Here is a 144,179-nt window from a genome sequence, read left to right as displayed (position 1 = left end):
TCGCCGTATCCTACTACGTTCACCAAACGGTTTCCCTCATTTTATGCCCGGAACGTTTAAACAAAGTCAAGCATTCCTGCGCTGAATTTCACAAACGCGCAGGCGTACTCGCATACTCGACAAAGGAATTCTATGCATGTCAATACTCTTCTCGAACGAACGGTGAAAGTATCCAAAGTTTCGCGAACCTTTCATCATTGATGACGTTCACCGTGCTCGCGTACATCGATGTTTGCACAACCGTACTTTATCAACGAAAGGGAGATTGATGTAAAAATGTACGAACTTCTTCTTTTGCCATTCGCTAAGATTTATCTTACATTAATCTTTGCACATACTAAGTATGAGATTGTCGTCTTTTAAAAAAAGTCGTTCGCAATGTTCGATGTTATTTCAGTATGAATCAGATTATTTCGCGCGATGAACAGACGCGATGTTGCGATTCGATGACCATTTCTGAAAAAAAAGATAGATTGTACAAAAAATATAATAGCTTTGTAAGAGAAATGATAGGATTCTCTGCACGTCGATCAGAAATTTCCTTTCCTGTTATACACTTGAAAAGACTGCCGGCCCGTTAAGGTATTCACGATACCAGAATCAGATGTGAAATTGACGGTTACAGAAAACAGAGTAGCTGGTTGCAAGGTCCAAAATGCACTTACGTCCTCTTATTAATGCGTCGCCGAGACGTTAATGTTGAAAATAATGCTTTTTCTAGCGAGGCTGATCTGGCACAGGCAAGTATGGGTATAGCAACAGCTATAAATATCTCGTCGAGCGCCGAAAAACGAGCAAACACGCATCCCTTATTATATGCACGTCGATATCCCGCGCAGTTTTGTTTCTGTGTTCACCGATCGTTATCTGACTCATCATTACCATTATCATTATTACTCGTCTATCGATATCCGCGCTTAAAAACTATACCTTCGATCCTGACTCGATCCATTACCACCGAAGCCACTTGTCAGACATGGGCCACCCTGTCGCTATTTCATATGTCCAGTATCGAACTTATTCGATTTATCGCACCGCAGCGTGAAGGTTCGTTCGAAAGTAAGGCTGTACGCTGTAAGGTTGTTTAACTTTACGTAAAACTTTTCATTTATTCGACTGAATGGCGCGAAACGAGACTAAAGAGAATTTAATTAACAAAATTTGTATCCTGTTCTGTAATTGTCTCTCTTAATAAATCGCGTAATTTTAATCAATCACGGACCTTTTGTGTTTCACGTGCATTTAGATTTATCTAGATTTTTTCCATCAATATCGAATTACGTAAAGTATCGCGACACCTACGAGCAATTACACCGGCCACGGTGCTTCTGGTATCGCTCAAAATCGCATTTAAGTCTAATGGCGAACGGCTGACCGTGATTAGGGGGCATTACCGGGTAACGTCGACGTCAGGGCCACCCACGAACCTCAATCAACCTGGAACAGAAGTAGCGGCCACTGCCTCCTTCACATTCTCCGTCGCAATTCTATAGTGGCCTCGAAAAACCATAGACTCTGCGCTAAACCACGACAGTTGTCACGGTACCGTATATCCCGTACATGATATTTTATCTTTGTTAGTACGCAAAACAAGATCATTTTGTATTTATTTGTATAATTCCAATATTATTCTATTTCTTATTACGTAAAAATAACAACAGTGGAAAGTGGCTACTACAAGCCGAATTTTCAAATTTTCGAACATCTCATCGACCTAACCCTAATATTCAAACCTCTTGAATATACTAAACTCTTGAAATTCGAAATCGTTAAGATAGGTCAAGGTGTCAAAACCCGAGATACCTCGGATACGATCCACGAAATCTGGGCAAGTTCCAACAGTGTTCTTCGAGTTTAGGTAGGTTCCAACTGGATTTCTCACATTTCAGTGAACTGGTCGAGTCTTTCTTGCTTAAGCTTCTAGTGTCTTCGACCGAATCCTTTGAGATAGAGGTGTCAGGATTTGAATCTTCCGAATACTCGAGTCTCTTGACTACAATATCGTTCTAACCAGGCTTCTCAGATCTGTTTCAATTGCACCCAGGAATCAAGATCCAATAACCTTCATTTTTAATATCACAAAAATTCCATAGCTGGTATACGTTATCGATATTGCTCATCGTTCTTCGGCAGGTTACCTGACTTAAAAGTTGAAATACTTTTCTAAACCGTATCTAAATTCATCTATGACCCTTGTAACCGCATTCTGGGTACCATACCCAATATCGTAGAGATGGACGCACGTATTCGCAGATCGGTGGAGCCGCATGCAGTCACGCACGCCAGCCAGTTGCCAGGTAATCCGAGACAAGGCGAGTCGCAAGACGTTCGCTTACACAGCATCGCAGGTGGTGAAGCTGCGCGAAATTGAAATTGATTCCGCATCGGTAATAAGCGGCTCCCTGCAGCACAGGGTTCCGTGCGTTACAAGTACACGCCTCGGGGTCGTCCGGCACTTCACGCCGTGCTGGCTGGCTCACAAGAACATATCAGACACGTTCGTGTGCGGACGCGTATACCTGCGCCCGTCTAACGAGCCGATCGATGCTCCTCTTCGTGGCTCGTTTCCCGCTGCTCGATCCACCTTGCGCCATTCATAAGTATCGAACTCGCGTCGATCGCTTCGTGGCTCTGCTTTATCGTGCATGCGTTGTTTCAATGTCTATGGAGTATTCCAAGATGAAGATAATTTTAGAAATGTCCGAATTCGATGGTCCGCTCGTAAGTATCTTAAAAACGCTTGGAAACAGCGTACGAAAATGAGAACGATTAAATATTGAGAAAATATTGAGTGAAACGAGAATCGTAAACAGGAGGTTGAAACATCAAATGTGTTTTCTGGCGAATAGATCGTAGATATTCGTACAATTTTATATCTCGATAGATATGAGAAGAGCTAGCTGAATGGAAAATTATTTCATCTATTAGACACTACGACAAACTGAAGCTTTACTTCTTAGAATATCTTTGCTTGTTTCATCGGTCGTTGCATCTTTAAATTTCCCATAAGAAGTCTACCGATTAGTCTCTCGATATTAGCTCCATTTGTCCAATTTCGCGTTATATCTTTTGCATCTAAAGTACAGGCTTATTTATAATTTGTGCGTCATGCATCGCACTATACCGTGGAAATAAATCTACTTATACTCCGATATACTTGTCAACTAGCCAACAGAAAATCTACGTCCGTGTTGAAAACGTCAAAACAAAGGACTTTGTAACTCACGGCGAACAGAGTGGCGCATCCCGAATAGCGGCATGTGAAAAAGCTGGCCTCGTCGGTGGCGTCTGAGAAAGTCGTCCGCGACGGACAAGATGCGTTCCCACGGGGGAGAGGAGGCAGCCTCGGTAAACCATTAACTTCGAAATGTTCGATTTACGGTCGGTTTCTCTCGCGTTTCAACTTTACGCGTGCGAACAATGGCCGCCCACGCCAGGCATTATATTTATTCGCCAGTCCACCGGTGTACATATAAGTACTCCTCCCGCGTCGCACGCGTCCACGTTACACAGACACGCCGCATCCCTGCGTGTATACAGCGTGGCGTGCATATATCTCCTTTGCTTCCTCTCCGCGGCCATAAACTGTCGGAGCACCTTTCTTGCCAGGACACGCCAGAAGCGAAACAGAAAGGACATGCGCGTCGACCACCACGCCGAGCACGTCAGTGTCGCGCGATGTCGAGGTTTCGGAACAGGCCACTTTTACCTGCACCGCCCGGGTACTTTGTGCACGAAAAGGAATACTAGGTGGCAAGTATGAATAACGTATCGGGAACACGATGGATGAAAATGACGAGTGACGCATATCGATAAATTAAAAAGTTCTTTCAAGTAATATACTTTGCGTAGATAGGTATAGTTTTTAGAATATTCAAGTAAAAATGGAAATTTATTGTTCGAAATAAAAATGGAAATTTGATGTGAACGTTTATAGCGAGTAACTAAATTCTTAATATTAGAGATACGTATGTATATGTAACATCTATAGATCTGAGAACTTGAGATTAGAACGTTAAAGAAGGGATCGTGGATCATCCAATGTTTTAGATGAATTTTACGTACGAACGTGTCGTAGGAATATCTTTGTACTCTGCGTGGACTAAAAGAAAAGATTGTACCACAAGGAGAGAGAGAATGTGCAAGTGTAGGTATGCATATACGTACATATTTTAAAGAAGATATGTCACGGGGCGATGTTTCAGCACAATTAAAAGTGAAAATTAATGTACCTCGCTGAATAATTTTTAGTAGCGAAATGATCTTGTATTGTTTCGTACTATCGAGTAGAATAGGTATAATACATAAACCTTCGTCGATAAATTATATCAATATATTTATAATGGAAGAATTTCTTGTTTGTTAGAAGTTTGGTAAAAATGAATAGAATTTGGAACAACGTCGAGATACTCAAACCAATACATATTGGATGACGGATAGACATTAGAACGATTCTTAGAAACCAAAATACAAAGCTTGAAATCGTGGTTTCAACGACGAAATAAATTTTCGTTGGCGAAACGTCTCGCTGCGCGACCCGTGTGTTTCTGGCGATGCGGCGGCGCGAGAACGGCCAAAACGCCCCCGTTTCATTGTCTAACGCCACAACGGAATACAATACTCGTGGCTGCCTAACATGAATAAATGTATTTACGATTTGACGTAGGTGTGCCCGCATACCCGGCCCCGGCAAAAAATCGAAACGAGCCCGTGGTCGGAGTCCGCGGTCGGATCGGTTCGCCATCCTCCTCTTCGTTCTCCGCTTCGTTCGAGGAAACGCACGGCCACAGGTGGAGGATGAATTCCACGGGGGAAGAAAAAAAATGTTCGGTATCGACAGCTCGCGATCCTTTTGATCTCGCATAATTGCTCTTAATCGTCCTACGTCCACTTTCGATCCGAGATATCTCGGCAAAACGTGATTATATTACTAAAAATGAAAACTCGTCAGATTGCTTCGTGAAAGAGTTGCGAGATTGCAGTAAACGTTAGGAAATTGCTTTGATAAATATTCTCCGACTTTGTAACATAAATTCGAATAGATGCGAATTCTTATTATCATTCGATACACAATTCAATACAGAATTGGCTATATACGCCCACGCTATTATTCTACTTGACAGCACAAAACAACGTAAAATAATTTTACTATACGATTACTCGACGACACAATATAGCTTTCGCTCTTACTTTCAATTCAGTTGCTCGCTATCGTTCGTATCAAACGGCTGATTCCACAATTTAACTATCTTGAAGTATAGAAATCTCATATTTGTAAATTCAAGTAAATCAAATAAATTGAGTGTGACGCGCATTCAAATATCACGATTCAAGCCAATGACACTTCTCTAACTTTTATAATTAACAATAAATATTCGAATGAGGCATAGTTCTCATAATAAAGAGGATAGAAATCGAACTTCTCTCTGTGCTTCCTACGCAAAATCACAATGCAACGAATATATGTATGTGGAAATACGCAGAAGAAGGAAGTTACCTCGGGATATCCGTAGTTTCGCAACCGGGCTGCCGAGGCGATCGATGTGCGGGACGTTTAATTGGCAATTATTTGTTGAAGCAGCGAGACCGACACCATAAAGCATTGTAAATCGACGAAGAATAAATCCTCCCTTCGCTGGGACGAATGCCGACGATCCACGGGTGAAATACGTTCGAGCTACGCCGACCTAACTGCAGATCCTCTTCTTCAGCGAGTGTTTGAACGCGTGCGCTCGTAGACACGCACGAAGAGGTGTATTCTGTTTTCGTTTATATGTAATTCAGGCTATGAATCGCGAGAGAAATGGAAAAGGATTTCAGATGGAAAAGAAAGTTCGATATTCGGTTCTCGTCCTGGGATTTTACGTTCCCGGAAAAAGATTCGTGGTGTGATGAATAAAACAGGGACCATCGACGCTCGAGGGCAAAGAACCAGTGCGAGAAGTGAGCCTTGAGAATACGTCCACGAGCTTAGAATGTGGGGATGGATATTTCTGGGAAGGGAGAATATTTTGGAAATCTAGTCGAAGTAGGTTCGCTTGTTACGTAGTCTCGTGGAAGTTTCATGAGTAGCTACTTACAAATATACTAGAGAAGATATCGAGAATAAGTTTAGAACGAAATCGTAAGTATTTAAAGTAAAATAATTTTGGAATTCCGGTACCTTAGAAAATCTCTTCAACCATACCTTTGTCGAAGCTGGAAAATTCATATTCTTATTTGTACTATTGACGTGAAATTGACAACAAAAGCTAGCAAAAGATTCGTTCGAAATTCGACTTAAAGAATAACTCTACATTTTCAAGAATTAAATATTAGATATATTAAACTACTAAATAACGTTAAAACTTTCCACTCTGTTTTCTGTTGTCGTTATCTCAAAATAAGAAATCATCGACTTTTCATATCGCGAATCTAACAGTTCCAAATGACATAACAGTACCTAGGCTATTTCGTAGTCAAACATGGCGAACGGTTTCCCACTTCCGTCGATTCGCGCGTGCACGCATTGCAAAACCGCGCGACAAAACCGTGCAACAGGTCGGCTACTTTATTTGTAAATAAGAGTCCTATCGACGACCACGGTAATTATAATGACCAATCGGGAACAACAAACAGGCTGGACGTATCTGCGACGAGCACGGCGTGCGTCTCCCATCGAGTCGAACGTGGAGAGAAAAAAGAGCAGTCGAGAAGCGTGTAACAGGTCGATTGGAACGGACGAGGAGAGCGTTATTAGTTTTGCGCGATTTAGCAATAAATCCCGGCAATTCCACGTCTCGCTCGCTCGACACGTTGCTTTTTATTCGTGCTCGCGCTCTACGCTCTTCTCGATCCGCTTCTCACCGGCGTAGACAGTAATTAATGGGAAAATCCTAGCCGATAGACTGAGGCCTTCCTCTCTGTCTCTTCGATGGAGTTACGAGCGCAGAAATAACGCTTTTTCTCGCACCGGTATCGTCGGTTATATATCGTTTGTTTCATCGAGTATCATGAGCGAAAACTTGGAAACTTTGTATGGTAGTATTGTATAATCTGCGAATTTCGCAGAGTATTGTCTCGTTTTGTCATTGAATGATTATACAGGTATATATACATTTGTATTACGAGCACTGATTCAAACGATAATATCAGGACAAGGAAGAAAATGCGAAATGGAACAGCGATGGTCGAGAAACAAAGTAACGCTTTCCCCGGGGACAATAAACTCTCTCGAAGAGAGGATACGGTTTACTGGACCGAGACTCGGGTCGAGAAACAGGCACCTTCCTTTTGCCAGTCGACTGCGTTAACCAATCGAACTGCCAACTTGTATACGAATTCTTGATTCTATCGATCGCACCCACCATCTACGGTTTAGACTATCTACACCATCGCGCCGTATAATCTACGATCCTTTCGACTATATCTCGGAACAGTTGCTACAGTCTATACGACGATCCACGAAAGAAAACCAACCTAACCGAAATCATATAAAAGATGAAAACATAAAAACAAATATAACGATGAAACAGTCGTAAAAATAGAGTATCCATCCACGTCACGATACGATCGATTCCTCTGTCTCAATCTATCGATTTACCAGCCCAGAAAGCAAGAAGCATCCGGAAATGACGCGGAACGGTAACGAGATTCACGTAGCATGGTCATGGTGGTACCGATCGATCGGCCACCGTAAACGTTCTCCAACCGCGTCCTCGAAACGCAGCGAGGAAAAACGCGACCGTTTCTTTGCCGGTGGTGGCCGTTTCTTGTCTGTAGGCTCGCGGTTGTAAAGTCGAGTTAAACCGCGCGACGCACGAGAACCGCGGACTCACCGGCGAGAGCAATACGGGCTTTCCCTAAAGGGTTATTACGAATATTGCCAGCGGTATTCCCGATAGACACGAGGGCCTTTCTTCTCTAACTCCAGGGGATTTCTTGCCGCGCCGTTGTCATCATAGTGGCTCAGCGGCGGTTTACGGAGCAGTCGGCACGACGGCAAGAAGCGGGCGCGTACGAACGCAAAAGCGTTTAGGGCCGTTGATAGAGCGAGCGATGTTTTATAGATTGGCCAAGGCCTGGCCATTTTAGGCGACCACCTTACGACGCGAACGTTCAGCTCCACATCTGGAGAAAATCAGCAAGCGACCGCGCGCCAACCAACGTGCACCGAGTGGCTCGGGACATTCCGCCGCGGCTCAATAAATGTCGCAGGGTTTGACACACTCCTAATGGGATAGCCAACCAACCGAGCAATAGCCGTCGATACGTGTGCGTGCACCTATCTACTCCACGCACTTGACGGTCGATCGCAGGAGCGTATCTAGTCACCTGTTTCGCAGAGTTAGATTTTTGGAAATCCGCGATGTTCTACTTTTGGTCGCTTAAACTTCTATACGTTGATTTGCAATTGTGATGATTCGGTTGGAAGTTTTATTTCTGCCGAGTAGGATAGTAACATGATCGGTATATTTAATTATATATTTCACGGTCGATGTAAAACCTCGCAAAAGACTTCGCTGTTCGATTAAATAAACATCGTCGATAGCGACATACTAAAGTCAAATCTTACTTTCTTACTTTACTGGAGTAATTATATGTGCAAGCGTACCGTATATTCTTTTATCATCGATTTCATACGCGTAACAGTATCTTTGTAACCTCAGGAACTACCCCTCGGAGACGCCACTGAATTTCCCCAGCCAGAACCAGGAAAGAGTGCACACAACGTCGATCAGAGTCCCCATGGGGCGATTCAGAACAGCGGTCGGAGTAAACGGAAGCGCTGACAGGTATCCCGCGGACGTAGAACCTGGCGTGCCCTTAGCCGATCGGTCGTAAGTAAACCTAATCGAAGCGTACAGTCTCGCGAGAGGGGGCAATGCCAACTTGCCAAATAGAGAATCCAGTCTCGACGTAGGCGGTCCCCGCTCAAGCATCGTCGTTGACGCTGTTCGATCTACGCGGAAGGAATTATCGTCGTTCGGCTCTCTACAACCTCCATGATGATCGTTTGGCGCGATCGATCGTACGACGATCGATTTACATACATGCTTGCCACGAGATGATCGATCGACTCGTCGCGTCGCCGAAGAAACGTCGAAAATGCTGCTTTCTCGCGGTGGGTATCGGTTCGTTTCTCGATAAAAGTCCCCGACCACGATCGGGTACAACCTGTTAGCAGCGCCGTAGCCGCGCGAAAAATTGGCGAATCCTCAGATTAATATCGCCAGCTGGCAAATATTTAAAGCGGCTGAGCGCAGGATCGTGTTGCGCGTCAGTGAAACTGTCGGGGTGCTAAGACGTCGCGCCGATCGACAGCCGGTTGAATTATCTTCCTGAAACGATCGTGTCGCGAACCGTTCCCACAGTCGATGACTCGTTATTTACGAACCGATCTTCGCTACGCATTTTACACGCTCGTATATCGTATCGACCGATACTTGATCTTTTGTTTTTGACTAGAAAGGGGAATGATTTACCGACTAGTTCCGTTCATTTGGTTTAATGCTCGCCTGCGAAAGTGCGAATATTCATTACTTTCGTGAGATAAACACCTTTTTTCCCTTCTTTTCTCGTTTCCACTCATAGTACCATCCAATTTTCTAATATCTTGTCTGGTACCAAAAAGTCAACTATTTTAAGTGTATAAAATAAACTGGTACTCGTATTTCGATTAACCAGTGCCACCAATATGCTATTAATTATAAAGAGTGATATATATTTTTTAGAGAAGTGGAATTACGGAGGATAAAATAAACAACCAAACAGTCGTATACTATCATCGTTCGGCAAATAAAAAGTCACGATCGAAATCAATTTGAAACGAAGAAGAAAAGGAAGGGAAATAAATGACTCGATTTGCGAGCTAACTCCTTTCACCTGAAACACGAACTCGAAACAACAAATCTATTTATCGAGCGTTTTCTGAGGCCGGTCGATCGTAATCGGCGTTCCTACGACGACAAGCGATCCTGGACCACCGTCACCGGTTCGTTGACTGACGTGGTCGTCGCGCTACTCGGCAATCTGTCCCTGAATGAAAAGCATCCGGTCACTGAAGAAACGCGGGCGACCAGGTAGCTCTTTTAGAACTAACGACCGATGCCTCTACATTATTTATACCCAGGTCTGACTCGCCGATCCGATCGAGTTGTTCCTACGAATCGGGAAAACGAAAGGACGAAACGATCGTATTTTATTAGCCTGTGTACCCGGAGACGTGTTCAGAGTCGGGGCTAGTTCATCGAGCGACGAACATTGGTGTCTAGATCGATGCCCCGTGGTTTCATGTCGCTGATAAACTATCATTATCATTAATAGAGGAAGCGCACCGAAGATGTCACATATCCATTTTGATGAAGTTCTTTGAACGATTCGAAGAAGTAAATGCTTTTCGTTTGTCTATCCATCAAGTGTCATTTGCATATCAAGTACCTGCTGTACACTGTACATGTGATCCGAGATATCGAGACAAAGTTTAACTATCCCAAACCCTTCGAATTTTGAGCTTATACATTTGAACCTGACAAAATTCAAAGACAATATTTAACTAGGTATCGCGTGTTGCGAATTCTCAACTAAATAGCCATCAGTCAGGTTACAACTGATCGGTTGATATCGGAAACTTTGAACGAGATTAGCGCTCAAAGTGGAGGTAAATTAAATATAACGAGTAGTAGTATGGTTTGGTTATTTATTTGTACTCTTCAGCATACACGAAGAGTTTGACGTTCTGATGAAAACGGTTGTAAGATTTTGTTGACACTGCCACCAGAAGCTTCGTCTTGTCCTTATATACTGATTTTCCATACTGACTTTTCCTTGGTTTAATTATGTACGCTCGTAGGCGCATATCCTCTGGTATTGCCGATTAATACCAACTGTTTACCTTTGACCTAACCCATCGAGCACTTGAGGTGTTTTTTAGCCTCTTAACGAGGTCCGCATCGTAAGCTTTACAGCTTGGAAGGTAGGCAATTTGGACTTTCCCGAAAAAGGTAGATGTGTTATCCGAGTCATAAACTGACGGCCACTCCAAATCCTTTGGAATTTTCGATTTGTTAACTTTATCGCTGCAGCTTCTCTGCCTTTGATCTACGAAATAAAAAATTCAAGGTAGCTGTGGACGAACTCTGGAAATAATCTAATGATAACCAGCATAATGATAAAAATTCATAAGGAAAATTACCTCTTTCTAGGAGAATAAATATTTATACATTTTTTCTAGCATTTGTCTATTCGTGACTCGATTTAGCAGCGCTGTCAGGTTATTTGTGTGCATCTGACGCGCTGTCAAGATATAACCCTCATCCTCGACAACTGACGTTTCGCCGGTAATGCAATTAAGGGGGTTGATTTATTATTGAGGGCGTACGTCGTAGAACGGTTCAAATAGGTTCGAATAGTCGGCAACGCCCGCGCGAAATCGGGACCAGGATATTTCCGGGGTCGCCAGAATCGGATTAATTCCCGAGCGACGACCTGATTCCGAATCTCTTGATTGACGTCGGACTACGACGACCAATCGATCCCTCTCTTCCGTTACGTATACGGGACGACGCCGGATCGTGGTTCATTTTAGCAAATGTCCGGGGAGATTCGATTGCATTCGGAGGAATTTGGTTAGCCGCGAGATTAGAGAGATACGTACGGCATAATTTATGCGTCACTCCGGCTTGAAATTCGATTCGACGAGGAACTAATGCCAGTCCGTTTCCCGAAAATGGAGAAATGACATGACGGTGTATACGTTTGGAAAATATCTGGGTAAATTTGGCACAACGAATAGCTTAATCGTATAAAATTTGTGTCATCTGTAAGATATGTAGGGGAAGCTCGTCGAATTTGGACCACTCAAATATTTTTCGATCTAGTTAGACGATGAAATAGTTGACAAATTTATGGATTGTGCGTAAGGAATTTTAACTGGCCAAAAATACAATGCCGAAATGCAAAATACTTTATTTTTATTTGCAACGTCAATCCAATCGGGCTGGTTTAAATTCGATTAGTTAATCTGTATCATTTACCTTAAACTCTAAATAAAAGACGATGAAAATTATTCCCAGAACTTCTCCGACATTTCTGTTACGACGTTCAGATAGAATTATTGTGTCGTTGTTCAAAGTACAGAAATAGCAACTATCGACTCGTTGGCGATGACAAAGCCATGTACGTCGGTGCATACAAGAAAGATACGATATACACAGCAAGCGCTAAATAAGAAGGTACGTAAGTATAAACAAACAAGAAACGACGCGTTCGTTCTAAGAAGCTATTAAGTCTCACGCGCGGACAGTATGTACGAAAAAAACGTTTTCAGAAAAGAAAGCCTCACCTGCGCCATAATTCCTTCGATGTTAACTTTAAAAAAACTCATCAAGTCGTTCTCACCGAACGAAACCGAAAACTCGAGTCGATTTCGGAGGACACGCAGAAAGAAGAAGGCCCGCTCCGGACAAAGAGGAATGGGTGGAGTAGGGCATTAAGCCGTATTTACGCCTGACGCGATTTTGCGTGGGCGAGCGCCAGCAGCAATTACGGGCCCGGCGACGAGCCGATGAGCGAAGCCGCCTTAACGAGCGGTTCCTCCCTTCTTTCTCCTCTCGTCCCTTTTTCACCTTCTCCTCTCCATTACCGATCGAAGTGTCCCACGAATTTTAAGGAACACCTTTGTGAGGACGGCAGCCGCCTCTCCTCGCGTACGATTTTCCCGATGATTCTCTCGTTCGTGGAGCCGAGGGGGATAAAAAAGAGAGAAAAAGAAGAAAAAAGAACGAGAAAGATAGAGAAAGAAGGGAGCGAGAAAGGAAGAGAGAAAAAGGCAGGAAGAATCATTCTCGGGAGTAGCAACCTGTGGACCGGGCTTTTTATCGCGCCGGTCGGAGCCGGCTTTACGAGGAGTCCCATAACGGAAATTTACGATCCTCCCTTGCACCCTGCCCTTCCTTTAGCCCTGTCTTCCCGATTCTCTGTCTCGTACGAGCCGGACCGTGTCCCCACCGAGTCTCGATCGAACGTTCTCAAGCCGATCCGCCTTCGACTCGGCCACGATCGCCTGGGATCCACGCCGTACAGCCGGAAAGAATTAACGCCGATTAATTAAGGCCGCCAGATTCGGACACTCTGTGTGGTCCCACGGGAGGACCGATCGAGAAGGCCGAGAGCACGGTCTTTAAAGTACCGGTTATATGTACGACAGCCACGGAAACCGACCGCCTACGCTCCCTGTTTTCGATGATCCTTATTGATTCCGGACGCCGCCGGTTCCGTTAAAAGGGACCGTTCACGCTAATTGGGATGGAAAGCGAAACCGCGCGAATGTTTCGAGATTTCGAAGTCTCGGATCATTCGCATTGATTTTACAAAGGGAAAGTAAGAGTATATCACTCGAATGTTCATGTTGTTTTCGTACTGATATGTGATGTAAGTTGTTGTATACAGTACCGGCTATAAGTATTAGGATACCTATTTGTTGTATTTACTGAAGAATTTTATTATTAAACATTTATTTATTATTTATTATTTACCATTAATAAGATTAAACATTTTATTATAGATTTATAACAAAATAACGAGAAAATAGATGATTTTTTAGATAGTTTAATACGTATGGTAATTGAAAAGCAAGGATAAAGTTCGGCTAAAATTTTAAAATTTTCAGCGTGTTAATGTCAGTGAATATTACATTCAACTTTTGACGAGGCTAACTGCGTCGGTTGTAAAACATTGGAATACTTTTCCTATATAAAACATTTTACATCTGAAATGATCAAGTTTGATAAATGCTTGATAACTGACAGTTTTATGTTTTTGCTATAATTATATTTCACCGATCTTTAACATCAGGCGAAACACTTGTATCAACTTTCCACTTTCACCGCAGAATCTCTCTGTTTCACAAATATCGACTCCTACTCGTCGACCTCTTCGATTAAATCGCAGTTTTGACTCTTAACCTACAAGCTACTTCGTATTTAACATACAAATCGCCGCTGAATTTTATTCACAAATCTGCTGTACAGGAAGCTGTTGAGAAGGAAAGCACATTAATTCCCCTTTCACCCAATCTCCATTCTACACGCCTACTTCGCGGCTTTCAACTGCTTGATTCTTCAGTAGTCAAAGCTTCTTCCTTCTTTCGGATTAATATTCACCGTGTCGAACTTGCAGGAAGATGATAAATTATTATCGTCTTGGTGACAAACGATCGATCCCATAGTCACAAGTACAGTCCTCAAGTAATAAAATTAAAAAATAAAATTGAAATAAACTTTTCGTTGTTTATCATCAGAAAAATACAGATGAATCGAAGATTCATCGCGGTGTAAATATTCTTTGAACTAAGGCAACACTGTGTGCAGCTTTGATGAACGTTGGTCGGTAGTTTTCACGTGTCGACCGGTTGATATATTTGCGACTAATGATGATAAAGAATAATTACGACTTCCGCAGTCGGAGATTTCATTTGGATGCAATTGACATATGCCGGCGGATACGACGATATATATAACGAGTTGTACTCGTGACGCGCTATAATTCAACCGATCTCCTAGTCAAGAGTTTAATCGAACGGATCGGCATGTCGGATACACGATTGATCTGTTTGGCGACCGACTATTCCGGGAAATCCCCTTTAAAGTCAACGTCTCACGATTATATCTTCTCATCTATATCTTTTTACACGTCACGGAAATCATTATCATACCTGAGAATACAAAGACGTCAAGATGGTTACGGTTTCAATTAGCATCGGCATGAGATAGCAACAGAATCGGGAATCGTGTCGCGTAGCTCGATAAGTATCTTTGTTCGTCGATCGATGATACGAAATTAATAATCGGTATGGTGGACCAATTTCGCCGTGAAATTATATGGTTGCTTGTCGTTCGCGAATATACGTAACGAGTGATTATTCCACTTTGGTCGATAACAACCCTCAAAAATTGATACCTATCTACGCGAAACGCCAATCTATCCGTGCGATCGATATTTTGCGAATGCATGCAGAGTATAAACTCGTTGCTTGGACGCTTCGAGTGGCTGTAGTTATAGAGACGTAGACTTTGTTCCTCTCGTCACAGACTTGTCCGTCAGTATGCAAACGCTATACAAGTTGAATCGTAAATTTACTCAGAAATTAAATAAAATAATTTTATAAAAATATTAGGTAAAGTTAAGGTAGTGTTACAAATTTAACTAATGTAAAATTATGGCAAATGACTACTGTAAGCTTTGCTAGGTATATATATAGTGAACGCTCGACAATTGGTGACCAGTCATTTTAGCGATGAAAGGGCTAATTGAGTGAAGAGATTCGAGGCGGAGTCATAATTCTAAAAGACACGTGTTTGTTTGACTCGACGTAATCGTTTTGACATGATCGTTTTGTGGAGATATAGGGGAAAACGGTTACACACAGCCTGACTGGATAAATAATACGATGAAAAATATCCAAAACTGATAAAGTAATACACGTAATAATTCGTACATTTTGATAACAATTCCTCTTCCACGAGATATTAATTGCTGAAAGCAACAGGTTTCCTCGATGAAGATTAAAGAGGATTTTCACTGAAATCGTACACAATTATTTGCATTCAGGCAATTGCTTGCCGGTCAATCTGTGCAAATACAATTTGATAAATGATGGTCACCATCGTTATTCATGATCTCCATTTCTTCCCGAATATAAATCCACGTACTGGATTCAGGTGAAACTTCCGCTATAAATTAAGAATCTATTCATGAAAAGCTGTCAAAAGTTACGCCGACCATAAAATTCGACTGACATAAAATTTATTTTGACATTTACAATTACTTATGCCGTCTTCTTGTAATAAATAAATTTACGACAGCGACTATTTGTTTCTTGACGTGCACCTTGTTAATGAATCGAACGTCGATCAGTTTGACTACCGACAACGACAACCGTATCAACCACATTCATTACCACGTCCCATTACCAAACATATTTTTACATTACTTCGACAATATTTAAAAACTACTTAACACGCGATCAGTATCATTCGCATTTGAACATAAAAGACGTTTCGATCGTCGTTATTTCTGTCACAAGTAATAAGCGCAACAGTTAAGTCTTTCGATTTCACGCGACTGGCGAACGCACTTACGCACGCACGCGCCGTGCCACGCACCTGTCGCGACATATAAAATTAGCCACGGCGTTTACATTTTTCATAATTAACTCGCCGTTACCGCGATGGGGGAACGGGTTCTCCCGTTAATTTCAGACTCCTGGTCGCCCTACCCCTTCTCCTCGTCCCGACCAAACGACACACGCTTCGCGAACGCGTCACCGCCAGAAAATTAATCGTCTAATAAGAGACAAACCTACGACATATAGGCACGTGATCATTGTCGAGATCGTATCTACGACGCCCACGCGATAAAAAATCGTCAAGCCGAAGCAGCCGTGGCTCGATGCCTGTTTTGGAAAAGTTTGAACCGGGTGGCGGATCCGGTACACGCCTGGTGCACGCCACGCGACCGCCAGCCACTCGACCGATAAGATCATTGTTCTACAAGCGGCGAAATGCGAAAAAGCCTGTCCGCCGATAGCGGCCGATCGGCTATCCCGTCCGCTTCCTAGTCGGACAGATACAAGCGAGTTTTTCGCCGGTGTCGGCGTAGCACGGGACGCTGGTACTCGCTGTGACGTGAAACTTACTATAAGGCGACTGGCGATCGATTCGCGATACGATCTATGACTACGCCCACACGATCGTACGTCGCGTTAATACAGGGCAGTTTCCTTTTCGGGTGGCGCGTCAATCGAGGTTTATGCGGCACGAAACACGTGCTTTGTCTAGCGCGTGTACGAGATGTTTGTTTATCGGCTGTGTCAAGGAATGTTAGCGATTTTAACGAAGCATTGTTCCGGAATTGATCGCTGTAAGAGGTTTATTTGGAGATTGGCTTATTGGAGCTATTGCGTTAGATTTGGCTTCGGTTGATTCGCATGGATAAGTGGTAATGGCTTTATTACGGCTATGGGTAGATGTAACGCGTTCGTAAGGAGAATAGCAACAGAGATGAGATACTCGGAAGCTAAACTGATTAATTCTAGTTTTCGTGATTTATGGATTTTATTGTGACAATATATTTGCGATTATTCTTCGTGGAGATACGATGAAGCCACATTTTCTATTCATCAAACTCTATTCATTGAAACGAAATGTTAGTTGCTGATTAAATAAACTCCAGCCAGTTGAAGTTACTTATCTGAAGGTAAACTTCTATTATGCGAACAAAAGATAGTTAGTAGTAATTGGTGAAGCTCTACATTGCATAAACCACCCGTTTATCGGAAAATTCATATAAACGGAGTTCTGCCGTAATCAGTTTGTTTCCCGTGTGAAGCAAAGATAGAATATAATAGAAGAGAAGTCGAAAATAAAATACTGAAAACAAATATGAAGAATATCAAAACTATGGAAGCAAGCTCTCCAGTTGTAAGAACTTTGCATTATTCATAAATGTTTGTCTCTGTACTAAATGAGATACGTCCTGCCGCTAATAACACGTCATTTAATTTCAGTTGCAGTCTTACCGTTCGTTTAAAAACGCTTTCAACGTCTCCCAAAATAATTCGCAAATAGCATTCCATCAGTCGATTAATCGAATCAATTTTCCTTGACCGTTTAAATAGTTAAAATTCCCGTTAAAGTTTCACGAACTCTTTTTTCATCCGTCTATAAAAGGCGCGGATCGTCGAACGGAGTCCAGCAACCAGTCGTTGGTCCCCGATAAATTCGCCCACGCCACGCCATCGACCGCGTTCCGGCTGATGAATGTTAGTTTTTCCACGTAGATTTTCTTCGTGATTTCGCGTGCGCTCGATCGATACCAGCAATCGACATTCCACGGACAGCTGCCGTCTGCGCAGGATGACGCAGTAAATCTCGACGCGGAAAGAACGCGCTCGAGGAGCCAGGACGAACGTGTCCTGCGAGCGCACACGAGATTTCATATAACGAAGCTAGACGCAAGAAAGCGGTGTGTGTGCGCGTGCAATGCACACTGTGCAATCGTCCCACGTCAGGCGACTGGGTGAAAAACGAATTCTTGCCGCTGGTTTGTTGATAAGTGAAAGATCGCGGATTGATCGTCGTCGAGTCCCATTGGGTGTCTTTGTATTGAGACATTGTAGGTTCACGATTTTGTTGTGAACTTTCGATGTGCGGCTTTTGGGATTTCTACCATCAATATCGTTTAACAAAAATCCACAGATTTGCAAATACCCAAATCTACGAATTTTCAATTTTGTGCTATTGAAGTTCTCACCTATTTTTCACAAGATCTCGCTTTCTGTCTCGGAGGTAATATCCTACGTTGGCTTCCTGTCATTCTTTACACCAAATATTTTGTCTTCTTTTATCCAAAGATCCTGCATCTTTTCGTTTTTCAAGATATACCGAGATACTTTGAAATTGCCGATGTCTTTTATCTCTTAAGTAAATTAATATTATACGGGCTGCTACCGACTAAATTTTTTAAATTGAACAAAGACAGAAAGACGACAAACGCAAAGAAAATAATAAAACATTAATTTTCTTCAGTTCCGAAATGGTATAAAGAATGTTATGAATAGTATGCGAATGTTAGAAACCTGTTCTATCAATACGGTTCTCTTATAACACAATGCTACACAGCATACTATGCACACAGTACCGTACGCAGATCACCGAAACAATCGCTCGGAATCCAAGTCACAGCAATTAGCGTTTCGAGATGGGAAGAGGAAACGAGGTACTCGAACGACCGTGAATCGCCGCTCGGTCCGCTGTCGGAAGGCTGCTGGAGGAATTAGTATCCTCCGGACGTCGGGTCGTCGACAGTCGAACGGTCGTTCCTCGCCGATTACGCCGACCAGGTGATCTATTGCCTCGAGATGCCGCATAACGCCGTGTCCTCATGGCCACCGCGACATACCGAGCTTCTATGGTGAACCGTGCTGGTTGCCGCGTCCACGCCGCGCGCCTTTACTCTGTCCTCCGTTTGTCATGAATGACAATTCATTGGGCTCGCGTATTCAATGGGGTTCTGGCTTTCCAGAGACTCGCGTGGAATCGATGCTGCATGCATCGGGCGTCTGGAATTATTCTTAGTCACGCGTTTTGCCATGACTCTCGTGGAAGATTTTATGCCGAAACAGAGTCCGTTTTTGCGAGCAGTTGTATAAAAAAATTAAATCTCTGTAGAACGAACGTTGTACGAAAAAATTAAGCCTTCGTGGTATTAACATTCGAAATTCTATTTCTACTTTACTTGATACTCGATATCCGTGGAAGCTCGTCATAATTTGGATGTACTCGCACAAATTGTCTTTCAAAAAATTGTAATTGACCAATTCGCATATGTCTCGTTGATATATGGAATACAAATTTACGATAATACGATGATAATTCTACTTAGAAAGCAACAAATATTCGGTTCTTTCAAGTCCTAACTTCGCATAATCATATTAAACTTCGTAAACTCAGTTTGCAAACTAGCGCAGCTAGATTATAGAACCAGTCGAAAACTAGAGCGACGATACGCGTATGTTCGTGGTCAATGACGTATATACAACATGATGATATATTTCTATCAAATGAAGTTGTTGAATATATCAAAGGACATATTTATCTCATATAGCGTGAAATTGGACTTAACTATGTAACAGCTATGCAAACTCATACAAACTTTCTCGCGAAAGCCTAAGATTCTCCATTGCCTGTAACAATTTTCAATTCCAAAAGCGTGTGGACGGATAGCCAGCGAGTTCTGTCGCGGCGTGGCACGATCAACGGCGGCGTGGCGCGATTCCCGCGAGCCGTCCCCGTCGTTTTCTCGCTTTTTCTCGTATGCACGCCGACGCACGCGCGACGCTGTCCCCGCGGATATAAATTATTGCGGACCGTTCCGGGCCCGCTGCAAAAAATACACCGGTGCCCATTAGAAATTATAAGCGCTGCCGGTCGACGCGGCTTCGAGCAACTTCGCCGACTTCTCTTCGCTCTTTTTTTCCTCCCCCGCGCGTCTCTTCCCCTGCATCGACCCCCGCCTCCACCGACGTCGTCGCTGCCGCCGCCGTCACTGGCTCACGCTCTTTTTCTTCCTCTTCTTCCCTCGATCAGCTCGGTGAACCGGCTGATCGTACTTGTCACTGGTCCTCGTTCCACCCACGCCACGCTCGCCTTTCTACGCCGTGGACCGGTCCAACTTTTTATCGCGACCACCTTCCCCTCCCAAACCCCCACCTGGTCTGCCCCCTTTTGGTCTTTCCCCTTTTTCTTCTCCTTTCCATCGATTCATCCTGACCGACCATCCTCGTGCTTTCGTTCTTTGTCTTTCGTTCCTTCACCGTGTATTCCCGTCTTTCGAGTCACGAAGATTGAAAAGATCGCGGATTAAATGCCGATACGGAACGTGGGGCTGAAACGAGCTGGCCGCGATCCCGCGAATTGGCTATCTCGTTGTTACGCTTCGCGATAACAGCTTTCATAGTTCTGATTGTTTCGTCGTGTGATATAGAATTTTGATACATCGAAGAGCGATTGATATATTGGTGGGTGTTCGTTTTGTTCGGTTCTTGTATCGTTAATTATGATTCTTAGTTTAATTATGTTCGTGGGTTTAAGGGAAGACAACTGGTGAATCGGTGATTTTATTCGAAGTGTTCACAACAGTCTGTCAACGCTTTGCTATGTCGAAAGTTTTCATGTCTAACTGGCTTCTATATTCTCTTTGACTCTGTTCCGATGTTTAGTTTGCTCTGTGGCTTGCTAAGTTGCTTCTTTGGGAGTCAAATGACATGCTGATATGATAAATTGCGAGATGACTTCAGATTTCCGGTCTTTGATACAATTATATTCAAGTTTGCAAGATGACGAAGAATTCGGTATAGATTTGATCGAAAAGTTGGATACTCAAGGAAATTAAATTTTAGTTTCATCTTTTAGTCGTGGTATACGTTATAACAAAATTTAAAATGTTTATAATATACTATCAGAAAGATGACGAAGGGTAGAATGATAGAAAAAATGATATAAAAAACTTTCATTTATTTATTAGCTGTTTAAATAGTCTGCAAGAAATACGGTATTATGAGGAACATAGTTATTTAAGGATAAAAATCTTGATACAAGAAAAGTAAAATTTCATTTCATTTATTAGCCGTGTTAAAAATTACAGTAATCTTTAGAATATTGCAGAGTATGATAGAAAAAGTAGTTGGCGATAAAAAGATATTAATATGGTGCAAAGAAGAGATGTATATTACCTACCGTAAGATTCTGCTGAGGAAAGATTGGAGGTGGATGACCCGGATCGTCAGCACTTTTCCAAGGCGACGTCGTCTCGCACTCCCTCGAACATCGTAATATTGTCACGTTCTTTTCTAAGATAGCTAGATCCTCTTCTTCTTCGCCGCATCTAATAACGATATCAAAATACCGAAAGCAAGAAAGGCACGCGCAAATCCGTAACCGAATCTTCATAAACTTGCAGGCTGGAGCACCAGCATATATCAAACGAAATATTACAACGACGAATGACTGTTTAAAGACGATTTGTTTTATTTTTATATCAACCACACCAAGAATCATATGTGAAGCACGATGTCAGAGATTTTTCGAAGAATATTCCACCTTAAAATCGAAACGTCGATGATCAAAATCGAAGAATAACAAAATTAACAAAAAGAAGATACTGATATCGGCAAAGGATATTCACTGAAATAACGATGGAAATATTTCACAATTTTCAAGAATGAAAATTCTTTTTGCTTTAAAAGAAGCGTACGAGGCGTAGAATTAAGAGCATAGAATTTTCTTCTAAAGCTAACGGAGGAGTAACAAAACGTCGTATCGTAAAATCGTTAGTATCTACGACTTGATCGTTAGCTGTACGAAATGTCGATCAGCAATTTCCAGTCGTAAACAACGCGTAACGCATAAAAGGCGATTAAGATAAGACTGACAATGGTCCGTTAATCCAATTACAAGTTTCTCCCTCTTCCGGTAACCGGTTCGCGGGACGGTCGACCGGTCGCGCGGTGATTCCCGCCGATAGTGTGCGAATATTTGAAAAACTGTGTCACCGGATATTGCTATGGAGATATGGCGCATCGGGATGCCTGATTATCCGAATATCCTTTACACGGAACGTCGATTATTCCATTACCACTTATCCGGGCTATCGATCGGCCGGCGAACAGGATACGAGCGCGCCGATATGCGTGTACAATGTACACACCTATCTCACGTACACCTTGAGCCGAGCGTGCATATAATACGCGGTATAATGAGATATCCACCAGAAATCCCGGGCGTAACGTAAATCAAGCCGAACGTTATTATGCGTTCACGCGATAACAACCTTGTACATCCCTTAATGCCACCGTCACCTGTGTTGCTTTTCGTAAAATTTCGAGCATCCTCGAGGCTGCTGCGCTGTTCTTTTTTTTATTCCGGATACGTACACCCTGGTTACACCCTTTCTTCACTTCCTTTTGCTCACAGTTCTTTTTATCTTTATTACTGTTACTTGTATTATTATCGTTCGTTATTTTCTATTTATTTTATTACATTTTTTATTATTATTATTATTATATTATTTTGTTAATTTTTTCATCAAAGGTTTCGCATTCATTTCGCACTTATTATATTTTGCTTTGTGGAAGACTTCAAGACATGAGATTCAATGTATGTAAAAATCGTTAGAGTGCAATTTAGCGCTTTGTTGGACGTAAGTATGCTATTATAGTACGTACATATATCGTTACAGCAGTCAGCGCTCAAGTTACTCGAATCTTACGTAGTACGTATTTGTCTTTTGTGACATGTTCATTATGGCTTCGACATTGTCTTACATCGTTGTACAAAGATGCTACAATTTCTTAATTTCGTACTTGGCTGATTTGTATTTTTACGTAGGCATACGTAGAAATAGAACCGACGATATGTACTGTGAAGTTGTACAACGGAAGCTCCGTTTTTCTTTTGCTTCGTACGCTCGTTTGAACAATTTCATTACTTTTCTTGTATTTTCTTTTAACGATCCACCGTTGATAGCTGTCATTGTATTGTATAATAGCCCGATACCTGATATCTAAGTTCTTTATCGCGCACAATATGAGAGTAATCAACGTGTTCAATAGAGATTCGTCATTTATCTTTACTTGGTTTTCACAAGCTGAATATCGATCGCAAGTAGGAAAGGTTTTTCATGGAGATTAGAATAAACGTCAATGGATGGCGCGTTCGAGTTGATCGCGATAGGTGAGACTGCACTTTCAAGCAATAATCACTCCATTTGCTATCCATCGCTCTTGCTTGGTGTTTTTAAACGAGATTCGGACAACCGTTGAACGTTGCTATTGATCAAATAGAGCAATCGCGGTTTCTGTCGGAAGTCATGGTCTTGATTTAACGAGAACAGAAAGCCGCTTTGATGAACGAGAAGTCGAGGCTCGGGTTATCGATCGAGATATCTCGCGGCGGCGTAATCGATCCCATAATTAAACGTGTAATCTACCGGCGAGATTTAAACACTCAGGTCGAAAGGTGAACGAAATGCACTCTGCGATCGGGCGGAGATAAACTCGTAAGAATATTTTGGACACGTACGGTGAGATTTCTCTTGTTGAAAGTGGAATCAGTGTAGCGTTAAATTTACTTACACGCTTCCAAATTTTCAAATATTCGAATATTCAAATTTCTTACAATGTAAATTTACAAATCTTCCACTCTTTAAATTTATGTCACACAGCACCTTGTTCGATCCTATCACCACCAAATTTCATGGATTCTCTTACTAATTGAAATAAATGAAGTCCGATTTACTGATTCAGATACGTTTGACATTTATCTACTTTTTCTACAAACTACGTATATTTTATTCGTACCCTCGTACAAATGAGCAAGGCTATACCGTCTCATTAAATAGAAAAGACACAAATTGAATCCACCACCGTAACAGATTCGTTGAAGGACCGGATACTATTAGCGTGTATTTCGTCAGATGATTATATGAGATGGACCACTCGAGTATCAACCGCTTGAGTAACGTATTCCCGGTTCCCATAAGAAAAAAAAAACGTGTTCCTCTAACGAATTTCAACGTGGTTACTCGCGCCCCTGCCTTTCTCTCTCGGCTTCGATTTCGGGTCATTGGAGAGTTGGGCGCGGAGAAAATAAACGGCTGCGCGGCACTCGGTGATCTCGTGATGCTGTTCGGTCCCGTGGCGCGTACACGCGAATCACGGCCACGGATGTTCGCGGCGTACAGAGAACATACTACCTGCCGATCGCGTGTATTGCGAGAATTAATCATCGAAAACGCAGCGGAATAATATTTTCGAGCCAAGAACATCCGCGCGTCGTTTTATTTTCATCGTGCGTCCACCTCGGTAAATGTATCGAGTCAGCACGTTGTCGAACGAAATTTTATCCGGCTAACAATTCGCCTCTTGTATTCTTCCTTCACCGATTGTGGTTGGATTTATTTCGCTTCCTTTCATTCTCCTTTTGTTATTTCTTTTGCAATTGTAATTCGAAGCATGTCTTTTTTTTACTACATCTACTGGCGTTATTTTAAGAAAATCGTGCGATTGATTTATTAACGATAGGTATGTAATTATTTGGAATTTGTATCTTTTTTTTATAAATAGAAAGATTTTTATTTTTCGAAATATGATTGGTTTGTTGAACAATTTTAATCCAATAATCATACCGATACAATATTACGATTTTCCAATGACGTTTAGTTTTACAATTGCACTGATATAGTTATGATGTGAAATGAATTAACAAGTTTTACTTACGCGCGTATTCGCAGCAACTCGTGAAAGCTAATGAAGTTTGGTGAAGTTCGTTGATAAATCACAGTCAATGTAGAAACAATTAACGTGTATATATATTTTCATCGTAAGAGTGCAGCAACATACAGATTCAGTTTGTTGTTCGATGTACAGATACAAGGATTATCGACTCGTGATCGTAGAAACGGGTACAAAGGGAATATCGCAAAATCCGTTCGAGCCCTTTCCTTTAAAAAAAGGCCGTGAAGACATTCAATCGTCGATTCGTTTTTGCGTTTTGCGTTACTGATCGTACGCAAGTGATAGACAGATACAGTTGCTAAGTTTTTCCTGTATTATTTCACCGACCATGAAAAAATATTTCATCTTCTACGTAAGTTTTTACCGTGTATCTTCAGCCTTAAAAGATGATATGTATTCTATGATTCGACGAAGCTCGGCGACACCTCAATCTCCTTCGGAACGCTACAACGATGAAGGCACGGCACCGTTTTCGTGATAATTTTCGGATTAAATAAATCCACGAATAAAAGGAAAATAAATAAAAAAAAAAGAATCGAATGGAAAGACCTAAGATAAAAAAAAGAGAGATGAAAATAAAGAAGGAAAAATTGGGGAATACATTGGAATGATTCGTGATAGACTGAATGAAAACGCGCGTGGCAGTTCGTTGAAAAATTATATTTTTTTTCCATTCTGGCACGATTCGTAAACACAACATAATTTATAAATTAACATACACAATCGTCGTCGGCAATAATTTACAGAAACCCTTGTGAGCGCTTTATTTTTATCCTTTTTTTTGTTTTTGTTCCTTTTTCTTTTGTCGAATCTCTTGTTCGTCGTTATACAAAACGTAAACAGAATGTCACGGAACCGTAAAAATCATCGCGGGAAAGACCGTTCTCGTCGTTCCTTGCCATTTACTTCTTTTGCGCAGAATGTGCAGAAAAGGAAATGACGCGGAAGGGCGGAGAAGAAGCTGGAATACGAGCTTATAAATGCGACGGATGTTTGTAACTGAAACCGAGCGCTCTTCTTCACCCTGAAAACAACGAGAATCGGACAGGATTTTTCGATGAAACGAGAAACAAGGGAAAAAGGATAGGAAGAATGTAAGAATAGGACGAAAAATAGGAAGCTTGATTTGCGAATAGGATAACAAAATAAATAATAGAAGCATTAAACATGATTAATCACTTAACAACGTAACTAGGCATAATAATTAATAATAATTAATAATAATAATATAATAATTATTAATAATAATAATAATAATAATAATAGAAATAATTATAATCATACGAATGGCTAAATGAGTGTTAATAATTACAAGAACAGGTTGTCTGGCACGGCGATCGCTTAATTGCCTGCAGACACGACGAACGTGTCGCATCTTTTTTATTCTTTTGTCTTTCTTTTACTATACAATTATGTCCCTTCTATATCGTTTCGTTTCAATCTACATACGTCTCATCAAGCGAAAAAGGGCTCGTTGCGCGAGAGATTCTCTCAGGTTTAAGGCTGAATCGCGCGAAGGTCAGATATCGAATCGGAAGTTTCGACACAACGAAAATTTAACAGATCGGACAACCATTTCGTTCCAATTTATGTCATCCAAATTTATCCTTGTGATTTCATATCGAAAAAAAGAAAAGTAAAGAAAGTAATTATGGAAAAAAAACGACAAAATAGCATTAAAAAAAAAAAAGAAAAATAGGAAATAAAAAATAACAAAAACAAACTGCACAATTTCTCGCGATATCAAAACATAAGTTTCTGAATTTACAAAACGTCGTAATTTCAATGTTTCGAAATACGAACAATCTCTGCGAAGAAAACGTCGAGGCCCATCAAACGAAACCTTCCGCCTCGAGGTCTCTCCCTCGTGTATCCTTCTCTTGTCACTCCGACAAGCCACCTTCCGAGTAATCGTTCGATCGACAGAGGCAAGTTAAAATGGCAAGCAGAGAGCGACAGTTTCCCCTTAACGGCTAATTACACGTTCCGTTCCTTCTCGAAACGCTTAAAACGGTAGACTAATTAGAAAAAACATCGGTATACAAAAATACAGCTATACGTACCTGCGCGTGCGCGCGTCTTTCAACTACGCGCACCTTACCACCGTGTATTTCCTGAACAACGCGTCTATGGATGTACAATATTGTATTCTGTCTCTGTGTCTATGAGCGTGTATATATATTTTATATATACATATATATATATATATATACACATATCTATGCAATATCATGCGTGGTCGCGTGTGTTAATACGGATGAGCATCGTGCGTGTTTACACAGGGCGTGACTCGCGATATTCGTCACTGCCCGTTTTACTGTGGTCACGAACGGGAGACACACTGGACAGCGGCCGAGTTATGGCAAGGAAAAAGGCGAAACGGTCGAGGTTGAGCAAGGTTGAAGTATATAGCTGACACCGCGTGTAGTCTCCGATGATACGTTATACGCGAACACACTGTGTCGTCGACGCTTTTTCGACACATCTCTATCACATTTGATATTCGCGACAAGATTATTTACGACTCGTTTTGTGATTTTAATTCTTTAATTATTTCCGATTGCCGCGTATTTCTTTTCAATTTTAATAGAAATTTTCTTTTTTCGGAAATTCTAACAAACTTTCAATTAAAGCGTCTGTCGACAAAGGGTTCGATAGTCGAGTACACGTTTGTCATCTTTGTCGCGATCGCGAGAACGCAATCCGCCAGTCGTACCAGTGAGTATTTTTTTCGAGGGATCGTCCGCGCCGCAAAATCCCGAACGGTCGAATTCAGACCGCGTTTCGACGAAATACACTAGTTAATGAATTGGTCACCGTGGACCGGAAACGCGAAATAGTTAAAGGCGTTTCGCCCACCTGCTTCGCGAGAGAGCGCCACTTTGGAAGAGAACTCCGACAGGGGACTAGTCCTTCCCTTAAACAGGAGAATATACTTTTTAAGTTCCTTCTTGAATTTTTGCAAATTTCGATACTAAATAAATTTACAGTTAGATAACTCGTAGCCCGCGCTCGGTGTTCCTTTTCCTTTACCTCTCTCGCGACCCTTTCGCAAAGTTTCCTCGTATAAAAAAATAACTTCCTCTCTTTCTTACGCACGTTTTTCGCAACATTCTCACTCCGAACAGTTTATAATATGAGAATGATGTTAATAATAATAATAACATTAATAATAATAATAATAATAATAATAATAATAATATCCATAGCAATAATAATAATAATAATAATAATAATAATAATAATAATAATAATAATAATAATAATAATAAAACGCAAGAATAATATTAACGTTACCCACTAATTAACGTTACATCTAAACGCTTTTATTATGCTTTAAGTTTCTTTCTTTCTGCAGGTACGGTTACGTTCGTTTTCTTTCTCTTAGTTTTTATTTCGTTTCTTTCATTTTCCTTTGCACACGAAGGAAAATCGTCGCGTCTAGCGGATCCATCTGCGTCCCTTCTCTCTTCTCGAGACTAAAATCTTCTCGAAAGGCAGCCTCCAAAAGCGCTCGACTGCCTTTCCTTTTCACGCTGTTTTCGCGAGTAACAAACGAATTTTCGATAAATATATAACACGACGCTGTCGACAGGAAGTTCAGAACACCCAATAAAGCAACACGCACACACACACACATACTCTCTCCCTCTCTCTCTCTTTCCTGTTTTAATAGTCGTTATAATAGCTAACAGTTCTTTTCTCAACAACCAAATGTCTCAATTGAGGATTTCGTTTTTGAGTAACAACGTTTGAGTTTTGGAAAGATCGTTGTTGACGAATAAATATTACTTTCACCAGCTTTCCTTGAAACATCGAATCTATTTTCATGCGCGTTGGACTTCTGAAAGAATCGTTACGACCCACTTAGTTTTATTTTAAAACCATTTTATAAAAAAATAGTTTAAAATAATCGACAGTTTAAATAATTAATTTATAGTCCAACTAAAAGGGAAACGAGCATGAAATGATTATGGTACCAGATTCAGAAAGAGATAAGTGTTCCTTTCCTATAAAGATAACGAACATCACCAACGATCTTTTCTTCAACGTACTCAACTCGACCGATATGTAACCATGTGAACGAGGCTTAACAACGGGTCGACCGTGAAAATTTGGCACATGTTTCTCCTCTTTTCGTCTCCTTCCTCGCGAGACGAGGTCGACGAACGAGTATCTCGCGAAACAACGATACACTTCGATAGAAGATTGACATCGCAAGAAGATCGCGAGTATCTTGAACAAGCTATGAAGCTTTCGCGCGTCATGTTTCGAATTTCGAATCTTCGAAGCGCGGATATGCGTCAGCAAACACGCAATTCCCGCGGGAATGCTTTCAAATCGTTTCCGTTTCGTACGCAAGAATATCGACTGAGAGAGACTAACCATCGTTTAACAGTGATCGGTTGTTCGGAGAAATTCCAACGATGAACGATACTCTCGCGGATCAACAGAAAATAGGAAATAAATAAAAAGAGTTTGCAATATGGAAAAGAATCGATCTATTTTACGCGAATAGAAGAATCATTTGACAGTCTGTTAAATTTCCAGATACAAAACGAATATTTCACGCGAGACGACAGTCATTTCCGAAATGATCTCCGAACAGCCAAGTCTTCGATGAACAACAAAGGACTCCGGAAGATGAACGTCGCACGAGTTTCTAGGAGAAACAACGGGAAAGACGAATATCATATAATACTGTTAAAAAACGCGTAAAATTTCAAGACCGATAACGCTATGTATTTCGTTATACAATAACGACGATTTTATGCGAAATGTTAGGAAAATAGCAAAATTCCTAAACAACGAAAAATTTTCTTAATTCTAACCGAATCGTAGAATCTCGTTGATCGTTGGGCCAATTCCACCCAGACGAATCGATCTTGCCTTCCGTCGTTGTCCTCTGCGATCCTCGTGTCTTGTCATCGTCTCTGTCGAGACCTTGCAACTTCGGCGCCGAAACCGTTCGTCGAAGCAGGTCGCTCACCTTCTCGAAATCCGTTTGGAATCACGGGCGGGAAACGCGGCGGTCATCCACCTGGTCGTCGTCATTCGGCCTTGATCGTTGCCGAAGGGGAGGCTAGTTCTTGCGCAAACGTGGGGCTATCCTCGCCAGCAAGAAGGCCAGGTTCGCTCTTAGGCGTCTGAACGTCGGGAAATCTGGCGTGAGTCCTCAAGTGCCTGGTGATCATGTCTCTGCGACAGGCGGCGTACGCGCATTGCGGACACTTGTATGGTTTCTCGCCTGTGTGCGTCCTCTGATGAGTACTCAGGTGATCCGACCTGCTGAATACCTGGCCGCAAACCTTGCACGTGTACGGTTTGACGCCCGTGTGCAGTCTCATGTGTCTGGTGAGCATGTCCGACCTGGCGAAACTCCTCTTGCATACGTCGCAGAGGTACGCCTTCGCGGACGCGTCCTGAGGACCTTGTCTGCGATGCCTCGAGGCCATGTGTTTGGCGAGACGATCGTGCAAACTGAACATTTGCCCGCAGACCGGACAAACGTACGCCACGTCCGCCCCGGGCGGCATCTCCTCCACCACGGGAGATACCTCGAGGTTGTACCTCACGGCGACGCTCTCCTTCGTCGTCGGCGACGCCACGTCGCCTTTTACTACTGGAACGCTCACCGAGCCCCTCGATACGATCCCCGGTGGGAGTAACTGAAGAGCCGGCGGTCTACCGGAAACTGCCGCCGCGGCTGACGCCATTAGACTCTTCATCGAAAGATCCAACGGCGACTCTTGAGGACTGGTCGTATCGCTCTCCAAGAAACCACTCCTTAACGGATGGTTGAAGAAGACGGACGAGGTCGAGAGCGGCGGCTTCTGGTCCCATCCTGGCACCAGGTCCGAGTCCGAGTGACTGCGTCCTCTGAAGATATCCGGCAGGTACTTGGTGTGCATGTAGTGCTCGAAACTGTACGACGATAGGGATCCTGGCGTCAACGGCGGTAGAGTGAGCGGAGTTAACGGAGTGAGCGGTGTGAGAGGAGTCAACGGGGATGTCGGCGAGGGTAGCACCATCGGAGGGGTGGTCGATTGGGAACACTGAACGCAGGTGCATCCCGCATACTTGGGCACCGAGGATCTCTGATGAGGCGGGTGAAGCTGATCGTACAGGTGATTGGCGTTGCTGTTTCTGTGGTGATGCCTGTGCCGGTGACGATGATGATGCGAGTGATAGTGCGGATGATGAGGATGATGATTCTGCTGTTGTTGGTCGGTGGTGTTGGTCTCGTTCGCGTTCGACTCTTCCTCGGTAGACGTCACGGGCTCCTCGCTCTTCAGCCTCAGGGGTAGCAAACTGATACCGGACGGTGGATCCGTGGCTGATCTCGAGGTCGACCTGGGCGAACCAAACACGTCCTCTTCCTCTTCGGATGCTGGTACGCTTCCCTCGAACTTCAATACTTCACCCTCCGACGGCGAACTCCGGTGTTGCAGAATGTCCAAGACCTGGTCGAGTCGTTTCCTTCTGCGGAGGTTCCGATGGTTCCGGTTCGCAGTCGCCGCTAGGGTGTTATTGTTGGTACAGGAGGGCGGTGGCGGCTTGGCCGGACCCGGGGGCGCGGCTGCAGCGTCCTCCACGGCGCTCTCGGCCATCGTCATCGAGGATGCGCGGCACCCGCCGCCTGGGCCCTTTATGCCGCCTACTACACCCTCGGCTACCACCGTACTGCCTCCCACCTCGTCCTGAAACAACGAAAACCACGCCACTCTTACTTCTCTTTTCCTTCCCTGTAATCTCGGATATTGTTAAATTACAGCCTCCGCGGCGCGCTCATTTCCGATTGCTTATGAGATCGCTCTCGACACCGCGTAATTTCGTGAATCATCCTTTTAGTGCCGGACGCGAACGCGGATCTCCGGCATGCACGCGCTACGCTTACGCGACCTTATCTCGCGGTTATCCGCCCGACGATTCGCCATTACGCGCGTTCAAAGGATCCGCGTCATTAGTCCAGAGTCTCGGACAAGACGGAGAAGAACTACGCCTTTTGCGCTTGTAGTTTCTTGCTTACCGAATGGATGCGACGAACCAGGGACGCGACAAGAGAACAGCAGGACAGTGGAGCTTTCGATAGGCCAACAGGTCGATATCGACCTATGTAACGAAAAACAGAACGCGACGTCCACCGTTCGCGAAGACTCGTGTCGCGGTCGCAATAAATCACGATTAATGCGTCCGCGCTTTTTTTTCGCCGACACGGTACAGGTTGACCGCCCGTCATTGAGCTTCGTGTAGCCATTAAATAAAAGGTGAGACGATCGCGCGATCGATCGATTTCGCTTACCGAGATGGCATCGATGGCGCGAATCGAGCGTGGCTGCGCGATCGAATAGACGGGACGCCGCACGTGTCGCTGTGAACGATGACGTTCGATCTCTCGCCTCGAACGATTTTTCGCATATTCATTAAAATTGGAAGACACCGTTGAAAGGGGAGCTCGTCGATCGCCAGGTCGTTCAAGCGTAGTTGACTAAGTCGATCGAAACTTGTCGAAGGATAAGAATTCGTGTAATTAGACCCTCTTACCCGATAACTTAGCAACAAATAATATTAGTCGATTTGCAAGTTGCAGATTATAGGTTATAGGCTTGGATTTTACAATTTTACAATCTTATGTCGAATCAGGTAACCAGATTTATTTGTTTTCTCATTAAATTTGTTACTGTCATACGAGAAAAATTCATTAATATCGATAATTTCTAACTTTGTTGATAATAATTTAATAATTCAACGGTGCAAAACCTAGACTTCGTATAGGTTGTATAACTATCGGTTCAAATAATAGAAATTATGTCTCATTGTTATACGTGGATTCGATATACAAAAATTTACGTCTTCAAAAACGTTAAAATTTCGTTCCGACGAATGGAAGATAATTAAAGATGAATGTGATTACGACGAGTAAGCGAAAGTTCCCACGCCGCTTACAGTTCCTTCTGCGGTGTGTTTATTTTAATGGAACCATGCACGGACCAGAGGACTCGTCTTGTTCGATGCGACAACGGCACTTTGTCATAAAACCACGTGCAAGTCGAGAGGTGTATCCAGCGGACTATTTGAAATTTAAATGGCGCGCGAGAGAGACAGACGCTGCGAGCGCATGAATCAACGTGTACAAACGACGAATCGAGCTGAACCCCCCCGTTTTTCGGTGTAGGCGACTTTCCGTCTCTGACTGGAGAGAAGTTACAGGGGACCCGTCCAGGGACGCCATAAAACTTGTAATATCGCCTGCCGCGCGTCCACTGCAACCCGTCTATGGCGAAATAATTGATCACCACGAAATCATTGTGATCGTGATATCCAGGATGTTTATCGACTATTCTACGAAATTAGGTTCTCGGAAAGTCTAGCTATGAAATTAACGAACAATGAGAAAGATAAGTTTACGTACAATACACTGTCATTTGTCATTTCTATTATTGTCGTACGCCTGTGTCGTTTTTTTCTATCACAGAAAAGAGAAACTACGTTATTCGTTAAAATAGTTACTTTCATATGCGCTAATCTTCTCTTAACGACTGTAAAGGACCATTCACAAAGTCTTTTTAAGCCTATACCGTTATCTGCAAAGTAAATAACTTTGAAACACAAAGAGATTTTTCGCCTCACTGGATCGTCATTCTCGTAAAGCCAATATTTAGACATTGGCTTTCGATCGACAAGAAATACCGCGCAAGCGATCAAGTATTGTAATAAAAGAAGTGGCTCCTCCGCATATTTTATATCTTCCATTCGACTACAAACACCTTCTTCTTTGTATGTCGCATCGATACTCGAACGATACAGCAACCTACGTACAACAAGATTCCGATGAAAAACTAGAGAAAACTCGTAACTCTATAGGTCGTAAGTAACCTGCCTCTTTACCATTCTTTCCATAAACTGAAACAGCTTGAGCCGCGTCGATTACCTAAATTACCTCCAATAAATTAAACAGGGAACGTGGATCGTTGAAATTTCCAATCTCGATTTATTGCGGCGATTATTCGTAAAATATATACCCGGTGACTAATGCGGATGAAACGTGCCGCCCTTTTACGACTCGCGTAACCTGAAGCATGCATCGGCGCGTAAAACCGTGCGAAGAAGACGATGGGAATGACGATTTTCCAGCGCAATTAGTCGCATCGATAGAATAGAAATTCGCGTTCCCGGAAGGCGAGGCCGCGACACAGATGTCCCGGCGAAGACTTTCCAGCGATTCCAGCCTATCACATTCCAGCGCGTACACGCGCGCAGTTACCCCGCAGCTCTTTCAATTCGATTTGAACCACGCGTGTTCCTCTCGCCGCGGCACGAATCCTTTCATGGCGAAGGCGTGCGAATGCCTCGCAGAGTATTAAGCGCGCGGAAAATCAACTCCGCGGAAACTTGCGGCAATGCCCGCTTCAATTACGCAGAAATACTCGACGGCCAACGCTTGCGACACGCGGCGAGGCCGAATGGCCTTCAACTTTACGCCTCCGCGAAGCTTCTTGAATTTCTTTCCGGTAGAAGGATTGAGTGACGAATGGGTGACGTTCATGAGATCGTGAGATTAATTCAAGTGTGAAAATCGAGGTTGGAAGTTTGGTACAGAATTTTAACGAAAGTATGTGGGTGCAGGCGCGGTTAGTTAAGACCGGAATTATCAAATCTGTCGAAATTACCGGTTTCGGATTTTTAGTTCTTGCGATTGATTAAAATGTAATTTGTATATATTTATTGGGTTCCGTATGATCGCTTTAGTTATATAGTTATTTGGGTATGATGTATTCGTGGTAATATATCATTCGCGGCAAATTAGCTAGTAGATTATTTATGAGAAGTAGTTACAAGTGGCAAGAAGTTCTAAAAATAATATTGACCGACTGCTTTTATATAGAATAGGAACGTTAGAGATCGGTAGCTGTAACGTTTAAAAGTATTTCCTAAATTAATTGTTTTTTAAAGTATCCTTTAAACACTCTTCGAAAAGAGGAGGTCTTTCTTCCTCTGATTACTATTCTCGTTAAAATTTGTCGAAAGGAAAGCACGAATTTAGCGGAACTATCGAACGAACGAATTAAACAAACACGATCAACCCCTAATTCCTAAAAGGAATCGTCTCGACTAAATCATCTTACATCGGTATATCACAAACAGTCTGCTTGTAGTACGATCGTAAACTGCAGTTTAAGAAGATGAATCACACCCGTCTTATTAATAACATACAAACAACCTTGTTCCATAAGACTACATTGTAGCGTAATATACTTTTATCTTTCGCATCCGACCACTCAAGTTCATCGGTCAGATATACGCCCTGGCCGATGCACGCCGTACTCCCTATCGACGCGATCTCCCTTTATACAGAGGATCGAGCATCGATGCACTTCCATTTTCCATTTCACAGGAAGATATCCGCGATATTCGGTATCGGGCATCGAAAGATCGACGGCGGATAACGAGTCTCACGGCGGTCTTCGGCGTGCCTGTTCTTCCTACCGTGATGATCGTCTTGTTGTTTCCCTGGATCCTCCTTTTTCCCTTCGCTTCGGCCGAGTACGGTCGGTAGAATCTCGCTGAGAGAAAGGGCCCCGATGATCGGTCGTAAAACGTAAAGGGGACTCGTAAACGGAGTGAAAAGATGTCAGAACGTAAAAGCCGAGAACAGGTCCCCGACGAGGAGGTGTGGGCGTGCGTGGCTGCCATCCACTCTTCCCCTTTCCGTTTCTTCGTCTTCTATTTCTTCCTATTTCCTCCTGCTTGCTGCTTCTTCGTTTTCTTCTTATTCCTTCCCTCGTCTGCGTTTCTTTCGACTCTGCCCATCACGGGACACCGAAGGGTCCTGTTCCGCGTCCAACGATTATATTCCACGCTCGCGAAGCCTGCTCGGCAGACATCGAAGCACGAAACGACACAGAGTTTCGTGAAACTCGAGAGGTCTGCTCGCGCCACACGTCCACGCGCTTCCTTTCTCTCTTGGAATATCCTGCCTCTCCGGTACCATATCGTCGAAGGGCATTTAGAATAGTTTAATGGTCGGCCAATTTCATTTTGAGGCTGATTCGACTGGACACGCGTCGGCGTTCGAAGAAATCACCACGGGCGTCGCTTTGCGTCACCGATTACGCAACGCGATCACCGTGTTACGTTAGAGAGAGGAGAAACTTAATCGGCTAGTTAGATTCCTTCGAGTGGCGCATTCGACGCACCTTCGGTGTCTTTGACAATGTATCTCTAAAGAGAATACAGCGTGTAATGGATCTCTAAATAGAAACGAATACAGAGAATATTAAGGCAAGGGAGAAGATAAATATTGGGTAGGAAGAAGAAGAAGAAGGAGGAGGAGGAATGTTTGGGGACGATTTGAAGCGAAGTCGGTAAGCCGCGACGCAACTGCGTCACGAGAATTTGCAGGAGGCCCGGGAGAAGATCATGGGTGAAGAATTCCAGCAGGAATGCCCTCGGGGAGGCACCTGTAACCGCGGCTCGACGGGAGAAACAGAACAGGTTGAGACATGGGCGTGGGTGTAGCGCTTGATCTTTCTCTCCCGCTCGATCTGTCCATATACCGGGTGCTCCACCACTTCGACGATGGATACGAACCGCTTGCGAATCAATTCAAGCACACGACTATATAAAATGCATATATGAATTTTTCTTTCTTATTTCTGCAATTAAATATTTATATATTCGTGGTTTATATAATCGTGATTTCCTGGTCTTATGATGGTCTTTAATAATTAATTTAATTCCTTATAATAGCAAAATGTCAGCATGTCACGAGACAGATAATGTCAAACTATCAAAAATAATTTCTATATACATCGGTCCGAGAGGAAAGTTTCAAATCAACTCGCATATTATACAAACTGAACTTTGAATATATATTTGTTAAATTATAGAATCGAACGAGGTATTTGTATATCGTTAGGTTATGGTTAAAACCCCAAGGACAATTATATTCATCGAAGAGGGAATTTTATAGGCAACCTTACTCAGCTGGTCGAGCGGTTCGAACAAAACGACGAGACACCTCGTCAAGCAAAACGAAAATCAAAGAAACTTGTTCCGGCGCCCGCATCGAGACACGTTTCTCCCACACCGCAAAGGGAACCCTTCCTATACAACCTGTTGTCGTACATCGTCGAATTAGCTGGAAACAGCTGTAACTTTCCCTTCCATTCTTAATTACCTTCACCGAAACTCACTGCACGATGTACACGCCATACCTAATAAGTCGATAAATTCGTTCCCTCGCAAATGCTATTTTATTCGTATAGGAATTATTTTATTCAACAAGCATAAGAATAACCAAAGGCAACTGCTTCGTTATTACTCTGCAGTCGCTAGGTTAGAATCTCTAGGGCTCTACGTTTGGTCGAAGAACGTAAACGAGAACAGTTCGAATCCATCCCTACGATCGTCCATCCACCGTTCCTCCTTCGGAAGGAAAGAGTGGCCTTAGGGCAGGCAAGCTGGGTTCGGTGGCGGTGGGACTCCGGCAAACTGCTACCAAAAAACCAGACGGGCTACCGAAGAGAAGCCAATCGTTCGTATCTACATAGGCCACGGGTAGAGAAACCCATCGCCGGATTTTGTGTTTCTTCTCAATCAACGTTCATGACCATTGCTCGCGACCATTGCTCACGATCAATGGGAATTCAGCGAATCAAAGTAAAACAGAGAAAAAGAGCAACGTTAAAAGTCATGGAACTGGCAGCCAGTTAAGTCGCGCTGCACCACGTTCAATCTCGCTCTCGTTTCCAGGCTATCGATCGTCCGACTTCAGCTGTTCGTCCTCCGAGACGTCAAAGGGGAGTTCCGCTGCTCTATTTTCCGCCGCGAATACGCCCACGGACGCCGCGAAGAGAAAGTGCAGCACACGCGGAAGGGAGAAAAATCTATATGGAAGCAACAGGATCGCTCTTTGATCGTATTCCGCGCGCGTTTTCTCCTTTTTTATACCACCTCCTCTGCCTCCTGCTCGCTCTTCCTTTTTCCCTTCCTTTTCCCTTTCCACAACGGATCATCCTCTTTCCCCGTGGACAGGGAAAGGGCAAGGAGAAAGAGCAAGATATACCTCGTCACGAATACGCCGCTGCTGTTTGTCGCGGCATACGCGAGACTCGGTGTCGTGCGACAGATTTTATCGTTGCTGGAAAATTACGGGTTATCGGCGTGGTGATTAATAGCCCCCCTTCGTATATCGGACGGTAATTAAACGCGTGGTAATTTGTGCGCCGCGAAAGGGAACGCGCGCCGCTCGGTTGACAGGCCAACTAGGGTTGATTTAAGGAGCTATACGACGAACCTATCTCCTCTCCCTCCGTACGTACATCGTACACGCACGGCACTAACACATTCACGGATTCAGTCTCGATCTACCTCCCAGTTTTCCTACCTTCCTGTACACCTTCTATAAGACGCCAGGACATTTGATCGGCACAAAAGGGTTGCATCCAAGAAGCGTCCTCTCCTTCTTTTCTCGTACTATAACGCGTTTCGATCGTTAAGGACTCGAAAACTCTGTCGCGAGCTCGCGACAAGTACTTTGCTTGCTTTTTAATCGCGACTACCATCGGCCAATAAATAACGTCCGGCTCGTCGCCGTTCCCGGGAGATGCAAAAACCGACTATCATACTTAACGTCACCCGGGAATGGTTGTAAGCATTTTATAAGGCTCGTAGATCGCCAAGTACGCGCTCTTCTCCAGTGCCTCTTTTCGCGAACGATATATCCCCAAGCGAGGCCGCGAGAAGACGACGCTTCTTTTCCACGAAAACCTGTCTCTGGTCCTTTTTCTCCGACACCGGAACGACGACTTCCACGACGATCAACGGCTTGATCCAGAAAATCCACGCACTGCACCGGTTGCGGCCTGCGTGAGCGCAAGAGGATGGTGTCTCTAAGTCGCTCGATGAGTTCTGGTTCGATTTTATGCGCGCGACACGTCGTCACGCCGCGGTAAGGTTATTAATTATCCTCATGCCCGCGCTTTGATCTCGCGGATAGCGAAATTAATTTATTCGCCCTGTAGCGACGATCGACTCGATGGGGTAACAGCGATTATCGAAGCGCTCGATCTCGAGTCCTGCCTCGTTTAACTCTTTCGTTGCGTACAACTTGAAGATAATGGATAGATGGCTTTGTTCGAAGTTGATACTTTACAAATCTTACTTTTATACCTTAGATTTATCAAAGTAGAAACAGATCACTACGTTGATGTTTGCGATGAATTACGATGAAATATTCGTTACGAATTACGATTCGGATTTACCAAATTTCACCTTCGATTCTCCAAATTAAAGATCTTTGAACGCAGATTACACATATGTACGTATCGTTACAACGTTTCCATATATCGTATCAGGCACTGCATCAACGATTGATTAAATCGAGATATTGGAAGAATTTAAGAGGTTGGTCAAGAAAAATTTGTACGTTCAATTAAATGTTGTCCAAGTAAAAGCTGCGTGACGAGTGCGCGTAAAAATATAATACGTTGAGATGTTTCAATAATTTACATTTCAATATTTTTTCTTATAAAAACGAGCTGCAATAATATGATTTCCAACGATTCATCTATGAATTCGATCGTCTATTGTCGCGGTAGCTACGATTACAAGTCGATATAGCACCGACCTCCTCTTGCGATCTAGTTAGCGCGATCCATCGATCCGATTGGCGTGTAATCGGTTGACCGGTGCCGTTCTAAAGGGACGCTGGGAATTCGCTGAATCACTCGGGCATCAGAACGACTCGATGATAACGGGCGATGCCCTTCGCCTGCCTGTTGACGCTCCAAATGACTAGCCGACGTTATCCGTCGCTTAATAAGACGTCAATTCTCCTCTGCTCGCTTTAGTGACGCGACAACTTCTCGTCGCTCTTCTCTTCGTCTTCTTGTTACCCTTCAGATTCGCGACGATTCACGTACGAAGTTGAATTTCTATGAAAACCGGTTGTATATGGAGCATTTTGAAGTTGCAAGTTAGCGATAACCACAAATATTCGCCGCAGATGGAGCGGAATTATCGGCGAAGAAAGAGGATGAAAGGAATCGAAGATTTTTAACTTGCAACTCTTTGGATTAAGCGGCGATTACGATATTTTAAGTTGGATTTCTGTAAAATCAGTTGATTTTAATTGCTACGAGCTGAAGTAATCTAAGATTATACGATTCAAGCCCAATCGTTGTACGTTAGCTATTAAAATCGAAGGGTATTTTTATCGACCATCGATCGAATCACATCGATCGCGGTATCACGTTGAAATCGATGCGTTTAGAAGAGGAAGCGGCACATAGAAGCGTGTGTTCCAAACAACACGAGAACTTTCTCTTCTAAAACCAACAACGAGAAACGACCAATATCGAAGAACAATGTTTACGATACTTGCTTCTGTTCGAACAGTTCACTTTCCTCGCGCGCTTCGCTTTCTTTTGCGCTGGTTTAAAAATGTTATAAAAGAACCTGGACTTTTTGCAATCTTTTACGACTCTCTTTTATAGCTTGTTTAACTCGCGCTCTGCTTAAGAGCAGACGATAAAACATCGGCAAAATGAAAACTCGTCCATCTAATTTGAAAAGGAAAAAATACCGATCTTTATAATAAACGACTATGCAGCGCAATTTCTAATTCTATTAAAACAAACTCGGGCCCATTCGAACGCATTACACGAAATAATTTTCCTGTAATCAATCGAAAGCGGTTCGCGTTTCCCGGTATAGTGTTCGGGCCCCTTCTAAATCGATCCATTTACCCGATCCCGACTGTTATTAACTTATCTCCATTTCCGCTGCTCGTTTTCTTCCCCTTAACCTCTTCGAGTAACCGTTGGCTTGTGCGCGTGCACCGATCCTTCGCGCGTTAATATTTAACGCGTCATTTCGTTCGCCGCCATCGGCAAGATAGACGAGCCTGCGTAAACGCGTTCTTATTTAAATACCGACACGCTGAACCGCCACGTAATTATTTAACCGGCGCTCCCTGCCATTAGAGCGAACCATCGTACGAAGATGGAAGACGCGCGAACGTCAGCCATGCGGCGCCGCCATTTGAAAACCCGCGCGTTACTCTCCAAAGCGATCGTTATCGAACTCGGTGGAATCCCTTCGACGGTCGTTACGAACTGGGATTGACATCCGCAGCGCGCCACGCTGCTACCTACGCCCTCCTTTCCCTCCATCTCTCTCTCTCTCTCTCTCTCTTTCTCTGGTAATTAAACTCTCCCGCGATTTTCCCGTCAACTTTTTACGCTTCGCACCTTTCCGACCCTCCTCGCGTCTCCGCGTCGCCGACTTCGACGTCCGACTTCTCGCACGGGCAGCCGTGAAACCAGCGAACGATCATTAGCGATCCGCCACTCGACCGGAGAATCTAAAAAGGAGCCGGCGAGAAGCAGCAGCTGAGAGACCTCGCGTCCTTCGAACAGCCAACGATTCACCTGTACCGGCTGCGAGAACGTTTCATGCGGGTGGATTTCAGGTCTTCAGGCTTCAGCGAAGCCTTGGAATGTTCAAGCCCTCGGATTCTCCGGATCATGTTCTCTGTTCTTCATGGGAATTGTATCGGTGAGAGATGGAAGTTCTCCTACGATGCGATGACCTCGTACAAATTTCCCTCTTGTTACTTTTGATTTATCGTTCTTTCTCACGTAGATACTTCTCGTTCTAATAACAACGTATTGTGTTTTTGATTCGTTGCTCTTTATCGTTATTTCATCGAGAATCTCGCGGATAGGCTTGCTAATTACTCGAGATTCAGTTTATTCAATGAATTCTATCGTTGTTTGATGAACGTGATGTGTTTTCAGTGATCGTTCACTTTCAGTGAAGACGTGTATTTTTGAAGGCTATTGCTCACAAGCTTTTAGTTTCCGAGGAATCCAAAAACGGCTGCGAGTGATGTATCCAGGCCACGAACGTGTCTTAGCATTTTAAACACTTCGTCGATGTTAACGCGTGACATAAGAAACAATCCCGTAAAGAGATAATCGACCATTGTCTGTCATCCTTATTATTATTTAACATACGTCCCCCTTTTACTTTCAACCACATAAATCTAACAAAGTAACGAATCTACGATTGCAACGTTTAACAGTAATGAATTAAAATAATTAACTCGAGGCTTCTAAGAACAATGTATCGCTCTATACATTTGTAACGATCGAAAATTAACAGAAGCATCAAGGAATGGAAATTAACGAAAGGAAAATAGATGTTAGAAGGAGCATCTCCTTTGTGAACAGAGCGTGAGGCCAGCGTGTTTCGCTAGCCGCAAACAAATAGCTGGTTCGTTTAACATTTGCTCCTGGTTGCCTATTTGCTCTCGATTCTTTGCGTCACGCCAGGCTAGAGGCATTCCACGAACTAATAACATTGACCGCGTAACAAGCAGCGTCGTTTGCAAGCGTTTACTTCGAGCAACGACGTTTGATAATGCGACCACGCTCGTAAAATCTTCTCCGCGTGCAGATAACGCCGGCTGTAATAACTGGAACGCGAAACCCTTGCTCTTCTGTCTCCGTTCCACCGGTTCGCGATGGAAATTCCAGAATCCCGTCACTCCACGCGAAAACCTCGTATTTTATCGAGATCGCTGGAAAATCCTGCGTCGCGATTCGCAGACGAGGGAAAAGCTCTCATACGATGAGTAAGATATTTTTGCACAGGGTTATATTCGATGAAACATATTTCTCGCGTATAATATTCTGTAACGCGGCTACCACTGATAAAATATGAGATTCGACAAGTATCCTGGCGGTATTTTTAGTTGCAGCGAAACATTTTTTCGAAGATATTTCTTTACGTCTGTTAAGAGCCACGCATCTTTGTGACCAACTTTTCGTTTCAACAAATGAGAAGATTTTTTATATTTTGAGTGGAGTTCTGGTACGAGATTGAAACGATGCGAATCAATAACTATTCTTGAAAGAAAATTTGGTTCCTCGACTTAGGTTTGCGATAAAAGTAAGAAACAGTAACAAGGGATGTCGTAGAAATGGTCACAATTCTCTACATTATACCAAAATTTTGCATACTCTTCTCATTTATTTTATTTTAATTTACACGTCTATACCTACAAATTACGTAAGTATAATTTTGTTACATATCGTAATATTGTTTCTGCGTATGGGTAATGCATTAATGTGCTAATATTTGTATTTGATCGAGTGTTCCTTTTAAAAAATTGAAATTCTTGATTAACATTAGCACGTATATATAATGCACTAAAGTGTCCATAGCAAACTAATAAGTAGGTAATGTATAAAGTATAAATTATATGATAAACTCACAAAATAAAACTTGGCGAGTTCCCCTACACTGTAAAATTTTCCACAAATATCATCGTAGTGCAACGAACCAACTTCAGCCAGTAAAAAATCTCTTCGTAAACTAATCATTTTTCATGGGACGTTTGAAAGTGGTTGCCAGAATGCGGAGGATTTGTTGCGCAAAGGTGTCTTCGAGCCGCATTGGAAGAATCATAGCACCGCAGTGCAGCAGAACTGCAGATTCACGGAATACGGATGCACACCGTAACGCTTGTAACGGCGACCTTAGCTTCTGCTGTATGCCAGTACCAGAAAACCAGAGGAAAATCGAGAAAAATCAAGAGAAAGCTAGTTAAAATCTTGATGGACAGGAGGGAATGGACCGAGGAAAGCGGCCGTACAGCCTGCAGCTACGTCGACGATGATAACTAAAAAGTGAAATAAGCTCGGCGTAACATGTCTACATGGCCGTGAAGTAAAAAACCTGTATCGACGTTCGATGTTCGACTTCGTTGAGAAGGAAGTGTCCATAAAGTATTCATAAAGCGTTCAACGATGCAGAGAAATGAAGTTTAACTCCGAAGTTTTTCTGTTGAATGATCTTCGCGAAGAACTGGAATGTCAGAGATTGATGCAAGTTTTCATCATAAACGTGATGGTTCAAATTAATATATAACACGAAAAATGTAATTACTACCGGTTTGTAATTACCGCTTGAATTGAAAGTTAGTGTGCCATAAATTTCTATATTAAATACTGAATTTGTATATTTATCAATGTGTGCACCGTTTCTAAAATCGCACGAGAAATAATAGATTAGCATTAAAAAAATGTTTGTTTGCAAGATGTAAATTGATTTCCGCTGTTTGATGCCAGAGAAAAAAAGTCATACATTCGATATTGGAATAAGAATTTAATCGATTGTATTTCTTTAATCGATCCTGCTAGCTGGATTATTAGATTTTCTATTGTATTTCGCTGTACATGTACGACTGATCCTTCCTTTAATAATCCAAATTAGTTATCATATGCGACTATCTATCTGAATACTTTTAAACGAAGAATTACGTGTCACGCCATGCATCGAAAGAATCTGGCGAGAAACGTTATCGCGTAATTGCGGGTTAATTCGAGGCTGGCCGAAGCGTGGGCAATTCCACGAGACACGTCTGCGAAGTTTGTCGCCGGACCGCGCTTTTGCACGCAACATCTTCTCTGAACAAGATACATACTTCGTAGTTTCTTTCGTGTACCTCCGTTTACCTCCGAGAATCACCGTATACTGTACAACTGGCGTGGATTCTTTCGACGATCGTTTCTTTCTTTGGCACGAACTGTCGAAGCACGGAAAACTGTGGATCAGCGCAAGAAACGCGAGAAAGTACTCAGGAACGCGGTACAAAAATCGTTAATAACGATGAAGAAAAAGGTAAGGAAAAGTAACGCGGTGTGGTTAACTATTTAGTTACTATACCGTTAGACAACGTTCATTTATTATCCAGCCATTCTATCTCCCTTTCTCGCGTTTCGTTACTCGCTGTCTTCCTGCAATTTCCCCGAACCGTTACCGATAAATGACTGATTTAAGTTAATTCCAGCGTAACATTAGGCTAATAACTTATCCGCGACGTATCCGTGATCAGTCGCGCAAGACAGAAACCATTCCTCGTAAATTAGAATAATAACAGCCGCGAGGGAGAGAAACGGCGGAAAAGGTGAAATGTAATCTATGGGACGGAAGCGCACCGGTTTAAATATGTTTCGATGTATTTGATCAGGTTAATGTAGAGTTCAGGTGTTGCTACGTGGCCGTAGAACGCGCGTTGCTCCATAGCTATACATCTACATGTCCCTCTGAAACTTTGTTCGATGGTAGATTGGAATAATGGATGGAGAAAATCGTGCTACGCGTGTTTTATGTGACTTTGATTTTGAGTTACGACCGCTTTTAGTGCTACGATAATTTTCACTTTCGACTAATTAGTCGTTTAAACGTCATGCATGATTTTACCACGCTCGAGATAGCGACTTTGCGGCGCTATTGACAAACGTCGCTTGCGTTCTGCACACTTTTCTTGAAGAATTCTTTCGGGCTTTCGGTTCCAGTAACTTCGCTTCGATCTCGTGTTCGTACCAATCTGATTGATTAAGTGGAAGCTGTTTGACTTTAATTACCTAGGAATAAATACCGAAAATGTTGCAACAAACCGGGAACTAGAATTAAAATTACGGTACTTGTCAATTGTTCTTCCTCTGTTTCCAAATCGAGGGATAGTTGAAAAAACCTTAGTTTCGCTTGAAATCGGAAACGATATTTCAAGTGGGTAAAACGTACAATTTCAAGTTACATATATACGTATATAATCAGTACATAAACGAGACTCGAGAAACTCAAAACAAGTAGGCGATACTCGACGTTTATAAACGATCGAAGTAGATTCGAGAAAAACAACCACACGTCTTTCCTGTGTCAATTAATCAAAAAGAGAAGACAGGAAAGAACAGCTAGGAAGGAATAAAACCAAATAAAAATGGTCGTAAAAAGCAAGAAAAAAAAAAAGAGAGAAGAAAAAGCGACCGACAAAAGCAAGGTAGGTAACAGCCATGCAAAGCTGAAAGCAGAGGGAGGAAGAGAGTAACAGGGAGATCCATGGCTCGGATAGGGCAACGCTTATCCATGCAGGGCCTGGCTGTGCGCCTTAATAGAAACACCCACGCCCTCATTATGCGGATATCGTAAACATTCCCCTCATATGCGAACCGCGCGGCGATCTCCCGTATGCAAATCCTCGCCCTCACCCTCACCCTCGCCCTCGCCCTCTCTGTTTCCTTGTTTCCCTCGGCAGCGGACTGCAGGCAGTTTGCACGCCATCGCGTAAAGCAGTCCACACCGGTGTGTATCGGTAGCTCCGGAGAAGTTGGCCGAGTATAGAACGCGGCCAACACAGCTCGGCCAACCGACCACAGCTTTTAGCACTTTAGCCGGCCGTGGCCCTTCTTTGATGTCAGCCCCCGCACTTAACGAGCCGAGCCATCTAGCCAAGCTGAGCAATGGCATTTTCACTCGCGAAAATAATCGCCCCGCTATGATTCGCGAAACGAGCCGCGTCGCTGGCCTGTCCCCCTTGGTCAGACGAATCGCGCGCTTCTCTCCACGCGAATGAATTACGAGCCGCGCGGATACCGGCCACCGATTAAGGCACAGATTTATAGGTTTCTCGCGCTCTTATACATACAGTGGCTACGAAAAGTATTTGAGTTGCTTATTCGACGAATCGATCAACAACGTGAAATATGTAACGACGAGATTGTATAAGATAGGGATAGATCAAACGTGTTTTGGTATTAAAATTTCTAAAAGTTCAGTTGTATCCACTTTCACTTTAGGGAATGGCTCATCTTTCAACGAAGCGTTTCTTCATCAGATTCTATACATCTCGTTTTCATAACAAGAAATTTTTTTATTGATTATACGGAGCTACCGGTACTAAATAATACGAAATTTAATATATTTAGCAGCATCTGGTTAATTAATAGGCGAAAAGCAAGCTGATACACTACGAATTTCATTATAGCGTACAGTAAGGCAAAACACCTTGAATTATCTGACATACCGAATCTTAAATTTTTCACAGAATTATCAAACTTGTACATTATGAGACGTCACTATTAATGTGGCAACGAAAGAAGGAGGAAATGTCGTGTATTTAAGGTGTGGCAAGTACAAAATATCAAAAATGAGAAAATCACTCGAACGACCCTATGGCAAGATTATATGAAATATCGAGGAGGTGCGATATAAAAACTAATGAAACGAACAGCAAAGTAACGTCCAGAACTGAAATACGCTACTGAATTATAATACTTAAATATATTCTACAGATTCTACTATATTAAAATAGTAACTATATACACGGTATACCATATATATCCATACATACAGCCGTAAATGCACGTGGGATCGAAATAAGTCAAATTCGTTGCAACCAATCGCTTTCTTTCGAACATGTGTGGCAACACGGTTGAAGAGGATAGGATGGAAAAATGGCGAGATCGAACCAAGTTCCCTCGGCCAATACGATAGAAGATCCGATTCGAAATACACGCGACTTCGCTTCTTTCTTCTTCATACTTCACGAGTACAGTCACGCATGAAATTTTCGTTTAATGTCAGAGTAACAGGTAGTCGTTTGTGATTAGCATGGAGGTTACAAATGGAAGACTGTCGTATAATCTGTGTCGCGATGCGGGTTACGTAAATACGTGGCTATTTGTTATCGGCGGAGAGGCGAGAACAAACAGCCGCGACACACCGTGCGCGCACCGGCTCGTTTAACCGAGCCGGTTAATCAAAATTATACCCGTCACGTTCGACCAAAAGGGGGGAACTGCTATACGTGTACACCACGATACGAATCCAGTTCCCTCGAAGCTTAATTGCTCGCGTTGCAGCGGCCTCTCGGTCTCGTCTAATCCCGCTCATTTAATATCCATCGCGGCGCGGGGCCGCCGCGTTTACAAGCCCATTACGCGTTATTTAGTATCACCCCGCACCGGTGAAATTTTCCGTCCACTATTCGTCGCGATTAGTCTACAGGACGTAGTTAATAGTTACAGCTAGTAAGCTCCAGCAGCATCGTAGCGACGACTTATTGGCATGTGCCGCGTAATCGCAAATGGATGACGACGTTCTCACGGATACGAAGAAAGAAAGAAGTGGAACTTTGTTTATAATTAGTCGGATACCTGATGATATCAAGCATAATGTCATACTTGTTAATAAAGTTTCAAAATGTCTTATATAACAGGCAAAAATTTGTATAAACCGTCTGCGAGAATTAACGAACCGAATGATTAATCGTGAGAAACTATTTACTAGAAATGGCGAGTTAAAACTCGTTGAAAACATTCGGATATGTTAAATGGAATATTTATAGAAATTTAACCTACTAGCTGAATTTGAACGGTTTACAGCGTGCATTGGACCAAAAATACGATGCAACAGACTAGAAGCAATGAAACTTCATTTATTTGAACTCATGGAGCAAACAATTCGTATAAAAGTACAAGTTCACATGCAGATAAATGAGTCAAGATTCATAAATGAGTTCAAGAAAGTGTCAAGATTGAATAATCGCGATTTAATTCGATTTTTTTACACGAAGGACAAATTTAACTCTATTACACGTAATTATCGAGATTTTTATTATTGTGCCACGCACACGCTCATTCCTTGCGATTTAAACTACTCGACGAAACAATGGTCCTCGCAGATTTGAATAACTTCCTATTAACTTCTCGCATTTACCTCGTTCTTCGTAAATATCCTGCTGATTATAGTCATCGGTGACCGTCTTTAAGAAGAAAATATTCGTTACGAAAATGGAGAAAACATCTATATGCGGCCGAATAAAGGAAAGAAGAAGAAAAAGGAGAAGAAACGGGACGGATAAGATGAGAACATGGTAAGTAAAGTTAGAGAAAGATAAGTACGGAGATAGAACGAGAATGGGAGAAGGAGCCGAGTAATAAGCCGGCAGAGGATGATGAGTGGCCGGTGCAAATTAGCCAGCACGTAAAGTAACCACCCCCGACGAGACGGCAGTGAACAGCGGTCGGGAACGAGAGGGGACGTAATATCGCACGGGGCACCGTGCCTTCCAGTAAAAAAGACCCACCTCGTCAGCCGGCCTTGGAAGGCTTAATGAACGTCGCGTGCCGCGCGCCAGATCTATCTTTCGCGGCTGCGGGGCAACGTTAAAAGCTGGGAGTTCGTTTGTGGCTGAATTAACTATTAATTTTCGACCGTGTTGGTTGCCACGTTCTGCGGTCTCCATGACTGCAATTGCTGTCGAGAATATGGACTCGGTAGTTTCGAGAGTTTCTCGAGAGACCGAAGAATTCACAACGGTCGTAGTAGGGACGTGTCATTAAGATTGATTAGATTAGACCTGCTTATATCTCTTTTGTCTTTTTCTTTCTCTTCGGCTGTTTCTTTTTCGACCTTGGTCGTTTCCGTGTTTTAAGTTTCGCACGCACGCGAATTGTCGGAATGCATACACGCGGAATCGTTGCGATCAAAGTCGTTTGTAAACCGATTCAAGGTCAGCCGACGCACAAAAGTTAGCAAGAAAACGCCTTTCCGCGTAATTCAGCGACTCGATTCGATCGGCAACCGCATCGATGTTGGACGCGAGGCGAGGAGCGCAGAGTCAAGTGCACAGCCGAGACGGAAAATGGAAATTTCCAATTAGAGGCGGTTGTGAACGGGGCCGATTAATTAACGCGACGGAACCACCGATCTGACCCTTTTAATCGGCTTCGGACTTCGTCCGTTCCTTTTTCCCCTCTGCCTATCTAAAAAAAGAACACTGTATCGAGAACGAAACCATGCCCGGAATAGAAACTAAATAACCACGACTACGAAATTGCTCGTTTTCCCAGTCCGTGGAATTCAACTGTAACGCTCCCGATACGGATCGAACGGTTATTTTTCAAACCCTTCTCCCTCATCTCTTCATCTCGCTTCTATTTTCCCTTCGAGGAGGACACACCCATCGTCGCTGATCGTTTCGCTCGATAATCAGGACTTCGTTCTCTAATAAATATGGATTTAATCAACCTTCGTGTCGCTAATCAGCATGTTCGATAAGAACGGTAATCGCGGTCTCGATTCTCTTTTTCTTCGAGGCACACTCAAGGAATCCTACGATTATTATACACGTGTCGTGAATACCAACGTGCTTGTAACGGAAGGAATTTCTGGTAACGCAATCGTGTACGCACGCGTGCGTATGATAACCGAAACAACAAAGACACGCATTCAACACGCACGCATTTCCGCAACATTGTTATTGTCGCATTCCTCCGTTCGAGCACGAGCCCAACCGCGATGGAACGTCGAATCATCGTTTTTTCGTCACCTTCGACGGTTACGCTTCCTGATAGAATTTCTTCTTTCGTGGCGCTTGAAGCGTTTGCATATCAAGCGTTGCAAAAAAAAAAACTACGCGAAAATGGGAAAGAACGTCAGAGATCGACGTCGGTCGAGAAGAATAATAAATGTTCGAGCTATCGCGGTTTCTATCGACGATTATAATAGACGCCGTTATAATTACCTACAAGAGTGTAACGTAACTTAACTTCGTTAATGTAATTTCATTGAATTAAAAAGTTATTTCCGTTTAAAATATAATATCTCTCCTGTAAAAGGGAAATATTTTTATGTTTCATATATGAGGATTAATTAAAATCTAAAAAAAAAATTCCCATGTCCTTATATTGCTATTTTAAAAGTCGTTGCATATATACGCGTATGAACATTTTCACATTGTCCGGCTTTCGTCGTCTTGTTGCAAATGAATGTTGACCGACTACCGACTGATATAACGCACGTTTTCTACGTCGCGGTGCTATTTAATTCTTTTTTTCTTTTTTTACTATGCTTTTTTGATGCCACACGATTATGCGCGTAATCGGCACGGCAGCGTAGAAAACGAGCGTTACACCAGCCGGCAATCGGCCAACGTTCATTTTCAACCGGACGACGAAAACCGGATGGCGAAAACCGGACACAGTAAAAATGCCCCGTGACTGTTATCCAACTTATCTGTGACTAGATAACCGCTGGAATCTTCTACTAACGAAGTGTTCAGCCTGACTTGTTCATCTCTACTCACTTACATACATCGCTGCGTTCTTTATGCTTGAACTATCACTTCTGTATTTAGATATTATTTAAATATTATGTAAATCAAATTCCTAATTTAATAACATAACTCGTGTGCGTTTGTGTGTATTTTATACTATCAAACACATAAATAAAAGGTGTGTAACTCGTGCATCGTGAAATATATACCATAAAATGAAACATTTTGAGCGTAGCGATAATTCGTTTAACGAACCACGCTTTCCACCGATTTAACATCGGACAACCTGTTCTCTAATTGATTATCGCCATCCGTGAAACGTTGCAACTTTTACTTAACCGGCTTCTGGTAACTATCCGGAAAATCGAGAAAATTCACGTACAAAATAATCGGAAATAACAAAGAATCGATGAATATACGGACTGACGATGATACCAATAATAACGAAACTGGATAATAGTTGATGAATATAGAAATTTCAATTTTCTCACAATTATTAAACGTTCTTTAATCGAACGACGATTTCCTTATTCCGAGAGAAACATTCCACTGTTCTTTTATGCGATGCAGTCTTTGGCCCAATCGTTCTACGTCATTGTGGGAGAAAACTTCATTTAAAGTATTTCGAAAGAAACGACTGATATAGACGATATGAAGAGTCATTTTTTTATTTGTGATTCGAGATCTGGCTCGATCTCGGACGATCGTTTCTGACAGATTGCAGTATCCAGACATAATCATTTAATAAATTATCAATCATTAATCGTTATTAACTATTTAATTGTTCCCACTGCATTTTATGTTTCAACGTTGCTATGAAAGGAGGCAAGCAATATGCATCGAATGGCATACAGACAATTGTATCCAACAACGACGTCTCTATTCGCTGACAATTCTCACGAAACGAAAACGCGACGCAATAAAATAGAATATGCTTTTGGGATTCTTTCCGGCTTTATACTAATCGACGTTACTATGATTTATTCGCAGCACGGAAAGAAACACGAATAGAAAGCGGAAAAAGGATGGAAAAAGGATTGAATGGCACGATAAATATTTGTCGATGCGCTAAAACGCAACGAAGTGTCGAGAGCGGCAGCGGGGACCGTAAACGTGAAATATACCAGAGTTTATAGGATTATCCGCAGCAGAATCGAACCGTGAGTATTGGCTATGCTCGTCGACTGAAACACAGTTTCTGTGCACAACCTTAACACGCGACGCGTTTCTACATAAATCACCGGCAGACATCGAAAGAGCCTTTTAAAATTATATAGCTCGACCGACGAGAGCATACCCGCGGATTTTCAAAGTTTCTCCGAACGGTATCACCGTATCTAGATATCAGATCGCACCGAGTCATTGACTGTATCCCCTTGCCATCGACGTATCGATCTTCTTTATCCGGCTCTTCGTGGTTTTTCACCCGCGACTCTGACCGAGCGCTAGCAATTCCAGGTGTTAGCCACCGTCACTGGACCGGAAACGCGTTACCGCCGATTACTACGCGTCCTCGACTAGAAAACCTTCCGTCATTATGGACGACGTTCTTTGGATGCCCGAAGAAGGAAAGAAATATCTTTTTTTCGAAATTCATTTTATTGGATCGATAGAGAGGGTTAGAAAATTGTTTCTCACTTTATGGCAAATGTACCGTAGCAAGAAGAGAGTGAAAATGAAAATATGAGAGTAGATTTTATTTATGACTTAAGATTATACAAACATCTAAATATTAAAATTACGGACATCGGGTAATTGGAAGAAATAGAATAACAAAATTGTCAAATACATACGTAAGAAACATATGAAACAGACTATGGAATATTAAACAGATCCATTCGAAAAGCGAAGGAAATAGAATATCGAAAGTTTTCCAAATTGAAATTGAAAAGTTTTCCAAATCCCATTTTCAAAGTATTAATATCATCTAAATCCCAACGTTGCTACAATTAATTTCTGAAAAACTACGATTCGATGGAAGCCAAGTACAAGTTTGCCTTATCGCGTACGTGCACATCGGATTATCGAATCGAGATACGAGCGTGAACACGTCCGAGAACACGTAAATCAATACGGGATAATCCTGGTTCGACATTCGATACAAGCGGCGTGGGTGTCCACGGCATCATTTCGAGCGTGTCCTGTCTCCGTTGAAAGCCACACCGTCCACGATACACTCATCACCACCGATCTGCTGTCTTCCTCGAGTAAATAAATACACCAACGTTGTAGCGCATGAAGTCAAAGTTACGAAACGAAATCTCATGGTGTAGCAAGAAATTAACAGGGGAACCAGAGACGTGACAAAAAGCGATCTGGTCGAACGAAGTGTTGATTAACCGCACGCTGACAGAGTTCCTCAAACGTACCGCCGAAACGACGTTACGGAGACGTTCCGGAGGCTCATCCTATTACGCACCCGCGCGAAATTACTCCGAAAAAACATCGCCGTGTCCATATTGCAACGGTGGAACGATTTCCTGGCGCCAGACGATACGATAAAAAATTTCAAAGAAATCGGTTCTCGGTCTCCTCCGCGACCACTCGTTGATTTCACGTGCCACTTCGATCGTCCACTTAAAGAAGCTCTCTCGAAAACCGGTGATTTCAACGCCGCTGGTATCTCGTCGCACAATCTCTCAAACGTTTTGTCTCCAACGTAAATTTCCGCCCTCGAATTCTACAAATTGGAATATTGTTAGAATTTTTCCTTATAGTTGCTTAAAAAGATCAGGGATACGTAATATTGCAATAAACACGGTATATACAACTGACTACAAAAGCTATTTACACGTACCCTTATTTTCCAATTCTACATTTCACTCTCATAGTACCAAATTCTTATAGCCATATGAAAGTAGTACAAAATAATATGAAATTCAATACACTTGCTCCTAATTAATTGCTACATAGAAGCCGTAATAAACTAAGCGATGTACAAATACTTTACACTGAATGTAAAGACATCTAATACTACTTAACTTTACAAACAGATAACTAGGAATCTGCGACTGAACGTCACTTCTATTGGATTCGTGAATCGAGAAAAATCTATTCTTATGTTCGAAAGATCGCATTCCGCCGACGTATCAGCGTGTTCCAACAGTGGCGCGTGATCTCAGCCGAATTTACAGGAATATCGGGCACGACCGCGCCCGTAGCCGCGCTCCAGCCTGGTTACCGTTAGACAAGAAGGATCGTTGCCCACGAACAAATCAATTTTATTACCGGTGGAATTATTGGAACATGATAAATGAAGGGACCAGCCGCAACGGAGAGGCCTCCGTTAAAAAGACAAACGGTGGCGAACCGAAGCAGATCGAGAAGGACGAAAAGAGAAGGAGCGAGAGAACGTCCGGCGGGGATGGAGAGGAAGACACGTAAGGATGGATGGACGGATGGAGAAGGTATTATATGGCGAGTACGGGGCCGCGGTAAGGCGAGTTTTTATCGTGGCCGCCATCTGCCGACCGATCGTCATTACCGCGCTAAGTAATCCTTCGTACGATTGTATGTGCCACACCAGGAGCACGCTACGGCCGAGCCGCCACTGCACCTCGTTACGAACGCGTATCCTCTATTTTTTCGCGCTCGCTAAACGCGTCGATCCGTTCTTCCCTCCAACGATCCGCGTATGGACAACGAAACGTATATAGGACGAACCGAGGGGGTGTGTCCACCGTTTTTCGTGAACCGACCGCGCGCGAATTACAGGGAGATACTGACCACGACCGACCGAAATAGGTAGCTGACACGGCCGTGATTAATCGGGCCGGCGGATGCACTGTGAATCTCGTGGAATCAACTGCGGAGAGAGGAGGTGGAGCACTCTGATACGAATGCGCACGTTGTATTTTTCGAGAAGCGTACGGTGACTTGATAGCACGCGGCTGGTATATTAAAGTCAACTTTAGGTCGAGGCGACTTTGCGAGTTTACGAGCTACTCGAAACGGAGCACGTCTAATTTGATGGATGTTACGCTGTATAAGTCGAGTTTGCGTGCGAGTTTACAAAGTTGCGATGGATATCGCGAGGTGGTACTTAGGTTAAAGTCTTCTATCTAGTCAATGATTTTATGAAGGAAAGAGAACGATACCTCTGTGATTATTCCGCTATTTGGTTGTTAGTCGAATAGCTCATATAGTTTTCCAAAGAGCAAGGTTTTGTAGCTTAGCTTTTAGCTTCGCAAATGACTATCGCTATCCTCTTTAACGCTACACGTAGGAATAGTAACAAAGTAAAATTAGAATGTATACTGCTCTCGTTGGTAAAAATGTCTCTATCTTGTATTTTCTCACCTTTCGAGATACGTTGAAATATTCAAAGTTTCCCATGTTTTTTACGTTCCAGGTAAACTTATAATCGTGCAGATTCTTATGAAATAATGACAAACGATAACGAACGACGTAACATGAAGAAAACGACGAAACTTTGGTTTCCTTTGGTTTCGAAATGGCAGAATATCAGAACGTTCTGATAGAAGATAGTGCACATACGTAACGTCAAATTTGCACAAATTATGAAGTTTTCGAACGATACGCTACTAGAGAACTAAGATTAAACCGCGCAAGAGTAAACGAAGTTGATCGTTCGATGTTACCAAGCAGCTGGGAAAAAGAGGAACAGGAGGCACGGCATCCGCGCTCGATCGGGATTAGCTACGAAGAAAATTTGCGATTAAAGTTTCTTCTCCGCCCACGAGCGTCTTTTCCGGTCGTTGCTTAGCCGTCGACTCACCACGCGGAACGATTAAACGCTTCGCTAGGATCGTATCTGGTATAGGTGAATGGGAAAGGAATGTCAGAAAATCGTGGTGCACGTAGCAACGAGGGAACTTCTTCGCGAGCGCATCGCGTCCATCCACCAGGGCGACGTTCTTGACACGGCACACGACGTCTCGCGAGAGATCCTCGCGTGGAATCGAGAGACGCATAACGGATACCGATTTATGCCAGTCACAGGCATATCCTTCGGACTATTTGCTCGTGGCCTCGAAACGTCAGCTTGGACCTGCGACGACCTTTTCGTTTTGCAATTTTATTGCGTTGTGAATTAACGCGTTTATTGTTCCAGCATTTTAGATTATATGTGCGTATATATACGTCGTGTTTATTTCTACTGTCGTACGTACCACTAAAAACCTAGGTTAAATGGAATGATAAAACAATTATTTTTCATCAGAAAGATCATTATTCTAAACAATATTATGTATTTCAATATAATTTTCACTATTTTGTCTCTCTTCTCAAATCATTTTATCTAAACATACTATCAAAAAACGCAACAGCTACGTCAGCAACAGCATCGCTTACGCTTTGAATCCATATTTTTATGTACAGAACTAAAGGAATAAAATTTAAATAGAGATGTGGGAAAGGTTATAAGCAGTATATATAGCTTACTTTGAATATTCTATATACTTTTGCATATCATATTCGTTTCACGAATTTTTACATCTTTAAATTTCTCATAAGTTGAAAGAAGTCATAGAATATTCATCGATAGTAACGAATATGTTAAAACACGGTGCGTGTACATGGTATAAAAATTTCTACGAATTGCATGTGCTGAAGAAAATGCGGATGAAGCAAAGGCTATGGCATCGTATACGATGCGCCGAACGTGTTAATACGGAGTAGTCGATCGGTTTTCGTATGGCCGTATGCTCGTAAGTTTCCGCGCGAAGAAACGCGGTTTGATTGCCGCAATAAAAGCGTTTCGCGTGGTTTCCTTTCGTGGCCGGGTACGGTGTACACCGGCCTCGCTCCAACGACGAACCAAGAGGAAGGAAAAAAGGTCGTGCAAGAACGGGAGGGATCGAATACTCGTGATTCCCCGTCAAGGATCGGTTGGCCAACTCGGGAGAGGCGGCACGGAATTCTGGGCTGCGCCAGCGAGGACGAAGACGCTCGAAACGCGCGGCACGGACGCGCGTTACAATGTTAACGGGAAAAACGCGATCAACCGCGGTACGCCGCGGTGCGCGAAATTTTTGCCACGATAAAAATCAATGGAACAAGGCTCTTCCTCCGACAACACCAACGGAAAAACCGCAAATCGAGATACAGAAAAGGATCTTGCTTTGAACGCGCGTTTCCCTGCTACTGAACCAAACAGGACGATTGTTATTTCGTTGCCGAAGGGGGAAAAAAAAAAGAATTACCGTAATCGTACTTCCTTTACATCGGACGATACCCTTTTACTATAGCAATGGTAGATCGGTAAATGTTTCGGAATTATAGACACGGTGCTTTGTAACGAACAATAAAATAAATTATGGAGAACAATTTTTCTGTTAGAGTAGTCAGATGCACTTGTTGTTAGAGGACTGTAAAATGAGATTCTTATCGAGTTTCGTGCTTATTAATCTTTTAAAGTACGTGATTCTGGTAAAGTATGATTGTATACCTATGTATGTAATGCGTATAGGTGTATGTAGTTAATAGGTAGGTATATGAACATTATAAATCGCTGAGCAGTGACTACGAAATATATTTGCACTTATCACTATACCACTGTATCTATTATAACAGTCAGATGATAATTAATTAGGCCCAAGTATACTAAATTCGATATCATTCCTAGTAGTGGTATTCTTATACGATTAGTTTGCCAATAATGGGAGTTAAAATATCTTTTGTAACAACTATATCTCATACAAGATACATCGCGTCAATTAATTATCACTGTCAGCTATTTTCTATCATAAAAAGAATTGAATCTTTTTCAACCGCTGAATAATGAAAAGACGTATGCATTAAGGCGTTAAATTGTATACATAAAATACGTTTGTGTTTATCGAACGATGAACACGATAAGAGAAGTATCCACGCAAAAGACAAGAACAAAATGCCTTCACAGACAGGTCACTTTCGAGTCAATTCTGAAAACAAATTTTCAAGAACGGTCTTTAATACCCGCCACCAACGATTTAACCGCGATAACCGGTATCAGACAGTGGTTAATTATCGCGAGCGACTTTTCGATCGCGTCGCGTCGGCTAAAAGAGGGCTGGACGAAGAAGAAATACGGTCGTGGGCGTAAGTAATTAAGAATATTGGCAGCGTATTCTGGCGGCTGTGATTTCGTAAGCGTCCAGCTTAATTGACTCGAATTAACGTGTTTTAATTACACGTCGTACGGACTCGTCCTCGCCGCTTCCTTCTCAAAGCCGCCGATTTTTTCGTTCTCCCTTCCACCCAGTCTCGTCCACGGTGGAATACGCCATCGATCGTTCCTCAGGACGGCATTATTTTTAGCCGCGTTCGCTGTCACAAACTTCGTTATTACTTTACGGCACGATATTCATCGAGTGTGCGTGTATTTTTAAAAATTTCTCCTGCCCTGAACGCACGCCCGACGAACCATCGAATCGACCGGCTAAATGCCGCGACTAATTATCGGCTAACTCATCGCTAATTTACGCTTCCCTTCGGTTCTTAGGACAATGAGACATCGATTTCTCTGCATAAAAGCATCTAACAGGATCAATAAAGAACGATGTTGTATTGCTTCAAGCGTGCATTTTCTTTTTTTTTTTTTTTTTCTTTTTTTGCGTGTTGGATGTCAGAGAGCTTGAGCACACGAATAAACAAATAATAAATAAAATATTGAATAATTCGAAGATTCTTTCTTTTGACTTGATAGACATGTTATTTGTCCTGGTCACGAAGTGGTTATTCGAAAACATAGAGTTTATAGCAGCTAGTGAGGATAATCTACGGTGGTTTGCGCATCTATGAAAATATGAAATATGCAAAGTAAATCTTCGTCTAGGCATTACGTTCTCAATTGCGCTCATAAATATCCTCAACCTGATAATCAAAACGCCACGACCTGATCTTTCCTATCTCTATACAGGTACATGAATAATATCATTAGCGATATAAACCATGTCGATTATTTCCACAAGAACAACATTTAACATTTTTATGATTCGCGTAATCGACAACGAATATCACCTCTTAGTCCCAAGACTCGTTCTTTCTTTTCCGATATCCCGTTTTCGTTCGAAAAGTCGCGAGATGCCGGCAGAGTTAACGATCTCCATTCATCGACTTTCATCTCGCGTGCATCCCGAAGGCTTCGTTAATACCGAGGATTTATTGCTCGTGACGAAACGCGGCACTTTCATTCGCGCCGTGAAATGAGGAACGAGAGAAAGAAGAGAATTCCGGGGCGAGTCACCGCGACTTCTCGTTACACGGCAGCTCGGACTTCTCGCACGCAACAAATTAACGCGTTGACTGTCACGGTGGTCATCGGTCAGCTATGTTACTAAGTTCTTTAAAACGATTAAAATTGAACGATAAGATAAATTTCATCGACTGAAAGATCGTCAACGATTTGGCCAACTTTGATAACAATGTCAGTGAAATGTGCGCGAATAAAATATAACATTTCGTAAGAATCAAATGTTGTGATTAGACTATAGATTTTTGTGTATTTACAACATATAAAGGATTTGAAAGTGGAAAATTGCATGCACGCACGTAATATGAAGAGATCTATAAAACACCTAAAGTATAGTGCTATTTATAATACTCGATAAGTAAAACAATTTTCTACAGAAATTCTGTCTTTTTAATCGTATTCGTGCAAATATAAATGTGCACAGAAATCCGTAGTCTAATTATAATATTGTTGTGATATTTCAATCTGTTGCAGCTTCCAGGGTAAAATATATAAAATTCGCGCGGCAATCAACGTGTTAAACAGCGGACCGCCTCATTAAGAGACGCGGCCTGTTGCTACGCGCCTATTCGCCGCCCATCTGCGGATGAATATCGCGCGGAATTAAAGTGGCACCGCTCGTGTCCGAGTACAATAAGTTTGTTGCGCCGTTACACGGCGGGAAGCCCTCGGTCAATTACCGTGGCGGCTGCCTGTTACCGAGGCCCTGGTAATTATCGCTTTGTTATGCTCGATCGTTCGACTCGATCCGCCTTATCCACGGAATTGTTACACGACAGAGAAAATTGGTACAATGGAGATCGAAAATCGCGAGATCGCTATTTCGTTTGATAGTGACTGCTATTTTCAGCTGAAAAGATTTTCTTATCGAGTTTGAGAACGCAGATTAAAACCGTTAAAGCGAGTAAGGAAAATACTGAATCTTCGAGAAAAAAGTTCCGACGTATCGTGAAAAAATGACGTAGGGTAGTTTAAGAAGATTAACGAAATTAGAGTATTTCCCTTTTATAGTTATGGAAAGTATGTTTATTAATAGTACCGATAATTGGTAAAATGTTATATATATATTAATTTCAAATAATACACGTTAATTTTTATTTTTTTCTAACGATCATTGCGACTATTATTAAAAGTTATTTTCTTTCTAGCAATATATATCCTAATCATTTAAAAACTTTCTTGGATAGTATTGATTTGTTCAATTTTTAAGCATTTTCTAATGTGAGAAAACCGTGTTATAAACGGCTTGCCTGTATTATGATCGCAAGGAAAAATATCCAAGGGATAAAACTATTTTTCTTCGCGCTTTACGATATCCTTCGCTGCATCCCTGAACAGCTGAGCTAAATCATCGCTGCCTCCAGACCGTAAACCCTTTTACCCTAAATCACAAACCAGAAGATGTTAAACTTCTTTTTTAGGGTCGGTAAGGGCTTTTGAAATTAACTAGACAACGTACGTAAGCTATCGAGAAATTATAATATTCGTTAACCGAATAGACGAATGGAAACGTTCAATAAACAAGCGGTTTTTAAGTTACACTGTTCCACAAGTCTCAAACGTCCAGCGTGTTTCAATTTCTTGCGTTCACAATTATATCGCGTTCTGACTAAATATCAACGACTTGTGCGTACGATCGTCGAGGACTCTAGAACTTTTGACCAAAATATGTTATAGATCGTTATTCCAGGTTTCCACACAAATATTCACATTAAACTACTGTCGCGTTAAACTACACCAGACAAATTTTCCAAAGATAAAAATTCTCCAGCCTGTAATCGTGCCTCTGTATCCTTTTCCTAAATACACAGATCGTACATCCCTTTTTTGGACTCAGAAGGAACACAAAGAAACAGCCACAAAGGATAGATCGCATCGTGTATCTAAAACAATACAGAGAACAGAGGAGAAGGATTGTCGACGGGAGATACGCAATTCCGGACAGGTGCCACACGCTGGGGCGCCCACTGTAGCCGGTTAATGGGATCTCACTGGTTTCGTCGTCTTTCTACACCCATGAACCGTTGCGATAATTGTCGCATAAAGTCGGCACATTATTGCGTTATAGGTATCCACGGTGGTATCGCGCGATATTACGACTGTTCCATGGGGCCACGTAATGGTGGCCCCACGCGACGTCTCGTCTCTTCGTGGAATTCCATGCCTCCGCTCGTTGTCTCTCTAAATTGGCAAAAATAAGCGCACACGAGTGAGAGAAAAAGAACCATCATGGGAGAAGCTTAGGACGGCTGAACGCTTAGAATGTCCGCCCCCATCGTTTACTGTCTCTAACCCGATAGACCGGCGTTGTTTACGACTAATCATTGCGAGGAATTGTCCGTGGCGTTCGTGACAAGTTCGTAAATTTTGGTCGGCTCGTCGAACCAGACTACGGCTTACAGACGTCAGTATTCATTCGAGATTCCAGTCGTGGTCCGTACGATCGAACAGAAGATTATTAGGGGATAACGATTTCTTGGAGTAGAAGAATGGAGTTTGAAATGCTTTAATTGTTACTGGCGGATCCTGAAGCAGATTTTAGATATCGTAAATAATCATTGTCGTAGTTTTGAATTTCGAATCGAGCGTTGTATCAGTTGCGAATTCAAATATAGTCAATAGCAATAAATCATGTCACTGCTCAAACAATTCTAGCCGATGTAATTCGATATAAATTCATTGTTGATATATCCCAGAACGTTATCTCCATCACACAAAGTTTAAGGGTTAACTCCAATCAACGCGTCTATTGCAAGCATTTTGGTAATCGAGCTGAAGAGGATCGGAATCAGGCGACGCGCTATGATAAGATACGAAAGCTTCGAAGATTTTTAATCGGTTATATATGACGAAAGTATCACGACGTCAACAAACTCTAAGGCTTTAAAAATCCACGCTAGATCAGATACGAAGCAATTTGATCGTGATTACAATTAAAATCCGATAAGGAGAAGATACGTGACGATCTATTTAGAGAGTTAGCATTTATAAGTGAGATAATAAAGTATATCACGATTACGCACACGGATGCGTAAAGGGAAGGAAAGCTGGTTAGTTTCGGCAGGACATCGACACCGCGACGCGTAGGACGAGAACTTTTTATCTTGGGGGATCGAGCGCGTATTCGCGCGGTTTCGCGCGTTGGCGGACGGCGTAGCTTTCTAAATCACTCACTGCCACTCCATACGCTCGCCACGGGCTTTCTCTCTTTTTCCTCGGCTCGTCCTCGTCTCTCATCACCACTCTCTCGCCCTCGTCGCACATCGAGAGTAGTAACAATGTCCCGAATGACCGTCTATTTTCGAGTGGAGACATCGACCTCCCAGCGAATCGTAAAACCGTCAAAATGAATCCATTAAACCGGGAACAGGTACACCGACCAACTGACTAACAGCGTGGCCAGCGGGCTCGTTCCGTCGCCCCGAAGAATGCGGCAGGAATAAATCTTCCCCCGCATTTCTATATGCGAATCCGGAAGTGTTCGCTAGTGAAGGACGAAATTGAGATACGCTATCTGCGATGGCATCTAAGCAAATTAGAAAGCAATATCGGAGTTGCTGTAAACAGAAATCAGAAGTGCATATAAGGAATGAACATAGGCAAACGAAGAACGAAGTATCATCTTCGCTGTTCTCTGTGCAACGAAGAAACAGCTCTACGAATCAAAAAGCTACTTAACTGAAATACGACGTTCATGTTTCGTTATCGGAATATTTTAATAAATTAGGAAAAAATATCGAAACAACTGCAAAGACAAATCAAAAGTTCATGTAAGAATCAGAGAAATAAAACACTCGTCACTCTTGATCTGTGAACACTAACTATGAACGGATCGGTAATAAACGCATCTTAGATTTTATATAATTGTACACTTTATTTCCGAGCCTTATCGTCCCATTTTATCTTACACTTATATACAAAGTAAATATAACGAGAAAAGGGAATGCTGGCTGGAGAAGTGGCTTAACACGTTTGCGACGTGATCCCCGGTGTCGCGCTATACATTGTGTATATATACGGCTGCTCGTGACCACCGATGGTAAACTCATCCGTCAACTTTCTATACTATCTGAGATCTTAAAGTTACTAGCGAGACCCTCTATGTTGGTTATATAGTTGTTGAATAGATATGAGTTGATCAATGTGACATTAATAAATATCCTAGCGTAGACGTCTTCCTCATGAATGTGTTAAGTGATATATGACATTCATAATAACGTTGTATTGTCGGTACATTTAAATAAATTAGAGAAAGAAAATGAAAATGACTGAACGAAAACCAAAAGTTTTATTGTATAGAAACGAGAAAGGTAACGATATAGGAGCAGAGCTACCTGTAAAGTAATCGAACGAGGATCGAAATCTTATCTGAGAATGAACGAGCGAATGAAAAACGTAACGATAGAGAAAGTCGACAAGCAGAATGACTGAACAGGAATCAAAATTTCGTATGGAAATAAAAAGCTTAGCGATAGAGGAAATCTAGTCGCGGTGCGCCCTTCGTGCAACAAGAGAAGAGCACCGTGGACCAAGAAGCAGCTTATCTACCGGTAACGAATGGGACAAGCCGCCTTCGACCTCCTAGATGGACTTTCGTCGTAAACCGAGAGTCCAGGAATTTAGGAATTCGAAAGGTAAAAGAATCAGCCGACGAAGAGGATTAGGGGTTGGGATCGAAAGATAAAGTCTGTGAAGATGATAGCACGATGCCACTGCGTAGCTCTCGCGTAATTAGCGACTTCTATGGGGCAGCTGAATGAGAAACTCGATGGTTCTCAAGACATCGTCGAGTCTCGTACTTTTTAGATGATCGGACAACGTTAGTGGAGCAAGTAGATCGACCACTTGATCCATATCACTCGATCATTGGTATAAATGGAACGTTTAACAGACGTTACTGTGATAAATAAATCGAGGCGTTTGATTTAAACTAACCGATAAACCTTTCGCGTTATCTTATGAAGCCACTTACAATTTTCAGGGACATTTCCATAGATTAGGTCGTTCCCAAGTGAGAAATACATACACCCGCAGGACTGATCCGATATTGTTACGAGTCAACATATTTCCGTGTCTGGTTAGCCGCTTCCTTGGAGATTACGCTTAATTCCGAGTGTAAGGCATTGTTATCGGAGAAGGACGTGGTCGAGAGGCATCCGGAGGTCCAACAAAATAGAGGCTTCCGAGTTGATCCACGACAAAATCTGAGATCAACATTGGTAGAGTGTGAAGTGAGAATTTTCATTCTTGCAAAGTCATTGATAAAAAACCGGAGAGAAACACGCCGATACGATGACCGTGGAATCGTAGAGGTGGAAACTTTCCAAGGAGGAAAATCGAGATTTTGGTGTCGATGAACCAGATTGAGAACCCCTTTGACAGAAGGGTCTCCCAGGATTCCGATGACAACGAGACTTTAGGAGGACGACCTACTTCGTTCGTTTGCATCGGACCCGAAGCGGCACATTCTTCTTTTTTCTTTCTTTCCTGTTCCCTTCAAGACTGCCGGTAGCCGAGATGACGTAATGCAACGGGCCAATCGTTGCAAAGGGCAAAGTCCCGGACAAGAAAGCCGAGAATGTAACTTTTCTTATTTCGCGACAGTGGACTAGGCGTGCAAGGATGGAAGAAAAAAAGAAGAAATGTTCGCGTGAACGTATATCCTTTCGAAGAAGTCGGAAATTGTATAATAGTGTATTAGGTACTTGAAATTTCGATTTCGATGGAAATTCGATATGGAGAACGTGAAATAGCGTGACGAGCATCGATCGCTGACGAAAAGCAGGTACGCGCTTAACCATCATCCTACCAGATAATCTTTACGGCTTGATGTGCATGACTTTATGTATGTAGATCCGATTAAAGAAGATCGATAGATGAAAATCATGAACAATACAGACATACCTATTCACGTATAGGTACGCGGAAAGAGGAAAGAGGAAAAAGGAATATGAAGGAATATCGTATGATCGAATCGATTCAAATCGATCATATCCAATGGCAAGTGATCGAATTCACAGGTTATCCATTCAGTTAGAATAACTCTTACATGTCCTCTTTTGAAAAAAGTACATCCTATCATTTCCTACTCGATAGATTCAATGTATTTATTAATGTTGGCTCTGAACGCAATAAAAGAAAACAAGGCTCGATCACCCTTGTATGAAGCGTATGTAATTAGCGAAACTCTGGGACCGCGTTAAGTATAACGCTCCAGTTGCAGCTTTTTGCTCGCTGGTTGCATCGAAATTCCGACCAACGAGAAAAATACAAAAAACGGGGATTACACGCGGCTTTACGCGCGAACCTGCTATAAAGGAAGTAGTAAGTAACCGTAATGAACGCTCGTTCTCTGTATCGAACGGTGTTCTCCTTCGATGTAACGACGTGCGTATCGAGAAACAATTTCGAAAGATCGTCGAGTAATCGGTACGTTCGATGGGTGTCAGTCACGCGAACGATTCAAAAATCAGGAAAAAGAATCACGCCCGTTGGTCCTATGTTATTAACGTAACACCTGTTTAGAGAAGTAGCAGGGAATTTTTCAGGATGATTCGTTCGGTTTGTGGATCTGTCCATGCGAGTATCGCGTGTCTCTCAATAAGACTGGCGAGTGAGATTCAATCAACGCTCGAATATTCGCCTAGTTGCTGACGATTGCCACCGTATGAAACAAATCCGTGAAATCTCGCGACACGGGAAGGTGTATAGATTCTACACGTTATAGGTATATGAATTCCAATAAAACGTGTCTCGACGATTAGCGTCAATTGCGCGAGTTACGATGGCGCGTGGTCGGCTCGACTTTGTAATTACCAGACGCATGTAAGTATATAGTGTACGCTAGACGAAAGTCGAATTCAGACCTGGGCTATTCATAAGGCTCTATGTTCTTTCATATGGTCCCTGAGATCATTTTTGTAGCACTGAAAACACTGATATAAATTTACGGGAACTGCACCGTTGCCGCGCCATAAAATATTTTTAAGCCACTCTATACATAGATCTGTATCTAAACAAGTAATGAAAAATTAAAAGTTTTCCCACATAAACCGTACAGCCAGAATCAGTGAAACGTGACGTAAGTGTCGTGCGATTTATATATGTATTATGTAGAACATATACCCAAGGGAAATTTTAATAGCTTGCGGTTTTGTATATTTACATATGTATTTTTAAGTATAAAGTCAACTACTTTTTCTATATGTTCACTTATTTAAGAAAAAAATAGCAAAAAATTTAATATTCCCTCAGACGATCGTTAAAGTGATTACTGTCGTGAGATTCGTATGCAGAGTTTACAAAAAATATTTGTGTAACAATTAATTAGTAAATTAATTGTGTAACAATTAACAATCGAATATATCTAATTTTCTACCATTTAACAGCATCCTCATGTGACTATAAAAATTTAAAAGTGAGACATACAATCTCACAAAAAAGCATTTGAAAAATAGGAATACGTGCAAAATTCTTTTTATAACCACCTGATGAATATGTACTAACACCTAACTGAAAAAAAAGATAAAAATTTGCAACTCGGACTTAATTCGTCGCGCAAACCGAAAGTTCATTCGAGCAGCTTTTATATAATAACCGGTTGGGATCGGTGTAATTAACGCGGCTATGAGTGGATTCAATCAACGTTCGACAGCATCGTCGCGCTAGCGTTCGAAACTGGTTGTCAGCATTAAAGCTCGATCGTTCTCGTTCATTCATGACGCCGATCGGAAAATCCATCGATCGAAACGATGTAAAAGTGCGAACGGTAGATCGATCGACGCGATAATTTCTGCTGCACGGGCTATTCTCCGCAAAATGACGAAGGAAATCGGCGAAAAGGAAATCGCCAAGGAGAAAAAAGAATAAACTACTTTAATAAACCCTTATCGTGGTGCATGGTGGAACAGGTTGATTAGAGTCAAGTACCGATTATTTTCTCGCGGTCTCCCGATATTTAACGCCTCTCTATCGCGCGCTATCGATCGCAGGAATCTTGTATCGACACCGTCAATTCGAACCGATAATTATCGTTTGATTTGTTGTAGATACCCGCGAGGTTGATTTAGACGCCACGCTGGGCAAACCTCGAATTTCATCGTTGAATAAATCCCGCCAGTTGACAGCTGACGTCAAAGCTGAATGTCCTTCGTCGAGTAACTACGAAAAACAAAGGCGGGGGTTGTAGAAAAAGAGGAATATTACAAACAGATAAGAGAAAAAAGGAAGGAAAGGAAAAATATAGTGACATTGCCTTACGCCTTGCCTGACGCGGTTGTTCGAACCGGTGGCAAGCAGCGGCATCAACGCTTTCGTAGAGAAACTATCGAAGATCGATACCCTTTCGCTGGAGCCTCCGGAGGCGCATGAAAGTACCTTTTAAAGGCGGTGTGTAGCACAATGGAGAGTCGCGGAGACGGAACATAAGGCGAAGAAAAACTGTCGGTAGAATATGGAGGGCCAGCGCGGCGGCGGACGAGGAGAAGAAGAAGGTGGAACAAGGCGAAGAAGTAGCAGCGGAGAGAATTTATTGCCGCGCGAGAGACCGCGGGTCCCCGAAGAGAGAAGGCCGAGCATAAGCAGTTAGGGTACCTGCACGAACAAATAACGGAGAAGTGGGAGGGCCGCGATACCTACAAATGAGGGGCGAGAGAGAGGACCTGGAAGAAAGAGAAACCTCGAGGTCCACGCCGCTCGTAACAGGTGTACCAGAGTGAATCTCGGTGGATTGCCCTCTACGCCACCTGAGCCACGTGAAACTCGGATTTACTCTTGACAGTTAATGGCATAATTTTTTCCGTCCGCCAGGTGAGGATAAGGATTAATTAAAAAAGGAGAGGGATGGAAAGAAAACGCGCATGCATGAGTGGAATAACGTTCCACGTTGTTTTCGCATCGTACTCCAAGGGAACGAATAATCTCGATACGAGATAAATCTGACGTAAGATACTCCGACGGCTTAAACACCGTGCAATTTATTAAGAAAAAAAAGAGAAAAAATCCCAGCTGAGAGACCATCCACGCAAAATTACTGTTTTTCGCGATTATCGGATTTTCACGAGACAGGTGTCGCCACCGATCAACGACGCAATAAAAAACGACATCGGCCAGCTCGAAATAACTTGTCAGAAGTATATACTGCACACGACCATCTTTTTGGGAACCACTGGCTGCAACAGGCCAGAGAGAACGTCGAGCGTAGTAAGCCCACTTCGAGAATCAGCAGAGTACCAAGATTCGATCGTCGATAACGACCTTCTCTCTGTCTCGCTATACACGAGCATATGTGCAACAGCACGAGGGGGTAGACTGGTCGTTCTTCATTTTCGGCCAAAGGCGCGTGTTGTTGGCGGCTATCGATATCTCGATTCGTTTTCATCCCGGCTGGATCTATCTATCTGCCCACGCATATCGGTGGTAGTTCTTCGACGTGAGAGGAAGCGAGACTAAAAACTTGTTGGCGCGCGGATCTTATAAACGCGAAAAAAAAGAACGGCAAGGAAATAACGTCGATGAAGAGACTCGGAAAACGAAACAGCGATAGTCTAAGGGAGAAGGACGAAGACGAGACGATCGGCAACGACAGTACAGGCATTGCGGGGACTCGTTAACTCCGGTAGCCAGCCTCTTTGGCGACTTCGCGATTGCGGCAGGTATGTACACCTACTTAACGACCCGGCCCAACCCAGCTACCTGTTCGACCATAGAAAATGATCGTTTTCCTAGCGCCGGCGATCGTTCAGCGGTCGTTACGGAAGCGAGTAACCGCAACTGAGGAACAAGCACCTCTGCAATAACCGGACGAACACGCAGTCTTCAGCATCCAGACGAAGGGAGGCCAGAAATTAACTTGGAATTACGATTATCGATCGTGAATAGAATAACGATGCTAATCGATCGAAAACGCATTTTTCACCTAACACCCATTATTTTCCTCCCTTCGTGTTCTCCTTCATTTTATACCTTACACGTTTATTCTATACGTATTTTTTGTCGTTACACGAGGAAGATGTTAGTCGATCCAAATAAACGAAGAAAGAAAGGCAGGTTCTGAGAGAACGTTCGACGATGACTCGCGAACAGAGAGCCGGCAACGTAAAGCGAAGGGTTGCACGGGATTGCACGTGTGCGAGCCGCGCGAGGCGCAGCCTCTGAAACGAGATGCGCGTCCTTGAACTCGAACTCCAGGGTCGATCGATAGGCGCCACGCGCCTCTCCTGACCTATATAAACAAGAGGAATTCCGGGAGAGAACGCGCCGCCGGGAAAACGTGCTCGTGACTCGTTCTCACGAGCCGCACGAGACTCTTTCGTATCGTCACCCTGATCGCGAGTACATAAGAAGACGATCCTGTAACCGAATTTAACGCTTTCATAATTTGTCCGTAATAACAGACTTTGATATCTGACTCGGTTTTGATTCGTTTCGCGTCTTTTATGATTCTATCGCTCTATAATATCTTCTGGCATTGAATATAACGCGAGAATTTGACATATACCATATATCCAGTGCAATGGTAGAGAATCGAAGTCAACGATAGTAAAAGTTTGAACGTTGAAAACGATTGTGTTGTTCGACGCGAAAAAAAGTACGAAAGGCAAATCATTCTGTTTTGAAAGCAAAGTCAATCGTGCTTGGCAGCTAACTGGCTCGCGTGGGTGTTAATTACTCTGTTAAAACCAACTCGCGTTAGTGGGTGTATTACACGAGATCGTGAACATGAAACATCGACGGATATGAGCGAGTATCGGTTGGCTAACTTGTACGTACTACGCGTAAGGTACGCTGATAGATACAGTTTTCGTGATTTTTTCCCAAGTTAATACGAAACCTCCCGCGTCTCTCGATTCAACCTGTCGGCTATATACCGAGTAATATGTACATAGTTTCAAGCGGCCGTCACCCGTGGTACATGTTGCAAAACGGAAATCTACGTCGATTCGATCGTAAATCTTTCGCGAATATGAAATCTCCGTACGTTCGTTTATGGTTTGACGTGGAGATCTACACAACTGCTATATGTAACGTGACCTGCACACGCTACTGTACGGTTAATCATGTATTTGCAGAGTGCAATAAAGATTTGTTACATTGGCTTCGACGAAATCGTACCACGATCAGCAAATAACATCTTAATTCAAACGATCAGCACAGCGACATAAAGATAAACGAAATTTCCGATAATAACAGACAACCGAAAAGAAAAACAGTCCGTCGATAGAACAATTAATTAAATCCACACGCTACCCAGACTCTTGTTAAAGCGGACACTTATTAACTGCAAACTACGCTCGTCGTAAAATCTGCATAATAACACGGTAGTTTAAATACCCCTTCGTTGAAGCGCGGTTTGCCTTCAAACTTGCAACATTAACAGTGGTTTTAAACGACGACAGCTTGCCGATGAAATTGTTAGTATCGAAAAATCAGACAGATTACGTGAGTTACACAGATTCGTGGTGGAGATCTATCCGTTTAGAGGCTGGCACAATTTCCTACCGGCAACAAACGAGAACACTATTGATTTCTAGAGGAGCAGAGCACGAGACGAGATAGCCTCCGGTGTGCATCCTACCGTACGACCCAACCAACCTGCAGGCTGGCTACTGCACGGGGATGATTCACGGTCAAGGACGTCGTAGCAACCCCTCCAGTTTTTCTCTGGCGCAACCCTCGCTTTCATCCACCAACGCCAGGTAATCCCTGTGTAACGCTTCACGGTACGGTTAACAACTCTATCCTCTTGCCTCTGTGCTATCGCCGCTTCCATCTTCTCGAAACTCCACCTCTTTCGCGTACGGTAACGCGTATATACGCACCGTACGAATCGAAAGATCTGAATTTATAAATTGAGATAATAAAATGATGAAAAATATATATATGGAAATACAGGTTTTTATATCGCGGTGAATTTACAAAGGAATATCTAAAGTTTTATCTGTTCGTAGTTTTATCGAAGTTTCGTTTTGATAGAAAGAAAGGAAACAAAATGTACGTGTCGCAGCTGAAAAAGGTGGATTAGCATAACGGTGAACGTTGACGTTGCCTCGAACGAGAAGAAACGAGAATTTATGCCACGTTTCCAGCACAGATTCACGAGGACAATAATTCGACGGCACAGCGAGTCCAAAGACGGGTCCATTCGCTCGAGGACACAGAAATCGAGAGAGAAATAGGCAGCACTTTACGCAAGCCAGTACTTTCCACATAATTCTCGTCGGAGATCGACCAGGGACAACCGGAGGATAATATATCGTCAAAAGGGATTGGTCGTATGTTAACCAGCGTTACACCTGCGAGCCGATGAAGAAACTCCATGGCCAGCCACCTACGCGCGCTGCCTCGTTCGGGTCTTTTACCATCTGACCGACGAATTAGGTAGATAAAGATTCACACGGGCTTCGCTGTATGCCTCTACCTGTTTCCTCGACTCGTTCTTCTGCTTGTTTCGTTTATAACTTTAGATAAACTGTTGTCATCATCGCTGTATCAGATTGCGTTTTGCATTTTGCCAAGTTGATATTTAGAATTTTTTATTACTGTAAATGTAAATGTTCGTGTAAATATCCGTGTATATGGTTATTTAATTATAACTGTGTACCATGTTTATACAAATGAAGACCACAGAGGAGGAACATAATAAACTATATTTTCCATTCTTTAAAAGCTAACAGGTTTAAAAGTCAGCACGTTGCCATAATTGTTCTTAGTATTTAATTTTCAGACTAAATATATATTTCAGCATCCTTTTCGTAATTTAAGAAATATTGCTTATCATAACGTGAAAACATTGAAAGATATTCAAACATTGAAAACATTAAAATACCAAAAAGTATTGTTTATCTCAACAATTGTATCTTCGATCGAACCTAGATTCTTTCTTAATTTTATCTATTTTATATGAAAATACTCTTGTTTAGTCGTAAATTGATATCAAAATGTTTGCGAATGTTTGCGATCGAATACGCGTATTTATATTTATAGATGCTGTGTAAGAAATCGTTCGTGCAAGCACCATGCACCACCTCTAACCTAAATTTCGTGGTGGGTTTTCCACCGGCTCCGCCTCATTTCACGCGGGTCAAACGTATCATTCGATCCTTTCTTCCGTCAAGACGTTGTTCAGTTCATTAGACCATTAGTCTAACAATGCAGAGTGTGTCCTTTATGTGGCGTTTACATTTGAAACGTAATAGCCACGTAGCTCTAGCGTGAACTACGAACGCGAACCAGGCTACAATTTGCATGGCATATCTTTCTCTCTCTTCCCGCGATGCGTACTGTCTTTGTACACGCAGGTGACAATTCACCGCGTGTGTATCATCGTGCGAGATTTATCCTCGCGCGCGATTAGCATAATGGTTGATCATTACGACGCCGTTGTCCAATTTCCGTGGGCGTACGTTCGAAATTGCACCAGCTACGGGCCAAAGGACAAAAGATCGAGCTGATATTTGCTGCAGATCGAAACTACGATCGAGTAACGCTCCTTATAAATCTTGTATAAAGCGTATCCTGTTAACTCTACTGCGTTCTTTCGAACCAATTGTATATCTTTAACGTTGGAAAAATATCTCTAGTTCGAGCAAAGTACGATAGAATTATTATTGATGCATGATTTCTCACTTTAATCTTATGTTAAACATTTTTCGAACATTTTTCTAAAAAGTCTTTTCAATTTAAGAGATCAAAGCAAGATTGAAATATACACGTTTAACGATCACAGCGGGATTAATATCAAAAGAACCAACGAGTCTTCTTCGCGCTAAAATAGACAGAAGACGAGAGGATTTGGGAAAGAAAACGTCTAATTCAAAGGAAACAACCTCAAGCTCAACTTGTATTTTCACAATCTCGAATTTAATTTTTAAAATCACATCCCTATCTCGAAGGAAGTACATACCAGAATTGTAAGTTCCTATAATTTCAATAAAGAGCGACAAATCGTTCTGATCCTTTTTATTTTGTTCTTGAAGCCGGTTCTCGCGTTAAACCCGCTATCAAATTTCCACAAACTACCTTGATACAATCACATCTTTATATAGTCAGACACGATCCAGTTTCAACATCCTGTCCATAGCCGCGAACATACCTACAATTTACCGTAGTCTACCGAACGGGGGTCGTTAAGTCGTTAATCGGCGGCCATTACGATCGTCGTCTTTGTTATCGTCTTCGTCCTTCACAACGCGTCAACGATTGGCTACCGAGATCAGCACCGATACAGGGCTCGGTCTCATCGAATCCACACTCGAATGGAAACAACGATCGTCCTGTATTGCCTGAAAACCCAACGATCGGTATACCCGTGGGGGAACTGCAAAGACCAACAGATATGGTCGAAGCAGGTCTCGATATCGGTCTATGGGTATAGGTAAATGATCAAGTGGATGACTACAGGCGTTTGATTAACCGCGGTAGCCGAGAAATGACCAACCAGCTACCAGGCCATCGCGTCGTTCGCGCAATTACATCAAATGGATTTCCTAATTGCGAAGCCGCGCTGCGCCGCGAAAGATTGATCATGTTCGACCATGCCGCACAAACGGAACGCGTACGATTCTGATTCACCAGGTCCGAATATTTTCTTCGTCTTTTGTTTCGCTACGTAAGTCTGCGGCCGTCAAAGAAGACATTGTATCATTGTGGTCTGGTTCAATCCGAGTTCGGCATACATTTATCGATACAATGTGAATACGTTTCTAGCTTCTATTGTCTATAAATGGAAATACAGAGCTCGATGATCGAAGATGATATCGGAACGGATAACGAATACTACTCGATACTAGATATACGTTACTCGTTACGTCAATTCGTACGATCTAGACGAGATTCTAGAGGATAGATCGTCGAATTTCTATCGGAATGCGCGATTTGGTCACGTGCGTGAGATAATAAATTCGGCAGAATTTTGCGAAGCAACGCGAGTAGAAAACACGGAAACTGAAAAAAGAACAGTAACACATATCCATTATTCTCAATGTATGTTCCTCGATTCGCATGATCTAGGAGAAGAATCATTGAATATCCTCGGACGAACTAAATTCGCGTGTCTTAAACGAACGAATCGCAAGAATAGACTTTCGCTAACGCAGACACAGGAGCGTCCGAGGAGTGCGTTGGAACGTACGGGAAACAAGAAAACTCGCCACGAACGACAAGACGTGTAATCGTCTTCAGATCGGAGCCGGAGTATAATCTTATCGTGGCGATAGCGCGTACTTTAATCCTCGCTTATTCTATTTCTGTACAGTGACTGCTCCCGCGTGTCGGTGGAAGCGAGATGGCCTGGCAAGCACGATGGAAAAGGGTGAAAAGGGTGGAAGGGGAGGGAAGATTGCAGGGGCTGCGTCAGGGAGCGCACCGAAAGGCCTTGGATCTGCATAGCAAATTGGCGATCGATATACGGTCACCGTACGGCGAATCGCGCGAGCCTCGAATTAAAGCTTATAACTTTCATGTCCGGCGCAATGTATCATTATGCGCAGGGCGGCCCTGGTCTTGATGCAGCTGCCCGCATGCGGCGCGCAAACGCTGCACCGCCAGCAACCGGCGGGCGCGAATATGTGCATAAAGCACGATAAATCGTCCGCATAGATACGGATCGACGAATGACAAGTCGCCCGATGGGCGGCGCTCCGCGATCCTTTTTACACCGTGGCGACCTCTCGAGAAGATCGGTCCTCGAAGAAATTGCGCAATCGTCAGGAAACAGCGACCGACACGTTTCTCTATCCTAGCTAAGATCCAAGAGGGAGACGAAGAGGCGAGGAGGCCCACTTCGAGCGGACAATTAGACCATTAGATCGATGGAATCTACCTATGCTACAATCGCGTCGTGCACGCCTGTCGCACGGATCAACTATGCACATTGCAGTAACGTGGCGCACAAAAAACACTGTCGCGCATATGTTCCTCGGCGTAAACTGTAATAATAGCTCTTCGTCGGTATTAATGATCAACGAGTTCGCGCAAGTTAGCTTGTATTGAATTGTGAATTGAAAAAAAAGAAGAAAAAAATAAACAGGGTTCGAGAGCGGTTTACGAAGTCGACGAGCAAAAACAATATTTTCTCGCAGCGGCACTACCGCCGTTCGAGGAACCACCTGGAAAGAAGCACTCGAGAAGGATCGACAAGAAACGTTCTTGTTGTTCGGCGTGTTTGCAAACGAAACCGGACAGCCGTGACACCTGACACCTGGTATACCGTCTCGCTTTTTCACCCGCCGAAAGAGAAACGCTGGACTTCGTCGCTTATCGGTGTACACAGGTCCGATTAAGACAATAGAGCCTACGGTTCGTACGATTTGCGTTCCATTGGCCGCAGCACGCGTGAATAAACTTTGATTACACTCCAAGCCGATGAATACGTCACCATCGGCGATTTTCTTTCACGTGACGGGCTTTAATACGATTACTAACGTCAATCGTAGAAATGAGTAGATATATTTCTTATCCTAGACTCTATGTTATACGCGTGAATCAGCTACTGAGTGAATTCAATCTACCCAATGTAATATCGAACGTAGAAAAGATAAAATAGTATCGTTGGTGCGATAAAATCAGAATAGAGATGTTATACATATATGTATTATATATAGAAGAGCATCGAATAATTCTTTTACGCACGTGAAATTCTTAAACAAGGCAATATTTAGCGAAATGCTCGCACGTTGGCAACATCGACACAAAGGATTAGCACGCGCGCGTCACGCTTAGCACGCGCATCAGAGTCACGAGCCGTGAAGGGACACGCGTAAAAGAGATTGGTCGTAGCAGATCGTTCTACGTGGCTGGGCTAACGCGCGTGTTCGCTCCACTTCCGATATTAAGCCACCCTCGCACGTGACGCTGCTACCTACGCCCGAAGATGGTTAACCCGCGACAAAAAAACTTTTTCATCGACACGTACACGCATGCACGAGTGCACAAGTGTAAACAGGTTAGCGGTGGAAAAAAGACAAGCAAACGAACGAACGAACGAAAGATCCACGGTTCCATGACCACGTGAAACTTCCACGAGAGAGAAAAAAAAAAAATACATAGTCGCCTCGGAACGTGAGTCGCGAGAAGTTTTGATCTGTCGATGATAAAATTAAACGAGCTTATAAATTCGTTGCGACGTTATAGGACGGAAAAGGTCGTGCGTGAAAAGAGATGTTCACGCGCGTCTGCCGTAATACGCGCATCCGCTCTACTTCCGACGCTTAGCGCCGCGACGCTTCAACGAGCTCGACGCGTGGCATTAAACCGCCCTCGCACGTGACGATGAGAGGAGAGTTGTGTGACACGGATTATAAATGTGCACGACATTGTCGTCGAGGGTGAGAAAAAGCGGCTTTGATATCAATTATTGGTTATCGTATCGCTTCCACAACGTTTTTTACGTGAAATTTATTCTCCTTGGATCGTTACTTCACTGGTGTTCGATATACCCATAAAGGATAGCGAAAAACAACGCTGGAAATGATTTCACGAACAAGTGAGGTTACACACAAAAAGTAAAATAATCATTCAACTTTACATAAGTACTTAGTGTATATGAAAAACTTACATAACCCTATTGCTTGTAAAAGTGACATTCGTTAGAAGTAACTGATCGAATTGTTTACTTTCGAGAATCGGAAGGTATAAATCGACGGAGATGTGCGACGCAAACCTCTCATCGGAAATTTGATAAATACGAACGATTCGTATCGGTAATTACGTTGTACAGATTTAACGATGATCATATAACTCTGTCACATAGTCACTCGACTGATAGATAACGCGTGTATCTCGTGGCCGGCGTGGCGCACAATGTCAACGTAACGATGTAAAAGAAATTCGCCTTTTATGGCTTACCCGGTGATCGTTAAAGGCTCCCGCGCATCCGATGCTTTCAAAATTCAACTCCTTCTGTTCTGACACTTAAACGTGGTGATCTAGTCGACGGTTTCGAGGTATACTTCCGACGGTAGTAATGTCACGAATCACAGAGGCAGGCACTGAACATAATTTCGAAACGAATATCGTTCGTTATCACAGTAGCGATCGTCTCCGAGCCGTCGCAACGAGTTTCTTTACACGGTCGTTAACACAACTCGGGCGATAGATATAGACGACTATCAAACAACAATCAACACCAATAATACTACGATGATCGATCGTAGATGGAATATCACACACAATCCACGCTGCGCCCCTGTTATCTTTCCTTTTTCGTTTTCCTATCTAAACGGTAATACAGCGGCACGACACTCGTTTTTCTGTCTCTCACTACTTTAATTTCATCAAACAAAATGGCACTACGATTTTAAAGAGGAAAAGTTCCTCGTCGATCGACGATCGAACAAAAGCGTATCCTTTGCTCAGTAAACACACACGTTCCTGCGAACGCACTTATTCCCAGTTCTGTTCGTGAGCTGCGCATAAACACGCTACGAACCGATACGTTTCGTAAACAATATACAACCAGGCACATCGAGATCACAGACTTCTTCGGTCCGTCGGTATCCAACCGATCGTGTAACTTCTCTTCTCTAAGATCACACCCCTGGCTCACCGTGTTGATATCGTATTGTATAAATTGTCGTACAGCGACGCTGTAAATGGATGTGAAAATTTCGATCGCGTGTACTTAACTTTTGAACGCGGTTTGCGAACGCGGTCGTCTCTCCTCTACGTACGAGATGAGAAAAAAAACTGTTTCTCTGCTTCGGTCACTCGGCGAGCGGGAAGGGGTGGTTCGCGACACGCAGCCAACTTCGTCTCTTCTTTCCTCGCGCGTTTTCTCCTATACTCTGTCGTCTAATGGTTTTGTTTGTCGTTGTCGGTATTCTCGTGCGAGTGAGGTGAATATAAGGTGAGTGCGGTGGAAAGAGAGAATCTGAGAGAGGCGTTTGCGTACATTCACATATATGACAACACACCGACCCTTCCAGTAGCGCGGTCTCGCGCCGACTGCGAGACTACGACGGCTCGCGGGTTTCACCTTCGGCCGTGTTCGACTCCCTTCGCCCCTCTCTCTTTCTACACGTGCACAGGCCGCGTCCCCACTGATTTTCGTGTGTGCGAACCTTAACTCCCCTTCTCTCCCCACTGCTCGGCCCGTGACAGCTATCCCCACCACCTTTGTTGTTCGGCCAGACTCGCCCCCCTTCGTGTTCACGTCGGCCTAACCGAGCTCAGTAGGCGCGAGGTGGGCACACGAACACTATCGTTTCCGAGTGCACCTACGAGAATTGAACCACGCCTATCCCCCTACTCTCGTTCGCGCGACCGGCCACCTCGTGCTGTTTTTACCGGCAAGGTAACCGATGAAGAGACAGAGAAAGAGAATCGTGGTGGATTCGCTCGGCGGAAGAGAAGAACGAGACAGAGAGGGAAGTCTCTTTTACTGGTTTCTCTACTCGGGCCTGCCCACGCGCCGAGGATGCGTGCTTGCGCGCGCAAAAGCTCGTTGATAAGGAACACGTTGCGTTGGATGCTGAGAATCCCAAGACTCGACGGGGATCGATGCCTTCCAGACGATTTGCTCGTTCTTCTTTCCTTCTTCTTGCTGCGACGACGTGAGTAAAACAAGTAGCGTCTATTATTTATTGGCGCGTTCTTTACACGGTGCGCAACAAGTGTGCGCGCGCCGATGGGGATCACGTGACTGCTTTTTTTCCGATGACCGTTCGTAAACGTAAACTACGACGATACTGGAAAACAATTTCTCGCGGAACTGATACCGTGAAACGACTTGGAAAAAGCGGGCAAAAAATGAGCAAGCTAGAGTTCCGGTTTTTGCGAGTCTCTAGTGTTATTCATCTCGTGAAACGGGTACGGTATGTCGTTCGGTGGAACGAACCATGAAACGTATTATGTATACGCGATCGTTGTAGCTCGTGCATGGTAGGCATAGCAAAGTGTTCGGCAATTTCTTTTTCTTTATTTTTCAACGTCTTGGATAAAAATGTTTAACGTGTCTCGCCTCGTCTATGACTTTCGTAAACAAAACGTCCCTTGAGATATTGACACGTGGTTAAGGTTCTAGCCACGCTTTAGACACGTGTCCACTACGTCGAGAGTACTCGCTAAGTGGTCGCTCCGACCATTTCAATTTTTTCTAGACGCTCGTGTTTACCATCTTTTTCCTTTTCTTTCCTTTTTTTTTCTTTTTCTTTAACGGAAGAACCGAACGACGCGACGACGACAGTCCGATACCACACGGAGAACCGTAAAGTGCAGAATACTCAAGTCGATTTATTTTAGGAACTCGTGTGCCATGAATATATTCAACGCTCGTCTACTTCCTTTTAAGCGTTACACGCAGACACCATTTGCGACGTATTAACTACGCGTTTCTATATTAATGGACGCGCGACGCGAACGTCCTTTTTACCGGATAGTAGGATCCCGTTTTATTAATTCAATAAGAAGAAGAAAGAGGAATATCGGTTAGATTAATAAAATTTCCGGTGACCCGAGTCTCGTTCGATAAATCATGATCTCCTTGTTGCACGCCCGACTGCCGTGAGACGTGTAATTTGGTAAAAAAAGTCCACAGAAAGTGGAACGTATGCTTCGTATAATTACAATGAATTGATAGGTTCGGGATGGATGAATTACCTCTCTCGTATTAGAATAATTATGCCATCTACGTCATTAGCCTTAATGAGACGCGATCGAACCGATGCCTTCTAGAAAACTCGCACTTTCGAACCTATCTCTGCTATATTTCGCTTCCAAGCTACCCACGCTTCTTCGGCGACTGATCCGTAAAATTTAAACATACGATAATTACAGGCTTGGCGCGTGCATAGCTATTCATATAGCTATTCATATAGGCGCGTCATTCGCTTCGTTGTTTCCTGATTTCTTTGCCAACATCGAAGTCGCGTTGACGTAACTCCTCTGTGACGTAGTTGTCTCATTCTCTACCTATACGTTTATATTTTATATCCATTGTAACTTCCTCACCACGCATCTGTCTCTTCGTGGGAAAATTGCAGTTAGTTACATCTCTTCCCATTGAAATGTTATTGATAAGTAGATATTAATGAAATTACACGAAAAGCTATCGTATTTCATACATAGTAGGTAGATTCTTTCTGTTTTTTATGTTATGGTCGAAGGGAAGCCGTGCCTTCTTTTTCTTTTTTCTCTCTCTTTTCTTGTTTCGAACGACTTTCACGTCACGACGAATCCCACACGCGCATACGAGCATTGTCACGCACGCCTTCCAAGGTTTCCGAGGTTGCACCTGGGTCGAACGTGTACCCACCTTTTCCGCAAGAAAAAGATCCTTACCTAAAGGCACGCACGCACGAGATGATCCAGCTGTTTGATCTTTGCCACGTGCTCCCTTTTTATCCCGTATCTCGTCGATGGGGTGGTGGCTCCTTAACGGCATCTGCGTTTACACAATTTTCACACGATTATTCAATTTCGAATCGCAAGAATCTATCGATCTTCCATCGTGTTCTGTTTACATACGTTACTTCACGAGAAATCATAGATTTTGAGCTTTAAGGCAGAGATTGTAGGACTGACACGATATGAAATTGAACTTTTTGAAGCTTCCAGCTTTACTTCTTCAAGCTCTTCATCTTTGAATAATTAACAACTCAGTGATATATTTTGTTTATTCTTTTTTAACGAAAAGCAACGGAAGCTTGATTCGTTGTTTGGTTTAACCATTTTCTGCTTTTCGTACACAGGACTTTTAAACATATTTATTTACAACATCTTTCAGCAATGCGTTCACTTGCCTTTTCGATTAGTACACGATTTTCCACGTATATTTCTAATGAATAACATTTGACATTAAGATGATACTCTAACTTCCTTGTCATGCTCATTTTTCGAATCACGTCTCATTCACGACTATTACATATGTATCTGCCTATATGCTTATATAGATTTAGAAATTAAAAACCTTAAAGATCACAATCCGTACACCTTAAAATTCGCATTTAGGAAATTCTAACATTTACTGCTTCAGCCATGATCTTAAGCTTGAGATTCCAAGCTTATTCTATCAACTCTATGACAATTGATAAGAAAGTAATATTTGAAGAACGAAGAAGTACGAAGAAGTACGAAGACTCGCGGAAATACAACGGTAACCTAAATATCTCTAGAGTCACCGATTTTCCTCTCTTTGACCACGCAGTCTCCTAATTATTTCTTGATGTCCACATTACAGTGACGGCGAAATTCAAGTTTTGAGAGCATTCCGTGATCATTATAGGAACTGACGCGCAAGCAGTCCGACGAAAGATGCGTTCACGTAGAATCCACACCGTAGAGGGAAGGGCCACAGGGACTCGTACAAATCCCAAAATAAATGTCATCGTGTATCATCGTGGTAACGTAATCCCGGATCGCGAAGACAAATGGCGGCAGAATACGATACGATGCACCGCGGTCGGTCGTTCGAGATGAGGAGTCTTCTCGTTCCACGTATTTACATACCGCGACGAACGAAGGTCCCTAGGACGGGGCTCTGTCCTCCTCCGAAGCCGGGGAGTCATCGCACAAAGAGGATCGAGAAGAAGGAAACGAGACGTGTGTGTCACCAATAGCGTAACGTCCATGAAGGACGGACGATGACTCGTCTCCTGGAAAACTAACAGGATCGGATTTTGAATTCATCGATAACTTCGATATTTGCATATCTAAAACAGTCAGAGAATCTGGAATAAAAAATTCTTCGTTATAATTTATTATCATAGAGAAACACTCCGTGAAGGTTAAAATTTTATATCTTCTCCTCTGTCATTTCCGAAACAATCAGACAATCTAGAATAGAAAATTCTTCGTTATAATTTATAATCATAGAGAAATAGCCCAAGAAGGTTAAAATGTTATTCTTTTTCCTTTTAAGAATTTTGTAATTTATCCTTTCGTTGCTAACAGTATTTGACAGATGATTCAAATTTTCACAGAACGAAGTAACAATAACGTATAAGTAATGAATGGAAACTAAAGGTACATATTAGATTCTATAATAGAACGTGTTCGATTAACACCGTGAGTAGCCGCGGCCCTGCGAATGGAAAAACAAATCGGCCGGTCATGCGTCAAGATTTTAAGCAAACACGTGGTGCGTCCGCACGTTCGTGCGTGTCCACGCAGCCGAGGTACCGGCCAGTGTATTAAAAAGCGCGCGCGTTTGCTCTGTCTCGAAGACCACTTCACGGCCACGTATATACCCTAGAAGAGGAGTCTAGCTCCGAGAACTCTCCTCCCGATATAGCCGAACATGTCACCGCGTCTCCTCACCTTGAGAAGGTCTTTCAAGGTTGAAAAGTCTAACGACCGACGATGGTCGAACGTGCAAATCACCCTGAACAGATCGGTCCTTCAAATATCCTACCATCACATTGTCGCTACCGAAATCGCTGTATTATGTTAATTACCGAGATACACAGGATTCATTGGCAACATCGAAAAACCAGTCGCAGATTAACCGACACTGTAACAAGTTCTCAACATAAAAATCTTGCTAGTACGACGTTGCAACTCGCTAACGAAGACACGGTGTCCCGACCCTTTGAAAAATTAATCCTGAATTATGATACCGGCCCGGCCTAATGCGCCCTAATGCAATCGGTTCGATCGATCGAGGGACGCGATAAAAATAAAAAAGGAAAAAAGGAAGAGAAAAAAGAAAGACATATACGAACATAATCTGTCCGCGGGTTTGTAGACTTCGGTAGTATATCAAGAACCACTTTTCCGCGACACGCTCGGTCTGGCTGCGTGGCATGGAGAGAAAAAAAGAGAGGAAAAGAAAAAGACACCCGAGAAACTCGTGGTGGAGGACAAGAGCAAGTGGAAAGCGTAGGCGGGGCGCATACCAGAGGCACCTGCTCATTTACTTTGCGGCGGCCGGTCGGCAGTCTATGGTAGGGGATCCTCATTAGGGTTTGCCCCTACCAACCTATCGCCACAACCACTACCAGATCCTGTTTGTACACGCGACGACTATAACGAGAGGGACGCGGCCGTGCCCGGCTGCCACCACTAGAACGTTTTCCTCGGTTTCTCGAGGAACGGGGCCAATTAATGGCTATCCACGGCTGGCCGCGGGGATGAATACCTTCACGACGAGAACAAGCTTGGTGGGAGTTGACGCTGTCGGAATCGCTTGAAAAAAGACACGAGTTTTCTGAGCGAGAGCTCTTGTAGCTACAAGATCCTTAATGACCGACGATCGTGTCAATAATTGTCAACCGTGAAGATTGGGAGCGAGAGCCAACGATCGTACGTGTATGTCGGGATCGTGGGGAGAAATATGTGGCATGATTGATCTCGTTTTCACGACACCAACAAGAACCAAAGTGGGTCTGTTTTTTCAGATTTCTGGCTGATAGTATTACATATATGATACTTTCCTCGTATCCTCGTTTTGAGAGATTTCTCTTGGTTAATGTTTCTTTTTGATACCAGCGAAAATTGAACAGAGACCAGGTTGTGTAAATTGGAAGAATGTCGGTCGTAACAGTGTGACAGGAGATGAATGGAGATCAAATAAAGGAGATTTGTTTCCGTGATTGATTCTCACGCGGCGGCAGATCGCGTCTGCTTTTCTTTGCCACCTGTTGCTGCTTTCGCTTACGGGACCCTCTCGCCACGATTTCCCTGTACATCCAATGAGTCATCCGTTTCATCGAGATACCACGACATATGCAAAAACTGTTCAGAATTTTATGTCAGGGATAACCGATTGGAAGAAATCGGTTACGAGGTACCCATAGCCTTCGATAAATTGACGTTAAGTCGGTGTATGTTAAATATTAATTTACGAATACGTTCTTGACAATATCGTAATTTTAAATCTGTAACACACTTTCAAAAATATACAGAAGCGAACGTGGATGTATCGATTAAATAAAAGTTTATCGAGCCAAAGAAGCCGAACGTTTCTTTTTCGACGTGTTCTCCACCCCGTGGCATAAAACCCGTTCTACGTCGAATGTTTCAACACCTGAAGAGATTTACGAGGCGGCAAAAGGGAGGAAGAGGAAAGGACGAGAAGAAAGATTACAGTGCTCCCGAAGGAGGAAGCAAGAAGGGAAGAAAAATAGTGAAACCACAGCCACCCTCGACGGTATGGGCGTGCGCCGCAGGACCCCATGGGTCTCTCCCGTGTAAGATCTTACATAAAGATCGTCGTCCGTACACAATAATGGCCCTGGCTGCTGGCTGTCCTGTCGCCCGTATTCCCCATAACCTCTTGGACGACCGTTATGACGAGGTTCGCTGTTGCAGCTTGCCTTGTACGTTTGCTTCTCGTGTAAACCGAGCGTGTGTGTTACGTGCCTATACGTGCCTTTTAGACCCACGTCCACGTTGCACGTTACCGCGAAACAATGGCGCAGGAATAACGAAACCCGTAGGGGTGCGATGTAACCCTCCGTTGTCACTATTTGTTCTCTTTCGCCCCCGGAAGAATAATGACACCGGGAGTTATATTAAGTTACCCACTGGTCGAGGGTGTCTTTCTGCGATCACAGGTCCTTAAACGAAACCGCATTGAATCGTAGAAGTCGCTTTTAAACATATACTTTAATTATGTATGGAGGAAATTCATACAGCGGTGTAATATTACCATGAAATTCGTCAAAAATCGATCGATAATCTTTGATGGAAATTTGAGGAAAAGGAACGTATAGTTGAAGTTCAAGTCTTCAACTTGTGCAATTAAATCGGTCCCGACGCCAATGGCAGCGACTAGGAAAGTACAGAGAGGAGAGGTGAAGTTGAAAAAGAAAGCAACAAACACGCGACGCCTCTCCAGGTATACGTACACACAGAGAAGGAACGGGCGTTCCTTTTTGGTCACCGAAGGCATCCTGCAGCGTGACGAAATACGTTGACGGAATTGACACGTAATTGCACGCTACACTTTGATTCCGCGGCTCATAATACACTCTTATTATTAACGATTGCCCGCGGCATCGTTTCGATGGTTTCGCAACCGGAGAGCCTCCCTTTCAGTGCAACAGCAGCACAAAACGCTTCCTCGCCCCTTCCCTTCCTGTCGAACAGTTTCGCGATCCTTTCGAGACGGCATTGAAAGGAAGCCTCGACCCATCAAAGGGAACGTAAATTGTTCTGCCGTTGCGTTACGCGCCCGGTAACATCCAATAAATATTATTATCGGTGGCTTACAGAGGCGGCGCGACGATAATATAACGCTCCGCTTTATGTCAAGAGCTGACACGGAAATTTTACGCAAATACCATACGGTAATTTAGAATAAAATTCATCTTCAACGGGTTGTAATTAATACGTTCGCTGCGTGCGGCGTGAATCTGACTGTCGCTATGCATATGGTAAAAAACAAGAAGTTGTGAAAACATATATAATAATTCATATATAATAATAATAATTAATATATAACTCGTAATAATTCAAATGTAGATCATAGCGAAAAGACACGACAAGTGACATTTTTTCTCTCTTCGTTAAATCTCCCATAGCTCTCTTTTGAAAAATATTTTGGGCTTTTTAATCACCTAATAATCAAAATCAAAAGGTCATTCATATAACCATATCTTTCCCCTATAATCTTCGTAATAAAAATTGTACAATATAAAGCAGGTATCGAACATCAAACTCGCAGCAAACTGGTTAACCGAAAAAAATGTGCAAATTTAATAATTCAAAAAGTAATGGCAAATTGCTATCGTTCGAAAGAATGTAGGTTTTTGGGAGTAATTACTAGTGAGGAATATATCTTTATTATATGCACGAGTAATTGAATAATCAGACTCGATCAATTTTCATAGAATATTGTATATGATTATTTATTCACAGAAAATTGCATGAAATAGCTTTCTTTGTGAATCTAGTTATAGCCGAAAACAGAGGATAAACGTGATGAAAGAAGCTCGTAACAGATTAGATGGTCATTCTTGGTACACGTCCCTAAACGGTCGCCAAAGTGAGCCTAACCTGGTTCGAAAGAGGTCATAAAATCCTTTATTCTCTTCGAAAAGCGTTCGATCCGTTTCTTCTTTCTGTTGATGGCGACGAGATACGAGCTCGTATATACCATTTTCGACTGGTCAGTGGTCAGTGACATTGGTGTTCGTTACAAGCTGAAGGCGTGTTGGCATTGTTGTCGTTCTTAAATGGGGCAAACAGCAGCGGCGGGTGGCCGATTCTTACAAAGCCTCTTGGCACTTTTCGTCTCCCTCTGAAGAAAACTCGAAGGAACTGCGAGTCGCAAAAGCGGTACTCGCTTCACAAGACGCTCGTAAATGGAGTCCCGTGGACTCTGAAGGGCGTGTAAACGGCCTAACTATCCGAAACTTCCTGTGATTTATGTACACGAAGGAGCGTGAAACCGTTTGCCACTGACAAATTGCCCGCTTAGTGCGTGGCTCCCGATACGTAAGCAGAGATTTGAAGAAGCGCCCGCACGACAGACAAGAAGACGAAAGTGTAGTCGATTCTCCTTGACGTTTATTAAAGATCGTTGTCCTTTGAAATATTGAAAACAATTACAGGCGATAAACGACGAGATTGAAACATCGATATCTCTAATACGATATTTGGAAACTTGTCGCAATTGAGAGGCGGTTCAGCAATTTTTGAACTTTCGTCACCGTTGTCTAAAGTTTAATTATATAACTTGTATCAAAGAAATAAAAATGAAAGCTACTTATAGAAAAAGATACATAATGCAAAGGAAGAAATAAAGCTTTATCAAGATCGTTCGTAAGAAAACTTGGAAAAAAAGCTGCAGTACATTTATAACATTTCTATGAAAAATTACAAATTACTCATTTTCAGTGCTTTGATTATTCTAGTACTAAATCATCGACTGCGAAAGTGAATTATCTTCGCTCGAAAACACGAACAGCTAGTGTCGCGTCTTCTTTGCTCTTCTTTATTTCTTCGTCGTTTCATCCTAATTGGCTGTCTGAATTCGAGAATCAAAAGCCAGAGGTTCGAAGGGCAGACGTTATAACTTCCTGATGCGTGGCGCGATAAAAAAGTGAGAAAGCCGAGGTCCGGGAAGGAAAAAGGAGAAAAAGGAACGGAGATGGAGAGACGTTTGAATCGCTGGCTCTTGGATTGAACCTGGGTCACAAAGAAGCCTGCCTCGTCACGGTCTGAATAGCCACGGCAAGGAGGTTGGATTAGGTTAGGTTAAGTTACGAGGGTGGTTCCCCTTCAACTTGTCTTGAATGGGGCACGTGCTACCGGCGCGGCGTCGTAATCTTTTGGACAACCAGGACCTTCTGCCTGTCAATCTTTCTCTTTCTGTTTGTCTGTCTGCTTGGCCATCTTCCGTCTCCCTATACGATCTAGAATTTAACGTCTAGGATGATTGTTTCTTTGGAGTCGATAGCAGCTGCTCTTAGGACGATCGAATTTGCAAGTCTGCTTACGTAACATATGCTTCGAACGCATCCTTGCTGATCACCATCATATTGTCATTCACGTGGGTATTAGATACCTAATCGGGAAATTAGAATATCAGAATCTTGAATCGAAAAGAGTTTGCCAGTTCAATTTTTCTAGGTTCAGTTTATCAGTGTTATCAACCGAAATGTTACGACTATCCGACAATGTACCTATAAATATAATGGAGCTTTGTTTATACAAGGATCACCTAGTTGAAAATTAAATTTTGATTAGTGGCTGATTAAATAAAATCATACCGATTGAATCCACTTGTCTGAAAGTGAACTTCTATTACACGAAATCCAATTATACGTAAACTACTTGCTTCCAAACAAGTTTATATAAACAAAGTTCTAAGTACGTTTGGAACTTTAATGTTTGAAACTTTTCTATGAATTTCGATATAGAAGAATAAGAACCAAGAGCAATAGCTTAACGTTTTTTAGAAAATAAAACACTGTCAGAGGCTCCAATGATTATCCGTACTATGGTCTAACACTTTAAGAGAGAAACCTAGCGTTCTGTAACAATTAGTTTGTCTGAAACGTATTCTTCTTGACTTTACATCCCATAATCAAATCAAATTCATCGATCTCTGTGTACTCGCCTGTACTTATACACCTTTATCATGAATTTCGTAAATAAATTCATTCTAAGCGACAAAATTCTTCTGAGGTCCGTTAACTAAGCCAAGAAGCTCGATATCCCGCGCAAACTGATTTTCCAATGCGAAACAATAGGTCAAGGAGGTTGATCGTAGAATAGAGCCAAACGAGTACTTACTTGCGAAGAGAGTACAAGAGAGCACGTCAATTAGAAAGAGAAAGAGAGAGAGAGAGAGAGAGAGAGAGAGAGAGAGAGAGATAGAGAACGAGAAAAGAATCGAAGGGGTCTCGCGTGTCGAGATGTAAATGCGTGCGCGCTATGCATCTGTCTCCTCTAGGGGTACGCGTGTACACGCACACGCGTTCTTTGCACGTAGCACGCGTGTACGTAACTCGGTACGCGCGAGCCGGTGTGAGCGTTCGTGTCGGTGCAGCTCGCACACGCGTGTCACCGCGACGACGAACGAGTTCGTGCACGCAACAGAGCTGCATAGTGATATACGACGGATATATGTATAAGGTCGACTACATACAACCACTAGTCACAGCGCTACCGGTGCAGGAAGAAACCGGGGTTACGGCGGCGTTGGAATTTCTTTATGACGCGTTGCCAGTGAAATTCTGACCGCCTCTGTATATACCTATACGTCGATAATTCAGGAATGCTTAATGATTGGTGGCAAAAACCGAAACCCGTTCGACGCCTAATCGCGCACCAGCGTGTATTGTGTATGCGCGTGTTTGCGCGCTGACGCGGCGCACGCGAGTCCGGAGATCCACCAGCGAGCTAAGTCTATCGTTACAGCGAATGCGCGAAGAACTCGCTGTTCTGATAAATATGACAGAACAATTTAATATGAGTCTCTCGGAAGACAAATTGGTCGACTTCAGTTTTTCTTAATTCTTTAACTTGACTACATAAACGCGCGATTAATATTCAATGTTCAACGAAGAGAATGATAAATTCTGCGGTACATTAGAAAACAGCGTAACATCGCTTTTCTGCACTTCTCAATTTACGATGTTGGTCAATGGTGGCTTCTGTACGGTTCATGTAACACATGTAGATATATAAATAACGTAATCGTGGGCTTGTATCAATTTTTATTTGAATACAACCGTTCGTGTGTATTTCCTCGCATAATCCGATAGATTGCAGGAACGCAGTCTATCCGCAGGAACTGTCGCGCGACAAAGTTCGCTCATTTGCATCGGACCCAAGGAACGAACCAAGAAACAAGCCGGCGAATGAGCATCGTGTAATTATCGCGCGATTCAGCCGCGATCGAGAGCGGCCGAGATTTTCAGGAAGTGTACGATACGCATCTATGTACCTAAAGTAGTTAGGGCTGTTTGCGCCTGCATGCGCGAAGAAATTTTCCAAGCTTGCTTCCTCCGGCTGACGACGCACGGACTCGTCTCATCGCAACACAGGAAACAGGCTCGATGAGTATCTCTAGCCGAGCGTTCCGCAGGAACAGTTGTTATTAACCAATTTTTTAAAGCGGTAATTTCCGAAGTAATTATTACTCGCTTAGAGAGAGGCCGGGCGCCGTGGCATAATTCAACCACATTGCATGTAAAATCAAAGACGCGGACCCTCGCTGTACTTGTACACGCGGGTCGAAGCGAACGACTTCGGGCACGCGAGACGATTCCTCGCGCGGCGCAGCGCGCGTTACGTAGCGCGCGTAATAAATGCCGCTGTCTGTACGCTGCCGGTCACTAGTTGCTATGCTACTGGAATACCAACCGGGGTTACAATGTTACCGTAGCGATGTCAGACCGTGGAATTTCTTTTGCAACGACTAACATGCTGACCGCTCCTCCATGTATTTTAATGCCCGGTTTTCTAACTGTCCTGTCGCGTCGGGATATCCTGCCGCGTACCAAGGATCAAACTGATTACGTGCTCGTATTCCGATCAGGTGCTTGCCTCTGTTAACGCTACGTACATTGACAACCCGCTGCCTCGAAAATAAGTTAATTAACGATATTAAGGTATGGGTACAACTTCCTACGCGGGTGATTACGAGACGTCTTACTACAGCGTGTACCTGGCCAACCCACTTGCCAATTAATCAAATTCATTAATAGCTGGCTAACGTTACGGGCTTCGGCTTGTTAATCGACGGTAACAATTACGTTGCTCCAAATGGAATAGGAACAGAGATATATAGTTGGGTGAAAAGCTCGATTCATTTGGATGGAAAGAAATGAATTTCTTTGGTCTGTTTGGTCGGAATGAAATATAGATATATACATACTTGGATTGACGTATCGTGAAGCGGCATATAGTAGAATAGCGGTAGTCAGTGGATCATAGGCGTGTGAAAGAAAATCGTAGAATCGTGCGACAACTGGTTTCAATTCTGAGACGTTCCACGGATATTTGCCAGTTACGTAACGTCTGAATCGCGCGCGCACGAGAATTATGAAAGTATCGTTATTATGCGTTACCCGTGGCACGCATATCTGCATTGTACCGCCACTATCTCGCCTTTTACCTTTTTTTCTACTCCATATACCCGGCATGCGATTTACACAGTAGTCGGTCTGCGTACTGGCTTCGGGAACTTATCGGTTTGGAACTTAATAAAGTACCTTGAGATTTTTCTAAGCTAGCCATTTTTCGAAACGTTTCGTGCCTCTCGTACCTTTCGGTATTATACGTATCTCTTCTATTCTTTTCTCTTTGAGAACTTTTACTTGCTGATAATTATAGCTGTGCGATAACTAGACCGCGAATGCTTATGTATTTTTGCGACATTTAAATACACGAAAATGTACAACGCGCACATAATATATGCGTAAGAATATTGCGTATAAAATATGCAAAATGAAATGTTCGTTGCGATGCTTAAAGTCAGATATTTCTATGTGGGTTTTATTTCTTTGACTCGTGTTCCATAAAAATATGAATTTCCATAAAGATGCGCAGTCTAGTAATAACGAATGAGTAGGAAACAAACGTTTGCTATATAATTTTACGAGGAGCGTAACGGTCGGTGCCTTAAATATAATTCCTGGCCCGATGACCGCGATTAACGCCATCGTTGGAATTAATTATTTCGCCGGTTGCTTATTAAATACTTTTATTACCGCTCGTTAAACGCGCTGCCCTCGATAGAACGCTCCACGGTAAATGATATCACTCTGAAGGTATTTTCTCTCCGCCGAATAGCGTTTTGTGGAAAGGTGTCGTAAAGTTATCGCTCTTATCTCGTTGACAGTTTTACGCCGCTCTTTCTCCCCGTTGTTGTAACGGGGGTTTGCGCGGAGGCAAACGTTGTAGAGAACAAAAGAGTGATTTAATTACCGACACGGGAAGGAGCACGTGGTATCGATGATCGAAAGCGAGATACCGCGATGACCGTGGCGGTAATTAGCGATTCTCGATAAGTGAAACAACCGTTCGTCTTAATGACGACTTTACTCGTTAAGCCAGACATTCCACCCCCGTCTCGGAGCAATTAGTACGCCATGTCTCTCGATAGTTGGCTCTGATAAGACTACTGACGTATTCAACAGCATTTACACGTCAACGAAGACGATCGCGTGGATCTAGCCTGCGGATTTCTATGTGACCGCGAAACGACTTTCTAAAGGGGGAGAACGTTTTACGATGGTTTCTTCGTAACGGATCAATTAGAAGATGGTATTCCGTGGGTTATAATGGAACAACGAGATAGTAGTCGAGGCGGTTTAAACCTTAGGTCTAAGGATTAAACTTGAAAATCTGCGAGAAAATGGAGGGAAGTTTATGCTATATAGGTTAAAGGATTTGAGTGCAAATGGTGGAATTATCTCACCTCTTGTGCAGACGGCAGCGTGGATCTGTTAGTCGACGGTCGTTCAATCGTGGCGACGAGAGACGCGCTCGACCAGGCACACGTCACTTCTATCACTCCACTTCACTCGTATCATCAAACTCGTTTATGTCTCTTGTTCTCCCAAACACCATTTAAATAATTCTATGTCGGCGATCGTGGTTATGTAAAAATGTACGCGTGCAGACGCATTAATTCGCGGAATTCTTCGATCTAAATTATTGTAATTCTTGATTTCCTGAATCAATAAATTACTAAACGCAAAGCAGGTTGAATGTCATGACGGTGTTTTTGTCTTTTATGTACAGGCGATTCTTCTCGATCGAGCACCACCTTCGTAACTAACTGCCTATTTGTAATTCCGAGTATCCACACTTTTGTTCATTTACCTTCGTTAATGTCCTCATAATATTGTCGGTCACCGTGTCACGAGTTATATGAGCTAGCGAGTAGACAAGTTCCTGGAATTCGATTGATTACAATACGCTACGTAACACCAACGCTTTCGAGCAACGATTCGAACTTCTGTCGTTACTGTTGTCAATACACCACGACCTTCCGATCCCTCTACGTTAATCTACATCGTTCCTTTCAACTAGTCTCTTACTCAAGCACCTATCTTTCCGATACAGTCTCACGATATAAATATTCCATCACTTTATCACCCTTCTCACGGATTCAGTCCTCCGTACAAGAAGATTCTTCTTCTCGATCCACCGTCTCCCGTATCACTCACCGGGTGTAGCTCGTTCGAGGCAACCTGGTGTTCGAGAGAAAGTCAACCCCCGATATCCTGCCGATGAAAAGAACATCGGAGAGTAGCGAGATGATCGACGAGATTTCTTGGTTCGGTGCGGGGCGGCGAAAATCACGGATTAAAAGAAACGCGCCGCAACAGGTGAGAGAGACACGCGGAGAGAGAACGGAAAAGGACGACAGGAGGAGGCAGCGAGGATAGACAGAGAAGGACAACGATGAGGATGGCGTAACACCGCGCGTAGTAGCGGACAGTCGGCAACTAAAGGCCCCGAGGAGAGTCACCTCTCTCTCCTTCGTCTCTTCTTCTCGTCCTCTCTTCTGCCGCGTGTGTGTCTCTCTCTGTGCGCCACACGTGTGTGGCCGCCAACACACGAGTGCGTGCATGCACCTCGGAACACGTACGATGTTCCTTCTTCTCCCCCTCCCCTTTGCCACCGGTGTGTACCCTCTGCCGCTGTGCTCTCACTCTCCTCTCCACACCACCTTCTCCTCCTTCACCCCTCCACCCTTAACCCACCTACAGTACCCTCCCCCTTTTTTTTCTCCTTCTCTCTTACCCCGGCCACACGTCCTTGTCCCTCTCCAAGCACGCCAACACCACGCACCAACTGCAACCGCTCTCGCAGATGCACACCGACTCTCTCCGTTCCTTTGCACGCGCGCCTGTGTGTGTTTCGCTGATTCGCGTCGGTGTACGGTACGTGTGGTAGGAGGAGTGGGAGGTAGGACACGCGACACGAGCCAGTGGTGGGGGAGAGAGAGGGTCATCGGAAGAGGGGATCACCTCCCCTCGTTCCTCTTTCCCCTACTCCGAATGGTTCACGCGGGGTACCGTCTTCCCCGCGCGCGCTTTTCTGCCCCGACCACTGGAACGACCGTGTCGCCGTTCTCGTTTTTCTCCAGGCGCTCGCTCGGTTTTTCGTCCCGTTTCCAGTCTTGTGACTGGAGCGGTCATTTCCAATGACGAATCGATGAGACGCGAGTATAGGTGGACTTTTTGGTAGGGAGATTCGAAATGTTTAAGTTTAAGGGTCGATGATACGTTTAGATTACGTAGTTTAAGTTTCACGATAGAAGGCAGTGAATTTCATGGTTAGGCTATGATTCGATAGTAAATAGGGCGAAGATGTTTACTCACCACTTTGAGCCTTTTTTCTTGACTCGCCGCGAAGTACGTCAACTCCACCATTCTAACACCATTGCCAAAATTCTATCACTGATCGTTCACTAATATCCATTGTAAATTGAACAAACTTTCAAACCTTATGAACGAGCACACCGATGTGTCATATGAAAAACACCCCGAGTTAAAACATCCCCTATTCACCGTTTCTTTCACAAAATCTCAGATCACCAGGAGATTGTCCGAAAGAATAATCCCGTACTTTCGAACCAAAGAAATCACGTTTCGCGAATCGTGAAAGTTACAGTTTCCAATTGTAGATGGCATCTACGAATTCGCGAGCATCATAAAGCTAAGCACATCACTGGTAGCCCACGCAGCGAACGACTACGCAGTAGCAACGGCGATTACTATGGTAAGCAACTGCGTCTCGAAGGTTGCAAAACTCGCCCCCTGAAGGGATCCAAAAAGAGGGGTGGCGAGGCGGTCTCTCCCTTCTGATTCCCACGCCACGACGTGATTCCTCTCCTCCCCTTTTCTTCTTCTCCTCCTCCTCCGCTTCCTCATCGACGTCACCGACGAGGACTCCTCCCTTGAAAGAGGTATTCGAACAGAGGAGACCAAAGACGAGCCCCTGTTTTCGTTCTCTCGCCCTCTCTCTCCACTGCTACACCTTTTTCTCCCCCTTTCGTGTGTCCCGCCAACAGTTCCGCCACCCCTATTCGAAAACGCGAGGGACGCATCGCGCCACGTTGCACGAAGAAGCGTCGCGCAGCTCGTACGATTGACTCGCTACTCCAACTGGATGCAACTGGTTGCATCGCCGAGCCGGGACTACGTACGCGCACGGTTGTTGCATCGTGGCGGCACACGCTCGCGGCTAGAAATCTCTAGTCACTTTTGATCACGTACTCGAGCCTCGGAGGATGTGGAAGACCGTTCCGTCCGTATCGAAGAATTTATGACACGGTGCAGCGGTACGTGTCCCGACACGTACACCGGATATCTTAATTAGTTCTGCGTTAGCGTTCCTTTACTTTTGGTTCGACTGCGAGCTCTTCGGTTTATCTGCGTACACACGTCGAACAGACTTGGTGCAACCCTTGTAACAGAATTTCTTTGATTAAACGATCGTTGGTTCAGCAGCTTTTAATCCGAACTTAACGACGTAATTCAGAGTTTGTACGTTTTGAGACGTATCTCTGGGTAGAGACAGAGATAGACAGTGCAGAGTCATCGCGAAGATGCGACAGAGTTGCGTGATTAATTCACGCGGAAGACGCGCGTGATCATCGTACACGACACCGGGTAGAAAGCGAGAAGTCGTGGTGGAATGCGAGCGAACGGTAGAAGGAAGAATTCGTTCGGGGGAAAAACAAAAATTGGTTGCGACGAGGAAAAATAAGATCGGTGGAGCACGAGGGATGAAAATAAGAACTCTTATGTTCTGGTGATCGAGGCTGGGCGTGAGCGCGCTGTCAGCCGCACCCGTGCACCGATGTTTTAATTAATGTATTGATAGCAGCCGAGCACGGATTTATCGAGCTTCACCGAAGACGATACATCGTCTGGAAGTGAAACCCACGCAACGGTCCTTCGATAATAATTAGGATCTTCGTAGCCTTCGTAGCGGGCCGATTTCCTTGAACGAATCCAGCTTACGTCTCGTGCGAATGTTTCATTCTTGTTCGCTTGTCCCTCTCTTGCCTTCGTTCTGACGTGAAATCGCCGCCATCGTCGGACTCGATCCGATTAATTATACCAGAGTAAATATAATATGTTAATCAAACGTATATTGCAGGTGGTAATTGAGTGGTCGGATCGAGTAGCCGTTTCACGAAACACAGCACGCGATCGGCACGCGATGATCGCTTGACGAGTTGTCGAATTCCGTGTAAGGGTTCTTCCAGGTCCGGTTGTTCGTGAGAGAATTCGCGATATCGATTCGATCCGTGCGCTTTGCTTATTTTAGAAACATGTTAGCGAATGAAACTCACGCTTCGAAGCGGGATAAACGATCGACGAGTTTCGTAAGAGGAAAGAGGTTAGCGCGTCGAACACGGAGATTCTGTTTCCACGTGAACTGGAACGCGTTTCTTTGTTCGGCGTGAAAAACCCGGTGCAAGTCGATCAAAGGAATTGTTTAACCCAGCCAGCCGACCGATCTATAAATAAATACCGATATGGAGGGATTATCGTTGTTTGCGTAACTTTCGGTGTGGGCGTCTCAGACGTTGTTCATTGATCGCGCCATTCCCTCGTCGGTAGTAGCACACGTCGATATCGGAACAGAAGAAACGATTTTTTCGTCGTTTCTCTCAAAATTTTTATCGCTTTTTTATACGAAAAATATGTATGTATTCTCATTTCAATCGTATCACTTCTTGTTCGTTCTTAAAATGATGCAACGTGTCATCCATTAGAATCACTGTTAGACTCGATGAATCTGTTGTAGTTAAATGAATTTCCTTCTGGAAAGTCACATTATGAAACGGTGCTCTAAACATAACTGAAATACATCATAAACAACTCGTAACCCAAGCATTCTGTTATTTCTCCGATAATAATTCATCGAATCAGCACGGTGCATCGCTTTCGTCACGATACTTGTTTGTCTCTGTCAGCCACCCACTGCGAAAACATTTCTCCCGACAGAAACAGCGGTAATTGGCTGAAATCTAATCAATCCTCCTTGCATCGACCGTGGAAAGTTTCGCTAAAATGTCTCGAAAGATCAAGATCGCCGATCTTCGTAACGATACATCATTTTCTTGCGAATTGTTATTATCATCGTAGTTCTATTTCCATCGATGTGACATTGTCACGGACATCAATGATGATCGATATACGTAATCGACAGTGTTGGTTCTTACAGATAGGATTGTGCTTAAAAAATTTCATTGATAGGAAAGAAAAAGAACACATCGGATCGGTTGAGATTTAGCGTAGACTCGCGTTGCTTTCGCAAATATTTTGCATCGAGCCGATGACCCGGAACGACCCAGACACGCGATTCGAACGATTTCCTCCCGTTTTGTCTCAGTATCTGTCAGTCAACGACAAAAGCTTCGATTTTCGGCCAGTGGAATATTTTTGTTCCGCGATACGCTCGACGCTTGCGTTATCGTGCGTGGGCGTAACGCTCGCCCATGATAAAACTACGCGAATCTCGTAAATACGGTTGTCGGTTCGGGCAAAAAAGAGTTTTGATTTGCTTCGATTTGCTTCTTTGCGACAATATGCCGGTCTGGTATGAAACTACCAAGAAAACAAGACAATAAAATTGTTTCCAATCGAACTTTCTTTCACTGTTTTCATAGATGATAATCTTCTTGACGCCCTTAAAACTATGACTACGAATTTTAGATTTTCTATTTTTGCAATTATTTATGATACTTATTTAGATACTTTCTATACGATTAATGTCAACTTTTATCGAGATAAAATATAATTGCATTTATCTGCTTGTTTTCATTATATCGCTTTAATTAGCGTGTGGTATATTTATCGTAGTAGGTATCTATCTTAATCTAAGTACGCTCGATCGACCACGCGTTTGAATTCGTTATATTTTCTTACTACCTATCTTAATCTTTCGTTGAGTCCAGAGAGTACGCGAATGGATTAAATAGACAGAGCCCTTAAGCTAAGATCAAATAAAAATACAAAACTTGAACGTAGAATAATGATTGCAATTTGTTACAATTAATACAAAGTTTAGGTTGGGAAGACAGTCCGATTCGTTGTTGGGTTAGACCAACAAGACGTTCGAAACACGTCTAACTAAGGGTCTACTAACTTTAAATCCGATAATGAATGTAATTAGCGAAAATAACATGGAATCTACGTAGGTCTCAGCCAGTCCGCGGCCAGGTATATATTCTCTGGCCACAACATGACTAATAATTATACTTGCTGAGAGACCCTCATCTCCTACACCATCGTCGTTTTCCAGCGAGAACCAGAGTTAAGGTTACGTGGATGAAACGTCGAAAGGACGCCGTGTTCCTTCGACGCCATGTCCTCGAAGCACGCGTCCGGTTTTTCAAGCTCTCATGGCGCCACCTTTCTACCTCGGTTATCATTTCGTGTTGCGTAGAAAAGGTAGAAAACAGATCGACAACCGGTCGAAAACCGATGTGCTGTTATAATGACTCTCGTTTCTACTCGCATATCGTTCAACTGACCCAAATCTAAGAGGTGCGGTCGTCGAGGGTTTCGAGAGTTTCGTCTCACCAGCTGGTCAACGACCGTGACAGAAGAGAACGTATAAATTGTTGTGATCGTCGGAATTAACGCGAGCATCTGAAAGACGCACTTTCAAGCAGATTCAAACTTGGACGAAATAGATTTGAATTCTTTCAATCTGTTAGTTTCTTTTTTAACCGCGAGCTTTTATATTGCGAGATAAATGTTCCTAACGATATAAAACTTCCATCGAATTGGTTGACTCTAATTCAGCTTCTGAGCATTGCAAATTGTTCATCTCCTGACAGGTTCGTACAAACGGAATTGTACTATACAGAAAGTCAAGTATCCCAAGTAGTCAATACCTAAATCTCAATAAGATGAAACTTTTTTACGAGAATTGACTTGGATTCGTAATCCAGTAGGTGTCGAACTTGTTGCCATCACTAGCTAGAATCCATTACACCGACGCAATAGTAAGGAAACCAGGCTGAACGCAATATGGAATGGTACCAACGACTCTCTCTCTCTCTCTTTCATCGAGGCGAGACTAGCGTAGCGGTAGTCTTAACTGAATTATTGTTTCGGTTAACATCGAGCATTCATCACGGATGCACGGGTCTCGCAGAGCCGCGTAGAAACACGCGTCCCGCCCAAGGAGCACGTTCGCGAAAGCGTGGAGCATTCATCTTGCGTCGCTGTCGCGTTGCCGGGCCGCGACCAACGACACTGTGTAATCTTCCTGTTGCAATGGTAATGGCCAGGCCAGCGTGAAACAGAAGAGAAGGAAACGGAACGGTAGGCCGTGTGCGCATTGCGCGCGTTGCAATGGCAGGCACGCGTGAAATCCATAGAATCGTCCCAGCAGCTAGATGTGTTCTACGGACCTAGAATATTAATATAATTTGGCCGATATAAACAAACGAACCTCTATACGGCCGGTGTCACTCAGCCGGAGACGTTTCACCCGTCTGCAAATTGTGAATAGAGGAGAGAAGTTCGCCTCGACTGAGCGTTTCCCTTTTGCTTTTCTCTGGCTTAACAGTTTCTATATGTTCTATGGCGCCGCCGTGTACCGTATTCCGCGAATGCGTCGGAGGTAAAAGTCTCCTTTTCTCCCCTTTAAAACATCTCTCTCTCTCTCTCTTTTTTTGTGTGCTCGTGTCTGCTTAAATTGTTATGGATGAATGGGATTCAATGGACGATTTGAAAAGTAGGATAAGCCTTTTCTCACTTGGTTTGTGTTTATGTTGGACGAGTCTTTGAACAGAAAACTCTGTTTTGAGACAAATATTCATAGCTTCGCGGAGAGTCGTGAAGCAGCGTGGCGTAATTCGAGAGTTGATATGGTAAACGATCCGTGAATGCCGGAAAAGATGAAGAACGATCCTTTTAGTGAGAAAGCATAAATGTGGGATATAGTAGAAAAAGATATAACTGGTAGAATAATTTATTTCAGTTTCTACGTACGTCGTTGCAACATAGAGCTATAACCGTAAATGCCAATTAGAATAAATTTAATTAATTCGATACATTTTTTACTGTAAGGGTGGTAATATTGAAAATCTGTAACGTTCAGGCGTTAAATGACCCAAATGCTAAATGATATAAAATTAACAGAAATGTATATTTTTATTTCTATTGGAAATCTTCGCTTACATAGTTTACCATCCACTCCCCTCTATTTTTACACGAATTAAATAATAATTATTTCGACCGTGTTCCGTGATACTGTATAGCGTTAAATCAACTGACGAGTATCGAATCGTTCACAAGCAATCCTTCGTCATGGTAGAAAGTTTATTTCTCATTCATTTGCTGGCTCTTCAGTTAATTAACCACCGCGTCAAGGGAGACGCGGAGCTCTCTACTCTGGGTCAGAAGAAGGAACAGGAGAGAAGAAGAAGCAGCGTCCCTCCTCGAGTATGCTCGATGATGGCAATTAAATTAAAGTGAGATCTCACCCGAACGATAGACCGACGATTAATCAGCATCGCGACAATTGGACGTTTCATTAGCGGCTGAGATCGACGTGACAGTTCGAGTGTCCATGGGATCGGAACCAACCTTACTCCCACACTTTTGAACAAATTAATCAATCTTCCCGTTAATAACGTCTATCTAGAAACTATCTTTTCTCACGATCCCGTGAAAGTCGAACGAAATTCATTTTATTCGACGATCGGTTATTAATCAAAACTCGTGTCTTAATTCCATAAGAAATGAATGCTTAATGCGTTCTTTGATGTCTAAAGATAGAAAATTTTGGAAAAATTAGGAAAATATGTTTATTCAATTTTGTAAGTTATACTTGGTTTCAAAGCTTCAAAGTCTTTAAAAGTATCAGTTTCTTACTAAACGATGCTCGCTGTTAATAATCTATAGCGTGTTAGTAAGTTAATAGGTTCGTTAAAGTTTTACGAGCTATTTATATCTAATTGTAGCTTACGTAAAACAGTAAAATTCCTCCTTTCCTAATCACATAGTCGTCGCGTTAAGTTAGTTCATTTAATGAATTTACAGAAAGATAAACAGTTAAAATTTTCAATTAAGGAACGTTATAAGATAAAATGAGATAAACGGAGAAACTTACACGATTATCAACCATGACAGACAAAGATAGGGATCGACGACGTTAGATTTCTCGCGTCAAATATTTTGGTGGTTCATGAACGAATTGGTAGCGAGTTCGATACGCATCTACTCGATCTTCCAGTCAAAGTAGGTCCTTGACCGTCTGACTATTATTCGTCTGGGTCACAGGCAAATCGTCGCTGCAAAAATTCCACGACACAGTGTCACTTTCAATTTTGTTGTACTTTCGAAGTTAGAACCTCGAGCGACAAAGTCTCATGCTTTAGAATTCACCAAAAATTAACAGGGTGATTAATAGCGAACATGCTTGCACATAACTCCAACAACCAGGTGTAATCAAACAGAAGCCTTAATTTTTTGGTCGGATGTGTTTATTTAAAGAACGAAATCTCCGGTGAGATTATTTGAGTTTTTAGCCATTGGATAACATCGTGGCAAATGCAATTTATCGTTGGGGAACGAGCACTTGGTACCGTTGCTCGATAAATAATTATCACGACGAGTAACATAGCTACCAATACTTGCCACATTTATTGCGTTTCGCGTGTCGCCACACCACCAGTAATTAACCGTTTTTCGCGTTGCAATAATCCGCTACGGTCACGTAGCGATTAAGTATGCACAGATATTGCAGTCGCGCGCCTTCTCTCGTCACGTTATGTGTATACACGAGAGGGGCTGTGATCAAGATCGATCGATCACCGTGGATACTCGTACGTGTCGCTTATTATGTTCTGCGAGCCTCGTGACAGAGAGATTTCGATGCAACACGTTTATGGGAAACTTATGTGAGCCACAGACTGCAAGGGCGAAGGGGTTTTGAGGTAAAAAACAGAAGAATTAAAAAATGAAATAGGCTACCGATGTATTAAACGGTATACGTTTGTATTAATTTATTGCCAACGATATCCGCAAAACATTACGCGTATCGTATAAGCTTGAAGGAATTTTTGCTACAGGTGTAAATCGAATATCATGGTTTTTCATTTTTGTAATTTGTTGCAAACCGGTATCGGTTGAATCGATTTACCTCGTGATAGCACTTCTTAAATGCTGTTAAAATGAGGTGGTATGTTGACAACTGGACACTATTCGCGAGAAAAGTCGTTAGAAAATGAACGGTTTCTTGAATTATTTTGTGTTCGTTTTTATCGACAGCGAGGTATAACTGCGTAAAATTGTAGGAAATAAAGTTCAACCTGTATTCGAACGGATACACATTGTGCGACAACGAAATGCTCCGACTGCGATAATACACAAACATATATGTAAATACATCAAATAACAAGTTATATTATTTTATGCTTAACAGATATTTCATATAAAGCATGAAAACTTCTTTCGAACCATACGTTCGGTACACCGTTTAAAACGTGCGTTGCATTTTTCTGAACGTACGTAACGTCTTACAGAATTTCTCCTTTCATAATAGTCTTTTGTTATGGATAAAGTATAGACTCCGAGAAGGATACATTTTACCGAATAAGAAATGTAACCAATCTGTATAATTCCTTTTTGGCTAAAAACTGTTACGCTGTAATGCCCTTGCGAGCAGGAGCTTTGAAATTTTAGTGCCTACACGTTTCTTTTCGTCTTGCGAAATTAACCTATTTGGCACACAAGCGTCTGTTTTAAGACAAGTAGAGCGAACTTTAGCATCAATCCGGGAACTCTATCGTCATATCGTGTACGCAAATATTCCTAGAAACGACGTTGAACGTAGAAAGGTGGAGTGGGAGGCAATTGCAAACGGACGAATTGCTATGCTTCGGCATTAGCATCGTTTGCGGAAATCGGACTGCGCCGATCGGCGCGGCCGAATAAATGAATTTCGATACGCGAGTCTGTTCAGTGCAGTTTCTACTCTTGGATGGGACCTAGATTCGCATAGCAACATGCTCGTGTTGCCGGCCACGTGAAAAAAAAAGAGAAGAAAAAGGTTAGAGAAAGAGACAGTTATCTGCGACTTGTCGCCCGACCACAACAAAGTTAATTGCTCTTGATCGAATCGTGTGTGTGTCGCCGGTCATTTTCCGCCAGATTCGGTCCACCGATTTTTACCACGTGAAACATGACTCGCTAATGCGATAATCAATCACGCTTTTATATCGTTGCTGCAGAAACTCTTATTGGTCTGAATACACCGTAACCATATCTCTCATTCTGTTTGGCTTTCAACGATTCTGAATCTAGTTATCGAATGGAGAATTTCTGGTACTGCTGGCGACAGAAATCATATTCAAGATACACTACATGGTATTAGAGATTTTGCCGAGGGCGGTTTTAAATAACCCACAATATAAATAACGCAAATAGTATATACATTTTCATCCATAAGTCATCGAACACTTGCTAATTTTAAACAGAAACTTTAATAAAACAAGTCTATAATAAAATCTTCGAACTATAACTAAACTATAATTTAAATTTAGTTTTCCTTATTAATATAAGAAGAAGCAATTAATAAGCATCGAGTTCATTTCGTAATTACGTCCATTTATACCTACCCACTATAATAAACGTACTGTGATGTACGAACTATAGTATATGTATTGTTATATGATATTTATTCGATTATCTTTTTCAAACGACGATTTATACAATACGATTATATGTATCAAAGTATATAATAAGAACCAAACATGCAGATACGATACAGTTACAATTAGCCATATGATAAAAAGACGGTTAATTATACGATAAAATAACAAAGTCCAGGGTAACCGAGGGTGAACAAGTGTAAATCTGATGTTGAAAAATATTCGAAAACTATATTTGGTCTACGGAACGACTCGAGCTTCCTAGAATCCGACTCCTAGATTTTAGGTTCTAGGTCAGCAGGAGCGTGCGACACGCAGCGTGTGTTGGTAGAAGAGAAATAAAAAAGAAGAGAAGAAAGAGAGATCGATGCATAAAGAGAGACTGCGGATCGAGTCTGTTTGGATTCTGCATAATTCATTCGGTTGGCCGGCGAATGCATATTACCTCAGGACTATCTAGCCAGGCCAAACAGCGGGATCAGGATGCAAGGACCTCTGCTCTGAATATGAGACCGAATCGCCGAATCGTCTGGAGATAGTTCGGTATCGATAAACGCTGGCCAAAACCGTCGGCCCACCTTGATCAGGATCCAGAGATCCTGGATCGAAGAGGAACGCTTTCTATACGCGTAGCCTACAAAAAAGAATCGTGACGGAATATTCGACGATGTTTCCGCCAGGAATCGGGTTGACCTCGCGAATAACATACAGATCGCCGCGATACATTTATGGAATAGTTCAAACTGCACGGGCTTTGAATTTTTTGCTGAATTTCGTGAAACCCATTGCGTATCTGAGCTTCGATCCGAGTTACGCAATTTTATAGTTTAGATAGATGAAAGTGTTTTTGGGAACGATAACGGTACCAAGAACACTATCAACTTGTTATAGATGTAGTAAAAATAAATTATAAAAATTAATCATCTTTAAAAATAAATTATATTTACATTTGCAGGGATTAAAACAAATCTGTTTAACGTACGTTTAAGCAGCGCGCCTTCTATCACTGCAACGTGTCAATTTATAAACACCACAATTTGGATGGATATGATGGAAAGACGATGAATCGAGAAATTTCGACCACCCCTCGTGTACTTACGCGTTTCTCAGGGAAAATCACAGGACGAACAGATGACCGGCCGTCGAGAAGATCGTTCGGATGGTAATTCGCGACAATAAAGTCTTCCATCTAGAAGAAGCATTAGCAGCGTTCTCCCCGCGAGGGGTGACATTTCGATTACATCTGCTCCACCTGTCTATCGATTTTTCCGGAAGCAAGAGGGACCGGTTCCACGATGTAGAAGGAAGGTGCCCATATGGGTGGACCTTCGCTCTCTCCCTCTCCTCCTTCTCGTCTCACGTATACGCTTTGAAGGAGCCACCACCCCGGGCGAACCGGAATCAAGTTCAATTGTCTCGCGATGGCTTTTGGGCGCGTGAGAAATCGCGAGCAGCTGTTCCACGCTGTGGGGTGGTTTGCTTCCAGTGGCGGTGACGTGACGTCACGATTACTCGTCGTTTACTCGTCGGCCCAACAGAGAGAAGGAGGAGGAGGACGAGGACGAGGACGAGGACGAGGACGACGCGGAGAAGAAAACACGTGCGAGAAAAGAGCGGCCGATTGTACCCTGCAAATGCAAATTAGAGAACGTCCACGTCTCGAAGGGGTCGCCGCGGACGTCGAGAAAGGGTTCCTACGACCCTGAGGCATTCACCGCACACTGTTGCTACGTGTCCTGTGTTACGACAACGCACAGAGTGGAGAGGAAAAAAAAAGAGTTTCTCGATATCCTTTTTCGAAAATCCCTTCTACGCATTGACCCTGTCGCGTTCCCACGACCGCCCTCGGTGGCTCCGCTGTTGCACCCTGTCTCAGTGGCGTATTTTAATTAAGTTCCAATATTGTCGCTGTTCTTCGCGAACAATGCGAATTGTAAGCTGTCAACCTTCGAAAGTTGTAATTGTTCCTACTTATAAAAGACGCCGGAGAGGCTGTTGCGGCACTAGGTTACTCAAGAATGGATTCTATTTAAGAACGGAGCCTGTTTTGATCTCGTGTTCGTTACTCGGTAGTCGTTGTTTAACATCGTGAAAAATAATCTTGGCAAAGTGGCACGGATATCACACGGTACAAATGCAAACGTTATAATGGTCCCGTTATAACTGGATCACGACGAAGACGACGAAAGGGGAATGATGAACTCAAAACGAAATCCGTTACGGTCCGAAATGGATACAGAGTTGGTCAGGATGTCGTAACACCGCTCGATTGGCAACAGGAGAGCTAGCGCACCGGCTGCATCACTCACCGGGACTCCCGCATAAAGGCGGATGTACCCGGTTCGCCGGCGTTGTCGTCGTCTTCGTGGCATTTTGAATTGCAGATAATCAAGCACGATCGACGAGGTTGATAATCGTCCGACGCTTAGACATGCAGTGACTTATCTCCGGGCACCCGAGGGTTACCTGTCTCGGATACCTTTCCCTGTGCAACGAGAGAGTCGACAGGATCGATAAGGATCGGGATGAGTCAGAACCTCGTGACCTCGGATTTATCGCTCGACGACACACGAAATTCACGGATTTCGAGCTCATATCCATGTCTGTACTCAGATTTTGTTCTTATAAATCTATTCGTGATTCATTTATTACCAAGTCCTTGGAGCTATATTGGTCGATCGGAGTTGACATATCGAAGTTACGTATACGTAAGTATGTGGTAGGCAGCTGGTTTTGATACGTCACGTTCGCTCTTTTCATCTCGTGGAATGTTATACGAAACGAATGAAAGATGTGATGTTTCTAATAATGAAAATTTGCCTGACTTATCTTTATAATTGTGTGGCAGAGGACAAAACCATCGATGTATTTTAGTTTGGCAATGAAACGTGTCTCAATATCTTCTTCTAGATACCGACACTTATTGTTAGAAGGATGACAAATTGACAATTTACAATTAGACCCCTCTGCTACAATAACTTTCTAACTAATAATATTAGCGAATTAGCAAATTACAGAATGTAGGTTACGGACCTCCTATTTTACAATTTTGTTTATTTTACATCAAATAGGAATTTATTAATACCAATAACTTATTATGTCTGACTTACTATTCTACTAGTAATACAGTGTCTATAAAGAATATTTGCATACCATCAATTAGGTACAAGTGTATTAAATTTCGTATCATTTAGCAGTATCTAGTTTCATACGAGCACAACAATTTGATAACTATAAGAATGAAATGAAAAGAACGCTTCATCGGTATGTGCGAATACTTCTTGTAGTCATTGTATTAGATTTTTCGTGCAGGCGAGTCGAGGCATTCAGTAACGAAGAATTTTAATTCGAGTTTCTTCAACCTGACATTTAACGCAAATTCCGAGGCAAAGGAGAGTTTAGTTAGCAAGAGAGGAATCGTTGGTTTTTGTTTGGGGTGGCATAGGCGTGGGGCTCCCACGTTGAAGCGCACGGTGCCTCCAGGTGGCAACTGGCAATATCCTTCCAGTCAGCATCCCCCTCTCTAAGAACACGAGAAGCGGTCGTTCTATTGTCGCCGAGGGAGTTATTAACGAGGAAAGACGTAGGGGATTTCGAAGCATGCAGCCTCCTCGTGTGGGAATCTCGCAAGCTGCGCAGGCGTGCTCCTCTCTCGAGCCGGGACACCTTATTCCTTCCCGCCAAAAAGCCGGTGGAGACCCATTTACGTCATCGTTCCTCGTTACACACTTGCATCGCGTCATCGCTTTTCCCCGAACAATGCCAACGATAGGTCGTGTCGGGTCTATTAAGAGCGAGGATACACGAGGGTGCAGTTTCCCGCCAAATCTTGTCACCCTATGTTCACGCGGAGCGTTTAGAAATTAGATACACCGGTTGATATCAGGTCATCCAATAAGTTCCTGTTATTCGTTTTTATTATATCATTTTGTTACTTGGATACTTGCAACTTTGATTTTATTTTCGTTTCTTTTGTTTCCTTTTTTTTTTTTTTAATCTCAATGGATAGCTGATTGATAAATATTCAAGGTTTTAAACATCTCTTGTATCAGCAAACTTTCTGTTTTACTTAACGGATCATGACTTCCGTCTATGTTTACTGAAATTTGTCATAAATAGACTATTTATTTACGAGGAATTGAAAGAAAGAAGAATGCACAGGAAACGCATAATACGTAGAAATATATAAAATAGACGAAATATATTACTCGTTATAATAGTTCTTGGATGAAACAAATCTTTCAAGATTAATATTATTTTCGGGAATCATTAAACCATTTTGTATGGTGATAAAATATTTGCATCCCGTAAATGCATCTCGCTAACAATTTTTTAATATGTAAAAACCAGAATACTTGCTATTCACCGATTAGTTTCTTTCGAATACCTTCTCTAGGCCAACTTTGACTTCATAATATATTGCGCATCTTATGGTTTTGTATTCGTGAAACACACTATAGAAAGGATTTATTGAACGACCCGATATTTATCCGAGACTCGGTGTGTTACAAAACGAACACATTTAACACGAATAAATGAAGATGTTAGTTATAAGACGAATAAAAGCCTTATGAAAAGAATAAAAATGTCGGGTACAGTGACTTCGATACAATAGACATTTAGCTCAGGTATTACGGAGAGAATGCGAAAAGTACGGGCGTAATCCTAGAATGCCTAGAGATTCTTATGGGAATTCAGGCTTTCGCGTTCAAACAATGCATAACTGAACGCGTTACGCGGAGGACAATGATATTTCTTTCTTGGATCCGGGCTCCGTGGGGGAACGAGTATTGTGAAAGAATTTTTCAAGCATGCACTCCCACGTGGGGTATGTCGCTACCCCCAGTATATTCTCTACGGAAGGGCGAGCACGTGTGGGAATGCAAGTAAGCGGCTTCGAAAGATTCGTGCCGCAAACGAAGCCTGACAGAGGTGGCTGACTTTTTTTCTTGGCACACCCTCGTTCCTCCAAGCACGTTCTTACCCTACCGCACGAGCACCACTGCTGGGAAATCTGTCGTTTACTTTAGCCCGGTAAATGATTATTCTTCGAAGTAACACCTGCATTTTTTGACATTTCCTGCAGACAATCATTCGTATGTCTAGGATTTTAAAGAAATAGAAAATAAATCAAACAAGTTCGTGCAATATTTTATTTCAAATTCTTCTTTTTTAGTGGCTATTACATTCTGGTTTTCAATGTTGAAGTTATGAAAAAGAACTTCAGTGGTTAGCTGGACATTCATTTCACTGTTTCTTCTTTTATTGAATCATCTGAAGTTTGGAGAAGTTCAAATAGTGATAATTTATTTCATAAATTTAGATCTTAATGGATAAAAATATTTTTCTCCGCCAGTTTTAGCTCGTTTTTACTTGTCATTAGAATTTTTATATTTTACATCTAATGCGTTTCATTCGGTCAACTGTACTCGAGAGAGACGTGCTTTACGAAACTAAATGAAAGTCTTGTAAATGGCCATAAATGTTCACACCGGTATAATGATAGTAATAATGGAAAAAGAACTTAATCGACAAGTTCCTCGGGAAGAATTCCAAAAGGGACATTCAAATTCCACAAAAACAAGCAGAAAACTAACGAATGACTATGGACGTTGACTCGAGAATAATAACAAGAAGCAAAGAAAGAAGTAGAACAATCGCCAGGTACATCGAAACGAATTCTAAAATGACCATATTTAAGTTTCGTATAAATGAACGAGAATAAATTTAAAATAAGCTACAAAAAAGATCTAAAAGGTAGACGCTGGAACCTGCTAAAAGAAACTATAATAATCGTCAGGTACGACAAAAAAGATCCGATTTGTACACGATTGGGATAGAAGCTGCGGGATACGAAATTAACAAGCGGAACAGTCTGTTCGTGCTCTTAAAGCTCATCCCGTGCGTGGGTGGTTGACAACGCGGCGGACACAATGGTGCGTCTGCCACGCATCGGTGTCTCCTTGCGAAAGGACGCAAACATGAGAAAGAAATCTGTTTACCCACGATCGGAGGTGTCTAACCAGCGGTATACGCGTCGTGTTGCCAACACCATTGTTCTACTAAGAGGTTCCATTATTCCGTCGTTATGGCGTGCTAACCAAGCTCGTTACAACGAGAGTTACACGCGTGCTTTCGTTGAATCGATTCTCCAGTATCTCTAACGAAACGTCGTTGCCAGGGAAATATCGTAGTTGAATAATACCAATCGTCAAATGGCGCGAAATGATCGCGCGGATTAAGATAGCAAGGTGCCAGTGTGTGCTCGACCAAGCAGATAAGTTAATTGGAGGCGAAGGCTCGTTGTAAAGAGAAGAATCGTTTAGTCGTACGGGGCCAGGTTCGATCTAAACCGGATACGAGGCTTATCGAGTTGCCCGTGATTAACGTGGATCGTGATTTTATTCGTGAAGTTAATTGAGATTTGTAGGCGCTCAATCGTTCGTTGGAAATATTCGCGATAAGTACACGTCGCTGGAAAAATCGTGGATCGATTTAAAGTGATATTTCAGGATCTTGTTTGAGATCCCCTCTACGATGTACATACATTCGTTCGTAATATCTCTCGTTGATCGGACTCAGTGGGCGATGGATGTAAACCTTATAAACTTTCTACAAAAAGCGTCTATTTGCGTTTCATTTTAATTAGCTGTTTGGCCAGAGATAAAGCAGCTCGGAGATTTGTTGGAAATTGTTCACGATAAGAAAAATCGTAGACAAATTTTCCACAATATTTCAGTATCTTAATTACCCTGTCTGCTATGTAGCAGGGTAATATTTTTTCACCGATCGAATTCAGTGGACAATGAATGTAAATTCTATGGAAGTTCTGCAATATACGTATGTATTTTATATTACACTTTAATTAGCCACTCAACCGGAGAAGGTGTGTACATGGTACCCAGGAATTTGTTGGAAATATTCGCGATAAGAAAAATCGTACACCGAACTTTTGTACGAGACTTCAAGACTTCGTGTACCTGCGAGACCCTGACAAAATCGTTCAGCAATTTTTCATGATATTTCAGAATCTCGTTTGCCCTGCCCACAGCGTAGTCGGTTGTAGCAATATTCTTTACCGATCGAACTCGGTGGACGATGAATGTAAACCTTGTAGACGTTCTACAATACGTCTGTACCCATGTTACATTCTAATTAGCCATCCAACATGAAAAGGTGTCTACACGGCGCTTCTGCGTCTTTCATTTGCGAGAGCGAGTCTGGGAAAAAAAGAAATCCCGAATTTTTGCTATCCTGGCCGGCTCGTCGAAGAGGCGTCGCGTGAATCATCCTGAACGCGTGGGCAGCCGAGACTTTGTCGCACACACGAGCTCGACAAGCTGTGTTCCGTGTATAAGTACGTGGCAGCAAACAGGACCTATTTCACGAAGTTGTCGTCGGTACGAAACAACTATTAGCGTGTCTTATGGCGTATTATGTTGCGGTGTGCACGCGCATTAACGAGCTCCTGGGTTTATATCGCGAAAAAATACAAATGATCCTCGTAAACGCCCACAACAAATTTTTCTATCCTCCTTTTTCACGTTCCCTTTTTCGTTCTCAGCCGCTTCCAACAGCGTTGAAAACGTGGGGCGCACGCTCTTATCTTCGCATCGATATCGATTCTTCGCTCTCGTTTGCTTGGCTATGTCCTTTCCCGAGACAACGTATCGGCTATCAATATTCACTTTCCGGTTCCTGCATTATTCAAGCGTGGCCTGTTCGACCACGAAGGACCTTCGAAGGTAGGCAAGTGTTTTAGTCGAGGTCAGGCGAGATAGCAAAAGCTTCGCTCAATTATCGTCGCACTATTTTTAAAAGAGATCAACAACGAGGATCCAAGCGAACGATTCGTATCACGGTCAATGATCGATTCGTAATTTCTAGATAAATTTCGAAACAGAAGCTGTATAGATTTACAATGGTAGATTTTCTTGGATTCGATCGATTTCTTGCTAATATATCGGGATTGTACATTCAAATTATTAATTCAAACGCTGATCATGTTTGTAGAAATTACTTTATTTCAAATATATATCTTGCATATGATACAACATTGGCTAATCGATAAAGTGAATAGTTTCTGGAAATACGTTTCGCAGCGAATATCCTTGTAACCAGGATGATATTGTACAATTGCAATTATCTTCTTTACAAATTTTCTATTGGAATTTAACGTCTTGGAAATGGGAAATATTTTGTTTCACACGAGTATGGAATATTAATCACGTACTTACGTAACAAGATTAAAAACGAATAATCCAGAGGCTCGTATCTATCATACTTTTTCTATTCCCCTTCAATATATAAATCTTATATTATATCGATCGATTATATTCTAGCGTTAATTGGACACGAAGCAGATAGCTAGCAATAATAGCGAAACGCTTGGACGGAACGCTTCAATTCCGCGCGGCCTAGAAAAACCAAATTCCCCGGTTATCCTTATTGCCCCCCTGCTGGCCTCGATTTCCTAGCATAAGTTACGGTAGGCGTCACGAGCGGTCACGTTCGGTGATCGTTCGATTCCTCTTCTCCCTGGACGATTTCTTCGACGTATCGTCTCTTCGCGGAACGACATTCCGCTTCGTACGAACGTTCGAACGTGCAAACACTTGCCGGTTTTCTTGTAGTCGCCTTCTCGACGTGCAGCAGCCAGCCCCCAACGGGCGTTTATCCACGCGATTTAAAAGCGGCAAAAATCCTGACCGCTGCTCGATCAGCGCCGCAAGAAACCGAGTCTTCCATCGTTCGTAATCGTTTTCACGGAAGATCGACTGTTTTGGTGTTTCGAACGTCTATGGTAGTCTTTACTCGCGAGATGTTCGCATCGTTTTGGGACGAAGGGTGCTCTCCCTTCCCTCGTGACGTCACCGAAAAGGGACCCGTTACCTGGTGTACGTCAGATTACGTCACAGCGGCAGATGCGTAAGAACGAGGGAATTTCTGAACAGATGTCCAGGGGTTGTTCTTGAGATACTAGGTTATCCGATGTTAACCCTTAAACATCTGATCTTTTTAAATATAGTATAATATTTAGAAACTTTATCAATTTATATGCATAATATATAAACAAATTATGGAATAATTTTGTCGAGGGTACTACGTATAAATTGTTTATCCGGTTAATCATAGGTATTGCGCTTTGGCGTAATAATATTTTAAATGTAAGAAAGGATAACTAATAACTATGAATGACAATGACACATTCGGAGTGTAACCATGAAAAAATTATAAAACGATCGTTCGAGGTTTGTTACTTGTCACCAATATAGTTAGTTGATAAATTATCGTGCAGAAGAATTCCAGTAATATAAATACACAATGTAGAGTAATTATTATATTATATGTATCATACATTATGAACATTGTCGAATAATATATTCAAGGGATAATTCATACTTTAGGATCTTCAAGTGGTAAATTGAAAAGCGAAAGACGTTCGTGCGTGATCATTATATCTTTATATCTTATATAATTTTTCTGTAAAAATGTTAGTAACCATAATCCTATTGCAAAACTACTATTATCCGTATTATTCATTTAACGCAATCGTGTTAGTATGTGCCTACTTAATAACTGTGCATTACCTATTCTTCGCAAATTTCCGTAGGCGTCTGACATCTTCTTCACAGAACCTTCACAGTATGATTTCTCGTTGATCGGTGTATCTCTACGATATACGATTACAAATGAAACATCGTTACTCATCAAAACGTCTGCCAAGCAGTTGGGTCAAAGATGTAATTAATTCCATCGGATTCAACGATGGTCTTGCTACGTCGTTATATTTCGTACTCCGTATTTCCCTGCTGTGTTTCCTACCACGAAATTTCCTTTTGATCACGTGTCACGAGAAAGGACCATCAAGAGGGTGAAATACGTGCTCAAAAAAGAAGGGTGAGTTTTTCCAAGACCCACCCCTGGAGGGGGCACCGGTCGTTTCGGGAACCGGACGCAAACAATTGCAGACATTTACGACTCGTCCTCGATAAATTTCGCGTCGTGAAAACCGACTATATTTCCTCTCAGGGTGGGAGAGAAGTTGCTGGTCCGAGAAGAGGCGAAATTTATCTTTATCCAAAACAACAGTCACCCCTTCGGGGTGAGCTGTGGGAAACACGGACAGCTGAGGAAAGAAAGAAGGAAGGAAGGAAGGAGGAGGAGAAAGGACGAGTCTGATGCGAAAGACAGGCGCAACCCCAAAATGCTTCCTGTACTTTTCCACCCCTTCCAGTCAAGATTATCCTCCCTGTTTCTTGTCCAGAGTTTAAAAATACCATGTGGTGGTTCTATCTTTAGAAATGAACTCATTGAAGCAACAACGAGGAACTTTTTATCGTCTATTGTCGCACGTTGCAAACGGTACAAAGATCGACTTGTGCAAACATTTTGTGCACATCGAAATAACGTAATCAGAGGAACAATTTTGTTTCCGTTCCAAAACGACATTTCTTCCGAAGGAAAATATGTCTTTGACGCGGTGTGTTTTGTTTCTTCTTTTTTCACCTTTGTCACCGCGAGAAACGGCAAAGAGCGACTTTTGTTATCAGCCAACAGAAACCTGAAGAAACACGGAGAAACACCGGGCAACAACTGGCAACTTTTTCGAGGAACATGGAATATCGATAAAACGTTTCACATTGTTACCTCTAAGGACGCAGCTTTCGTGCAACGTCGTTTCGATAAAGATTACCGTGAAAGGACAAACGTCACGCAGCTTGCCTCCCTTCGAAAAGATCTGTCGATATGTATCGAGATGTATATGCTATCGATAGATAGCAGAGAAAACAAACGCCATTCGTCATTCGTTTCAATTTTTCGATTGTTGGTTGAATTGTGCGTGATATTTTGACGCGACACGCTACATGAGAATTGATTATCCGACATCAATCTTCGCCAGCCGGCTTATCGAGAGTATTACGCGGTTGATATAGAGATCTTAGCCGGTTCGATGATTGCCTGCTTTCGATGGTCGTCAGGCGTCAACATTGCATCCCGTGGATCATTCGTAATCGAGAACGGAATTAAGCGCTCACCAAGGCGCTCATACTCGCGCCGCTGATTGCAGTCATTAATAGAGAAAATTAATGAGCCGGTAGAGCCGACTCGCTTCGTCTTTGTCCCACGCGATCGTTTCAACGCGCCTCTCTCCTAGAAGCGCGTGTTGATTCACAAATAAATCATCGGCGTTCGTGCCTCTACCAATCGTTGTCCGAGGAAGAAACGAATTTATCCGAGACTTCTATCCATCTCCTGAGCCCTGTAGCATGGGATCAACCGCTTCATCCGATAGACTTCCGTTTCTATTACTTTCCTTTCCGATATGCAAATATCGTTTTATTACGGAGTTTGTCTTAGGAAAGTAAAATACAAACGGATAAAGGGGTGCTTACAGTATTATTCAACCACTGAAACATGTGATTTGTGATACTTTCGGAGAGAGTAAAACCTTGATCCTTTTTCAGGGCGATGTTACCTTAAATTTTCATATTTAAATTTTGCTTTCACGTTTGTAAACGAAAAGGATCTGTAATATTTTAAGAAGACGATTAACGCGTTAAATTAGATAATAAGAATTATTTCATATTTAAATTGGATAGAAAGTGAGTGAAACAACGCAGCAGGGTTAAGTTGGAAATGTGTCTTTTCGTTTGTTTCAAAAGTATATGATCATTCTCGTATTGGGGGATAGTAATTTTGCGAAAATTCTAAAGTATTGTAGAAGTTTCTGCAATTAAAGCAACGACGAAAACTTGAACAGTTTGCTTTCAAATATCATATTTTGTGTTATTTATTATCGATTCAAGAAATCTAAGAAATTCTCCTTTCCTCGGTCATTGGTAATTGGTCTACCTAGCTGCATAGTTCAGTTAGAAAAACACAGGTAATATAACGTAATATCGTTAATATATTAACAACTACATGTTGATTTTTACTAGTACCACAACACTGTTATTGAGCAAGAAGTGACAGGGACTTAATACCGTGTAGTATTAATAAAGGATTGTACATAATATGGAAATTATCAATCAAATCTTAAAACCTACTTAACATTCACAAGCATTATACGTGTACAACCTCGTGTTATAAAAATATCACTATATCGTAAGTTGATCGTTTACCAAAATATTCATCTGCCAAATAGCATCCATATCTTAAACAAACAAACTTCTTTCTAAATTTAAATTTCCTAACCTTCACAAATCTTCCTCGCAAGGTAAATTTTAATCATCGCGCGTATCAACTAGCGTCATAAATCTCCGTACGTACAAGTCGTCGTACTCGCGCCAGAGATCTCTCGTATCGTAAATTAGAAAAGCGAATACCTCGTAGATCGCTTTCAACCAGATGTTCGTAGCTGGCTGCGTATTCTTTCCTATATATTTCCATTCTCGCGTCGATGAGTTTCTTAGTTACCTTGGAAGGTCGCTCGATGACCTCGGCCTTTGAAGGCTCACCCACAACCGCGATTACGGCGTCTGTTCCACTGGAAACGTCGAAACTCAGTGCCGAGGTGGCGGCGGACGAACCGATGGTATGCCTTTCACCTCGCGTAATTATTCACAGTTCATTATTCAGTGTCAGATTATCATGGCGTGACAAGTGTTGCCGCGGCGCGGCGTTAACGGATGCTGGCCGCGAACCTGCCTGTGAACCCGCCTTAAGCCACCGACCGTATCCGTTCACAGGAAACGCGCGTGTGAGTGATTAGAGCAGAAGCGCTAATCAGACGATGAAATATTCCACAAAGGATCGAAGCTGGCGTATACCCTCGGTGTACCCGTGTACCACCGATGGACATACTAAAAGTTGAACGAACATAACCTCGACCGGTTTCAGAAAGCATAAACGATCGGCCACTCGTTCGAAACTTGTCCCGCTGATATCTAATATTTATTTCTTCGCGTTCATGAGTGTTAGAACGCTGAATGTTCGTACAGAAAAGAATTACCGGTTTATAGTAGCGTGGAATATTCGCTTCGATTCATAGGGCAGAAGCACAATGTAGGCGAAGCTAGTCGTAAGAAAACGACGACGATAGCAATAACGCGATAAGAAGAAGCTGGAAGATTTAATTAGTCATTAACAGTGGACTAGGTATCGTTGATCGTTTAGCATCGTTTATGAACGACATTTCAAACGGAACGTTTATCAAGCAAGCCGTGGCGATATTCTTTTTGCCGGTGAACGAGGGAGACGCGGATTGATAGTTGGAGAGACCTGCCGCGTCCGTGGGTGTGATAAATTGCGCTCCACGTGCAGCACGTTCCATTCGCACGTTGTAAAAACGTTTTATCGGTACCTCTGAACTCTACGCTCGATTCTCTCCGAAAAAAACGCATCTTGATTCCTGAGAAGTTCGTACTTAATACGAAGGTTACTTGTTTATTTTTCACGAGATTCATCTTAATTGCTAAATTACGAGTCAATCGAACCTCAATAATATTATTCTTTATAATCATAGCTACGTATGATTATATTTGACGTAAGATGATACGTAATAATTAAATAATAATAGTTAAATTGATTTTCAAAAATCTCGTAAAAAAGACTAGTTCGTTACTCGACAAGCTCTTCATCTGCAGGTTCTCTAATTTCTGAATTGCAGATTACTATTATCGCAGATTATTATGCAGATTACTATTATTACTATTATATATAGATGATTAGGAAAATTCTTCCAGACCAGTAGAATATCTTTGCGCGTTCATGTAACCAGCGATGCTTAAATAGCAAATATTTTCGCTATCATGTGTCTTTCGATATGTAATTTAATTTTTGTGGTCCTTTTATAGATATGAAAAGCTAGAAACGCTACTTCTAATTCTCGATTCATCGTTGATTTATACATCTTGATCAAGCTTAAATGTCGTCATTGCGAATCGATTATTGGCTAGATCGGTATCGTAAAATTTGAAAAACAACCAAATATTTCCTATACGAAAGTAAGATATTTAAAATGAGAATGGGAACAGAGAGGTTACATATTTTGGCTGGAAACAGAAATGTCGGAGACCACCCTGGACACGCGTCGGTATCAACAGGTGTTGGTTTATGACACCGTAGTGGAAACCGTGGGCATGGACATCGATTCCGATGCAATTTAGATAACCGGAACCGATTCGACAACCCTGAAAACCTGAACGCACCGCGATAAAGGCACGATGTAAATTCGGCGAATCTCGCGTGCACGCGCGGGTGTGAATCGCGTTACCCGTTCGGCCAAAAGTAAAGCTGACTCATTCGTTGACAAAGAGCCGTAACTTAATTACGTACGCGAGGTGACTTTTAAAGCGGCGGTTTCATACGACGTCGCGCTACGTCGTGTATCTCATTAATGATAATCGACGCGACGACACCATTTCGTTCCACGAATTCAACTTAAAATTTTCTTTCGTGATTCCATTTGCAACAAAGTTCATCTTTCAGATTGTTTATCTGAGAATTTATTTAACGGATTAATACGTGTTCTGCAAAGGTTTCGAACACGTGAGCTTGCGTTATACGTTGCGAAACACAAGAAAATAAGCGTGACAGTGGTAGAGAAACGGTGCGTGAGGTATCGATCGATAGTTTTAATCGAGGGTACGGCCATCGAGGCCTATCTGGCTCGACGCAGTTTATGCGAACAAGAGGATCGCCAACGCAAGACGCATAAAAGAGCACGGGCATTGTCGTTGTTCGAGCAGATATACCCTCCCTATCCTCTTTATTCCGGCGGGCCCATTGTCAGCCGATATGCGTGTACTTCTCCTTCGTTCTTCACCCGAAACTTTTCCATTCTTCTGCAATTTTCCATCCTCCTTGTCCGCATCCCTAAGATCAACCAGCTCAGTGATCATTCTCTTTGAATGATCGTCGCACGCTATGTTAGCTCCATAGTTTTCCTATGCCTGTTCTATTTCCTAAACGGCTCGGGTACGGAATTCTTCGATGCTTCCTTACCGGTATCACGCCAAGGATCTTTCAACGATTCCTTAATACCGATTATACGAAATGATTAAATTCAACGTATTAATAAGACATTAGAAAATATGTTGTACGCGTGTTCGTGTGGCTCTTAACGTTTCTCGCTCTTTACGAGACGCACGAACGAGCATAAAATGGACGTGACCGCGGCGCTTGTCCGCCAGTGGACGGCAATTCGAATAAATTATTACCGGTACACGCGCGTCAAACGCGTTATTTACGACACACCGGGTAACCGGGCATGATAACGTCGTCCGGATGAGGCGACAATTAATATTCATCGAGCGGACGATGGTCGAGCACGGGTTCGTGAAGACACGACGAGGAACACCGGTCTCCGTGGCTAATTAAGAAGCTTTAATTCTCTTAAAAACCGACGTCCGGCGCGCTTTTAAAGTATCGGTTACACGGAGAAAAGAGAGGTTTCCGTAGGATATTTATCGCAGCGCACGCGTTCACGTGTATCGAAAGACCGAGAGAGGCACGAACGTGACGTGTGGGTGGAACGGAAAGTCACCCACGTGCCCCACCCTCGGCACGCACGTGTAAAGCACGCACGGTTTACACATGTGCTTACCGATGTACCTGCACGCATTCGTCACCGGACCACACGTGTAAGCGCGCCTTTATACGGCCCTCGACGGCCAGCCTATAGGTGCGTGTTGCATATTCATACACGGCCCCGCGGCTCGATGCTCCACTTCGCCATTCGGGAGGTGTAGGAGGACGGGCGTGCATAATTTTTCGAGTGCCTTGAACTCCACGTTAATCGATTCCGCTTGCGAGCGTTTCGTTGCCAGCCGCTATCGGAGCTTGGCGACATTGCTACGAAGAGAACGATAGGTTTGTACATAACGAGTATTTTAAAATAATGGATTCTTCAAGGGCGATTGCTGGAAATTTCAAGGTAAAAGAACAGTGCACAGAAAATGCGAAAAAGAAAGTTATGTGAAATATCTTGTATAGGGTAGTCGTTATAATAAATAAAAAAAATTTCCATTTAGTTTCCATTTATTTAATGGTGTTGGTAAGGACATTGATTTGCCAGTATCCACTGTCTTCTTATCACGAATGTTAAGAGATGTAACATTGCAAAGGACAAAAATTGCTAGTCTCCTTTAGTTAGAAAGCAATTACTCTTTCACCTTTTTCCAAATAATTGGATTCCTCCACAAGAGAGAATAATATGTTGAAGCGTATAATTGTTTGTGTATTACTGTTAAATGCAAGTTCATTTCTTGCTACGCACTCGGTGCGTCGTCTTTACGGTTCATTTTTAAATGACAATACTTTTGACGGCCTGAAAGACATTGGATGACAGGCATTATTATCAACCTTATTCTTATTAATATTAATTCACCTTTATTAATATAAGTCACGGTATACTATTAAGTATAGTTTAAGGAACTCGTTGTAATAGCAACAACAATAGCATACACAAAAAGATAATCTCGTGGTATATCACGATGGAATTTATCGAACTTAATTAACGTACAAACAGTTGTTCGAATTTTACGACTCTTAGCCCTTCCCTTTCTCTTGTTCTTTCCTTATTTTTTTTTTTTTTTTACTTTCTTGCCGCTCGTTTTTAATCTTGTTGCATGTGAGAGACGGCGCTCGACACGCGTGGGAGGGTCGTACGAAAGGGATCCAAGTTCCAGAGCCGAATTTTAATAGCCTGCGCGCCTTTGAAAGTCGAGGTCGGTCGCCAGTTTACTTTCGTTCGATTGCCGGACTATTTTTTATCACGTAATATTACTGCTACCTATTTATCGTAAAAGAAACGAAAATTGTTGCGAAGGCACGCGTTACTTCAGCTGCAATTTCGAGCAAAAGAACTCGAACTTTTCTTTGTTCGTAAGAAAACAAGTTATGGTAAATCATCCTCCATACTGAAGACAAAAATCCGGAGAATTTTTGCGATCACGTCAGAATATTCCTCTCGTGCTATGTTTAAACACTTGCAGCAATTTCTGCAACATTTTTGATCGATAATTTTCAAATTTTTTTTCTTATTACTAAATAAGTTAAAGAATATGATCTATTCTTCCTAAACAAGCTGTTTGCCACAGATTGTCCCAGACAATAATACTTGACACGTTTCTCGATAGCGATCTAGTTTAAAGAACATGTGACGCTGTCGGGAAATTGCCCAGAAAAGTGTGAATATAGAATGAGCCAGCAAAGATAGCTTTTTGCTGTCATTGACGTCATCCTTCTTCCACAAACTATTCACATTCGCAATAAATAACGTTGATGAAAACGATCGATTAAAAAGACACTCGTGGCGCAGGAAATCGCGGTGTAATGCATAGGTCACGGATTCCGGAACGATCTGACAAAGATAACCGCGAATGCCTTAATTACGTCGATATCTTAAATAGAATCGACGATAAAACGATTCTATCCCCGCTGTGGAATAAAGAAGAGCAACGTTGCTCAAAGTGATCGGTCGCTCAAGATCCGCCGTTCATTAATTAACCTCTCGAAGCAAAGGTTGCCGAAATGCATTTTTATCGGTGCCTCATCGACCATACAGCGTCGTTATCCTGAATTTCGCGAACAGCCACGGAAAGGTAACCCGTGAAGGGAATCTGGAAATCTTGCGGCGGACGCGAGTCATCATCGCCACGGTAGTTTCTGTTGCTGGTTCCTGGCGCCCACCAGCGAGGCAGCCTCGTTACAGCCGCTGGATATAAAACTTAATTTCACTTCGCCGAAAAATAAATCCCAGGTGAGAGAGGGCCCCGCGTTGTGAAACGATGTCGAGTCTCGGCGAAGAGGGACGGGTGTGCGCGCACAGGAAGCACGGTTTCTCCGCGAAACGGCGCGAGAGGAAACCAGCTGCGCCTCTTTTTTATCCGCTCGCGCCCGTAACTTTTCTTTGCACGATCGTTTCTCGCGGAACGCAGTTACCGGTAATTTCGCGAGCCGTATCCCCGAAATCTGCTGGACCAGGCCAGGATGCGAATCGAACTGTTTCGCGCCGCCTCTGAGAACCGGGATAACTTTGCTCTCTGCCACTTTTTCTTTGCTCCCATTTTCTTCCGTTTCTTTTCTTCTTCGACCCTCGTCTTCTTCTCTCCTCGTCGTTTCTTTCGTGCGTACCAGGTGGAATCGGTCGGAGAACGGAGTCGGTTCGACCAGTTTTCGAAACCGCGATATAAACATTCGAAACAGTTCACGGGACGAATAAGAGCTGGTACACTTCGTATCCGGCATTGAAATTACCGGAGCGGCGGGTTCGCATCGTCGAAATTACCAAGGCTCCTCGAGTCGGTACGCGGCTCGCGTCGCACTCGTGCTCCTTCATCTCGATTCTTGTTATCGTTTAATTATTGGATCCTTTGATTGACGAAGGAATTTAATCGATCCGTATCGCTGGCGAGGAGGCTGGTAGAAGGAGTCACGAATCTGTTTCAGGCTATCGTGATATATTTTCAAATATGATCGATAACGATAATAAACCTGTGGATTCGACGGATGCTTTTAACGTATTTGAAAATTTCGCCATATCAACGCAGGTTTATCCGATACCTATAAAATACTGCGAAATAATTTAAGGCGCGTAAACGAAATAAATCGCTCCAGGTGAGATTTAAAATACATGATATATCGCTGAAGTATATCTGTAGTTGAAATAATATTATTATACGCACGTAACTCATTTTATATTTCCTTAATAATTCTTTCAGTTACGATATTCCTAATCCACGGATCAATAATATTTCAGAAAAAGCGTTAGAAAAGATAAGGATGGTTTATAGGATTGGTGCTTTTACGATCGCAGGTAACACGCGTTTGAAATGTAGAACCTGATCGCGGCTACCCTACCAACGAGGCATTTTAGGCGTGCGCCAGAAACAAGAAACTCGTTTGCTACACGTCGCCTATATATTATCACTGTCGCTTTTATCGATTCGTTTCGACGACTTCCAGCGTTTCCATCGAGGGAAATCAAGCTACCATCGCCACCAACGTTTACGACTTATCTCTTCGACCAAGATTTATAAAAACCAATAAAACTCGATTACTCCCATCTTACAAATTCTCTCGCATCCGCGAATGAAACTCTCATTGAATGCCACGGACTGCCATTAAAAGCCTGTGCTACCGTGAACACGTCGATTCCCTGCGGGGAACTCGGTTCATTGTGCAGAATTCAGTTCAGTGCGGAGAGCTCGATTTACCGCCGAGAGTTCAGTTCGGTACAGAGAACTGGCTTTACCGTACAGTACCCGATTCATCGTAGAGAACTCGGTTCACCGTCGAGAACTCGTTCCACCGTAGAGAATTCAGTTCAGCGTCGAGAGATCGGTTCAATCTGGAAAATTCAGTTCGCAGGGGAAAGCCCGGTTCACCGAGGAGAATTCAGTTCAGTGTGAAGAGCCGAGAAACTGGAGAACGTTGCTCGCCAGAGATAGATATTCGCGGATGGATCGAGGGAAACGGCGGCAAGATGATCGCGCGCGATCGATACCGCGAGAGCGGGCCGATCTTGGAGCCGCCAAGGGAAAATCGATTCCCGTGATCTTCCTATCTAGAATCTGGTATCCCCGTAAGAGCAACGTGCGCTGACTGAGCGTTGCGGCTGCCTTGTTACCGAGCCTCGACCAGCTACTCTCCGTTACTCTGTGCAGCTTCGTCCTTCTTCTGGATCTTCTTCCGAGGCCTCAGCTCCGCTCCCCGTGTCCCGTCGTCCCGCGCGCCAATTCATTAAGCTGTAATTGAGTTTTCAGCCCGGCGATACGAAGACCGAGATACATCTATGTAGGATGTAAGAAAGAGGAGAGGGAGAGAAAGGAAGTAAAGGGACGAGAAACGTACGGATACCGAACGTGTGATAAAGAGACGAGAAGAGGAAAGGGGGGGGAAGGGAACGGGCACATCGCGAATTAAGCACGACAACGTGTGACCGATGTCCAGGCCGTGATTAACTAAAGTTTTAACAAGCTCTCTCTAGCCTTCGTTCCCGATGACGACGACCACGGGACCGACCATCGTCGATGCTTACACGCACGCCGTACGGATTAATTCTCCAGCCGAGCCGTAGTTGCGAGAGACTTATTTCTCGATGGTTAATCTACCAGGCAGTTAATGTCACTATACCTGTACTTGGGGAGGAGAGTCATTACGGCGGCCAGGCTTCTTCCTTTTTTCCCCTCTTTTTCCGCTTCTATTTACGCGCTCGTTACCCGCGAATTCGCAAGGCTCCTGCGCACTACTGCGCGCGCTCGATCGGAACGAATACATCAAAATATTAGGAGGGGCAAATACGTATCTGGATGATCCCTACGGTTATCTTGGAAGTTTCGCGCGATTTCAGACTGGCAATGGTTTATGAACCGTGTTCGTAGATTTTTCTTCCTTCCATATTTTTTTCCATTAATAACTCGCATTCCTGGCGTTCCTATCGTATTAAGATTTTTCTGGTTGGTGCAACCGTTCGTTTAACACCAGCAAACACCAACGACTAAGATATAGAAATTCTTTTAATAGAATCAAACCGAAAGAATGCGTTTATACGAAGGAAAATAGAATTCCTGCGAAGAATTACGAGTCGATGTGGATGATTGTGATTCGATCACTCTTGTACTTGGAAAACTCTTATGAAAAATTGTGAATTCGTTCAATTAAATTTATAAGATTCCTGTGAAAAATTTTGAATTATTCGATTGTCTTTACTTACTCGAATAGTTGCGGCATTAGCAAAAGGTTCATGTATGTGCATACTGATTAAAGGCTAATCGAACGAAATTTATGGCGTGGAACATGCATCGTGTCCGCATAATACGGATGCCAGAAAGTGAAACTACTCGACAATGATAGAGGGAGATCACATCTGGTGGAAACTCGTTCCCACGTCGCGACGGCTACGCGTGTCTAGGAAGCGCGTGGGCGCGCGTAACCAAGGGAAGCAAAAGCCGGTCGAACAGTTTTCAGATGAAGCCAGCGCCGTTTGTACTCGGCGTGGGTGGCTTGGAAATGTCCTGCAACGATGGATACCGGCTTTAGACGGGACCGTAATTCGAGCCTCTGTCAGGTGCGCCGGCTCGATTACCTTAATTCTCGAAACTCGTTCTCATCTCGATTTACCGGCCATCCGTGACGCGTTGCCCCGTTCCTTGGAAAGACGACCGGGGTATCCCTTTCTTCTGGTTGCGGTGCCACACCACAGATTTGTCCCTGCGACGCGCCTGCTAAGTTTCCAACGATTCGAGGTCATCGATCTTCGAGTTTTTTGGATCTGTATTTTGATCTTCCAGCGAGATCTTTCTCAGTATTCGGGTTCCTTAAAGCATCCTCGCGTTCTCGTTTATCCTTCACCGGTAATGGACTATTGACCCTTTGGTTTGGCTGAGCGTGATAAAACGAAGAAGAATTTAGAACGAACTATTTAAAAGATAATCCTTTTCTGTTTTCTTTATATCAAACGTAAGAAAAATATACGTACGAGCACACTTTCAAGTCCTTATAGTAAATAAATATTAACAATCAAAGCGGTTGCTCCACTTTAATTTGCATAATTTGCGTAAACCAATAAACGTCGACTCGAAATCGATTAAAATCAGATCATTTTTATAAACGTGCTGGAAATTCGATGTCGTTTAAAAACGACAGCATTTTTGCCGAGAATCATTGCCACTGCTGTTAGATCTTTGGTAAATTAATATTTGTTCAATCGTTATGTTAATCGTGATTAAAAATCCGTAGTGTCAACTGAGATCGAAAATTTGACGTCGATGTTAATTATGATTCGAAATCCCTCTGAGTTGATCTTAGCTCATATTATCATGAACATCGCCTCAACTAAATCCAAAAAATTCATACAGCAGACAAAAGTCGTCGAGAGCGAGGATCGAAGTGAATTTTTACGGAAGCCGCCGACAATGGCGAACGTGGGCCACGAATAATCCCACGTAGGTTTGGAAAAGCTGCTTAGCTCGAATCAAGGCGGCTCCATTGCACCCACTTTGTCCGCTATTGTGCGCTATGAAATAGAGAAGCATCGAGACGGAGGGCTTGATCCTCAGTCGTTATCCTCGATTCCTCGATCGTCGATCGTATTTACAGACAATTCTGTATTTACCAGCTTCTTCTACATCAAGGCGAGACCTGTTGCGTGTTGGCCGAGTTTCATTACCGGGGCCCAAATGAATCCCCGAGACGCGGCACTAATTAATGACGCGGTACGCTTCGTTCTGGCGAACGCGAGGGACCCAACCAAACGAACGATCTCGTTCGTGAGTCATCGTGAACGAGATTTACGTTCTTCAACGACGCTAATAGAATTCTCGAAAATTTCTGCCCAGTCATTTCGATTGATCCATTCTGATGGATTTCGGTTTCGCGTCGTATGCCTTCTCGTTGGCGTGTAAAAATAATGGAGGAGAAAGTCGGATCTCGTTGGTCGTAGGGAGAACCGAGCGGTCGAATTTTTGACCATTAGCTTTCTTTTCTTTTTTCTTTCGACTTTTCTGCTAGTAATTGCCAGTTGTTCGACAAAATCATCGTCTCAATATGGTCCGCGAAATAATTTTGGGGTTGTTAAATGTTGACTAAGAGGCTTGTGTTAGATGTCCGTCCTTGGCATTCGAAGAATCATGATGATTTCAGTCGAAGGACCAAGGCTATCGCGAAAGTGTCGTCCTTCGTTCACCGAAGCTGGTTCCTCCGCTGAAAAGGAACGACCGTCTCACCTTGGACTCGCTTCAGTTTCGAAGTCCAATCGAGGACTCCGTCTAGCTGGTAATCATATCGACGCGTGTCGAACATTGAAACTACATAGGCATTCTTGTTTCGTTAGAAACACAGGGATAGCATCCTACGACAATTATCTTATCAGGAAGAAATTATTAAACGCTGTTATTAACAGAATGGTCAAAGTGAGTAATTCGTGATTTTTTATAAAAATTTTACAGATTCATAACGTATCGTACGTCACATTTTTTTTTGTAAAACATATAATTTTCCATTTTGTTTTCTTCGGTACAAGTTTCTCACTTTAATTGTCTATAATTCTAGCCTCAGTGTACCTAATATTTATGACAATAAGAAACAAATATTGCCGAGAGCGATACACGCGTAGTTATAATCCAAAGGTTCAACGTATTCCTATATAAAACATCTTTTAATCTAATCAACAAACATGCAAGAAGGGCGGCTTGCCTGTCCAAACTTCCAATCTGAATTAATTTTAATTCGAATTTAATTTCAGTTTGGCGAAAACCTGAACGCATACATTGAACTTTCTTGACGGCGTGAAACGAACGTTCTTGTGGCGGTACGAGCATAGACACGTGAGGATTCGTGTGGTATCCTGCCGAAAAAGTGTGTAACTCGATCTGGCAAAAAGGTAATAACCCGCTCATGAATTTTAATTTAAAATTAAAGCGATACCGCGCGGGGGAGGGACTCGCGATATATAGCTCATCCGAGAGTGGTTTTGCAGGTAGCTGATACACAGACACAGTCCTCCTCTTCCTCATCCCTGTTTCACTTTCGCTCTTCCTCTTCTTCTTCGTCTTCTCCTTCCTCTTTATCGTTATCTTCTTCTTCTTCTGCTTCAGCTTTGCCGAAGCTGATTCTCTCGTTCACACGCCTCCTTCATTTTCGAACACCATACAACGAGGCTGGCATTCTGAGGGAAGCCTCTAGAATGTGTCTGGCGAAACTGTTACCCTTTACCGGATAATAATAAAAAAAGAAAAAAAAAGAGACATGGAAAGAGGAGAAACCTTTGATACGCGTGGGCGCGATAAATACCGGGGGTGTCTTTAAAATTTTTCTGGGATGGAGAGATATTTGAAATTAAATGAGAAACGAGTCGCTTAAAGAATTATCTATTGGTTTGATGTTATCTGAGAATTCCCTTGGATGGGTATAGTCCAGTAAAAGTATAAATCTCAGATGTTTATGTTATGTCGTATAAAAACTATCCAAAGTAAAGTAGTCGTGATAAAGTATTTATTCAGGTTGTACTTTTTTAATTATTCTCAGGAAAATATGAATTATATATCACATTGAAATGTGGATTAAACAAAATGCAGTTTACATAAATACGAAAGTAAATCGAAAGGTAGATTGTATATAGTATCGGAGGTATCATCTATAAAATTATTAATTATTCTTGTTCACAAAATTATACGAGTAACGTGTCAATCTATCTAGCCACGAAGCCTACGAAAAGTCTTCGCTTCTATTCACTTAGTTGATACGATAGAACTTTTCAACTTTGCAATAGTAGGAATTCCCTAATTATTTTAAACAGTCTATCAAAAGTATTGAAACTATTATTTATAATATAATCCCTCCCATCGACAAAGTGCACAGTACATTGCTTCGTTTCTCAAATTTATTTTCAAACTACTTATTCTGGTTACCAGAAATGGAAGAATCATCCTGTATCAAACTCGGTTAGATTAATTATCGTCTTAAGTAAGAGCCAGAGCTCTTACAAATTAAATTCTGTTTTATTCTGTTTTATCGAAGAGCTGTCGTCAACTATCCATTGCCTCATAAAGCGAGACCAAATGATATCTCGCGATTGATCGCGACGTCTTCAGTATCCAAACGATGCGCATCCTGTAATATTGTCTGAAAGAAAGATACAACAAGGACCACAGGCATGGAGAAGCGGTACGATGGTTTAAGGTGTACGAAAGCAAGATGAAAATCACGAGGGGCCCGTACAAATGTGTGCACGCATGTATGCATACGTAAAATGCACGTTCGTAAAGCACAGTGGTTTATGAATACACGAATTTACTGCTTAATCAACCGAGGCGCTGAGGCAGCGCAATTAAAACGCCATTAAGCGGCCACATAAAAATTCTCGGTAAAATTCGGTGATATCGGGTTACCGAATTTCTCCTTCCAGGCTTCGGGGTTACGATCTATAGGATGCACGGGTTTATAGTCACCTGGATCGTGTTATAGTCAGCCGAGAATTCTCGAAATTGTATATGGGACACTTTCAGGTCCTCTCGTTTGGTTTCCTTGTTTGAAATTTTCCTTGATACATGCGACAGAAATATGTTATTCCGTTATTTAGTTACGTCAATTAAATCGGTTAATTAATTGTATTATACGTACGTATGCATAATTTCTTAAAACTATACATTTAGATTAACGTAAGTAATTTTCTTACTTCTACGACAAGCTGCCCCTAAACCTGTAAATTGCAGTCTCGCAGGAAAAAAGAAAACACGTATAAGAACTGGTCGTAATGTTTGATTTTGCGATTACGTATTCTACATATATTAAAGAATAATTAAAATTTTATTCTTTGCAGATTGTCACTTAATTTCCTCGAAATTTTCCTTTCCTAATATTTAATAATACGATTATAAATTCGTCAAGGATACTTTACTATTGGAAGTAGGAGCACGATTCATAGCAATTACAGCGATGCACCGTTATCGTAGCTTCGTTGTTTCTTTGGTCTCTTTGATGTTGCGCGACCATTATGTTCCCAAAATTGTTTTCCACCCGTTAGAAGATCAACGTAGCCCGAGGGCAGGCTTCTCTAACGGTACGTCAGTTCATCGGGAACAGGTGATTAATTATTCGGACGGGTAGGCGTGGGACGTTATCGACAAATTCACCTTGAAGAGTAAAGGTACTGGCAGGGGAACGAACTGCCTTCTCGAGGCTGCGTCGAACGCGCGTATCTAAACTCACCGGCTCTTTTCATCGTTTGATCCAATCTGCTGCTGTTTCTCCACCTTCGTACTTACGTCTTGCACTTCTGTTTTCTCTTAAATAAATAAACACCTCAGGTAGATACATTCGCCTTTTGTCATCTTTGTATACTTTTTCTAATTTTTATCTCACTCTAATTTTTAAACATTTACTAGCCGTATCGCTATTTAGACAATAGGGTACGGGAAGAAGTTGGCCTGAAAAGTCGGCAAGATCTGCTTCATCATTCGCGCCATAGACACTAAAGGTTTCTCGTAAATAAATAAACACGCCAGATTGATTTATCTACCTTTTATCTCTTAATTTTTATTTTATTTGCATCTTTCAATATTCCACAGTTCCATCGCTATTTAGGCAATAGTTTGTGCAAAGAACAATTAAGCAACTTTATCAATTTGAAAAATTAGGAAGATCTGCTTTATGCTATCATTTATCACAAACCAAACATACTTGTAAATAAATAAACGAAATTCATCCGTCCACTTTTCATCCTTTTCTCCAATTTTAATTTGATTGTAATCTTTAAGCATTTGGTAATTGCAGTGCCACTTAGGCAATAAATTATGTGACCGGCTTAAAAAATGAAGAAGATTTGATTTGTTCTATCAACTATGCAATAAACGTAGACCAAACGTAGACCAAAGAAAAGAATTCTATTCTTTCAAGAAACTTGAAATCCCTCAATCTCGGTGGGCCAAAGGGTTTTGCCAAAAATTGATTCAAGTACTAAACCGTACACGGAAATCGAAATTACCGCTGTTTCACGACTTTAAAATTTCGTCCCCTATAATGGTACTTGACAGGATAATCCTGAATTCTCGCAAAGTTACACGCTGGCCGTCGATGTTAAGAAAGATCGGCAAAAATTTATGTCGAGCTTCGTTTAATCGAATCGTTAAATGGTTATTTTCAGACAGGATTAACTCGAAAGGATTTTATCGGTGCTGCCGCGATGTGGATTGGACATCGGATAGATTCAGCGTTCACAGGTCGGCCGAGCAAAAGTTTCGGGGATAATTGAAGAGCAATTAAAATTCCTGTAGCTCGTAGTCACGGCGATAAACGAAATTTCGCTTCGTGCCGGCCACCGTGATTTACGCCTGCGTTAATAGTGGCTTAATTATGCTTTTTATAGTTCAACGAACCGTGACGGACAGGTTTCGTCACCTTCGCTCATTTTCTTCCCCTTTGGTCCATGAAAAATCCATGAAACTAATGATTATTATTAAAGACGTCTGAATTTTGCGCTTTCTTTTTACCTGGAACAAATTCGTATTATTTGGATCGTTTAATCTTGAAGTTTAATTTTAAACTTTGCACACAATAATTACACTTGTATATTATGAAACATTATTAGTTTCGAATTCGTAATTGAAGAACGAGAAAATATTGCGTACTTCAGGTTCACCAAGCAAAAATATCAAAGATGAGAAAATGTTTCACATAATTCTACCTTGGAAGATCATCTGGAACAAGCAAAAGCGTCAAGGTCCAACTAAAAAGAAGAATAACGTAAAATTACCGGGTTACATGCAGATTATGCGTATTGTGAGCCGCTGCATCTTCATACGGTGTTTTCACTTTTTCTCTTCCGGTTTGCTGCATGTGCGTAGTTGGCCAATGCGATGTAGAATTTTTCTTTCCTCTTACTTCTTGTTAATCATTACATATACAACAAACATAAACCTATCAATTACTTGCAATAACGACTAACGTTTATTTTCTCCTCTCTTCCAATATTTCCTCAGCTTTCATTCAATTTCACGATCTTCGAGATAATATAAGCAAATTACGAAGAAACACGTGCCGTGATCAGCGGCGCGAACGATCGACGTCCGATGGAAATCCACTTTTCCCCGATAGTGATTCTCCCCTCTTCTAGCCTCTTCGTCCTTTTTCCCTTCCACCGCTCGTCCTGTGGTGAATCGAGCACCCTTGAGGTCATCGACTCGCGCGGTTCATCCCGAGGTCCTTCACGACGAGCAATCAACGTCATATCTTTCAACGGCTACGAGCCAACGAGAAAGGCAAGAAATTTCTACGACTGCGAACAACCAACGGTCCGGAAGCTTTCCTGATCGATTCTCGATAACCAATCGAGCCGAACGGTAGTCGCTAACGAAATAGATACCCCGTCGATCAATTACGATAGAATCTCTTCTTGATTTTTTGTCGACGCCAGCGATGACGTCCGGTTCCTTTGACTCGGTGCCATGATGTCACGATCTTGATTCGACATATTTCTAATATCGATCCGCTATTGGTTATGACAATTAATTATCGAGTGTCTGATATAATGAAAAATCATATTAAGCCATAGAATGAATCAAGATTTATATCGCCATATGTCTGATCCGATCCGATCGTTCGCCATATGCGAATCTTTTCATTCGAAGCTAATATTCACGATAATTATGGAAGGTGCGTTTTGAAGACAATTTGACGAACTTTAACGTATCCTAAACCTTCTGTGAATCAGACGATCTAATCGTTTGCTATATGGCAATCATTTTTATTAGAAACTAATCATCATCATAATTTGCGAGGTGAAAATCATAGTGGTGTAAGATTTAATTAAGTAGATAATTTCTGATTTTGAAATGTCGTCGTTCTATTCTTATCGTGAAAATTTCATAATGAAAAAATATTATAATAAACGCGAGACGCTTATTTTATAAAAATAACAGTGGATCGGCTTACTCCATTGTAGTTCTCAATTCTCGAATTATCACCTTCTGCAGGTAATTTTGAAAAGTATCTTCTGACAAACGTTAGTATATCCCAATTCCTATGTGAATTGTCCATTGTTAATACGAGAATAATCTAATCCATCGATTATAAAAATTCGAGCCACAAAGGGTTAGTGTCTAATTAACAACGGATCGTCGAAACCTTCCGTACTTTGCGAAGAACAAAAAAGAGAAAGGAGAAAAGAATCAACTTTTTCTTGTTTGTGGTTAATCGAACGTCGCGTAGCGGGCATATAAATCATCCGGAGTTGGTATTTTTCCAACGAAACAGGCCTGGCTTCGATTCAATCCTAATCTCTGTGCCCCTTCTCCTTCGTTGCTGGTCAGTTGATGAGCTTTTCCGCCTGTCTTGATTGTTCCTCCGTCTCTTTCGTGCAGGCGGCGTGTATAACAAGGCTCACGTAGTAACGCGGTTCATCAGGGCCAGAAAGTAAAGTGGACGATACCGCAGAGAAAGGAGAGAGGAGCTGCTGATGGCCAGGCTCTGGCTACGTCGACGCCGTGACTTTTGCCTCGCGTCCCCTCGAATCGTTACCACGTCCCAACAAAAAGCCCCGCTATTCGTTAGGCCGCGTTTACACGGATGCAACCGTTTCGTTGGTGAATGCGCCTTTCACAAACGCAATTTTAATGCGACTACATAAGATGAAATAAGATACGAGCCGCTCTGACCAAGCCGATCAATTTCACTTTTTATTAATTCCTTCATTTCGTTACACAAGCATGCAATTAATATCCGATTCTTAAAAAACAAATTACTTGTTTTCACGAGGCTATTCGTCGCAAGAAGATGACACAAATAATGTTTAAACTCTAAAGTGAGTTTGAAGAACAGCGTTCGTAATATCATCACTTTCCCACTTTTAAGTAATTTTTAATTTACGGGATTGATCAGTATGGTTTTTTAATGGTTTCTGTAGCAGAAAAATCATCATACGCGATAAATTTAAAGTAGATTCCATCAAATTATTACACGCGGTTGCGATAGCATACGAAACATACCGATAATTTTTCTCGCATACGATATCCATTAAATCTTCGATTTAGAAAAGATTCGAATCGACCGAGAAGAACGTAACCGCGTTGTAGCAAAGGCTCGCGAATCACCAGCATGTTATTATATGGAGAATTTTTGCTCGCCAGGAGTTGAAAGTTCTGGAAAGGATTGAAATAAAACGTTTTACGCGACCATCCGTCGATTTCGTGGCGCGATCTTCTCTTGCGCGTTGCAATTGTCGATAGGAAGCACTTAAAGACTCGCAGGAATACAAACTGATTAAAAACGGCCGTAAAACCGATCGTTTCTCCCAGCAATATGTAGAAAAATTCTTTATTGATGGACAAACGAGCTCTAATGAGCTGGATGAAAAGGGCTTTGGTGAAAAAAAGTAACTTCGCCTCGCAGAGATTAACCACAACTGGAACGTTACGGTCCGATCGAACGATCATCGGCAAAAACTACAATTATCGAAAGCTGTAATTAAACGCGCTCAGAAACGATTGCTTCGATCCGCGGGAAAGGCCATACGTGTGGTCTAGGCCCTAGGTGATCGCGAGAGGAGGAGCTATCGATCCTTTCCAACGTATCAAAGATACGGTTTGTTATGTCTCTTGATACATTCCTTGTATTCTATGTGCAATTGTTCGGCAATTAACCTTATTTGTAGCAGGAAATTTGCATTAAATTGCTTCTCGTGTCGGTTATTTTACGTCTGTTTTTCTACTGCTTTATGAACTTTGCATGCGAATAAACTTATTTGTTCCGTCTAATGCATTCGATACGCTCGGTTCGTTTGAAAAAGGTTTGATTAAATTGGGCAAAAACTAAAGCTGCATCATCCCTATATAGGCCATCGGTGATCCACATTACCGAATTTGTTAGAACGATCAGAGCAAGATAAATTTCATGGACTAACAAATTTTTAACGTTGCAAATGATTAAGATACTCATCGCTGGAAAAAAGGCGTGCGAATTTTATGGAATATTTCGAAAAAATTCAACGTTACAGCGTAGTAAATTTCAACTTATCGCAATTGCCAGGGAAAGATATGGAAAAAATTCGCGTGTCAGTCAACGTGTTAATAGACGATTCTTCCTCGTTAACTGAACTTAACCTACTCACTGAGAAAATTACGTAAACCATGTATTTTTATATTGTCTAGCAATTTTCACACGATGCACAACCGACAAATCGCGATTCTAATCAGCGAGAATGGTTTTTACTCCGGTGCAAGTGTTCCAGCGTCCCGACCTCCTGTTTCCAGAATCCACCATGCTGAACTTTCCTTTGAAGGTCATGCGCGCTGTTTCGAGAAATGAAATCGCCTATCCTCGTGTGGATCGAGATGCTAAAGGAATCAAATCGCATTCCCCGCGTCGTCCCGGTTTCCCTAGGGAGAGTCCTCCGCCTGGTTCTTCGGCTTGGCGAGGCACGATACGCTACACTGAATCGGGTACTGATCGTGCAACCAGGAGACGTCGATTCCTGGTACAATGGATTCCAAGCTTCCTACACGTCGCTTTCGACCGGTCGCATGGCATCGCTAATTGATGAAGATGTAGTACGCGGTTTTTTTCATAATTTTACCACGATCTAGCCGCGGCGTACGTTCCTGGAATAGACGAACCACGTTTCCCTTTACGTCTTTGCGTAGGCTTGGTACGGGCGAGGGTTGTAACGAATAGCATTTGACAATGGTTATCAAATCGAGAAAAGATTAGGTTGAAAATTGATCCGATTATTATTTATTAAAGTAGTAGCTCATTTATACGAAAGAAATTTGAGGTGAAATATTAGTACCAAATATTAGAACTACTATAATCCTACTACTAAAAAATCCCTTCTGAATTGTGAATTTTCGTGTGTAATGGAAAAAGTATAAAGAAAGGAACAAATACAAAAATGACAAAGAATTATTAAGAATTCTACCACCGTAATATAAAAGTAATCGCTATGTTCGTTACGTAAGTCCAGTTTCTTCTCCTAATAAGAAAATTCTATTAAATGCAAATTTTACAGCTAGGAAATCCTTAAAACCACCTCGTTCTTAATGAGTAACGCACAAATAACAATGTCACAAGTAAAATTTACTAGTACGAACCATTGGACTATGGAACCATTGTGCGTCATTTACTCGTTTGTATCAGTTCTTACTCGTCGCTTCCGCGATCGAACGTCACGTGTGACGAGGATCGAGGATCGAATATCGTTCCTGGTAAGTCATTAGCTTGCTTAGACGGCGGAAGCTGTAATTACGCGGCGTTCGTGCGATGATGACGGTGTATGTACATACATATGTGCAGGCGTAGGATCGTGGCGGGATGAATCGACGGAAATCGGCGAAAAGCCGTTCCAACGGCTTGTACGCCTTCAGCGACCGGTCGACGCCGCGGATCGCCTCTACGAGAGACTTGGTTATGCTATGTATTAATCGTCGGCTACTGGAAAACGCGTACAATTAGTCGATGATTTGTAAACGTTGTGTAGAAGAGGGCTGCGAGATACGCGAGGGTTAAGTGCTTCTTTAATGGAGAGGTTTATTTGTCGAACGCGTGGTGTGTTAAACGAAGCTGGGTTGTCTGAGAGAATTTATAGGTTGTTCGAGGTGTAAGCCTTTCTCGAAGTCAAGTTTGAGGCGGTTTGTGTTATCCGACGAGTTCCGTGTTACGCATACATATAGGTACATATTATGCGCTATTGGTACCAGAACATAGGGAAATATAATCGGACGAGGTGAGAATTTAAATAAGATGAAAAATGTAAACGGGTAGAGTGAAAATGTAAAGGATAAATAAATCAAGAATGTAGTTGAAGCAAACTAGTATATGGATGAATAAATTCAAAATGTAAATAAACATAAATATAAACTTAAGATTTGCAGGGGCAAACCCAGGATGTAAATAATCGAACAACACATAGCATATAATATAAGCATACACAGTAAACGGATAACGTGGAATATTAACAAACAAGGATAGAATGTAAAGGAATAGAGACAAGATATAAGCAGACGAATGAAGCACGTGAAAAATCAGACAGGAAACGTAAATAAGTAAAGAATAATTCTGCATGAAAGATAGGACTATGCGTTGCTGGAAAGACGACTAACGAGACGGCAGAGGAGCAAGGGAGGTACTGCTGTATCGTTCATCGTCACGCGTTGCTGTACCGTTTTATCTATCTTTACGATTGTGTTGAGTTTATACGATACAACTAATCAGACCATCTTCTTTCCAACAATGCTCTATACATATAGTGCAAGTGGTGCACAAAAATTCGTGTATTTTTATCTACTTATAGAATTTTTTACGTAGTTACGAACGGTTGATCTAATTAACAATTTTTTGAAATTGTAAATTTTCTTCTACCACGTTGATACACTGCTGCGAAGCGTAGCGTCGCAACCCCGTGGAACATCCCTCTGTTTCTCTTCGTGGTTGATCGCGTAAGTCCAGTGAATAGCTGCTACCCCGTAACCATGGTTATCGCGTAAAATTTAATCCATTAGGGTTTGCTCGAAGGTGTTCTTCCTTCTTACATCCCTGCCGCGTCTTTATATTCCGTTTAACGAAGGAAAGTATGAAGTCTACAATTACTTTCTCAACCTTTGCAACTTCGCCGGAAAAATCACGCTTCCTTATCACGCAGACATTACACGTTTATTATATTTCAAATGATATTTACGTATTTATTATTCTATCGAACTATGCGAAGGATAGTAGATTTAATTATTTAATGCTCGCGATAATAATAATCCAGCCTCTGTTAGACTTTTCATATTTAAGAATCGGACGTTAAGTTGTGGAAATGCAACTATATCGATTAGAATTACGCTCTATCGATCTCTATGTGAATTAGAATTCATATATCAATCTAATCTGTTCATATGAATTCTAATCCCTATAGCTCACAGTAACGTAGAATCGTAAATATCAAACTCATCAGCACGCATTATGCATCCCTTTCACCACGCGTCCATTCAACGTAGTCCAACTCATCATCAGCCACCGTTCACCGCTCGTACTCTCATTCTTATTCAAACTTGCTCGAAGGATCGTTTCTAACTCATCACGTTCAACGAACGAACGTTTCAAGAATCGACTCGCTCTTCCCACAATTTCAAACGACAAGAGCGATCCAATCTTACCGATACGTCCTATTTAGGATCCCTTGACGGGTCCCATTTCGCCAACTTGATCTACATAAACCGCAAAGGTCGGTAAAAACCTGAAGGTGGATCTCCCATAAAGGTCAGGCGCACTTGTACGTACTTTTATACGGAATACAGATGCAATGGAGAGAAGCACGTTTCTGTTATTTTCTAAGCGATTTTCAAACGTCAATTGGTTGTTGTAGCTTCTTTTCCTTTTTTTTTTTCGTTCTCATTAATATCGTATTACTTCAATTTTTGAGTTCATCGACGAGATAATGTGCATAACGTTGGTTGAAATTTTCTTCTTACGTTTCGTTTTTCACGCAACGACGCAACATTAAACAAAGTGTGTCATAACACAGAAGGTTCTACGAATAAATGTGGATTTATCAAATTAAAAGAAAAATACTATAATATGTTTATATAAGAAGATAAGTTTATATTTTCGATTGCACCAATTGACACGTTTAATGCGATATTCTTACAAAATTAGAACATTAGAAAATTGCATATTTTTTATATAGGTCATTATTATGGTAAACGAGTGATGAATCTAGAAAGTCTGACGTTCATAGCAGATCCCACCTTAAAGAGGTACAAGTTGAGCGAAACAGCAGGGACGCGCAACGAACTCGTAAGACGGCTACCGAGTTACCGGGGCTGCTGTTCCAGGAATAATAACACAACGTCAGAATATAGGGGTATCAACGAGTTTCTCGTCGGAACTTGGATGTAGCAGTCGGCCTCCCTCTATTCGTAGGGGCTTACGTTTTCATCGGACGCTTGATAAACGGCGACATAAATCCAGCGAGCAACGTTCGTTAGAATGGATCTCCCCGAGCGCAGCTTGCTCTTCATCATCGTTCCTCTGCTTACAGACAAGAAGGTCGAACGAAAGAGAGTAAGAAGAAGAAGAGGAGGAGAGAATAGAGGATAAGGTGTTCGTGTATGAGCCGCGTGTAGAAGTGCGGATACCAGAGCGATCGCGTGGGCGTTACACGTTCTCTCGTTATGGGGCCCATCGTATTCTCATGTAGATCGAGTCCTGTCCACACCTCGGTCTCCCGGCATAAGGCCTCCTATAGAAACGTCGATATCGTTCAGAGAGTTCGCAAGGGCCGATACTCGGATAGTCTGTCTGGCTCCTACATGCCCACCTACGGAACTCTTTGCTTGGTGGAAACTCGCAGTAAAACCGTGTAAACTCGTGGAATGTGAAAATACACAGTCCACGCTAACCCAACGATTATACCTGCAGAGCCGTGGTCGTTGGTGGTTAAGCGTGTGTATCACCGCGAGTCTACGTGATCGTCGTTTGAACGCTGTGTTTCTGGAACGTAGTGAAGAAGCTGTGGCTTTTTCGAGTCAGGGGCATGAGAGAGTCTCACGGGTGCGCGAAGGGAAATGCGTGACTCTGGTTGATGCTGGCTCTTGTTGTTCTACGTTGGTTGTTCCTTTGATCGGTGTGTTTCGTGGTTCCCTTGGCGAACGAGCAGTTTAGTGGAATTCTTTGAGGTTTTTTAGACCCTGAGTCTCTGCGGAGAAACTATTGTTAGGATTGAATTGTATGGATTCTTTCGTTATGATGAGTTTGGCTGTTAGTAAGCCACACCATTGTACGAGTTTTTGCATCACGAGTATACTCTAACTTCTTCTTTTGGGATACTAACCGAGGATCGTAACAGGGATCAATGGGTTATATAAGCGATCATTTAATTTTATCCATTAAGTGATTCGTTTTAATATTCGTACAAAATATCAATCCCAGATCAATGTCGATGATTACGTATAAAGTGAAACGAAGAAATTAAAAAACTAATCGATCTTGTAAGCGATAGCTGGATATTTTGTGACAGTATGAAAGTAATAAACAACAACAACAACAACGATTCAATGATATTATTTTCTCTCGTTTGACAAACACTAGCTATAGTCGTGGTTAAGTAAAGATCGACCGATTAAATTTTCCGTTTTCTTTCTCTAAAGCTAAGCACAGATGGCCCGAAAAAACGATTCCTACGAGCACGTGCGATTTATTTTTTCGAGAACGGAACCGCAGGTGTTTCCTCGTGAACGTGATCGATCGACATCGCGAAGATGCGACAACGGACGCGTCAGCATGCGATGCGACGATCGTAGGATTTAAGTTGGTCGGTGTCCAGGCTGGACGACGAAAATTAAAAGGCTCGGAACGTCGGCGCCGTTTGTCGTCCTATCGTGCCTCGGTCGAACGAACGGACCAGCTTGTCTCTATTTATTTCCTCGTTATATGCTTCTTCCACGCGTCGATCAACGCCGTGTGCTCGCTCGAACGAATTAATATCGCGGTGACTCGTTGCCCGCATTCTTTCCACCGTTTAAGTTGGCCGCAAGGAACAACTTTGTAGTATTTACTCGTTCGTTGACATCTAACTGGCAACCGGTATATCGTGAAAGCTACACAGGTTGCTACTTTGTTCGGATAAGTTTAATAAGTACACCGAAAGTACAACTATTTACATGAATTACATTTTAAGCTAATTACCAAACTGCTCGTGTTTATGCAAATTTATTATTGCAAATTTTGTGCAATTAGACGAAGCTTCTATTTAAGCGTGCGAAGAAAAAACATATTTTATTTCTCGCTTCCCCATCTAATAAAGAAATTATTCTATTTAAGATAGTAGTAATTCTAATATCGTCGAATTAACGTCGAATCAACATTTCTTGTTAACTTCCTCGAGTAACGGATTGATAAGCTAATGTAATTTCATTAAAGCATTTCTAGATACATAAAATTACTTTACCTTAATGCTGACAAAAAAACAGAAGATGGAATAATTTAAAATAATTAACATTTCTGAAATATATTTTGTTGGTTAAAAAAATTCGATATAATCTTCATTTTTTACTTTCCTAATACAATATATTTTTTATTAGCAATTTTCTAAAGTGAACACGGTCCACAAATTGAATTTCCAAATACTCTTTAGTTCAATATCGATATATCAAAAGGGAAACGTCTTCCGTGCAAAGCGCTATTTTATATATTTTCATTGCTTGATCTTCATAAAGTTCCATTCGCTCTTCGACATCGCGTCGTTATTAAGTTACATATGTATTTTCATTCATTTTATAGGTAGTAGCAAATAAATATTTTTCTCGACCGCCTCAGCTTCTCGAGAAGCTCGGTTGCCGGGCGGGAATCGATATATTATATCTTGTGACGCCTCCGGTCAGAAGGCGTAGCAACTCGTGATTCAGCGATATCGATTTTCGTTTCCTATGCCTATTCATCTTCGCATCACGTACTTACATGGTAGGAAATGGAACATGTGTGTACGTAGCCCGCAAATCTTAATATCCTGTGGAACTAATTAAAGGCTAAACGATGTCACCCGCGGCGATTCTTCGGCGAGGTTACTCTAACGAGGGAACGGTGGCTCCTGCATCGCTACCGCGGCATCTGATCCTTCTTAATAAATAATTTAACGCGCTCTGATTTTTCCCAACGTTTGTGGTCGTTAAAGGACGCTCGTTAATTATTAATAAGCGCAGCCCATTGTCTATTCTTGTGTCTTAATCATCGTTAAAAATCTAATAGCATCGAATTAGAATTCTTCGAAGCTGCGAAGATTAATCGAAAGAAATTCATATCGTTTGATCTTGATTTATAATTAATGCGATCGTTAAATGTATAATGTAGAAATTCTATTTAGTATCGTTATATCGATTTAGATGGAACAGGCAGGATTGCGAGATAGTTTACTTTGCAAATAAAGGTATATAGAAGTATACGGAAGTGTTGGTATTAAGCTAACAATATTAAACCCGATTAAAAACTCTACTCGATCCTAGAAAACGGTTTTCAGTGGAGCTGGAGATACCATTCTGATTGATCAAGTCGGCTAAGTTTCTCATAAACCAGAACGTACCGAGGCACGGTTAATTGCCGGCTGACATCGAAGCAAGACATTTCTAATCGCACGTCTATCTGCGGTGAACGCGGTGGCATCGGGAGCCGCGAGAGCTGCAATTCCGCTGGCTGATAAGCGTTCCCTTCCGACTTGGCGGCCGCGGACAACAAGGCCAAAGGCGGCTTGAAGTCTGAGAAGCCAGGCTAAGCTATGTTATGCTTTGACTTTAAAAATATCTATGTATGTCGCATATACAAATACATATATATCTATTGGAACATCGAAACAAATATCTTTATATTTAACGTAGCATAACATTTCTTGGCTCAACTTCCCAGTGGATCACTGGTTTTACGCTTTTCTACCGGGAGAGAATACGTTCCCACGTGGAAGACCAAGCTACTAGCCGTGCGCTTGGCCACCTATTAGCAATTATCTGCCTACGCGGAGCCGATTTCGGCGCGAACACCGCGTGAAAATTGCGGAACGCATGACGCTCCTTGCCTGACGCGTACATCCCCCGGTTCGTTCAGGTTAATCTTCACGATCTTGATTGCATCGAACGATTATACCCTTGCTACCTGTTGCACCTCCTTGACTCGGAGTTACGAGCCCAACATTTTTCGTTCACCGGCTTTATGGCAGTTTTAATAAAGAATCACGAGGTTAATGCTTTGTGGAAGATTTCGAGGATGCGAGAGAAAACGATATTGGGAAAGTAGATGTGCTATGAGGTGTGCTTAAAATGTTGTACTCGAGAGTTGGGTCGATCCCAGTTACTCTTTTATTATCTCGTGCAAGGAAGGCTCGCGAACAGTTTGACTTGGATCAGGATGAAACCTTGTAGATTTGAAGAACAATCGAAAATGGTAGATACATATGTGTCTTTTTAAATCGAGTTTAAAGGTTTAAATCAGCGTTTGCAGTTTCAACTCTTAAGAGTTAATTCGTAAACAGTTACGGATAGAAGGAATTGTTAATAAAAATTGAAGTTCCGCGAATCGAACACGATCGATACCGCGTGTCGCGACCTCGAGGTCTTAAGGGCTCGATCGCGGCAGGTGCTGCTGGGTCCTGTGGTACTTCGTTGGGTCCCTTAGGCTCGTTTCTCCCTATTCCCCACCGTTCACGACTCCCGGCGACTCGTTCGGAAGATTCGTTTGATCAGCGCCGCTCATGATTCTCCAGGTACATCGGAACGATAATTATTATTCTTGCGTAACCGCCCTCGAGGCGAGATATCCTCTTGAAAATAAATATGCGCTCCGTATGACAAATGCTCGTATCGATATCTCGATCGAGGGAAGCTGAGAAAAATGTCGCCAGAAGATATCTTTTCAAAGTACGAAATATTATCGAGCAACGTTATCCTTAATCTTCGTTAACTCTCTACATTTGGACGATTTTTTATTATACGATAGACTAGAAACTGAAAGATACTTTTGTGATTGAATTGTTTGATAGGAAATGTTCTGATTTGAGAAGAGGAAGCTTCTAAATATTCGTGAATTTATTTACAAAGTAGTTTTCCTTTTTTGTTTTCGTGCTTTCCAGGTATCGCCGAATATAAGTAATATCAAATAATTTTCACGTTATAAATAAACGAAATGATATCGATAGAAGAAGTGTCAAAACATTGAATTAGAAAATATTTCTCACAACCAGAATTAAATACCAGGATCAAATACTGAATCGCAAAATCTATGTCACTTATTCGTATACACTCGATAGTAATAATCTGCAGCAATTAAAAGATATTTACAATGAACAAAAAGATTACTAAGTAAGACAATAAAACTGCCGAATAAATGCAACGACGACTAGCATCATACAATACGAGTTTGTTCATTTTTTCAGGTTTCTTTTGAAGCTCTGAAAGAATCTGCGGTAAGTCACTCCGCAGTTTCTTCGTTTAATTTTCGTTGCACGAAATTTATGGCCGATTACCAGAGACGTTCTATATATCGAATCGTTAGAACGATAATGTATTCGATCGGCGGGTATATTAACGATAGTTTATTGCTCCGCGCGCAATGCCCGCCCATACGCGGACGACCGCTCGCGCGCGTCCACCGGAGCGGATCAGCATTCCTGGATTTCCTTCAGGAATATCGCGTATCCGCACGCACCGCACGCGAGCGAACAAGCAAAAATAACGACCGGCTAAACGCAGTGTTCCGGGTCAGCTAACCTAGCGAACATCCAACGAGCCGATACGTTCACCTCCAGATGTTTCTATTCGCGCTATCTCGTAAACGAGGTTATAATCTTAAGTTCAAGTTATTTAGAATTCGTTTAATCCGTGTAAGGCATGGAGAAGAATTTTTTGTTTCAAATGTTGCGAAGTTATTTCATCGTGGAATATTGTACAAGTAAGACTCAAATATAAACAGGTATTAGATGCATTTTTAGATGTAACGAGACGATAGGAGAATATGAAGTGCAACGAGATTTCATGTTACTTTACTCGTCGTAGGTTTTTAATTTCGTTTTTGAAACGATATTTTTAACGTATGTATTTAAATGTGCTTTTAGATGTAACAAGATGATAGGAGAATATAAAACGCGACGAGATTTTACGTTTCCTTACCATTTGGATAGTAGATTTTTAATTTCAACTTCCTAAGATCATTTTCGACAGTCGTGCGTTTCTAACGAGCCCATCAAAATGGATTAGAATCGAGTTTTGATGGAATTGGATACAGTGTACGAAAGTTTAAGATGGTTTTATATTGCCTTTATTATTATTATTATTATCATTATTATTATTAGTAGTACGAATGCAATTAAACTTATAAAAACTCTACTAGGATCGCAAGCACTCATTGACCTTTGGTGTTAATTACGTACAACTCTATCGAGATTATTATCGTGCAAATTGAGAACGTCCGTAATCATCGTTTGAAGAAATAATAATCTGTATTCAGAAACGCACATAATATTATTATCCTATAACTATCCAGAAGCTAATGATTTTTCTAGCCACTCCTCCGAGTTATTCAAGATGTCGATATGATAGAAAATCCAGATGGTATGAGAACTCCGACGTTAAACAAATCTTCGATTACAGTCTTCATTTTCATTTTCATTTTCCACTGCTACCTTCTCCACCAATCTTCTAACGAGTATTATCTTTCAATCCTCGTTAATAACCTACTAAAATCTGGTTCGTAAAGCAAGTAATTCTATTAACAAGATCATCGTAAACTACACCATCTTACTCTAAAACGATGGTGGAAAAAAGTTTTCCAGTTCGTTCGTCCGCGACGATGAAGCGTGATCCACGAAGGAAGAGACCATCAGGCTGGAAGAAGCAGCCAGAGAAACATAAACGGAAAAAGAATCGAGTTCGAAAGGAGTGGAACGGTGGCACGCAGCAGCACGTAAGCTATTTGCAGTCGTCGTCCGATACCTGATGGCCTGAGGGCTGCCGGAAATGGGTGGTATCACCCGCTACCACCGACGTCCGCCTCGTTTCCTCCTTTTTCGTCGGAGTTTGTACACACGCGATCGGGTCGCGCGCACGCGGCTGGTGTACCTGTTGCCCGGCGTGTGCAGCCGGTCCCTGGCTCCTTCTTGCTCGTAAAAGCAGCCGAGTACAGGATACGCCTAAGGAAAAAGGACCTCGAGGTGGAGGATTTCGTGGAAGCCAGGCTGGGGAGAGACGTTAACGTAAATCGTCCCGTGTTTAACTTCTTTTACTTTAGAGGTCGTTTCGTAATTTTC

The 144,179-nt window shown here is 42.5% G+C and overlaps 1 protein-coding gene and 3 long non-coding RNA genes across 10 annotated transcripts; 3 read left to right on the top strand and 1 right to left on the bottom strand.

Moving 5' to 3' along the window:
• Positions 1 to 24,884: 24,884 nt before the first annotated feature.
• LOC126920674 (E3 SUMO-protein ligase EGR2) lies at positions 24,885 to 94,449 on the bottom strand. 4 transcript variants are annotated; one of them, XM_050731386.1, is made up of 2 exons: positions 93,669 to 94,449; positions 24,885 to 31,533 (listed from the first exon to the last, which is right to left on the bottom strand). In XM_050731386.1, exons 1-2 carry the CDS (start codon positions 93,717 to 93,719, stop codon positions 29,884 to 29,886), a joined length of 1,701 nt encoding a protein of 566 aa, XP_050587343.1. In that variant the 5' UTR covers positions 93,720 to 94,449; the 3' UTR covers positions 24,885 to 29,883. The 4 variants fall into 4 exon arrangements, with proteins under 4 accessions (XP_050587343.1, XP_050587361.1, XP_050587352.1 ...); XM_050731404.1 differs by lacking the exon at positions 93,669 to 94,449 and adding an exon at positions 91,754 to 92,334; XM_050731395.1 differs by lacking the exon at positions 93,669 to 94,449 and adding an exon at positions 76,786 to 77,894.
• LOC126920711 (uncharacterized) lies at positions 44,272 to 57,258 on the top strand. The gene is made up of 3 exons (XR_007712057.1): positions 44,272 to 44,527; positions 51,738 to 51,907; positions 55,099 to 57,258. It is a non-coding gene; the product is annotated as an uncharacterized LOC126920711 (long non-coding RNA).
• Positions 68,179 to 71,302, top strand: LOC126920693 (uncharacterized). Of its 4 annotated transcripts, none has more exons than XR_007712052.1 (3): positions 68,179 to 68,594; positions 70,473 to 70,637; positions 71,028 to 71,302. It is a non-coding gene; the product is annotated as an uncharacterized LOC126920693 (long non-coding RNA). The 4 variants fall into 4 exon arrangements; XR_007712051.1 differs by lacking the exon at positions 68,179 to 68,594 and adding an exon at positions 69,601 to 69,721; XR_007712054.1 differs by lacking the exon at positions 68,179 to 68,594 and adding an exon at positions 70,259 to 70,352.
• Positions 78,118 to 128,266, top strand: LOC126920707 (uncharacterized). The gene is made up of 3 exons (XR_007712056.1): positions 78,118 to 78,491; positions 126,168 to 126,305; positions 127,442 to 128,266. It is a non-coding gene; the product is annotated as an uncharacterized LOC126920707 (long non-coding RNA).
• The last annotated feature ends 15,913 nt before the right edge of the window (positions 128,267 to 144,179 follow it).

The sequence above is a fragment of the Bombus affinis genome, chromosome 1 (genome assembly GCF_024516045.1).
Source record: "Bombus affinis isolate iyBomAffi1 chromosome 1, iyBomAffi1.2, whole genome shotgun sequence".
Taxonomy (NCBI): Eukaryota; Metazoa; Arthropoda; class Insecta; order Hymenoptera; family Apidae; genus Bombus; species Bombus affinis.
Note: the sequence above shows the minus strand (reverse complement) of the source record. Positions and strands in the feature narration are given on the sequence as shown.

What these genes read in the sequence shown, in the direction of transcription:
- LOC126920674 (XM_050731386.1), bottom strand. Translation starts at nt 93,719, where the DNA reads ATGGTGGAGTTGACGTACTTCGCGGCGAGTCAAGAAAAAAGGCTCAAA. An exon ending in AAGAAAAAAGGCTCAAAGTG is followed by an intron (nt 31,534 to 93,668) that starts GTGAGTAAACAT and finishes TCGTTGTTTCAG; the next exon opens with GACGAGGTGGGAGGCAGTAC.